This window comes from Lutjanus erythropterus, chromosome 5 (assembly GCF_056507025.1).
Source record: "Lutjanus erythropterus isolate fLutEry1 chromosome 5, fLutEry1.hap2, whole genome shotgun sequence".
NCBI lineage: Eukaryota > Metazoa > Chordata > Actinopteri > Lutjaniformes > Lutjanidae > Lutjanus > Lutjanus erythropterus.
Window position 1 is genome coordinate 31,329,323 of NC_139321.1, and position 121,896 is coordinate 31,451,218.

General features: G+C 38.9%; 1 protein-coding gene across 2 annotated transcripts; it reads right to left on the reverse strand.

Annotated features, from left to right (window-relative positions):
- Nucleotides 1-79,033: 79,033 nt before the first annotated feature.
- rab28 (RAB28, member RAS oncogene family) lies at nt 79,034-121,632 on the reverse strand. 2 transcript variants are annotated; one of them, XM_084719618.1, is made up of 8 exons: nt 121,217-121,632; nt 113,441-113,537; nt 107,601-107,689; nt 103,582-103,711; nt 86,505-86,608; nt 86,337-86,414; nt 81,007-81,108; nt 79,034-79,165 (listed from the first exon to the last, which is right to left on the reverse strand). In XM_084719618.1, the coding sequence occupies exons 1-7, from the start codon at nt 121,289-121,291 to the stop codon at nt 81,013-81,015; spliced, it is 669 nt and encodes a 222-aa protein (XP_084575744.1). In that variant the 5' UTR covers nt 121,292-121,632; the 3' UTR covers nt 79,034-79,165; nt 81,007-81,012. The 2 variants fall into 2 exon arrangements, with proteins under 2 accessions (XP_084575744.1, XP_084575745.1); XM_084719619.1 differs by lacking the exon at nt 81,007-81,108 and having other exon boundaries at nt 79,037-79,165; nt 121,217-121,621.
- Between the last annotated feature and the right edge of the window lie 264 nt (nt 121,633-121,896).

Below are 121,896 nucleotides of genomic sequence, written 5' to 3' on the forward strand. Positions count from 1 at the left end.
CTCTGGAGTGAGTGCGGCTCCGCAGAGTGGAAATCTCCAAGGTTGTGGCTCACCGTTCTCCAAAGTACAAGCACCTGAAAAAATAAGCTAGCCTCCGCCGGCTTGTCCAAGTGGAGGCACCGCGGAGTTAAATATAGATGTAATATCCCTCCCTTTCAGCTGAATCCAAACAAATTAAAGATGTCTTTCGTACAGGATGGTTACCACAGAGAGTGATCGTAAAAAAGGGGGGGAGTATGCAGAATGTGGCATTCCAGCAACATTTGAAACAAAGCTCTTAATGGTGCTTTTATGTGAGATTAATCCTGTCATTAATTAGTTTGGGCAGTTTGAGAGCTGCTGCTGTGATTGGCAGTCTGAAAGCTGCTGGACAAGCAGAGCAGGTTTCTTTTAAGCACTTAGTGGGTAACAGAGGGAGTCGGGCTCAGATGTGGCCAAAATGGGCAGAGTGGAGTGCTGTCGAGTTCAGGAAAATCCCACAGTGGCTCAATAACCGAACAGAAAACAGAAGCATTTCTGAATAATCTGACCTTCTCTAAATACAGAGACATTTCTGCGTGCACTGTGGCTGAGCAAAAACCTGGATCTGTGTTTTCCTGTCAAGTAGAAATCAAAAGAAGCTGCTTCATCCTCAGTATGCAAACTACTGTACTTTATTTTGGGAAATACGCTTATTGGCTTTCCTGAAAAGAATTAGATGAGGAAAATCAATAGTACTTTCACATCTGTACGCTAAATATGAAGCTACAGCCATCAGCCAGTCAGCTCAGCTTAGAATAAAGGCTGGAAGCAACTTTGAAACATACTTAAAGGAGAAATCTGTAATATATTTACTCTAATAAATTATAAAATCACCACAATGTGTCATCAGAGATAAAGGAAACACTCACTTACTCTGACAATAATGTTACAGCCACACTGTCAATGTGTCAGTGTGTTAAATTTGGCTAAATGTTAATGGAGTCTAGCAGGCAGTGAGACAGGCAGTCACTGAACTCAAACTCAGAGCAGTGGACTTTTGTTTTCAGGATAACAGGTTAAACTTTACATTGGCAGACAGTTGACACTTATAAACAGCTGATCAACTTATAGTGAAAGATTTATCGCCATTCGTTATTGTCAGTTTACAATGTTGTGTGCATCCTGCACTCCTGCAGCGTTCCTGCAGCCTGCCTGAGCTGTCTTAAATCTGGGGAAGAGGGTCGGGTGTAAACAACTCGCTCCAACCATGGATTATATATTCACTAGGAATTTAGCAATTTAGGAATTTAATATACAGTCTATGGCTCCAACTTGCCGTTTGGACTGCAGTACTTTTTGGATTGGCAGTTGTTACATATTGCTCCTTTAAACCACACTTGTTCCATTTCAGTGTGACTGTAACTGCTTTACTAGTAAAATCAGATCTAACATCCCTTGATAATGTAACTAGATATATGTTGCTTAACTTAGTTTTTGTCTGCTTTAAAACTTTAAAATTATTTAAACAAGACTTATTATTTGACAAGACAAGTCACTTTAATTTGATAGAATTCTAATTAAACAAACAGAATAGCTAACACAGCTAGATGTCCCTACAACTGAGTAAACTAAAAGGACTTGCAGCTGGTTGCCTATATTTCTTTTGGAAACAGCTAGCCTGCCCTGTCTAAAGGTTACAAAAGCAGCCCACCAGCTCCTCTAAAGCTCACTAAATAACATAGTATATCTTGTTTGTTAAAGGGTATCTTAAGCATTTTTCAACCTGGACCTTATTTTCTCATGTTCTTTTGTCTAAGTGACTTCTGCTGACAAGAATTTTTGAAACTGGTCAAGTATTAAGTGAGACCACTGCACCCACAAAACGGGCTGCAATGTGATCCTTATATCCATCAGAGTACATCCACTAAGTGTCTGACAGCATTATGAAAAGGATCCCTACAAACAGGGACTTTTTTTATTATAGACTAAGATCCATGTGGTTTAACCAGAAGCAGTCGTCTTATTGCTCTCTCCAAACCCACCAAACTAAATTTACAGAAACAGTAATTTTATCATCGTAAAACACACTTCATTCAGACAAAATAAAACTCAGCAAAACCATCTTGGTTAGTCTTTCCACTGCTCAAGCTATCACCAGCTCCTGTTTGGGTGAAATAAACCCTTAATTCAGCATGCTAAATGTGAAAATATTCTGGCTGTACAAGCTGTTTCCCCTCATTGCTTCTCGGATGTCTTACAGCCTTCTCGCTCTTCTTCTCATATTTTCATATCTAACACAGTAAATAAAGGTTTTATTGTGACCAAAGGTTTTATTGTTGGTGATTGATGGAACAGTGGAAAGATGAACCAAGGCGGTTTTGGTGAGTTTTATTTTGTTGAATGAAGTGTGTTTTATGATGATAAAATTACTGTTTCTGTAAATGGAGTCTGGTGACTTTGGCAAAAGCGATAGAACATGTGTTTCTGGTTTATCAAAACATATCTTAATCCAAAGAAAAGGTCTGTCTCTGTAGGGATCCTTTACAAAATGTTGTCAGACACTTAGAATAACAATCTGACAGCGACAAACCAATTAAAAAAATTGTTGTCCCTATTAGTCGCTTGTACACAAATACATGGGACAATAGGATCCAGGTTGAAAAATTGTTGTTGAAGTTGTTTCCCCCCCGTTTCCAGTTATAATGCTAAGCTAAGCTAACTGGCTGCTGGTTGTAGCTTCATCCAAGCAGGAGTGTGGTAGCAAATGACATCTAAATTTTAGGACCAAAAGCGTATTTCCTAAAATGTTGAATTGTTCCTTGTCCTTGGTTTTGTAGAGGTCATATTATTTTCTAAACTATTTTTTCTCAGGCTCAGCAGTTATTGCATGGCATGAAACAGTAAACTGAAATAAATCCATGAAATTATTATATTCGACACAGTAACCACATTTTTCATCAAAACTAACCAAAAAACCTAAAAATGCCAAAAGTGCATGTAAATGTAGTGAAAAACTGCAGTAAAACACCTGTTGCCTGAATTTTATTTGGTCAATCTTTTCACCATATGGTCCTCCACCCACAGTAAAAGGACTCGAAGTACTTCTGCAATAATTGCAGGACCAGTCCGGTGACCAGTGCGCACAGATTCCCCTCGCTGACAGATTCACTGCTTCATAATGATGCATTACAAAGAAAAACACGTTTGAAGTTCCATTAATCCTGCGTGTGTGCGTGCGTCATTTAGAGAAACATCCATCCAGACATGTATTTCACTCTTAGTATAGCTCACAATGGAGCAGTTTCATGCTTCTTACTACATATTTTCCATTTTACATGTCCTGTCCGTTTCTCAAACTTCATTACATCTTCATCCGCATGTTTTGCTCGGGCTGCAAATGAAACAGCGGGAGCCGAAAGTAATGGTTTGTGAAATGAAATTTGATTCAGCATATCACTGCTTTAACAGTTTTATGAACTCATATAAGCACTGTGTTGCTAAAATGAGGCGGAGCAGCAGTCATAAAAACAAGGCATGTCTGATTGTCACAGAATGGAATAGAAGTAAATTATTTTTTATGAGTGCACAAAACAGTAGGAATAGTCATTGATAGCACTGTCCATTGAAAACCATGTATCTCCGGTTTACAGTTTGAATTAATCCTCCAGATAAATTGGAAGTGTTAAACATTCCTTTTTTTAACCAAAATAAAACTTTTAAAAATCTGAAGCAGTGTCAGCACAGAGCTGTTTTTGTAAGTTCCTGAAAAGAAGGCATTCTGGAGTTACATGATTTTCATAGGACAAAGCTGGAAAAATAAATATATTTATATAAAATAAATACCATTCTAAATAATAAAATGTAAATCTGTTAGTAATGAACTAAAATCTGTGGGTAAATGATTTCTTTGTGACTTTTTTCTGATTAACCATTCAGGTTAATTTAAACCTTTATTTTGTTCTCTTGATGCTTGGAAACAATAAACTTGTGTCATGTCCATCAGTGCTGTTTGTCTGAGAAGTGAAACAGAGTTTAGCTGCATCACATAAGACGAGACAAAGGTGAAAACAGAGTGAAGCCCAATAATTATGCATCTTATCTCTAGGCCTGTTACAGTAACTACTTTTGTCTGATAAATAATGTCCCAGAAATAATTGTGATAAACAATATTATTGTCATTTTAGAACTATTTTATGCCACTGATATAATGATAATATGTGATACTCAAACCCAAAATGTTCCCACTAGGGTGACAACTAACAATTATTTTCATTGTTGATTAATCTGTCAATTATTTTCTAATCTTTTTCCATAAAATGACAGAAAAAATGTGAAAATATGTGGCTCAGTTTCCCAAATGTCCCCAAATGTGATGCGTGTGAAAGATATTCAGTTTGCTGTCATAAAGGAGTAAAGAAACCAGAAAATATTCACATTTAAGAAGCTAGAATCAGAGAATTTTGAGCTTATATTCTTTTACACTAAGTAAACAATTATCAAAATAGTTGACTGTTAATTTAATAATTGATTAATAATTGATTAGTCATTGCAGCTCTAGTTCCCTCAGGGGAGCTGTGGCGTGAAAACAAAACCATTTGGACTTATTCTTCCAAACTTTCTGGCTTGATTTATAAAGTCGTGGTGAAAAACTCCTGTTAGCCTCGAGTAACATCTTATCTGCACTTCACCTGGTTCACTGCTGCTGTGTGTGTAGAAGAGCTGCCGAATCTCCCACCCAGACACTCAGACACACAGAGCAGACAATGAGAGGACAGAAGTAGTATAAAACAACTGCAAAATGTATCTCAGCGTAGTTTTTTCTGTTCATTCTGCTTTTAAGGTGCTGTGAAAAAATGCTTAGGTACTGCGCCCCGTGTTACGGTAAAACCCTGTTTATTCATGTTGGCTAAAATGTTTGTGAGTTTTCTGTGTAAACAAACATGCCTGTAAAAACAACAGGAAATATAGAGGCCATGTTCATGTATCGTTTAATAAGTAGATAATGTAATCATTAATCATTCATTGGGACAGGTCTACTTGTTTCCAAGGACGGAATTGAAATTAATTGTCAAAAATATATATAACAGATAAAGAAAATGGAGGTGTGCACTTAAATCACATAGATTTTGTTAAAAACTTCAAGAATTCAAATATCAAGATATGAAGTAATTATAAAATAATTTGCCTTAAAAGTCAAATGACAATTTCAACAATTATACAAAAAAATAAAATACAGTGAATTTAGAAGTGGTATACCGATGGTAAATAATCTCACCTCTAAAAACGTCTCCTTCGTTTCTCTTCACCATCCTTCCTCTACAGTGTTCTACTACATGTGTGAGAGAAATGGGTGAAACTAGAGCCTGGAAGTTGAAGAATGTGTAAAACACTTAACACATAATGTGTAAAACGCTTAACACATCCTGCGCAGGATGTAAGGGGTCATCAGTGTTTCCAAGACAACAGGACCTCTGTCATACTGGAGGCACTGGGGCTGCAGCATTGTTTAAATCCAGTCCTCACATGTGGGAACACACACTTAAAGGAGCCCATTTTTTTTTTATCTTAACTCTGTGACTAAAGTTTAATCACAGGGTGCCTCTTTTGTAAAGGCTAAATTATCAGTATCTCTGTGGATGTTTTTTAAAATGTCAAATGTAGATATACAACTTTAAAGGGTTAGTTCATGCAAAATACTTGGGCTAATCCAAAGTCAGTGTGAACAGAGCTGAAAAGATTAGTCAATTATTAAACAGTTTTCATAGTCACATTTTTTAAGCATGAATATACTTGTTTCAGCTTTTCAAATGTAAATATCTTCTGGTTTTCTTAGTCTTCTGTGAAAGTAAACTGACAGTTTATAGTTATGTGTATGTAGCCAAATGATTAGTTGAGAAAATAATTGGCCATTTAATAGATAATGAAAATGGCCATTAGTTTCAACCTTGAAGAAATATTTCTTATCCAAAGTAATCGGGACACTCAAATAAAGAAATCAATCTGAAAGGAGATGCTGCTGTTGTAATTTAAAAATATAAGAACGGAGCTTTATTGTATTGGGTGGCAGCAAAAATCTCAGAGACAATATTTCTCACTATGATTGGACAACAAAACTAGAGCTGCAAAAACTAATTAATTAACGATTATTAATTGACTATTAAATTAACAACTATTAATTGATGAATCATTTTTTCAATAAAAAAATCAGATTCTTAAATGTGAATATTTTCTGGTTTCATTTTTCATTTCTTATCATTTGAGGATGTCCTCTTGGGCTTTGAAAACAGTGATAAACATTTTCACCGTTTTCTGACATTTTATTGACCAAACACTTAACCAATTAATCAAGAAAATAAACAACAGATGAATCGATAATGAAAATAATTGTTGCAGCACAAAATAAAAACTAAAATTACCTGCATGGTGAGGTTCTGAATTTAAACTATGGCTTATTTCTTCCAAACTGTAGGTATTTATGCCCTAAAATTCATGTTAACTCCAGAAAAGAAGTGTTTGTGTCACAGTAAAGCATGTTTTCTCCACATCTTTAACTCTGTCATGCCTCTGTAACATTAACACTCCAGGAATCTGGACATCTCAAAATGTCACACTCAGTAAAATCCCTCCCGAACAAGATCATCAGCTACTCTACTGTACATGTAAAATGTAAAAGCCTCCAGAAGAGGGCACTCCGTCTCTGTTTATATCCCTGTAGGTTTAACAGAGCTCTCCTTTTCTCCTTCACCGCCCGACAAGAGCCCCTCAGTGTGACAAGTTTACATAGACCATCTGCAGACCTCCCTACCGCCATAAAAACACTAATCACAAGGTCATAAAATGTGACTCCATAACGACAGCCAGAATGCAGCAAGGGTACGTCTTAAAATGTTGGACCAACTGTAGTAGCAGCTACGCCAGCAAGTGACTGCAGTTAGACATGAATGTGGTTATTGATTTAGTTATTATTGTCAGATTTAAAGCTGCCTCTTGCAGGGTGGTGAGATGTAACTTGTTTAAAAAGTTGGATGTGGAATTGGGTTGCACCAGTTATTCCATTACTAATTTTGTGTGCAATTCATTCCCAAGTTATTAGTAACTACTCACGAGTTTTAAACTAGTGATTCAACAACTTCAACTGTCTTAGCTAGTAAAGGCTTTAGTAATGTATACACCGGTAGCAAGGAAACATCAGTATTACTGCTGTATAATGTAAACATAAAGTTACTGTAGTATCACAAGCTGTAATTGTAGTTTTAAGGGACCAGACAATATATGAAACTAAAATGCCAATCCTTTCTAAGTATAGGTATGATTTTGTTTTATTCTCATATACCTACATGAAGAACTATTTGTGTTTCAGAAGTAGGATTTATTCGGTTTAGAAGGAGACACAAATTTATGAATGATTAAAAATAATAAGAAATAATAATGAAAAATTATCCAAATTAAAATTTAGTGCTATAAAGGTCTTGGTGATAGCATCAGAAAAAACAAAAACAAAGCAAAACAAACAAACAGACAAACAAAAACTTGCAGTGGCTGTGTGCCCCCTAGTGGGGAGCAGATTAGAAAATCACTCCCTTATGCTAACCTAACTGAAGTTAGCATGTCATTGGCACAGTGTTTTGTAACAGAGTCTGTTTTTGTTTAGTTTTGTTTTTTTTTTTGTTTTTTTTTGTTTTTTATGTTTTTTTTGGGGGGGTGGGGGGGGGGGGGGGGGGGGGTCTCGATCCACATCATCGTAAAACATTTTGATTAAGTTAGATATGTGAAAATGTCCCATTATGTCTTAAACTCCTCACTCTAAACGACTAAGATATTAGCAAGCTAATGTTAGTGTTGCTAGATTGCTACGTGACTGGTACACCTGGCAGTTAATAGTTTTAAATATTTAGTAACAACTATTCTCTATGTAAGAACAAGTCTGGGTGGTGCAGCCTTTTTAATTTAAAGATGTAGAAATCTTTGTAAAGACTTTTATAACTAAGCTAAGTTTGGACTTTGAACAGTTGATGCAACTGGCAAACCTTTAGTGTAGCTGCTGTGTAGAAAACAGATGATTTGATCTCCAAGTTGAGTTAAGTTTAATTTGGATGAAAAACATTCATGTCATGGTTTCCCTTGGAAAGGAATTGATAACTGGTGGGTGGTGAGACAGAAGTGTTTTTACATGTCCAGCCTCTTGACTTGTTGTTAGTGAAGCCTTAAAGCTAAATATTTAAAGCAAGTAGCACAAGTAGAGGGGAATCATAGAGAAGGCAAACAAGGAAATACCAGTTATATCACAATATTCATCACATTGATCATCAAACTGGTCAACAAGGATTCATTTTTGAACCTAATGAAATCATTGTTATCATGGTAATCATAGTCGAACTTACACTTGAAAAGGTTTAACTTTTGAAATGGCTGCGTTTTTTGATTTGGACTGAACAAAATCATTCTCTGCTGAGCCATGTGAGCTGTGATCATGAGTAGGCTAACTTGGCTAGCAGACTTTTTAGCTAGCAAGCAATGTGACTTCTCTTAACTTTCTAGCTAGCTATCAAGCAATGTAAGATTTTGTTAACTTTTTAGCCTATAAGCAAACAAGATCTTTTGGGTTTAACCAACTAGCAAACATACAACTATATATTAAGGTTTCCCATCTCTTTTATACCCTACTCAACAGCACTTGAACTTTTTTGGGGTATTTATTTAATTTAAGCATCTCTATATTTATTAAACTTTTAAATTTCACTTTCCATCACTACACTTGGATTTGCTAAAGTTCTTTTTAATTGTACAGAGCTGTGCTTAACTTAAAATGTGGATTTACTCATTTTAAATGTAGTTTTGCTAAACTCTAATCAGAAATAATCTCAAATTAAATTGAGTTTTGTTGGTGTAACACAGTATAAGGCTGTAGTTACAAAATGAGTGTATTGAATAAGGTGCATTTTGTTGCCCAAAGGTTTCACTCAATGGCAGTGTTTGCCAAACTATCCACTTAACTGTAGTGTAACAGTAACACAAGTGAAGTGGAGTCTGCTAGAGTCATCTAATGTTTGCTAACATTAGCCACCGTAAGCTAATGGTCATACCATAACCAAGAGAGGCTGGAGTGGCAAATCCACTGAGTGTATTGAAATGAGCAAGGGAAGCATTTATCCCTGATAAATTCAACTTTTCAACTGTAAGAGGGAGAATGTGTTATTATTTGTTACAAAGACTCTTTTTTGATGAAATACTTTTTGGAAATGTATAAATGCATGACCTCAGCATCTGCCCGTACGGCCGACCTCTTTCTCCCTTTTTCTCAATCTTTCAAAGCAGAAAAGCCACAGGAGAGCGGTTGACGGACAACCACTGCAGAGCCAAAATTTATTTCAACAACAAGCTGACACATTATGGGAAATCAAACACGGTGGGATATTATCGCGGTGAAATCACTGTATACCACCCACTTTGTTCCCATGCACAGCGGGAGAGAGTCGGAGGGAGAAAGCAACAGAAGGAGGAGAGGCTTTTTCTGATGGATTGTTTGGAAGGCGAAGGGTGCTTGGCTCATCGGCCGACCTCCGAGCTCAGCGGCCCGGTGAGCGGGCACTTGTCATCTGGAGTGTGAGGCAGCTGGGGTTATCCTCAGAGAGACGGTGAGGTGAAGTGGGTGACCATGTTTGAGGTCCGCCCAGCTGTTATTGCCCCTAATATTCAACAGATGTCTGGGAGCTTGGCCCACTAAGTCCTCGCACATGCCGGAGCAGCGAAATCAAAGCAAAGACCCGGCAGCCGGCTGAGCACCACGACACACACACAGCTGTTAGACGGTGCACACTCAAACAGCTCTGTGTGTATTAAATCACTGTCATTAACCATTTAGTGAAATGATAGTGGCAATTAAGATCAGTCTTGATTTTTGGAGGGAGGATCAGTGAACAGTGGCACTCAGACTTTTGTCATTTCTGCACATATTTTGGTGGAAAATTCAGTTGCATCTAAAATTTAGCTACATTTATTTAAAGGCATAATATGCAACATTTTCCTGATAATAAACAATGTATAGACTAATAAACATAATCCCTCTAAATCATCATTTATGACCCACTAGAAGTGTGTGGTGGTGCCTGTGTCTGCAGAGACACTGCCCAATGTACTTCCTAATTTATTTATTATTTTGCTGTGTTTGGGATGAACCCTAAATGTGGGTTTTTGACATCCTGGGAATGAGACTAAACGACAAACTATTGTTCTGGTTTATTCGCAGACAGTTTGGGCAAATCATATTGATTCTACCTAAATGTTTTTTCCACATCCATGTGAACTAATTCTACCTCTGTTTTAAAAACATTTACAAGGATGTGGCTAAAATTAAAATTTCTAATTGCAATTTGAGTGACTACTTCCATAGAGACAACACACACCAAAGCCAAAAAATCTTATCAAATCATCTCCAAAACATTCATTTTAAATATGTTTTGGATGGCAGTGTCCCTTATAAAAATATTTGTCACACTTTCCCTGTTTATCGTCCTAAAAATATTGCCCCTGTTCTCATCATGTCAAGCCCCCTTCTCAGGGAGAGAAACCCTACGCTTTCAAACATGCGAGCGAAAATCGAGTTAAATAAAAAGGCACCACTGTGTTCAAACACATAATCCATGCAGAGGCTCTCGTTTGAGGGCGAAAATAAGAAAGTGGAGAGTTGCTTTGCTCCAAGTGGTCACAAGGGGGTTGAGCGTTTCGAGCCCCGGCTCATGCAGCTCGCTTACTTTGGAGAGCGCTTCAGGGAAGGCAACATTAGATATAATGAAACATTCACTGACCAGCCCTCCTTCCAGCCTCCTCTCTCGTTCGCGTCCATGGAGCAGATTCTGACTGAAAAGCTTTCTACAAGTTGTTAAAATGTCCAGCTTACAGCATGCCAGAGCAATATGGCAAGATATGAAAAGAAAAACACTCGATCACTCCTTTTCTTTGTTTTTGTAGTCCATGTAGAGGACTGTTTGTCCAAATGTCTTCTAAATGAATTTATGGAGTGAAGATGAGAACAAGGTTTAAATCAGTCAAGAAAAGTAAATTTTGCCTTTGTTTTCTTGAAGTGTGGTGACACTCACCATGTACACAGTGAGAAAACTGCCGTTATCCCTCTTGCTGCATTTTTCAGGTATTGAGACTTTAAAGGGACAGTCCACCCCAAATTCAAAGGCACATTTTTCTCTGGCCTGTAGTGCAGTTTATCCTTCTTGATAGTTTTGGTGTGACTTGCTGACTTTTGGAGATATTGGTCATAAAGTTTTTTGCTTGTCTCCAATATAATGGGACTAAATGGCACTCGGCTTGTGGTGCTCAAAGCAGCAAAAAAAATGCATTTGAAAACTTCAAGAAGAATGTTTTTCTCCAGAAATTATGACCCACAGACCTTGTTGTGAGCAGTTCCATGCAGGAACTACTTTCTTTCTAACAGAAAATAGATTCTACTGCAGAAACTGCTCACAATAAGGTCTATGGATTATCTTCTATCTAAACAAAAATGATTACTATCCAGACGGGCATTTTGGAATAATTTCTGTCCATACTAATGTGCCTGGATCGAACATCACATGACCATTTATGTTCACTGGGCATGCTCCATGCTGGTGGAGGAAGCAGTCAGATACCAGGATGAAATTGATGTGTCTGTCCATCCTGACTAAAATGCAACTCTAGAATTTTAAAATCAAAACAGGTGTCTTAAAACGCTAGGGTAGTGGGGAGTTGTAGCAAAACTTGTGTGTTTTAAATCTAAAACATAGTAATATGGATGTAGCCCTAGTCCCATTGCACTGGAGAACACAGACATCTCTGTGGCTGATATCGCCAAAACTTGACACCTCGCACCAACACTATCTAGATTGATAAATAGTACTACAAGTAAGAGAAAAATTATGTATTTTTTATTTGGGGGGTGAAGTGTCCCTTTAAGTGCCTTCTAGTCCCCATAAAAGGGAAAAACAGAGAGCTAAGCTGACTAAAATAAAATGACATCACATACGTTGAGTATAGATTCTAACCTCTTTTGACAGCTCAGACAAGGATAATGTGAGTTAAACTTGATCAAAAACACAGTAGAACGAGTATTTCATTTTCTGTTTTGTGGCCTCTGAGTCGGTTAGCACTTGCCTCGACATATTTTTGCATGGAAAGGGGAAGTATAGTATTTCATGATGCTGAATTACTGCTGGAGAAGAAGTTCACATGTGATGTTTTTCCTTTTTTTCCCCCTCCTCAATTAATGCCGTTTCCCTGGTTTCCGTTGTGGTGCTGCATGTGTCCCACACTTGGCCACAGCGCCGGCCGTGGAGACACTCCCAAGTATATAAATTCACTTAACTTGCTCTGAGACACATTGATTCGTACCCAAATATCCAGTGAACTGTGAAAAAGATAGACTCCACAAATCAAGCCCGGCTCATAACGAGCATTTCTTGCCATCTAAAGAATATATTCATGATTTGGGGACCTTTTATGAGGAAGGTGATGGCAGATTGACACCAGATGTGTCATAAATTATCAGCAGAGAGATGCCAAGCTAAACAGTCCAGCATAAATATACAGTGACTCCAAATATACTGGTCGCTTCATATTCAAATACTGCTCGTCTGTGCGAGTCTATTTCCAACAACTGTGACGTCTTTGAATATTCTTAGGACACATATATATTTGGACACACAAATACCATGATAATTAATCATATTTAATAATTAAATAATTAATCACAATATACTTGCCATATGAATCGAATAACAGAATTGTTGTGATGTGTAAAAGTTTTGCCGTCACTATTCACATTTACGTTATTGTTTTTATATTGTCGTAGCTCAGTTTACTTTATATTTTATACTTACAAAAGCTTCTACATGTCCTGATTTTTCATTTATTTTATTTCCTGTAATCAACAAAATGACTTGAGCTGGAAAAAGTAATTGTTATTCAATTGACATAAAATTATTATGCAACGAATTTGATAATTGATTAATAGCTTGAGTTATTTTTCAAGTAAATATGCTTGAAGTCATTCTGATTGGAATTATAATTGATCATTCTCTCACATTTAAGCCACACATTAGGAAACTGGTGAAAAAGCTGAAAGTGAAATTCTACTAACCGTCTCCAAAGTCTGTATTGAACTGGGGAAAAAAAGTGTTCAAATATGTGGCTCCTCACCTTAAGCAGCTGGTCTCATTAGATACTTTTAAACTGATCCTAAATGGCTTGGAAACAGGTAGATCTGACTGTAGGTGTTCTGAATGTTTTGATATCTATTATCTGTAATTTGTTCTTTATTTTCATTTTATATTGTTTTATGTCTGTCTTGTATCCATGTTATAACTGTGTTATCTGTGCTGCTGTCTTGGCCTGGACACTCTTAAGAAAGAGATTTGTAATCCCAGTGAGTCTTACACTCATTGTTAGATAAACAAAATGTAGAAGTATCTTTGGATTTTGGACAAACCAAGCAATCAAAGGGCATCTCTTTGGGATCTGACACATAAAAAAACATTATATAATAAGATAAGAAAATCTTTTGTTAGTGTTAGGGGAATTTGCTGTGTTACTGCAGCAACGTGGATAGCAAAATAGAAAGAAGCATCCATAAAAAATACAGTTAATAATAAATAAGAGAACATGCAACATAAACAAGAAGAAATCTAAAAAAAATATATGATCAATATAAACAAGAGGAAATACAGAAAAAAGAGACAATATATACAATAAAAACTAGAAAAAGACTCAACAATAAAATTTACACTATTGCACATAGAAAATATTGATATTGCACAGTTGAAATTAAATTATACCAAAGTGAATACTAATATTGCACAGTGCATGAGGAAAAACATAAGCAAAATCGAAGTAAAAACCATTTAAGGAGGTCATAAATCTTTAGACATGTGGTCAATAAGTAGCAGGATCAGTTTGCAAGCCTCCTTAAATCTCGTCTAAAACTAATAAATTCACACTGACATTTAATTACTTTCTGCCTGTAGAAAGTGTAACTGTCTCGGGTGTGTTTTCAGTCTGAATGTGCCTCTGCTTTGATCCTGAAATTTTAATATAACCTGATACATAAAGTAGCATATAATGACTAAGGCTTAATATAAAGTGACACACTGTGCTGAAAGTGTTTTTGACTGACTGCGTACAAATCCAGGCCACTTGCTCCAACATATAAAGTGTGTAAACAGTTTGACGATGCCCATATCTGAACTGTTGCCCTGCAGTCTCACCAGACCTGGTCATTGAATTTGAATAATCCCTCTGAGTGACCCCACGGCTCGTGAACACAGTTTCTATGTGCAGCGGCACCAATGACGTCTCTCAGCAGGAATGTGTCCCCCTGGTTAGAGTGCCAGACACTGGGCAGTGTAAGTGAGTGTGAACGTAAATAAACCCCATTATACCAGCCATCCCCTCGGCTCCTGTCACACACACGAGGTAAACACAGAGCTTCCTGCAAAATACTTCTGGTGCTCTTGCAATTAGATCAGCCACAACAGCGCTAAATCTCACCGGCTCCGTGGCAATTGGCGATGAAAACAAAGATGTCCAATCACAGGACAGTGAGTAATCGCCAGTGAAAAGGTCGCTTAATAAAGCGTGTCTGTGATATTTGTGTAAATACCAACAGAGCCACACTGAGAGTACATGTAACCTGGGTAAGCACCCTGCAAAGTGGTCGACATGAACTAATGAAATGTGACAAACTGTTTCCACACAAACACCAAGGTGTTCCCACGACACACACGCATGTTACTGACGTGACTATTACGTCATGCAGCACACCAGTGTGGAACTGAGTGGGTTTCTGTGAGGAGGGGAAAACAACCTTTTGACACAAAATACCAAAAATAACCCTGCAACCCTGCCTCATATAAATTATGTTTAGATGCTACTTATTTGCAACAGCAAAAAAAATTTCGAAGGAAATGTATTGCCACCAGAATTATGTATTTTATCAACATAATAGCATTTATTTATAGAAGAATCCCCATTAGCTGATACCCTTGGCACCAGCTAGTCTTCTTAGAGTCTTAAATGCAGTTCATTACATACTTCATATGCATATACAGCAGGGACGACTGATACTGGATTTGTGGGGCCAGTCCCAATACTGGGGAGTAAAACAATTCTAATGTTTCTGCCAGTATCCTTTATTTGAAATCCAAAATGACAGGAAACTTTCTCTGGTGTTTTTAATGACTATAAATACAAACTATAAATAAAACAACATAAATTAAGAAAAAGGATCAAATATATATATAAAATGCTGCCTATAAAACAAACAAACAAACAAACCAATCTGCATTATGTTCTGTTAAACAAAGAGATATAGCTGTACTCGGCTAATGTCTGTCAAGCTCTAACATACAACATCACATTTGTGTTACATTATGCTCATCACATGTGCTCCTCAAATTGTAGTGCATAACATTTACATATCACACATAATTAGTTTATTCTATATGATCTCCTTTTTGATAAGTAATTTAAGCCTCCCACTTCAAAAACCTCTAAACTTTACCAAAGTGTTTTTGTTGACTATACATAGATACAAACTCTGGTCTCTGGCGTCAAGTGCTGCATTCTGACACCCACTATCCACTCTGACAACCTCCAAAACATCTTTTATGTGCTACAAGAAAACAACATTTCATTCCCTGGCAAAATACTGCCACATTACATAATTCAAAGAGCAATTACCTTAGCCTCATAAACAAGGCTGGATTAACAACAGGACAAGTTTGTCAGCTTCCCCAGGGCCTTAGACCGTCAGGAGCCCCAGAGTCCTGTGGTTAATGGTGTGGCAGTTAGTTTAATTAGTTTAATTGTACAAAATAAACTGAAATTGAACTGAAATTTGTACACCAATTTCTGCTTTTGTACAAATGTTGACATCCACTCTAGAAAAGGAATCCAGTGTTAAAATCCAGTTTAAATATTGTAAATATTTCAGTTGACATCATGTCTAAATGCAATATTCACAATATTCGTAATAAACTCTGCCACTACGGGTCTCTCTCACATTAAAACAATAACAAGACGTACTTTAATGACCTCATGAAGTAGTGCGGGATCATGAATTAATACAAATTTCTCTGTTTGACAACTATTAACTATTAAACTAAATTGAAATATTTAAGTACACAACTCAGCAAAATATATAACATGTCTAGTTTGGAAATGTCACATATTATAACTTAAAATTATGCTTATTATTAAAAAGGAGCTCCACAGGGGGCCACAGCTCACTTTTTGCCCCTGGGCCAGCTAGTGCATTAATCTGGCCCTGCTTGTAACATGACTTGTAAAAGAAAGTGGTAGTATGTTGTCTATTAACATAACTTCTTTGAGAAAGGAGCCCCAAAGTCCTGCAGTTCATGGTGTGGCCATTAGTTAATTTGTCAAATGGATTAATATAAACTGAAACTTGTCTGGCAATGTTTGCATTTGTACTAATCTTGACACCCGCTCTAGACAAGGAGCCCAGTGTCAAAATCTGTTTTAAATATCTTTAATATTTCAGTTAACGTCATACTTAAACACATAATATCTAGTATCTGTCACTAAGGGACTCTCTCACACTAAAACAATAAAAAAAGAAGTTGTTTGATGATGTGAAGTAGCGTGGGATAATGGCAGTTGTTGTCTCATACACTATAACCACTGAAAATTCGTCATTCATTTTTCAAGTAGGAAACGCACCATTACCATACCACAAATCTCTCTTGGTTTGACCATTGTTGAACACATTTATCACACATTATCAGTGCACAACCCAACAAAATTTATAATTTAGGTCTAGCATTTTTTAGACATTTTAATGTAGAAATATTATATATAATAGCTTTAAATGGTGTATATTGTTAGATCTGCATTAGGAACTAAAGGAGGCTCAGTAGGGCTCCACAGCTCACTTTTTGCCCCCGGGCTGGCTAGTGGCTAAATCCAGCCCTGCTCATAACATAACCGCTAAAAACTGTGAGACATTGTATATTAACCTAATTTCTAGGAGGGCTGACCTCTGGCAGTGTTTCTAACAATTAACACTGTGTAACATTTTGTAAGTGTCTCGTCCTCAAACGTGTGGACCAAATCCAATTAGCAGTCATTTGCGCTGTGACATTTGTGGCCAAACAATCTAAGGAGGTTTTGACAATCGAGTACACGGTGTGAGTGCATGTATGAGTGTGCGGGCCGTCCACAGAGAGCAGAGGAGGAGATTCTTGTGGTAGCTGGTTATTCTACGTAGACAGCAGCTCTGACAGGACCACCTAGGCCCTGTGTTTATTGTTTGAGAAAGTGTTTTGGTGGACAGAAGCCGGGTACTGTTCTTAAAGATGTGAGTAACCGATTGAGGCAGATCTGGAGAGGACGGAGGCAGAGGACAGTGAAAAAGAGAGGACAGGGTGTAAGAGTGTGTGTGAGGTGAGGAGAATGACTTTTAGGAGTTTTTGGGGGCTGGGGGGTCGGTGGTGTTTCAGGCCAAGAGGGCACATGGGAGCCGTGGCCTGAGGATGGATCCCAGCCGACCCCCTCCTAGGTGTCAATGTTATGACATGTGTACTGCTCCACTGTTTTCTCTCACAACAAGAGCACTTCATCTTCCAGGGTGGCCGGGCCTCATAAAAAAAGCTTGATTTACATGCTGGGGATCAGACCGTCCACCCTCTCCTCTTCCTGTTGCACTTACGCTTCACTTCCTGTGGGCCTGCGCCTGGCCGTCAGGGGTGATAAATAACCACAGAATGGAGTGGGGAAAAGTTGAATTCCCACTCCGATGTACACCCAAAAGAGAGGAATGCCGTTTCTTTCTTTCTTTCTTTCTTTCTTTCTTTCTTTCTTTCTTTTTTAACGTGCTCGACATCGTAAATGTTTCAGTGTTACATGGATGGTTAATGTAGGAGATAATCGGCCCTTTTAGAGAACAATTGGAATGTTTTGTCAGTTCTGCTTTGTTATATCTACCATGACTGTTCCTCAGATGTAAATCAAGATGACTACATTGTTACTGTAACGACATCTCACGCTAAAAACTGGCCCGCTTGATGTGTAATCACAGTTGAACCCTGCGTATGGAAAACATGATGTCGGTTAATAAATGTCACACGCCATCTTTAGACTGAAGATGACTGCGGTTGTCGGCAGGGCTTTAGGGCATTACATTTATTGTCATGTGTTGTCATGTGAGTCATCAGGGTTTATTCTGATTTATACAACTCTGCACAATGTCTGAAAGTTTTAAAATATTCAAAGCGTGTCCTACATTTTTCTTGATTAAAGTCATGTCTGCTGTGTGGAAGCCCAATTCCACTAATGTAATGAACAAAAAAGAGATCCTGTTAGTCATTATAATGAAAAATGTTCTCTGAGTAACTGAGATGTTATCTACAAATAATGAGTTAGTATCTCAAAATAGTTCTTAGTAAGTCATTATTCGAGATATTAAGCCATTATTTTGAGAAAGTTTCTCGTTATTTTCTGATACTAAGTCATTATTTTGGGACACTAGGTTATTTCGAGAAAGTTCTTTATTATAATAACTTACAGAATCTTTTATTTTTCATTACATTGGCAGAAATGAGCTTCCATACTGCTGGGAACACAGTATATGAATGTGATGTATTTTTGAAAAACCTCTCATATCTAAATAACGAAACAGTTATTCAGTCCCTTCCAAAATGACTCATGCGAGAGTTTTTTGATCTGCCTCCCCTATGGTCAAAGTTTGGTTAAGTTTAGGCAATAAAATTGACTAAGTTATAGTTGGGAAAAAGATCACCCTCATGGTTAAAAGAAACCAATGTTGACTGTTGGCAGAACCACAGTCTCAAGGGTCATAGTCACACGCCCTAATCACCCACCCCGACCTTGTCCTAACGTTTTGTGGCAACATATTAACGTCACACAGCCTCCATGTTTGCTACTGAGAGAGGACAGTCACTATTTGCTCAATTACAAGCAGAACACAACATAGAACCGGATCTTGGAACATGTGGTCACATGTTTCCAAAGTCAAGATTAAACTTTGAAACTCAGACCAAAAAAAGTCAACTGGGCAAACTCTGTTGATGAAGACCATGTGAGCTCCAGAGCAGCTACTAAATGTATCTTGTGGTCAGATTATTTTGTCAAGTAAGTCATTTGAAGCCTTTGAGCAAACAGCCTTTGGGGACAGAATCATTTCACCAAGAGTTTATCTCATGTTAAAATTTGGGATGAAAATATAGATGACAAGGTTGAGTAAGAGTTGAAAGAATTCAAGCTGGAGAAAGGGCAGACTGGAAATAAGTTTTGTCTCCCTTGTATTTTATTCTTCTACATCAACATGGAGCAGTTGCTTTGCATGAAACAGTCAGTTCATTAGAGCTGAGTATCAGTTCATGAGACCTTTGAGGTTGAGTAGTATTGAAACTTCGCAGGTCAAACAACTGTTGCATTCAATTCTTTTGTACCCAGATCTTAAAAAAATCAATCCAATCCACCAAATGGGTATCTTGTACAACTCTGAGCTTTTTAGGCAGCTTGGTAATAGACCAGACATGACTGATCCACATTAAATACAAATTCTTCATCAACATTATTATGAAACTCTGTATTGTCACTGTGTGTTACACTCATTAACTCATGACAGGCTGCAGCTAGCAGTCTCTGGCGTCATGTTACCTTGTAAAAAAATTCCAATGACCTCTGCATAGTGAGGTTCACAGATTTTACATTTAGGAAGAAGAGAGCGTGGGTATTGGATGGATAGGATTAGTATTGGTAGGTTGTTGTTGTTGTTTTTTTTTTTTAAATCATTCATGTTTTATTGGAACAGTAACAAACTGGCTAAAAGCCAAGATAGTAAATTGCCATTTACATTTTCAGTTTTCATACCCCCCAACCCTCAACCCCTTTCCCTATACCCTCCCCAAGATGTACAGCAGGATCCATTGGTAATACTACCCCAATTAGTCCTGCAAAGGTATTAACAACCTCCCCCAAGAAATCTAGAATCCCCGGACCTTCCCATACAACATAAATGAAGGAGCCAACAGTTCTATGGAAGCAGAAAGAACAGTATGGGTCAGGGACCAGTCTTTGAGGAATCTTTCTGCTAAAGCTTCTAAAAGGGTGAAGGGACGGCCATGCCAAAAAAAATTGGTATCAGTTGGTTTGTATGAGATATCACATTCATGAGAATGTGAAAATATAATGCCTCTGGCCACGACCGTCTTCAGTACTGAGGCGTAAAAATAGAGATTTTTGAAAGAAAGCAGTCCCAGTGAAAACTTTGAAAACATGACAGTTTGTTCTCTGGATCATCCAGAGTAATGGGAACACTGTCTCTGGAGAGAGATTGAATTTTTTTTATTGCTATGGGCAGCAAAATTTCATCAACCTCCGTTGTATTTAGGTGGAGGCAAAAGTCTCAGAGACCGGGGAAAACAAAACCAGAACTGTCTGCATGGCTACAAACCACTAGAAATTATTGAGGAAATATGTTTTTTATAATTTAATTGAACTGCCAGTTACATGGAGCATTTTTCAAAACATTTCCATTTAACACGAACCAAACCAGTGACGAGATCTTTGACATGCGTACATTGACAAATGATCACTCCCACTTTTTCTCCACACGAGTGTTTCATCCTTTCCTTTCACTGAATCCAACCACCTCTCATTGTCTCGGACACTGAGAGCATTATTCAAACATGGCCACTGTCAGCACGAACACGAGGTCGCCCATTTAATCAGCTCATGGTTCACAGGGCCTCTGGCGCCAGTGAAAGAAACACCCTCTCATCTTGTGGCACAAATAGGGAAGCCCTTATGCCCTGTTGCCATTGCCAATATATTCGAACCATGATGATGTTCCCACACAAATATTTCATGTTGTACGCAGCATCCAAGACTCACAGTGCATGAATGGAAGAGGAAACCTGCGTTCTATCACTCTTAAAAGGCGGCCGGCTTAAAGTAAACGAGGAAAAGTCTCTTGACGCACCCCACCACGAAGGGTAATGCTCTTAACACCCTTTCATGTTCGTGGAGTATTTCTTCACCAGACTGGCCACTTCTGTTTTTTTTTTCTTCCTGGGACACAATCCCACTCTGAAGTAGCTGAACTTCACCCACATGAGGTGGGCTCTACTTCCAAAGATAATTGAAGTGTTAATTTTAATAGCCATTTCCATTTCATTAATTAAAGCAAACATTGCCTCAAGTGCCTCTTGAAACAGTCCCACAACATCCCCGAGTGTTTCTTAAATATGTGTAATGTATGCACTGAAGCGTGTTATAAATGAGGTTTTCTTTGCTAAGTGTCCCGCTCTATTTTTGTATGTCAAAGCACATGATTGACTGCACAGAAAAAGAAAACATCTTAATGCGTGTGATGGTCAAGAGTTAAGCTATTTATTCCAATTTGCCAATAAAAAAGGCCTTTGAATGTGACTTATCTTGCCCACTGAACTTCTCGTGCAAATATGTAAATGCATAAGAGCATAATTAGAGTGTAAGAGAAATATAAACAACTTCAATGATTTAAATGATTTCAGCTGCAGCAGCTACATTAATCAAAAGTTTATTACTACAGAAGAAGAAACTTGTTTTCCTCTCATTTGTAGACTCAAATAAAAACATGAACGAAGTCAAAAAACAGGATGCTCACTCTTTCTAAAATTTACATGCCATTTTTAACATTATAGAGATACATTTGACATATAATTAAATGAAATATTTATCATGGCCAGCCGACTTGCACTCAGCAGGTGCAGGTCGCTTGATAAAGCAGGATTTGTTCATAGCAAATCAATTCAACACCTACATCAAATCAAAGCTACAATATTTTAAGACCCATCACTTCTCATTATTATTAAGTCTGATATCTCCAGATCTACGAGAAAATTCTAATTTGAAATAAAATCTCCCATTTAGCCGGTGGTTTGTTGAAAACCTGGCGTGAGATACAAGTTTATTTATATATCACATGTGTCGGGTCCAGCTCGCAGCTGGGTGCATTTCTTTCTATCAAAAGCTCCCTTTTTAGTCTTTTTTTCAAGTTCATTTTCACGTCCACCGTGTGTACACTCAGCAATGCACATTGGAAGAAAACATTACTGTAAATGACCATCAGATCGTGTTTTCATTTCAGCCAAAAACAGAAACACTCAGTGAGGTTCACATTTGTCGTGTCAAAATATATGATTGGCTGAGAGTTCAAAACATTAACTTCACATGTCAATATGTACTGTAACACAAACCGTGAAGTGACTACATGTAGCTGCTGGACAACAGCCCACTTTGAGAAAGTGGTCGAGCAGGGAAGGAACATTTCCAAGTTTTCATTTTTAAGCTCAACATCAAAATTCTTGCAAAACCGAGTTGCCCTGTGGTGATAATGAGATAACTCACTCCTGAGGATTTGGCACCTACAGTTCATGTAAACTGTAAACTGAACATGCACACAAAAACTAAACCTAATCTCATGTTGGAAATAACACATTCTTAAAGGGGTAGTTGAGATGATTTGATGTGCGGTTGTGTGAGGTACAGTGTATAGTAGCTACAGTATGTGCCAGTCTGCACACCCCCAGTTTGGAGAGGCAGAGAGGAGTACCAGAACAGAAACTAAGCAATGTACTGCTGTGGACGGGGGCAGCAACAAAAGGTGTTTTAACCGCTTAAAAAAGGTCTACCTGAAAAGAACTTATGTTACAACCCTAGTTTGTGATGGAAAAGGAAAATGAAGTTATTTTATTTAAAACAGTTTGAAAAAAAAAAAAAAAAAACAGAAATTGGGGGCAAAACCACAAAGGGAAAGTGGAAGTGGGTGCTGTTGAAAACAAATAAATAAATCTAACCAAACTACTTGATTAAAACCAAAAAAAGTTTGGAACCCTATTGTATCTAGAAGCAGTTAATTCCTATGTCACTTTTTAAATCTAATGCCTGCCCCATCCCCAGATAGAGCCTCAGTAAAAATAATTTTTTTGAGCTAAATAGTAAGATTAACAATATCAAACACACACACAAGAGTCACATCTGGAAAGCTGAGCATCAGACTGACGGGCTGGCTGAGTTTTTATAGCCACAGTCACCACATTGCATCTCTGTTATTGGAGGAGCTGACTGAGTGCTGCACCAACCAGGAAGCAGAAGAATCATTTCACTGCTTTACTTTCCTGTCAGACAGCCTTTTCTAACAGGAAACTGCTGCTACACAGTGTAAGGCAAATATCATTCTCTCCAAACCAACCAGACTTCATAGGTGAAACCTCGCAGAACATGGGAGTCGCTTGTCTACCGCTGCCTCAATCAGTCAGTTTGTTTTGTGGTATTGTGTGACGTCTGTGTTACAAAATGATTCACCAAAGTCACACGATAACACAAACGAGATTGATCCAGCTGTGGACCAGCAACTGATTTCGCCTATGAATTTTTGTTGGTTTGGAGAGAGTGATATTTGGCTTATGTAACAGCAGTGAAGCGGTGAGCATATTCTAAATATAGCATACACTTGAACTGGTCTAACTTTTTTTAAGGTGGACCTTTTTTTAAGTGGCTAAAATACCTTTTGTTGCCGACCCTGTCCACAGCAGTACATCGCTTAGCTTCCATTGTGGTGCCCCTCTCTGCTTCTCTAAACTAGGGACATGATGACTGGCATATACTGCAGCTAATACACTGACTATCAATAAGTATCTCATACAACAACACTTCAAATAATCCAAACTATTCCTTTAACAACTTATGTGAAGTTATTCAAACCAACAATGCAGTCTTGTGCAATAAATGCTAACAAGTGAAACACTAAAAAAATGACCTCATGTCTGTTGGCTTATTAGAGCCGAGCAGCGTGGGACTCATGGCGAAGAATCATGGTTTCCCTCTCTGTTTTGACAGGGAGAGTTATGCCTCACAGGCACCAGATTCACCACCAAGCCTCATAAGCTTGCGGAGAGCATTTAGGGCGCCACAGGGGCCTCTTGACCTAAGAGGAAGTCGGGAGTATAAAAGGTGACAAATTGGTTTGTAACCAAACAAAGACATACGCAGACACCCCCATGCTGGAACATAACTGATTACACAAATACCAGCTGGCACAGTCGAGAAACTGTCAGGAAATAATTCATTTTTGCTACTTTCTTTTAATATTAATGCCAACCTCTGGACCTCTGCCACTCCAATTACAGGAAATGTAAGAGCAGTAGGTCTCCCTACACCAGCCGATGATGAATGGAGCACTATGTGGGGGGAAAACCAGCGTGCTCGTTTTAGAGATGCAAAAACTGACCAGAAGTCTTTTTATAAGGCAATAAATGAGAGGGGGGGTTGTATTCAGATTTGTGTCTTTTTTGGTGTGAGGCAGCGAGAAGGGCTTGATTATGTGATGTTCGCAGCACGTGGAGGGAGCAATTGCATGCGGTAAAAGGAGTCGAGGTGGCTTGTGCAGTGTGGTTGGCAAAGGTGCCACTTCTGGTCCATCCCTTACCTCCTCACCACACTATTCAATTCATGAGGCCGAGGTTCTGAGAGCCCCCCTTGGGATGAATGAGCATGTGCCTCCCTTCTCGTAATTAGAAGTTTCCCCCCAGCCCAGATACTTAGTTCTCTATCATCCATCATGGAGGTTGTTTCCCTACTTCTTTGCGCTCTTGACTCCACTGCACTTTTCCTCTTAACAAGTATGCCTTTATAGAATCTTTAGCGCTCCGACGCCGACCTCTCTTCAGCTCTTTTCAGTACAGTGGGTGTATTGAATGTAAATAGCGGAGTGCATGAAGATGTCTCCACACACCTCCACACAGACCAACAGAACAAACTCCAAAATAAAGTGAAACATGCCACGTACATCCTCTTTCACCCAGCACCCTCTCTGTTTCTTTGCCCTCGGGGAGTGGGGATAAGAATGTGGCCTGTCATTTCATCTACCGATCACTTTGGTGGTCTTTGGCAAAGCTGCTGTCAGGGAGTCCCCGGTGTGCCGCTGACCTCTTCCCCAAACCTCTGCACTCATCTGCTGGAAGTGAATCAGGCCGAGCTGCCTCTGCTGGTCCTCCTGGCCGATGAAACCTGAGCAGGTTGCTTTCTTTGATCCGAGGGCAGGCAGGAAGACTTGCCTGGTGGTAAATTCATTACTGTGGAAAAGCAGCTTTGTCACGCTGCTGCTGGTGTAGAATTTGCTGATTCAGATCTTTTTTAACCAAACAGTTTCATCTTTGAATGTTGATTTTATTGTGGTTTATTTACACTTGGGTCTTATTCTCAATACAGTCTATTGTAATATCACATTGGTGCTGCACCAAACAGATACCTTCATTATTGATAATTTGATGTGTCAGTGAATTCTCTGGTGTTGGTGGTGGTGTGTTGGCTACTATAACAGGAAACTGAAATGGCAGCAAATATTCACTTTGAGAAGCTAAAATTTTTTTTACCCTTTTTTCTTGACTTCACCAATCAGCTGATCACCAAATTGCTGTAGATAAAAGGTGTAGTTTTCATGTAAAAAAACCCCAAAAAAAAAAACATGTCACATTGTGTGCATCTCTGAGGTCTAACAAACCAGACTGAATATCTTAACTTATGTGTTGTTTACATCCATTATTGCCATAAAACTGTCAGTCAGGGGATTAGAATTTGTATTACTGATATCTGAGACTGCCAGGACAAAGCTTTAAAGATGACAGACGAGGGACGAAACAGAAGCAGTTGAACTACCTTCCAACCTCGTTTCCTGAATTTGCCTACAAATATCACAACTTTACACTTTAAAATTGCGTGCAGGTGATACACCACCACTAACTGTGAAGAGCAGATCCACAGTCAGGTGACTTTTGACTTTATAATAACAAAAATAAACGTGGTTAACATTGTTAAGAGGTTTCTGTTGGGTTAGGTTTAGGCAACAAAACGACTTGGATAGGTTTTGGAAAAGATCATGTTTTAAGTTAAAACATGTTTGCTATGTTACATGTGACACGAGACCAAAGTCACATAAATAATTTTGACTTTTGGTTTCACACAGGACATGAACACCGACCTCCTGGGTGAAAACTAGGGCTTGGACGATACACTTCTCTCCTGATTCCACACTATCACAACACTTCAGTGATGATTCAGTATTTATTGTGATTATTAACTATTGTGATTCTCGTATCGTGATTCGATATCATGTTTTATTGCTGTTTTTGTTTGCTTTCCAACACTATATGGAAAAGTTGAATCATACACTTCTAGAGACTGTATGTCATGACTGATATTTCCAACAACGATGCATATCACATGTCAGTCTCTCTGCCTTTTAATTTATTAATTTAAGTATTAATTATGATGCTAATTTCTGTCAGTGCAGCAATGGGAATTGCCATTATGTGTTAGCATCGAGCTAATGGACTAAGCGCTAGTTATATATATGTACAAAACATCAATTCAGCAATCCTTAAAAAATACATATATTAACAGAATTGTTTTTTTCATGCCAGCCCTTGTGAAACCCCTGTGTTTGTTTGATCCATTCATCCACCCCGCCTGCTCCATTTACAGATTTTCCAACTCTTTATAATGTGTGACCTGACGGTTTTAATTTATATGTGGTATTTGGACACGTCTGTTCTCCACAGAAGTTAATGGGAAAGATTTGTTAATCACCTGAACACAAAATTGGACTCCACTGCTCACAATGTCGCAAGTCTAAAGTTCTGTAATTTGTTCACAGATTGAAGAGAATAAGACCCGAATTGTAACAAACCAAAACTCTCCGTAAATGAGCCGCCTCATTCGCTGCCACACAGGAACTGATGTAACCACCTCTGAGTGTTGAAACTTGGCGTGGACATCTGAGGGTGCAGAGAGGCATTTCAAACTCTGAAAGTTTTCACTGACTTTAATATAATATATTTGACTTTGACCACATTTTGAAACACTGGAGCACCTCAGGGTGCTAATTGTTCTTTTTCATTTTATTACTCCATTTTAAATTTAACCTTGTCTGGGATACTATTTTCTTTGTTATTCACTGTAAAGGGAATCTTGCACTGAGGGTACAATTTGTATTAGATTAGTATAATATGTAATTTATGAGGAAATAAAAAATAACATGTTCAGTTGATTCAGGGGACACGGCTATCTCTGAGGGCTGAGGTGTGAATCCAAGTCGACAGAATGTCTCCACAGAAACCAATTTAATCATAAAGAAATAAAAGTAATATGCTGAAGTCCGTTCAGGCTTCTATGTGGTGGGTTTGGGCGTACATAGGTCAAACATTAGTTGGTGTGTTCGCTGCAAAAGTAGTTTATTTCTTTTCTTAAAAGGCTGCATGGAGTCCTTCATATTCCACAGGAGCCGACCTGAAAAAATATCCAGGTAGCTGTAACACTTTAAACTTTAATCCCATTTAGTGTTTATGTACTTTCTCATTGGGCTAGAAACTATCCATGTGTGCACAAACTATCTGTGTGTGTGTGTGTGTGTAGCAAGGGAGAGTAGCCAAGGGTCTGGCGGGTCACAAAGGCGGCTTTGTAAAGGAAGTTAATGAGTGTTTTGTGAATGTCTCTCGATGCTCTGCAGCTCTGCAACACCTCTGCAGCGCATCAGCTTTAAGTGTGTGTACGAGTGTGCACGTGTGTGTGTGCATGTACAGTATGTGTGAGTATTTATAACTATTTATATCTTCTTTTAAGCAGTGATTTATAATGTTTGTTCGCTGTTTAATTTTTTGTGGTTTTGGGGGCGTGTGGGTGGCAAGTTTTCAAGCTGATTTTGTTTTCAGTATATATGCTGAGGGTAAAACACTATGGAAAGTTTAACAACGCAGATTCAACCAAGGTGCACACAGTTCCTTTCATGCTGCACATCTCCTCTCCTCTCCTCCTGTGGTCAAGTACCTTGCAGTTATTAGAGCTTATTTGTTCAAGTGGTGAGGAAATATTAAATATCACAAGTTCTCTGCTGAGACTGGGCAGTGATTATCAACAGATGTCTGCCAGTTGGGCAAAGTGCATGTAAGTGTGTGTATGTGCACGCATGTGTGTTTGTGTGTGTGTGTGTGGTGGCACATTGGACAGCGAATCAGCAGCATGAAAGTGGAGAGGTTGTGTCATCATGAAGCTGATTGAAGGTTCCCACTACATCTGTACTTATAAGAAGAGAGAAAGAGGAGGAATAAATGAGATGGAAAGTTTGGAGCAAAGAGGCTCTGAGTGACGGCCATCAGACACCCCGGGTGACCAATAGATCGAGTTTAGGATCAGTCTGAAGTTAACAGCTCCATTTTTTCCACTTTGGACATTATCTTAACCTTCTTCAGATGAGTAATGTGAACCATCTGTCAGGGTGACCTGGACCCTTCACCTCCAGAAAAGACAGACAAATATTTCTGGACACATAAAGATTAAATTATGTCCCACATAACAGGTCGTCTCATAACTCGTCTTAAATTTTTGCTTTTTTAAATTAAAGGGACAGTTCACCCCCAAATTGAAATATATGTTTTTCCTCCTCCCCTGGAGATGTTGACCATAGAGATGTCTGCCTTCTCTTCTGTATAATGTGACTACATGACACCTGGCTTGTGGTGCTCAAAGCGCTAAAAACTACATTTGAAAAACTCTTCTCATTTATCTAGAAATTGTTACTGGGTTACACAAGATAATCCACAGACCTTGTGATCAGTTTCGTGTAGAAACAACTTTCTCTACATATTAAAGTACAACCAGTTTACACAGCAATTTTTAAAATACAAATTTTGGAAAAGGGATGGGTCCTTAAACTCAAAAATACAAATTTCTTATCTTATTTTTTAAGTAATTTATCTCAACAAAACATTATTAGTTGGAGATGTTCAAAACTCTTGAAGCAACTTGCCTTGAAATTTTAGGTCTAGGGTCAGGACAGCTTCTTCAGGACAACTTGTTCAACTTTTATGTCTAACTGAATATTTGGACAGAAGAACTTTGACACCAAGACATTACTTCACCCTCACTATGCTGAGCCAAATAATTACAAACATTGTAGGCAGTGTGCACAGCATTATCTTGTTCTCCAACTACATAGATGTAAGGACATTTTGAACTATAAAATATAGAATTTTCATTAATTAAATTACATCAGTCTTCAGCATCATTACAATAGGGTAATCAACAAAATGAATCTCATCTTACGTTCTTCTCTCTCTTAAGTTCAAATGCCATCGTCTCCAAAGTTATAAAAAATAAATCTCATCTTATAATATCTTGAAAAGCACCAATCACTGAATCATCAAGCTTCATTTCTTTATTTTGTTTTTAAATCAGGTTAAACTGTGTCCCTCCACTGGCAGATAACATCCATGATGTGTTTAAAGATGAGCATTTTCTTACACAGCCTCCTGCTCTGCTCAGTTGAGGAGGTTGAGGTTGTTGCCTTGCCTGTGTGGGGGGGTCAAAGGTCAGTGGGACTCAGAGGAATGCGCGGTGAATGACAGGAAGATCCCCGACACCTTCTCCACACGTTCCACCCAAAACACTGACCTCTCTTGTCCCCCGTGGGTGCTCACCCACCGCAGGCATTAGCCACTTAAAAGAAACTCTACACCAGAAGAAGCACACAGCACCATGTGCCAAATTACATTAAGAGGTGACACCGGCCCAAACATGTGTCGATCCGCCGCCCTCCTTCTCTCACTCTTCCCCCTTTCTTTTATCTCGTAGAGGGATTATTATGCATGCTAATCCTGGTTAACTCAATTACAGGTTCAAAGATGGACAAATTGGCACCAGACACTCTTAAGTGAAAAAGATACAACATCATCAGTGCAAGTGCAGAGAAGAGCTGCAACCTGCTGGAAATAATCCAGTGAAATCAAATGAAGTCGTTGAATAAAGCTGCTCTTATCAAAAGTTTTAGATTACCAATAGATTAAATTATTCGGTGTGATGTGAAAGATGTCACTTGTAGAAATGAACTCACAAAGAATTATCACTCCTCCAGCTTTACGGATCATTTTAGCATCTTTCTGCTCACTGTCTTTGTAATTTTATATGTCTGAGGAAAATGTTGACACTCACAACGGCCTCATCTTTTCTGTATGCTTTTGCATTTCCTGCATTGCATTACCCACTTGCTAATAATAATGAACATAGTATAGCATTTAGCTGCGGCATTGGTAGAGACCAAAACAGAGCTAAAAGGACAGTGAAAATTCAACAGGTGGAGCAAAACATGATTGCAAATGAATGACAATGTTGCTCCATGCCTTCTGGATCTGTAAACAGGCCATTGTTTGCTGTGATTCAGCTTGTTGTACTTCCCCCAAGTGGCCAGAAAAATCAGTGGATTAAAGAGCAGGTTTAAGTATTTTACAGCCATGATCCATCATGTTCGAGCTGTAAAAGTTTGTTAGTTGTAAGACATTGAATCTTCTCAGGGGGATAAGTGGTTAAACTGTCTGCTAAGGAAAAAGCAAGACATGTTGTAGGAAGTTACACAACAAAACTATCATAGCTTTTAAACCCTTTAACAGAAGATATTGGTACTTTTTCAGAGTAACAACAGAACGCTTGGACAGCAATTAATCTAAACTAGTTTTTTTGAGCATACAGAACATTTCAAATTTACCTGAGAAAAAACTTTTGTGGTCAAAACAGAATAATAAAAGAGTACAAGAATTGTGCTGGTATTTTTGGGGCTTTTTGTTTAAGTTTATCTGCACATTCTGCAAAAAGTTCTTCTTCTTCTGCCCTCTCTGTGGTTTTACTACAAAGTTACAGAATCTTTTGACTCTCTTCATTGTCGGTTTTCACATCCCTCCTGCTCATCTCTGAGCTCCTCCACTCTGGCCTGCATGGATGCAGCACAAAGCATGCTGTGTTGAACTGCTGCCTGTCCTCTGAGAGTCAGACTTGCTTTCTTAGCTGGAGAACATAAGTGTTGACCCCAAGACAGAACCCTTTCTCCTCTACTGTGAGTGACAGCCCTGCTTGAAATGTGGACACAGGACCTTGTTGCCCCCAGTGGGAGGTAAGGGGCACGCTCCCTCACAACACTGCAGTCTGGGTGGGCTCAATCACGGAGGACATCTTCCGCTGGTGGTACAGTACATGCAAACATCTCAAATGTGAATCAGTATATTATGTTACGGCGAAAGCGCCCACCGTTCGGCCTGCAGGTTTTGTTTGTGAAAAAAAATCTAACCTGCTGTAAGTTTTTTAAATTAGCCATGCCAATTGAATTTCTTGTTTCTTTGCTCTGCAGATTAAGCCTGGTTTGTAAAACAAGAACATTAAATAATCAAACGTCGATTTTGGCCCGTCGAAGAAGAGCTCTACACACAACTCCGCCAATCCATAACATCGTATGAAACTCAAACTGACTCGCCGAATGTCTGCGTTTTAAAACAAGCTCACTCTCAGGCCAAAATCATTAGTAAAGTAATCCATCAGCCTAACCCCGACTCACTGACCCAAACCACAATGTCAGCCAACACAGACGGAGCCATTCACTGTTCAGAGGGTTCCACAGAACTTATCTGTCAGATCACAGAGGATGAACTGCAGATAGAACAGAATGACTGACAACAGCGTCTCAGAAAAACAAAGTCTAATACTTCCACATTCTCTCTCTCACACTCTGAGAAATTACGGTGCTGACTAGAACTATAAAGTGTTCTTCAGCTTGTCCTCATAGGAAAAACCTTTTCAGAGAGTTCTGCCAAGAACCTAACATAAAGGGATATCCACCCAGAACCCCCCCTATGAGAGGTTCTACAGAGAACCCCTCTGGTGTAATGGTTCCACCTAGAACCCTCTCTGGAGGTTCTATCAAGAATCTTTCCATCCTCTATGATAACTCACAAGAACCCATCCAGTGGGCTCTAACGAGAACCTTTTTATATTCCATGTATTTAATTAAGAACATACTAAGGGGGTTCTACTGAGGACCTTCTCATATTCTAAGGGTTTTATTTACAAGGTACTCAGGGGTTGCTGCTGAGAACCTTTCTATATTCCATGGGTTTATCAAGAACACACCCACACACGCTCTACCAAGAACCTTTTTATATTCCAAGGGTTGAATCTAGAACCCACCAAGGGGGTTCTACCAAGAACCTTTTTATATTTCAAGGTTTTTAATCCAGAAGAGATTATGGGAGTTCTACAAAGAACCTTTTTATAGTCCAAGGGTTTAATCTGTAACCCACTCAGGGGGTTCTATGGAGAACCTCTTTATAGTGCAAGGGTTTTATCCAGAAAACACTGCAGAGGTTCTATAGTGAATGTTTTTATATTCCAAGGTTTTTGTCAAGGGCACACTTGGGAGTTCAACTTAGGACCTTTACACATCTGATTTTATCTATCTATATTACAACAATCCTTGAAGCACTCTTCCTTCTAAAAATGGTTCTTTGGATGAACTAATGGACTCCTTAGTTTTATAAAGAACCTCTGACCCTTTGAAAAGTGGAAAGGATCTTCAGAAGCAATTGGTTGAACCTAAGCCCTAAAGGAAGAACCTTTATTTCTAAGAGTGTAAGGACAAAGCTCTACACTGGAATGACAACATCTTTGAAACCTCTCAAACTCTTTCTCCTGCTTCTCCTCTCGACTTCGGCACACTGCTCGAGGAAACGGCGGTTACACTAAACCGGGTTTTCTTTGGCCGGAACAGAAGAGGCTCGCTACACACCGACCACTTATTGCACCAGATGCCAGTCACGGCCCGCTGATGTTTTTGTAGAGAAGTTTGGTGAAATGTCAGTCTTCTTCGTTCCCCCACTCAGCGTATATATGTGCTTAAAAATTAGCCACTTTGTTAGCCCTTGAACCTCACACATCTTCTGAATGTATGTGATTCATAGGTGGGTAAGTCAGCCAGCGTGCTGCGTTCAGAGTCCAGGTTGGCTTTGCCAAAATATGGCATGGAAAAACTTGAATAAATTGAGTTTAATGGAGTCTTTGATGCAGCTATTGTTGGCTAAAATAGCAGAAAACCATAATGTATAAGTTTTAATGATGGAAATAAGTTGTTTTATAACCCAGCATCAACAAGTCACATACTGTAGGTATTTAAAGTGGGAGGAAAAACTGTGCTCTGAATCTCGCCAAGTATGAAGCTGTGTGGTGTACAAACAAATAAGCCCAAACAAGTCCAAATAAAGCAAAGTACTTTGGCTCCATTTATATAACTGGGCCTCTTACAGTTGGACTGGCCTCCTCTCTTTGACTTCCTTTGATGCGTCCAGCCCTGCGGTGTACTCAGATCCCATCAGACAGGCAGACACAAACTAGATACAGTGCACCTGAGCTGCTGAGGCCACCACACAGAGCAAGTGGGGAGATGTACTGGTATGCAGGAAAAACCATCTCTATTTCAAGCTCTTCGAAATCGCAGAGAGGGTTTCCTTGTAATACCATCCGTCATATTTACTCCATGAGGACCAGAGCCCACCCCCTCTTCAAACAAGCCCTCTGGATCCGAATCAAACATCTCAATAAGAAGAAGAAAAAAAAAAAGAGGCTTCACCATGCTGATCAGCACTTAGAGATCAACAGAGGGCAGAAGTAGTCCCTTGCTAACCACATGATGTTGCTCTTCAGATTTTGGTGAATCACTTTGTTCAGAGCAGGAGGCCGGCCTCTGCGCCCTCTGGGTCCAGCCAGCTCGGCAGCCTGTCAGCCAGTCCGACTCTTAAAGAGGTATTTAAATGTGCGCCTGCAGCAATGCGCTCACTCAATGACCTCTTTATTTGTTAAAATAGATTATTTTAAATAAATTACAGAGCACTTTCACTGAATAAACAGAGACTTTGGGGCTGCGGCCTGCGTTACATACTTACCACAGCCACAGAGATCCTAAATGACTGGTGAGCTGTGTAATCGCCTTTGATTTCACTGATAGGACTCTGATTCTTTGGGTAAAAGAGATGGAGCCATTGAGGAATCTGAAAGGCGACACCGCTAAATGGGGGGAAAGTCTCGTGTGGGGAATATGAACTTATGATGTTTCTAACCCCGCCATGTCGACGGAGGAGTCCATTAGAAGAACAGAGGGGAGCTTGAGGGAGTCCTGTCATTTCTTCTCCCTGCAGCCTGAGAGGTTTAACACTCCTTCAGCCTGGGCCTGTGCCATGCCAGAGACGCCACCCCGGGAGAAGGGGGGAAAAAAAAGCTGAGAGGAAAAGACTCAGACCTCACTTCTTCTCTCGCTCTTAACCTTTCATTTCTTTTGTCCTGAGCAGCCAGTTAATCACATCAGAGGTTAGAGTTGCTCCAGATGAAGAGAGGCTTCTCCTGCACCACTCTGACCACAGAAACACAGCATGAGGAGAAAAGTATTTTGTGCAATTCGAGGCCACTTCCTAATTAGTTAATTTCCCCACGCGTTGCTGGTATGCAGCCTTTTTTCAAGAGTGTTATGCAAAAGGTGGGAAATGCACACTCTCACTCTGTTCTGTGTCCGTTTGCAGCTAATCTAGTGTGGCAGGGCCCAGTTATGCCTGGATTACTGTTGCCCAGAAAGAGATCTAGAAATAATAAAATGACAGGGAAAATGCTGGCGGACCAAAGCAGAGAAACCATGAAGAAATTAGGTTTGATTAACCTTATGAGTGCTTGTTTCAATTCTCACAGGTCTATTTATTTTTGAACATGTGGTCGACATTCCTACAGCGGCACATTTCCCGGCATGTCTATTACATCTAATCTGTAAGTGGTTCCAAAAAAAGAGAAAAGAGCTGCATGTATGTGCACATACGTCATACAGGCAATTTTCAAAATGGACATATGAAATGGTAATATGGCACTGACTGTTATTCATCAGGCGTGCACAGATTGTAAATTGTGTAAACTTAGTAGAGAAATGATCCGGCTTTTCTTTGTATTGTGGTGTACTATTTATATATACTCATAATTAATCATCAGGGCTGCAAATAATGATTGTCATTATTGATTAGTCTGCCATGTGTTTTCGCTAATAATCATTTGACTATCTAGTGCTAGAAATTGGTGAAAAATTATTTCTCTGAGCTCAAGGTGAAGAATTTAAATAGTTAAAATAGCAAAGATCCAAAGATGGTCAGAAACTTTCATTATGACCAAGAAAAGCACCAAATCCTAACATTTGAGAAGCTGAAAAAAAACAAACATTTAATTTCTCAATTTTGTTATTAGTTAATTTTCTGTTGATCAACTAATCCAGTGGTTTATTTTGAAATGTCATGTTTTTTTAACTTCATAAGTAGTGGTTGAGTTGCCGGTTGATTCCAGCAAGCAGGGCACATCTGCACCACGGTTCTGATCCATCCTCTGCACGGCTGCAAGCCCCATCAGCGGCATTTCAGAAGCATATCAGCAGCGGAGCATTTTGCTCACCTGATTATGTTTACTTGTTCAAATTTTGTTGATTAGGTCCTCTTTCTTTGCTCTTTGTACTTCTACCATGGATAGGCAGGTGGCGTGGTTAAATAGTTTCTTCTCTGTCTGTCTTAATGATCATGAGTCTGCATGGGGTCTTTTATTTTGAAAAAGAACCAGATACCCCCTGCCTTTTCTGTGTCTGACTTCCTGCTCGTTCAATCTGCTCTGTGTTAATTCTTACGCGCCATCTGTCAAAAATAGACTCGATGCATATTTGAAGCAGAGCAGAGCGGAGAGCTGCTTCTGGGACGCGCTTCAGGTGGAATCACAGGCATTGTGTAGAATGGCTGCGATCAGCTCTGGCTGATGTAGTGCAGTCGTAACACGATGTGGCTGTGCCATAAGAATGATAAAAGACCTGAACCAGGGCGTAGGCTTCCTTCCAACATTGTAGCGTTGAAATTTTAGTGTCAAAATCTTTCATTTCCCCCATTCTGGTGAATTTTTATGCCCTATTTGTGCCTTTGCTAGCTAAGCTATGCATCATATTAGCAGTTCCTCAAGATAAAAAAAAGTGGGAGGAGGCATCCACACACTGTTCAGTTGACTTCGGTGCAGGGGTTGCACTGACTGAATATTTTCTGTCATTGACCAAATTTTTTTAACAATGGATAAATCTGAACGCCACCCAGAACTTTTACAGATTAAAACATTAAGTGAGATTTGTAACGTTAAGTGGTTCACACGCAAATACTGTTGATTTAAGCATACTGCACAGGTAACCAAATCTGTGAAAAGAAGATTCCCCTCAGAGCTTGTGGGCATCATCGCTCGTCGCTCCTCTCAACATGTCTCGCTATCTGGGTGCTGACAGCACGCTACTGTCTGGAGGCCTTGGGAGCGCGTGCAGAAGAAGTGCATGCTGTGTGATTTCCTACTAGATAAAGCGAGTACTTGCAGGTTCGGGAAATCTGCCGTTCAGTGGCTTGTTCATATTTTTAGTGTCCATAAGTGCTTGTTTAGGCAAGATGGTCACGTTTTTTTTTTTTTTTTTTTTTTCTGCTGTGTTTTTCGTCTGGTGTTGACATGAAAAGTGACCTCACAGTTGGTTTCTCTGTTCATCCTTTCTCTCCATGCCCTCATAAATGTTTAATCTGTAAGTTTGTTCTGTATATTAAATGTCAATGTGATTGAGTTGTTTTTAAAAATGAAATGCTATTAAATATGCAATGTCACATTATCATTAAAAACTGAAAATTAAAATGATGGGTAATAATGGATAATGACAGAATTCTTCTGACCCTGTCTGTCATGACAGATAGTGAGAACGTTTAACACAGCCGCTGCTCCGCTGGCTTCATCTCCAACCTTGACAGCAAACACAAGCCGAAACCACAGATTAGTTGTTATGCATCTATGTTACATTCAGTAGGAGGTAACCAGAGCCAGCTAGCAACCGGAAGTCACAAGTCTTATAAATTGTGAAAGTTGCATGTATAGTTTAACTATTAATGCCACAGTTTACAGGCCTACTAATGAAGCCATCTATCCTTTCTGTTATTTTTTGACTGAAAGTAACTTTTCTGTGCACACGGTAATAGTTTCACACTGCAAACATTATAATTATTGTGAAAAAAATAACAAATCTGGATGAATTAATGCAATCTATCACCCAGCTCTACCTGTTCATCATTTTGCAAACACATAGATTCACCTTCTGACCCTCATATTGGAAACTACTGAACTAATTTCTGCCCCAGCTGAGAGTATTAAACCATATCTGTGATTATTTGTGGATGCTATCAAATATTTTTTAAAGCAAAATTTACCATCAAGAAAGCCTGATAAGTCAACCAACTTTACTGCAGAACTTCTTGATGCCAAATATGTGATTAGCTTTTTTTGTTGAGTAAGCATGTATGATTATGAATAATTAGAGGGAAAACTTAATTCATAAGCCATTAAGTGTTATGAATAGCAATTTCTGTGACTCTCTCAGTGGCTCTTTAAGGCCACTCTGAATGCGGCGCACAGAGCCAGCTCAGTTCTCGCTCTTTCTGGCAGCTATAATTGAGCCTAATAGCTGCAGCACAGACATAGGGAACCTCTTTGACACCTAGACCAAATTTTCTAATGAAACGATCAAATAAGCATCATCCAGCCCCGGCATATCAAAGCCGCCGGCAGCTGGCAGCATGTCATAGTCTGACATTTGGGCTTTTTAAGCGCTGCCAGGCCTGTTTCCCTCCATGTCCTCTGGCCTTGTATTAACACTAATAATAGGGAAAGGTCCACAAGCAGAAGAGATGCAGTGATGAATGGAGGAGACTTTTGCCAGCTGCTGAGGAGGAGACGCTGGCTGATTGCATCTGTAATGGAGTATGACAAGTCGCAGGGTTGACGCTGGTGTGAGTGTGTGTGTGTGTGTGTAAGAGAGAGAGATAGAGTAAGAGAGAAAGGGACAAAAGGAGAGAGTGGAAAATTGAAATCCATCCGCTGATTTTATTTTGACACATCTTATAAATACAGTGTGTGTGGAGCTGAAACAATTTGTTGATTGTCAGAAAATTAATCAGCAGCTGTCTTGATAATTGTTTCATGTTTTTAGTTGTTTTTCAAACAATGATGCCAGTAATTCTCTAGTAAAATTTTGTAATTGTATGTAAGATGAGGCTGATTTTGTTCTAATCTAATGTGACAGTAAAATTTTGTTTTGGACTAGGGTTGTTGATGATTAATAGATTCATTGCTTACGATGGAATTTCTCATTTTCAGACACTGAATTGACAAAATTATTAACAGATTAATCAAGAAAATAATGGGGATCAATACCTTTAATCACAGGTGTGTTTTTCATGTTTGTGCCACTTGTTTCGGTGTTTCTCTTTGTCTGCACACAATTGGTGCACTTTGAAATCTCAGGACTCATTTTCTCTTCTTCGTGCAAATCATTAACAAAATTAAAATTATAGATATATAAAGGACAAGGCTGCTACTTTCTAAGGTTCTTTTTTATTGACTACAAATTTCATGACAAGACCAAAACCAGTAATACTGCCTTCCATATCTTGACTGTGGCTTCTAACCCATTTGTGTGTACTGAAGATGTATATCTTAAAAATCATCACACAAATATTGTACAGTATGATTTTTTTTTTTTTACAAGTGTCAATACTCGAGTGAGTATTTATTGCCGCAGAAGAATGTGGGAGCGACTTACAATAAACTACAGCAGTTCAATCATCTGTTTTAAATCACAAGAGCAGATGTTGCCGTCATCGATTTTCAAAGTTTCTCCATATTGATTAATATTGAGTGCATACATATCAATGTGCACATTAACATAGTTCATCATTTTACAAACGTCTTTGTAGAGCTGAAACTTTTGTTGCATTTTCTCATCCTGTGTGACATTTCACCAGAGTATCTTTGGGTTTTAGAGTGTTGCCTGGACAAACCAAAACAGCATTATCTTGAGCTTTAATCAATCAGTCAATTGAGAATATATTTGACAGATGAATTGAAAAGTAAAGCAACATTCATCTTAGAAAGAAACACAATTACGTAATAAGGACAAATGGTACAAACACAAGAGTAAACAAAAACAAAAAAAACAGCTAAAGGCCAAATAAAGAGTCGCTTTTCTATTCAGGAAAACGAGAACCTAAGTTTGTATTTTAAAAATTACAAAAATACATGTACATGAAAAATTTTAGTTCCAAATGCCATGCAAAATAATTAAGCTAAATGCATTTAAAAAATGGGATAGTGGGGAATGGGCTACACATCTAAATGACCACATTGCTCAAATAAAGGAAAATAACATTAAAAAGCAAACCTTATCAATGAACTTTGTCAGTTTCTATTCATAGAGCTTAATGTTGTTGAATTCAGACCAAATACAAGAAAGCAAAATGATTACTCTGAACTCCTCTTCCTCAGTTTGACATCGCAGTCCCAGCAGGAGCGCTCAGGCCTTTTCAGGAATCCCCAGTGGAGTTCAGGATGTCGTCAGTCCGTCGCCTGCTTATTTTTCATGCATCTATTGGGACTGAACACGTGCAGACCGGTGCCCACTTTTTCCCCTCTGCACTTGTTTGGTTACATTTGACTTTCTGCGAGATAAGAACCAGATTTAACTCTTGTAGCGCCGAGCAGCAACTGGCTGAGAGGACGTTGACAGAGAGAGTGGCTGAAAAATGTCTTACGGGCGACGACTGTGTAGTCTGCTCTATCTCCGCGAGCTCGCCCCTATAATGTTACCTTTCAAGTGCTTTGTCACAGGAGAGAGGGCGAGATACTCTGGTTTGCTTCTCCTGTGGGCGACTCACACAGCCTCAGTGTTGTTTTAAGGGCCTTATTGTAATGAGCGCGTGTGCGTGTGTGTGTGTGTGTGTGTGTGTGTGTGTGTGTGGAGAATGTTTCCAGTTAGCCACACACTGTTTATTTCTGGAATATTTTCAAACACCTACTTACACCATTATCATCTCCTTTCTTGTAAAGTCAGTGCTGCCTCTGAAGGTGCATTTATTCAGAGCAGTTTGGACAGATGAGCGAATAACAAAATGGAGAAGTAGCCTCTGAAAATAAAAGGATATTCTACAATGACTGCTTTTAAATCTAAGATAGGGTTACAACAGTTACTTGACTAATCGATTTTGAATTCATTAATAAATTAATCGCTATTTTCCTGCTTCATAAATGTGAACATTTCATGGTTTCTCTACTACTCTATGACAATAAACTTGACATCAGTCAGGTGTGAGTAAAACAAGACATTTGAGAACATCATCCTGGGCTTTGGGAAATACTGATCAATATTTGGCACAATTTTCTGACACTTTGTGCACCAAACAGCTAATCAATTAATCGAGAAAATAACCAACAGATTAATCATCAATGAAAATAATCATTAGTTGCATCCCTAATCTAAGATCAACATATTTTTTTCTTAACTCATAAAGTAGTGTCTTAGGTGGCTCTTGTATTGTCTTTTCATGACACATGACACAAGTATTCACCACAAACAAAATGATTTAGATGAATTCCTTATACGTTTAGTTAAAAAAAAAAAAATAGCTCACAGATTTTTCTCCAACCAAAATACTCTTCAGCTGCTTATTCAAAATTTCACACAGCCTGACATGCAATGATGTCTGTTTTATTTAGTAGAATGTATTCCAAATAAAAAATTTTCAATTTAACGTTGAGCACTTTGGATACAGGAGGAGAATATTTCCACTGTGTTGATTGCAGTAGTGAAGTCAGTGAAGCGTCACACAGGACATCTGAAGCTTGGCTCTTTTCTTGTTTTCACATCACATTGTCTGAATGAATAAGGACGCTTGTCCACAGCTGATAAATGAAAACAGTCTCTTGTGTAGCAGTTCATTTTTGGCTTGACTACTGCAGGCTTTGCACATTTGTTCTGTCTTGGATGTTGCTTTTTCATTCTTTAGCAGCTCTAGTGGCTAGTAATAATCTAGGGCTGCGACATCTGTAAAACGTCAAAAAATAGTGAAAAAATGTCCATCCCTGTTTCATGAAGTCCATGGTGATGTCTTGTTTTGTCAGTCCAAAAGTCAAATATGCCCTGTTGAAATACTTGAAAAAGAGACATTTTCACAGAAGTCTTCCTCGTTCATTTTACTGCATTCTTTTATATAAGTTTTTCCTCATCACTGACGTGTAAAACCTACAATAAGCACCTAGACATTAGGTTTGCATATAAACATAATTAAGACACAGGGAGAAATTAATGTGGGGAAAGTATGTGAGTATTGAACAAGTAGCCATGAAACAGAAAAAAAACAGTGTCAAGTAGCTGCTTAATGGTGCTGTTCAAGACTTCTGTCTCTTCATTGCAATTCACTTTATTTAAGCAGGATAATCCACTCTCTGGGTTTTACACTGCTTTCCATGGAGACCTTAAAAACAAACAGTCAAACCGGTCATGGCAGTATGAATGTCTGGAATAGTTGTTCCTCAAATGATACAGACCTTAAAAGTGACAACTTTGCAAATGCAGCTGTTCACACCAAAAGGTTTTTCTGTAAGCACAACATACATATAAGTGTGTGAGCGGCATATATTCTAGTTGACTTAAGGCGAACAAACTGCTCCCTCTGTCCGTCTCTCATCCGTCTCTTTATCACTGTTATTTGTCCTGACTTGTGTTCTCGCAGAGCCGGTGAGGATAGTTGTCTTATTCTTCTCTGTTTGGACAAGACCTCCTCCCTAACACCCCCTGATTTGCCAAGGGCTCTACACAATTAGGAGTTCAAACAATTTTTTAACAGGTAGGGATTTTTCCAGTCCTTCACTCAGCCTCCGCTGCTGACTTTTATTGCCTGAGGGTATCAGTTTGTCACTGTGGGGGCAGTGGACAGGTAGCGCCGACTCAAAAGGCGGGGAAATAACTCTAATTCTCTGTTTGACATTGACTGAAGTTCTCTCTCTTTCTTTCTCTCCACTTTCTTTTCCCTCTTCACCATCTGGCACAGCTGCCAGGAGACGACTCGGGCTGTGACCCCGTTGTCAAGGACACAGATGGGAATTAGGAAAAGTGGACTTGTTTCAAACAATTATAGAAATTACTTTAATATCTTAAAACAAAAAGACGGAGAAATATATTTATTTGAGATGTTGACTGTCAGCTTGAATTTCCACTCCAGTGTGTGCGTGTGTCTGTGTGTGTGTTTGTGTCTGTGTGTGTCTTTGTGTGACAGACAAACTCAAGTAGAGGATGATGTGGAGATTTGTGTCGGCCAGGTGTGTGTTGTATTGGGCTTAATCTTTTACTTTTTTTAAAATCCTTTCAAACATAAGCACCTGCCCGAGACTTCCAGAGGAGTGGGTCGTGACCTCCAGCCTCCAACCCTGAAATGGACACCGACTAATAGAGACCCGTCTGTTAAATTGTAATTGAATGTTACATGGCACTCTGAACTCAGAATGGTCTTTATTTTTCCCGTAAGCGCGCAGGATTTAGGCAGACGCTCCAATGACAACTTAATTTCATCACTGAGGAGCAGCTCCGAGTGTTTTTGTTCGAGCCTCTCCCTCAAAATACGGCCCTTATTAATGATAATTGGCGAAAAGGTGACACATGTCTGACTCTTGTTTATCTTACATTTTAGATAATTTGAGGCTGCACTTTTTTTTCACAAGGACAAATTAAAATTGGAACAAGTCCTAGCACACAATGTCTTTTTCATGCAAAAAATAACCAGCGCTTTGTCGTGCTCACACTAGGGCTGCTTTTATTTCACTCTCAAAGAAGATGTGTATTGAGAATGTATTTTATGGCTTTGTGAGAGTCAGTAAAGAGATGGCTGGAAATTCGAGCAGAGAGAAACAGAGAATGACATACAACAAAGGTACCTGCCAGACTCAAACTGAGGGTACTTCAGATAAAATATGGAGTTAGCATTTCTGCAGAATCGCGGTCTTAAGTTATGATTCAAAGCCACTAAAGTTCTTTCAGACAGTGAAGTGATTTGCTCCGGCTGCATGCAGCTTTGAGGAATTACTAATATTATTAATCACGAAAACATTTTGAATTATTCACAAAGCTTCAGGACTGCACAAAGTGCGGCCTGTGGGTCACCATAACATTCAGCTTAGACTGCCAGATGTTTCCAGGGTTCAGCGTTTTTTTTTTTTTTTACTTGCCTGCTCGGACAGTTGGGTCAAAAATCTACTTGCCCAAAGTAAATTTTTATGTGCCCCTGTGGAAAATCTTTTAATTTATTATTGGTCATCAAAAAACAACAAAGAAAAAGTTACTTGTCATCTTTAATCTAGGGCTTAATGTCTAAATTGTCAGAAAATAGTGAAAAATGTCCATCCCTGTTTCACAAAGTCCATAGTGATGTTTTGTTTTGTCAGTCCAAAACCCAAAGATATTCAGTCTAATAATGGAGAAGAACGGGAAATCTCCATATTTCAGAAGCTGAAAACAGCATTTTTTGACACGTTTGCATGAAAAATAACTTTACAGATTAATCAAAATAGTTTAATAGAGTAATTCTTTATTACCACCTGCCCAGTCAGAGAAGTGAGTTGCTGGATTTATTAGGCTGACAGGGCACTTTACTTGCCCCAGGCAGGCAGCTAATCCTTATTGATGAGGCCTGGTTTCTATTTTTATTTTCATTTGTATTCTGTTTCTGATCTGTTATTTGAGCTAAATGTACTCTTAAAATATGTAGGATCCCTAAATATTATTTAAATATTATTACAAAGTGATACTTCAGTCAGTCAACTAAGGGAACTTAGGATACACCATTTTTTTTATATCTTAACAATACAGTAGGTGTTAACTTTTGGCCTGTGTCCCACCAGTAAGTTTCATTTTAACCTAATGGAAAAATTTGGAGCAACCCTGGTTTATATGTTTTACTAAATATAGCAACACCCCACTATAAAAGTACTGCAATACTTGCAATACAAGTAAAGTAAAGTAATTAAGTTAAAGTACCAAGGTTTTATCAAGCTAAATATACTTTAAAGATTAAAAATAACTTCATGAAAATTAATTATGAAAACAATGTTTCTGTGCATAACACATTATGACAGTGTTGTCATTTAATCTGTCTGTTCTTATCATGTTGGTGGCCTAATAGAATATAGGACCTCTGTATAACACTAATCCAATTTATGAAAAATTGTGGATATTTTTTTTAATGTAATGGAGATAATTGAGGATATGGCTTTTCTGACTGTGTGCTTAGGTTATAGAAGCCTGAACCCTAAACTGAGCCCGAGTGCTGAACACTGCCAGCAGAGGAGCACAGTGCTGACATACACCACACACACACACACACACACACACACACACACACGCACACACACACACACACACACACACACACACACTGCAATTAAACATGGATCTGCTGCTACAGGTGTATATAGTGTGACAACAACAAATGTGTATTAGACCTTTTGTTTGGATGAGAACAAAATCATTAACCCATTTAGCTTTATCATTTATCATGGCCTTTCAAGCGGTCTGACTGTGGCTTATATGTCCCTATTTATACTCTATATATTCTATATTTTGTAGGCTATGTGCTACGTATTTATTGGAACCATCACAGGGTCTCGTCTGTAGATAGATAGATTAAGTCGATGATCTTCAGTGGGCATAGCCTCCTTAGCTGTAATATTAGATTGAGGTAAAATGATTATTGCAACACTTGTTATGTTAAAACATCATTTTTGTGTCTTTACAGGTGGTCAGTCGTTGTCTACACCATGGTGAAATACAGCTTACAGCTTATGATGAACCTTAGCAGCTCATCTTTAAGAGCACCTGCTAAGGGATAGACTTAGAAACACTCGTGGAAAAAGAAGTTCCTTTACTAAGGTATACTTTAGAAACCTTCATAGAATGCTAAGGCACACTGAAACTGGGAAACGCAGCCCAGGACGATAAGTCTATTTTATGCTTGAAGGTATTTTAACCAAGTCTTATACGTTATTATAATTTCACACCAAAATTGTCATTCTTACTGCAAATCTATGTCAGTTCCAAATATTATACATATACATTGATAAAAGCAACATTAAACCTCTAAACCAGCAGGACGATCAAGAAACAAAAAAGCTATAATAAATGAATACTATAAAATCTAATAAGATTTGATGTTCAGTATAAAAGATTTGAACTTAAGGATGAATATTTTCAGTATTTTGTCTTTATTTCATCTTTTCTCTCATACATGTCATTTTGTTTGTTAAAGAAAGAGGTTCTTGGTCACAGATTAATTTATTGACCTTTAGAGTACGTCTGTTAAAAAATAATGTCATTCATAGATAAATTACTGCCCGGCTTTTCTGTTTGAAACAGTTTGATAATGTATTGATTTAAAAACTGATGCAGATGTCTGTTTCTACAATGAGGTAAAGAACAGGCAGGGGGAGCTGCTGTGTTTACACAGGAGAGGCAGCAGAGGGAGTGCAGCACTGTCTGCAGGGAATTGTAAAATTGTGTGTGTGTGTGTGTGTGTGTGTGTGTGTGTGTGTGTGTGTGTGTGTGTGTGTGTGTGTGTGTGTGTGTGTGTTTGGTAGTTGGTGTCATCTCTGAGTGAACCAGTGTGAGATGTATCAGTCTCTGTTCAGACCTGCAGCCTCTCTGTTCAGAAACCCACCTGCATTTGGACTCGAGTGTTTCTTTTTCCCATCATCCTCTGTGTTCCAAAGAATCATCATTTCTGCTGTTGTCTGCACAGACTGGCAGAAAATAAATGCCTATTTCAGCCTGATTTCCAAAGTCATGTACAAAAGCAGTGAGGGCCAAATCTGGAACTGAGCTTGTCTAATGTTTCCAAAACGGCAAACGGTGAAAGGCCCCATAATTGATCGGCGGGACCCCAGAGGGCACGACTCCTGTCAGATCAGCCACAGAGAAGAACTGCCAGAGCCACGCACTGCAGGGAATAACAGCTAATTAGCCCTGTTTAAACATTTCCTGGTTTGAAGAACTTAAAGAGCGGGGCCACAATCACACGAACAATAGTCGCTCACTTAGTAAAAATCCCCCGAGTCTGGATCAGACGGTTGGTAACAGATCAAAAACTGAACCGGATGACCTGCAGATCACCTGCATGAGGGGTGGAGACGGGATGAAATACCTGCACAGTATATAAAACAACACAGTGGTCCTGCTGTACAATAAATTGGGGCTGCAACTGACTATTGTTTTAATTGTTGATTAATGTGCTGATTATTTTCTCATTGAATCATTTGGTCTTTGAAATATCAGAGCAATTGTTGATCTCATCATATTGCTTGTTTCATTTTTGTTTATTTATTTATTTTGGACAATAAAACAGAGCAGCAGATACACAGTAAAAGACAGAAAGGAGGCAAATTGTGCAAGTGAGAGTTTAAAAAAACCCCACAAAATCTAGAGACTGGTAGGATTCTCACCCCAGTCATCATTACATCATCAGTCATTACATGACAAGCATCATGTAATCCACAAAAGTAAGCTAACAAGCAACCAAAGGATCACAGAGCAAACGTAAAGGGAGCAACAAGCAAAAACATAAAATAATGTAGTGAGAATATGTGAGCGTCAGCTTATGTGTGTCTGTTTGTTTATATGGGTGTGTAGATGCGTGCGTGTGAGTATGTGCACACGATGGAACGAAGCACAGTTGTTTGGTCAACTCCTTACGAACCAGAAATTAAAATGTCAGTTATAGTCGGATGTTTGCATCGTTTGGTTCATCAGACAGGTCATAATCCTGTGTTTGAAATTCTTGAGTGAAGCAGCAGCAGTTTGGATATAACTGTTTCAGTGCCGATTGCTGAAGGAGAAATTACTGCCTCACAGTTGTATACCTCCAACAAGTTACAGTTTACATCCATGTCTGTCCAGACTCATATAATGTATGTTGTGAAGACTTTGAAGAAATTTAATATGGAACTTACTACTATATTGACCTGTAACTCTGAAGGAATTTAATAAAAGCTATTAAGTGTATATTTTGGCAAAATGAAGTTAGCACTATTCATGTGTGATTCCAGTGAATAATTTCACGCTGTCTTCACTTAGAGGAGCTGAACATTACGATGTCACAGTGAAGTTCATATTATTATATTAAATATGTGTGTAATTTTGTCATAATCAGCTGATGAATTCTTCAGTTTTGCCCAAAAATGTGTTTAATGAGGTCACAATGACCTTTGACCTCTGATCAACAAAATCTAATCAGTTCATCTTTGAGTCCAAATGAACATAATTGGTTTTAGGTCTAGAAAAAAAAGAAACGCATTTAAATGCACATAAGTCATTTGACAAACATGAATCACAGACAGTTGTGTGACTATCTACAGGTGCACAATGAGTTGTTGAAAACCTGCCAGTCTATTGCAAATACTTACCTCATGAAAGTGTTTGCACATATTATTTAACCCAGCTGTAGTCAGTCATCAGAAGTGTTTTTAATAAGTGATGATGAGACTGAACCAACTGGTTTGTTGAGTTGATTGACTGTGTAATAAATCATATTTATAGATCTACTTCACGTGGACTCATTTGGAATATTTTGATTTCTAACAAACAGGACAGCTTCTCTGTCAAGTTTTTCTTTTCTCTTCATAGTTAATTTCCTTGTTGATGTCAACACATGCACAGTTTCTCCATCACGCAGCCTCACGGCTCCACAGTTGGACTGAAGTGTTGACTTCTCACTTTGACTGTGTATGTGTTTCCATGCTGTGCCCACAGGACAATAGACACCATGAATAGACATTAATAAATAATAGACAGCTGAATGCCAACTCCACATAATGCTCACCTCGCTGAAGAGGAACCCCTCCTCCCCCTCCTCACCCCTCAGCCGTCTGTCACAGATCATCATTAACGTTGTCTCGCCTTGTCCCTCAGCTTAGAGAGACACACACCGCACTAAAGCAAATAAGCCTTTTCATCAGCTACAGCCAGATTCTCAGTTATCAACATCCCAGTATAGGGCGCCGTGTGACCAGTATCACGCTGTGGTAATCTGCATTCTAATTAAATTGGACCCAGACTGTTTGCTCGGATGATCGCATGTCACTGACGCTGTGGATTAGTGCAGCGAAGCCACAATTAACCTTTAAAATGTAATTCCTTTGTGATTTAAACTGCGTGTACAGAGAAACTGGAGAGTGGCCTGTCCCATGTGACTGACAAACTTTACTGATTACATTTTACAGGTGTTATTTTAAGGTCTGTTTAATTTTTTAAGAAAGTTTTGATGTATTTTTCTCTAGTTTGCAGACAGAAAACTAGATGGGAATGGAATTTGTGGGTCAGATCATCTTAAACAAAAAGAAAACTGTGAAAGCAAAACAAATTGTGAGTTATAAGGCTTTACCTGAATTATTTCAACAAAAATGACTTCACTGGTTATGTGAAGTAGTTTTCAAATTTGGGATGCTCAAAATATCTTGTTAATCCTTATTGTGTATTTTTTGTCTTGAAAAGACTTAAAGGAGCCGTATTGCACAAAAATTTGAACAGCAGTCCAAATAGTGAATTGGAGCCATGGACTGTATATTAAATAGGATTTCAGCCTATTAAATATGCAGTCTGTGGCTCTAACTCAGTTGGAGCAAGTTGTTCCCACTTGGTCCGTCCTCCCCAGACGAAGTTCAGGCAGGCTGCAAGAACACTGCAGGAGCTGTGCAGGAATCTAGAAGCGTATGGGAATGCATATGGATGCTAAATTGGCATTAAATGCTAAATGAGATACTCCTTCTCTGAGCTAAAGATAGCACAAGATCCAGCGAAACGTAACAGTACGTGCTTATTTTGAAAGTTATTGTAAACATATAGACATGCAGCATTAATGAGGGACTAATGTTACAATTCTGTATCATATGGTGTTAATTAAATCCACAGCTGAGTCATGTTTAGCTCTACAGCTTCCCGAGCACATGTCAAAACAATACACCTATGTCTGTGATTGACATAGAGGTTTCAAAGAGGACAACAGTTTGCTTTTAGACTGTTAATAAGTCCCTTTATTAAGTTGTAATGTTTTTTCATGCAAGAATGTAACTGCTGGATTTCCAATATCAGAGGACGCTATTTGGAAATTTGCCGCAATATCTTTGTAATGAAAGGTTTCTCCTTTCCTAGAATTGTCCCAGACACCATATCTGTGTTTCCCATGGGTTACTTTTATTTCGAGCACTGCGTCATGAATGAGGAGAATCAGCTATAGAGCATATAATAAACAACTATATGCGTCTGAAATATGCACCGTAAAAAAAATAAATGCTCAAATGAATTAATCTTACAAGTAGTGAAAACTTAAAAATTGTATAGAAGCTCTACTAACTTAAAAATGTTGAGTATCAGCAGAATTTTCTTTCCTTATGGTTATTAAACTCCTAATTTTCACTTTATATAAACTTTATTTAAAATGAAATAATTAATAAGAAGTATTCAGTTCCATGAACTTATTACAATGAGAGAACAACTTGTAACACTAACTCTAAATATTCAAGCTCTGCTAACCTAAAACTTTTCAGTTTATGAACTAAAAAAATGGTGTTAAAAACTCATTGGCTCAATTTTTTGAGTACTGCTAACTTGTTCAGGTTTATGGTGTGGGACCCCAACACTGTGTTGGTTGTAAGCCAAGTGGTTGTGAAGCTGACAGATAAATGTTTCAAAGTAAAAGGCAGAATATTGAAAAGAAAACAGAAATACTTGAGTAAAGTACATTTTCCTTTAAATTATGTGATGCATAATACTTGAGTAAATGTACTTAGTTACTTTCCAAAAAACAAATATATTTAGTTTCCTATTTTACAAGAGAGGAAAACAAAAATATTCTTACATCTGAGAAGCTGGAAGCTGCAAATGTTTGGGATATTATGCTTAAAAAAATATTTAAACAATAAATCAGTTGTAAAAATAAATTTTCTATGAATCAACTGAGGGTTTCAGCTCTAGTTTAAGGTTATTATTTCCTGATAACACCTTTCATCATATCAAGTATGTCTCCTCTGATCTCCATCCTGTTTGGATAATCTTGTACCAAAGCCTAGTGCTTTGTGTTCCCACCTGGCCGCAGGTTAGCAGGTCTCCAGGTAAGCATTTAACAAGCCCTACACTGGCTTGTCTGCTCCACTTAACACCTGACATACCCCCTCCATGCCGACCTTTGACCCCTGACCCCGGACTGACAACCCGGGAGACGTCTCTTGGATACTTCCCTTTCTCCGCTGCTCAGCTCTTTTCTTCTCGGCCCCTCGCTGAGTGCTGCAGACTGAGACGAGGTGAAAGGTATCCCGGCGTTTTCTAAGAGGGGGGCTGTGCAGGTGTTCATGCCTCTACACCTCTCAAGTTCAAAAGCCACTGAGCCCTTAGCAACCAGGTAACAGTCAAACAATGTGTCACCCACCCGCCCCCACCCTGAGGCGACAGAGTCTCCTGTTTTACTGTCAGAGAGCTGGGCTTTAAAGAGCCTAATCCACAGGCCTCATATTCACGTCATCCTCACCGGCTGACAATGAAAATATACATATTAACCTAACTGCCAACATGCACGCATGCATGACTTCATCTGATATTATTCAGTCACACCAAAGTGACAAAAACAGCCAGACACAAACATTTAAAAACACAAACGGGCTTGTGCTTATCTAACAAAACACCGTCTGTGTCATGTCTGAATCATTTTCTCACCAACATGTCCAATATTTCCCAGCTCCTGCAGCTTTATGGGGTCAAAAATGGGAGCCGGTCCAAGCATTACTAGTAACATTAGTGTCAGTAATTTAATGCGCAGGTGTGAATGGATTCTCAAACAAGCCGGGGAGGCCCCCGGCGAGGCCTGCGCAGGACCGCCAGGGCCAGCCGCAGGTTTAAATAAATACGCTGCTGAGCAGACGTGTCGGCAGCTGGGGCCCGATATGGCCGCCGCTGTTTGTGTTGTGGCTTTGTGAGGGCGCTGAGGAGAAAGCAGAGGGACTGCAGCGTGTTTCCTGGGTGAAGAAGACGAAAAGAAACACCTCATGAGGAACATAAATGTCACCTGAAGACGTGCTGTGTGTTGCTGCGTGTGTGGGGAGCTCATGAATACTGATGTTAGTGTTAATGTTAGTTGTCACATGCGTGAAGCTGATGCAAACTCACCTTTCACACCAGTTTTATTGTTAAGGATTATAATTATGACAAAGTTCTTATTGATGATGTATAAGATCAAAAACTCTTGACTGAAAAATCCCAGGAGAATCCTGCTGTCGGCCCATCAGTTGTTTCACTTTATGGGAGACCATGCAATCGGTTGTGTACGTGTGTTAGTGACCAATGGGACTAGAGCTTGTCCACAGCTAATCTTGCACACTAATAGAACCATCAGCCTAAAATTGTTTGTGTATATTTATGACTGAAAGCTCAACGACCTCTCTTGGTTGCAGTGTTTCATAATTTCTGGAAAACCTATATACAGTCTAAACTAAATATAAAGCTATAACTATACCAACTGTTGACACCTCACTTCTCTTCACTAGAGGCCGACATGTTTTTGGAAATCCCTCGGGACACGGGATTCCCGTGGGACAGGATGGGAGTCAGTTTCACTATCCATCATGGGACTGGGACGGGACAGGATAAAAGTCAATGGGATTGGGAGTCATAGTAACAATAGGATTTTTTTTTCAATGTGTATAAAAACATGAGTAATGTGTGTGGACTGTGGATTGAAGGGAATGGGATGGAAAGGGACTCATTCTTCCAAGTCTGTGAGGGGACTTTTTTGTTCTGGACTTTTTTTTCTTTACTCTGTCATGGGATTGGGCTGCACCAGAAGTAGGACAGGACAGGGGTGAAAATCCACTCCTGTGTCGCCCTCTACTCTTAATCTACTTACATCTAACTAGTTACAAGGAATTTATGAAATTATAGATCAGGGCTGGATCAGGCTGGCTAAGATTTTTTTCAGTCAAATCAGATTTGGCTGTAAAAAAAAGAATATGTGACATTTGCAACACACTAAACTCCTGTATCAGCCTTCATGAGTTTGTTTTACCAGTAATGTCTCATCAGATTTTCACAGTCAGTGAAAGTGAAAGTATTAATTCAGTTATAAATTAGCACATAAGTGGGGCTTCTCTCCCCAGGCTGGAGCAGATCTGCATGGTACGTGCTCCTTCACGCCATTACTTAAGGATTTATTTCCTCCAAATCAAAGTTGGTGATTGTTAAAACAGTGGAAAGACGAACAAAGATGTTTTTTATTTTGTTTGAATGAAGCTTAGAATGATGATTTGAAAATGACACTTCTACAAAAAGAAAAAGGAAAAATCTGAGCCTGTCAGTGCAACAACCACAAGCAAACAAGCAAAGAAATTAAGAAAGTGACTTAAAATATAGACGGAGAGAGTGAAATCACAGGCCCAGAGAAAAGAAAAGCTCCCGAGTGTGTTCGTTCGCTGCCCGTCCTGTGAGATGAGATTTGAAGGAGTCGAAGGGGAGGCCAACAGATGCCAGATGGGCCTGTTCTGGGATGGTTTATGGATTAAGTGCTGAGCAGAAAAAGGCAAAAAGAGGAGGATCAGTTTCAATGTTTCTGTCCAACCTGCCAAACTTCCCTCATGGACGTCCTGACAGTCATTAAAAAGAAAAAAAAAGACAGAGCTGTTGATTCCTTCAGGCTTGCTGCCAGAAGAGGTATGAAGAAAGAGCACCTCTAAGTCCGACAGTAAATCCCAGGATTCACGCTGAGCCACAGAGAGACACCTGCAGGATATATGATACTGTATATTTCACCTCAGTCAATGAGCTCAGGTACATCACCATCACTACGCATTAGCTCAGCTTTAACTCATCACTCTACTCTCTTATGTTACTCCTCCTCAAAGTCCTGTGTCTCTGTGAGAACATTGAAATAAACCTTTAAAACAATAGAAATACTATACAACTTTTCATGTCCATTAGCTTTATATTTAAACAATTTCTTTAATTTAAATAATAATTTCTTTATGATATTCTGCTGTTCCTTGAGTCATATTGAATCAAATTATCTGTCAGGTTTCTAAAAGATTCCTGTATTTACGATTTTAAATAATTTTAAATATTGTTTCTTTTCAATTTGTCTATAAAATCCAGAAAAAAAAATCAACTCAGCACCAAACTGTTCTTTAACAACCAGCATATTTATATCATTACTTCTTTGTATCCTTGTTTTATTGTTACTTTCTAAATACTCAAATTGCTCCAAAATAAAGTATGTAGTTCAGTGACACATTTCCCAGATATATCTGTATTGTCTGACGCTCAAATTGTTGTGGGACTTATTTCACAACAAAATCATGTAACTAAAATGTACATAAAATCAGAGGGGAAAAAACACAATTCATTAATTAAACACCATATTTATTAAGTTGCTTTATGTATCCCATGTCAGTCAAGAAGGCTGTAGTTCAGTACATGTAGACTCTGCTTTATTTATTATATACTATTTTTACCTCCACTCTGGACATGTGAAATACAAAAGACAAAATCACCTGAATTCATACCATTAATTTGGGGGGAAACCTAAACATGTTTCAGATGTTTTCTCCCAGTTTGTTTCATATGTTGATGTGATATTATGTCAGACACACAGTAAGCACACTTTTGAAATACGGCACTATTAACAAGCCAACCACAGAGGACGGCAAACAACTGCAACAACTGCTGTGTTCATGTTTTTCCTTGTTCACGTTAAGCCAGACCTGTCTTGTTTTACACTTAAATGGGTGTTAAATGAACGGCTCAATACTTAAAAAAAAATTGATGAACATTATGAGGGCCAGTAACAGTTCAAGCTCAAGGATGGATCAGTTCTGATTTCAAGCTTAAAAGCTGTTAGTTTTGCCATTTCATGTTGTTTTACTGTTTATTTTGTAGGTTAACCTGTTGAACTTGGCTTTAGCATGTGCATGGCTAATGTGGCTATTATTGTAATATTGAAGGAGAAACTGGCAATTTTAAGCTTCATTTGAAGCCAACTAAATAACAACAGAAGTAGGTTTTTGTGTGTTTTTGTGGAAGTTAATACTGCAGCCTGAGCTGTGTTAGCTCTGTACAGACGCTGACCAATCCTGCTCTAGGATCCTTGTTGCCGCAGTGTGTGGTTTGTGTGTGTGTGTGGTTTGTGTGTGTGTTTGTGTTGCTGCTGTATGTAAATGGGCAGTGAAGTGAGATCCACGGATATCATTACACTTTGTTTTACTGTAAAGTACTTTATTTATCATAAATTAAGTAATTTTCCAAAACAAACAAAAGAACAGTGCAAAAGGCGCTAATACCACATACTGCACTGTTGAGCCAACCTAAATAACCGCAGGGGAAATTCTGTCACTGCAACAGGCCAACTATATTTGTCCAGTTATCCTCAGAAATGAGAATATCACACTTGTGGTAAAAAAAAATAAAATAAAATAAAATAAAAATAAAAACCTGCATACACATTTGTACATGGCCTGTTAAATAACTCAAGAGGGTCACCATAACCTTTATGCACTCTTTGACATGAGAATGGTCCCAAACCATCCAGATAGAAAGTTTATATATTATAATTATATTTATTTTTAGGGGGGGCTTAATTTCTTGAGATATGCCTCTTTTAGGTTCTCACTGTTTCAGATGTGATTTTGGTGTGAAGAGCAGAAGACAAGAGAGGTCAAAAAATCCCCAAAATCTTTAGCCCATTTTACAGTGGGCAAACCACTAACACTCACTTGTTGTTAAGGTGTACAATCTTCATTCACAGGTTTTTATCAGCTCTGATCTGCAGTCATAAAAACAGGACACTTGGGTGGACACACTCATTTTTGCCCCTTGTTGGAGGAGGCCATGAAAGCTTGCCACCTCATTTAGTAAATTCTGTGACTCTTTTGCTCCTTTTGACTGGCTTGAGGGTGTGTATGTAACTGATGATATGCTTGTCTTAAGTCAAACATCTGTAAAATGTGTGAGCATTTTAATTCCTATTCATTCTTTGCAATAAAAGTTCCTTGTTATTTTGTTATCGAAAAGCTTTTATTACAAAGCAGTAAAATGAGGAAATGTTGGGTTTTCATCAGCGGTAACTTAACACAGCTCCTATCAGCTGAAAGCATACATGAAATGGTAAAATACAGCAGATACCTAAAAATAAAAACAGCAACACAGGAGAGAAACAAAACGTCAAATAAAGATTTAGTTAGAAACTGCAGAAGTACTGAGAGCTGAATACACAGAGACTTAAAAGCTCTTTCCTTCTCTCTGCTCTCCTGTACACATGAATTGAGTCTCAGCTTTCCTGCACAAATCAGAAAAATAACAGAAAAGAAAACCTGTCTGTTGGCAATAGGAAAATGGTCATTGTTTAGTTGCATTAAAAATAAAACTGCATAAACACCGTAATTTGGTAAAGGGAATTGATTTCTTGGGTATAACTGGACTGTTGGATTGTTGTCACGCAAAAACCTGAATAACCACTGTTGTGTAGAGTCTTGCTTTCTGTCCAGTACTATTTTAAAATACATTAATCACATACATGAATACATTAATTTAATACACAGCATTTAATTCATTTGGGATAGATTTTTATTTTTTATTTTCTAAATAAGAGCTATTTAAAATCCATCAACTGCTCTGCACATTTTAACTGTACCTGTACTACATTTTGTCCACATGCAGCTGCCTGTGATGTTTGATTCTTTGCTCACAAAAATACAAATATAATCTAACAACAAAGACCCAGAAATGCACCCTTTCAGAGGTCTACAGTACCAGCCAAAAGTCTGGACACACTTCTCATTCAAAGTTTTTTCTTTATTTTTATAAGAGGTGGCTCAGATTACACCGACAGTGTGCAAAGCTGTCTTTGTAGAAAAAGGTGGCTACTTTGAAGAATCTAAAATATCAAAGAGCAAAGAACTTTTTCACACCTGTAGATCAGAGAAGACCATGGGTCGACAGTAAAAAACATATAAAAGACTCTTGCACACTGTTTCCTGCAGTGTGCAATCAAAGATTTCCTTGGTGGCAAGTACAGAAGACAATATACCAGAATCTTTTATATTTTAGATTCTTAAAGATCAAAAACATACTTTGACTTTTTTCACCTTTTTTGTTTAATACATATTTCCATATTCCATAGTTTTAATGTCTGTAATGTTCATCAACAATGTAGAAAAATAATAAAAATAAAAGAAAACACATTCAATGAGAAGAGGTGTCCAAATGTTTGACTCGTATTGTGTGTCTGAGGTGTAGTGGATTAAAGTAAACTGCAACTGTATTCAGAGTGTAATATCTGCAGAAAACTTAGCCGAGTCCTCTCCTCCATTTAAACTGTCCATCACTGTGCAGTCCCGTTATGGAGGAGCTCACATGATAGTGATGAGAAGGCCACAGCGACCTTTGTTATTCTAACTTCATTGTGTTTCTGTGTGCGGTGAAACTCTCAGAGTGGGAGTGCAGAACCCTATCCTCCGCTCTATGAATAGCAGGGCCGGACGGGGAGAGGTAACAATAGTGGAGGTTTGGGTGTTCCCTGCATCACACACTCTGAGAGACCAGCCTTTGGTTCATCCCAAGTCCCTCATCAAATATTAAACCCGCTGTCAGTCAGCAGCAGCAGCGCGGCCAGGCCTGGACGGGTAACACTTTTCACAGCTGGTGGATCGGCTGACGGTGGAGGCCATAAACTCAGTGGTGTTTGGTGGTGTTACTTGATGCTGCTGCAACTGTAAATACACTGTGTGAGAAAATGTTTTGTGCATGTTTCACAAGGATTAAAGTTTTCAAGATACTGTGCTACCAGCAAAAAAATATTATAAATCATCAATCATAAATCCTGCTGAACAATATCCAGTCTGTCCGTCTTTTGTAGCAATAGCAAAGTGAAGAAAATGAGTATTTACAGTTTCATGTATGGATACAAAATAGCTGTTTTTATTCTGAGTTCTTTGCTCATGTACTACTCCTTTTTCTTTCTTTTTCACGGCAGAGTTCCCACATGTAGCTGCATGTTTTCTGATTAGTGCACCATGCTGGTTACTTAAAAAACTTAATGGGGATGTGTCCTGGTGGCCCAGGAGTTTTAGATGCTGATCGTGTGATCAAAACATCTTTGGATCAATTTCTTATTTTGTAAGTAGAGTCCAACTGAGCAAAAAAAAATGTATGAGATCTGATTTTCCAAAATGACATAAGAGCACAGAAATAGTAAACATATATTACACTTAAAGTAAGAAAATGGAACAAATATACACATGATTAAAAAAAAACTTGCCCATATAGCTGTGATAGGTCAATATTTTTTGATGACATTAGTTGACATGACAACTTTTATTTACTTTTATTTTTTGAGAGGCAAGGAGGGAACTACATCTAAACCGTGTTGTCTAATGATAAATCAATCAATTATGTGTGTTGGGCTGATAATATATCTTTCTGGTTTTATAACTCCAACCTAACTGCTCATCCAACATTGCCAGTTGATATGCTCTACAATTTCCTAAAACAAAAAGTCCATAATGGTGTACTTTTGTTCCAGTTGTTGGCAAAAGAGTTTGTTGTTTGTTTGTTTTTTCAAATCGTTATCTTGTCTTTGAATCCGTCCGCTCCATGGAGTTCACTGATTTGTCTCACATTGTGATAGGATGGTTTCTTGGTTGAAAAAGCAATCAGCCCAATGAGGAGCCTCATTGTCAAGCTGTGTGCCAGATCCAAGGAGCAGTAATAACATACTCATGACTGCTATAGACAAGATAGAGGCTGCTGCTATCAAGGCTGTTCAAAATCAATAAAAAGTAGTATCAATGTCTACTTAAAATGATGTGATATTCAGGCAGATACATTGTTTTCTGGTGATTGGTTAGGGAAAGTCTTATGTCCCACCCCTATGGTAATCAATTAGAGTGGAGTGGAGGTGATGTCAGACTGAAGAGGTTTACAGTTCTGATATCAGACTGTAAAACTGTATCATCTTTCAATTGACTTCCACTGAGTAATTTTAGGAGGATCATGCAGCTGCTTGGATGTGTGAGATCTGCAACTAATCTAAATTACTACAAGACCGATCAGACAGTTTTTTCGTTTCTTGAAGAAATTTCACTTAACTTTGCACAAGTGACCAGTTGGACTTAAGGATGAATTGATTAGCTTTTGGTGATCAAAGGTCACTGTGACCTCACCAAAATATATGTAATAAAACTACAGTGAAATGATTACAAAATATTCTTTTTGAGTAACCTGGTGGAGATGTGCACTCTAATGAGTGATCTCTTGTAGTTTTCCTCATGATTTGATGTTTTTTTACACTTAATGAAAAAAGATCATTTAAGATGATTATTATTCTTATCACTTGCAGTTGTCGTGGTCCATGTGAAAGAGTTGCAGTGGAGGTGGCCTACAGCACTGGGAACCAGCTTCATGGTCATGGTGGAAATTCATGAACCAGCACAGAGTTTACAGTGACGGTAAATCAGTGCTCATCTGCCAGAGCAAACGAAAGCTCTAAAAAGGAGGCTTTTTATACATTTCTGAACCTATGAAAATTAAATTAGTTGCAAACCACAGTGAACTTGTTTTACTGGATTTCCCTCACTTTTCTCCCAGCGGGGATTAATCGCTTTCAGAAGTCTCTCTTGTGAATTTATTCCTGTGCAGGAAGGCAGACGATGAGATGGATACAGAAAACTCCCCTCCACCCCGCCTCTTTGTGCCAGTTTTAGGATTAGTCACAGGATACCACAGATATTAATGACTCCTGTTAAAATGAATATTACGTGTCATCAAATCCCCTGTCGCATGATTTAATTTCCACACCACCGACAACATAATGGTGGAAAATATAACTCCTGGAGCTGTCAGAAGGCCTGTAAGTGGTGTTAAGTCCTGTCAAACGAACAAAAAGGAAGAAAATATTTTTCACTGGGTCCATCACAGCGATAATGTTTCAGCTGACATTCTCCCTCGTTACACCTGAGACAGGTGACTTTTGCGATGAGAGGATTATCCGTTATGGAGTTTGAAGAGGTTCCTATTGTGAGAGGCCAGGAATATGAATAACCAAAGAGTTTGGCGTCGCTAAAGGGGGAAGACATTGGCAGTGAGCTGACGTGAGGACACGATTAGCTCATCAAAATATATGAATTAGTAACACAGTGAAGACACTTTGGACGGTACTCTGCAGCTTCTTCATCAGGGCCACCTTTGACAATGAAACGCAGCTATTGGTCCGTTTATGAATAAATGATTGGGTTTCTAAATTTGACTCAATAATTCAGAAGATAATTGGCCCAGCTTAATTGGCGGTGGAGCATAAAAGATTCAAGGTGCCTCTTAAGTGCAGCACATCAGGCGCCACTTATAATGATGACAGATGGCTGTTTGTTGGGTTGGGTGTCAGATGGGAAGGCTTTGTCATATTCACACTTCCCCCTTGTTAGGAGACAGATCAGGTTTTTCCTCCCAGAGCGTTACATAGTTTCTCTTTTTCATAGGCCAACTGTGACTGTGGTGAATTATTGAGACACAGCAAGCTGATGAAGTGCCAACCAGCGGTCCGCTGTCACCGCGCACGTCAAATGTTTTGTTTGAGTTTCTTTGAACTAAATCACCTTAATGAAGTACTACACGGAAAATGTCTCATGTTACAGGCTGAACTAAGTGGGACATTTTTACAGCTAAAAGTTTACGTTGCACAAGTTTTCATCTGCTTGAGTCTTTGAGAAAAGTGTGATTGTTATTTTGTCAAGATATAACATAGGAAGGTCCTGTTTCTGGGTTAAGAAACTGGTGCATAGGTTTGCATCCTCACCGATACCTGATCCAGCACTTTAGGCTGTATTAAAGGCATTTCTGACACTGGTACTGGAACAACTGTACAAAGTATGGAACCAAAATCTGGACAGCAAATGAAATGCTGGTCATATTTATTTAATTCCAAGCAGTTTTTATTTCAAAATGTCAATTTTAAACAGTGTTTTTATCTCACTTGTCTAACAAAACAGGCCAGAGCCAGTTATGTGATTGGTTGTCCACTTGTTCAGATGAAAGTAGGAGCCAATCACATAACTGGCCCTGTCTGTTTCGATTGACAGGAGAAATTGTGAAATGAAATGGTGATTTAGATAAAATGGAGTTTAAAGTCTACAGACATGCTAGCGTCTTTGTGGGGCTGTACGTATGCACAGTGATTCTTTGAGCTAAATGCTGACGTTACCATGCTAATACGCTCACAATGTCAATGCTAACATGCTGATGTTCAGTGGCTAAAATGTTTTGGCATCTTAGTTTAGCATGTTAGTGCACTAACTAGTGCTGTACCATACTCAGAATTTTCTCAAATGATCGATTTTGTCCATTCAGTGCAAAGATTCAATGATTAAACTTCTGTGTCAGCCTTCATGTGAGTTTTACCAGTTAAGACTCACATTTTAATGCCTCTCTTCATTATCTATGATGTGAAAACATCAGATTTCCACACAGTCAGTGAAAGTAAAAGTGTGCATCCTGCTCATAGTTATAGATTTCATAGTAATAAAATCCCAGCAGAGTGTCTCCTCTTCGGCTGCTGTCCAGTGTCCCGCTCCACCCTTATCTGCTTCCATCACAGTTATTTTTGCTGCTTGTGGTGATTTTGAGACACAGTTTGTAAAGTTTACAAGTTTGCATTGTTCTGTGTACAGTGACGCAGCTAACAAACAACAGCTAAAACTTGTTTACCAACAACTTTGACTTTTTCTCATCACTTAACCACCAGCACATGTTGTCACATCGCTTCTTTATTTTAATAATTGTGCCACCTAGTATAAAACTGTGTTTTTAATTTACTGTATTTATAATGATGATTGCTCAACTTGAAGAATCTCAGTCGACTGAGAGGCCCTCAACTAATGATTCAGCGTCTTTTGGGGGCAGCTAAAAAAACTAACATCAACTAATTAGCATCATATACAGTTGAGGCTGATGGGAATGTCAGCTGTCATTTGTTTTCCAGGTTGTAGGTCATCAACTAAAGTATTGGACATATGTCATACTACACCTGATGATGGTGCTGGATGAAAAATCCAAATCAAACCAAATCAAAATTATAATAATTGTTCCAACATTTCAGTCAGGACCAAAAGTGTTAGACTGACCACCTTGCTATTCCCAGAGCTACACTGCTAAGTATTGGCTTATTTCAAAATTTTAGCTATCAAATCAGTGCATGGTATCGACTGATATGCACAGCTCAGGTACTGGAATTGGAAAAGGTAGTAAAATAGTACATTTCTGACCTGATGATGGTGCTGGATGAAAAATCTGTGGACAAAGTCATCAGCATTTATCCTAAACAACATTTCAAACCAAACCATCCAGTAATTGTTGAGACATAGTCTGGACCAAAGTACTGATCCACCTTTCTATTGCAAGAACTTCACTGCTAACCAGGATAAAACAGTATTTGCTCTTTGTGTGTGTGTGTGTGTGTGTGTGTGTGTGTGTGTGTGTGTGTGTGTGTGTGTGTGTGTGTGTGTGTTTATTCATGTGATTATTTACTTTATTCATGTGATTCTAGGGCGAGGTGATTTGGCTTATGAATAGTATGTCAATATTTTTATTAGATATATCATGCTTTTTTCTTTTTTATTTATGAAATATTGACCAGTTTAAACTGAAACTGGTCTCAAATACAGAATCTCACATCTAATGTATTAACTAGTAGAATAATTATGCACAACATATGACACAATGTATCTACTATAATAACAATAATTCTCTGTGACTCCAAACTTCACAGACAAATAGCAGAATTTTACCTGAAAACAAAACTAAAATTAAGATCCCTACGAATGTATTTATTTTACCTCAACTTTTGCCCTGCAAACAACCAAAACCCTCACAGAGAGCAGCCTCCAGCTTATTTTTATTCATTAGCTCCACATTAGTAAAGAGGTTAATTAACATTAATGAGGCTGCAGTCAATTTTGAGCAGAACAAACATCATTTTCAAGTTTGACATTTTTCATAAGTGTATAATCACTAATGATACATTTAGTTTAGAAAACACACACAAAGAAAAGCTTGCTTGATTTTCTCCTGAATCACACATGAAAACTCCACATTGTACGAGTTAGCCGTGCGTGTACACACACCTAATGTCTTCCTGTGTTCGGCGTTTTCTACATTTCCCGTCCCTAATTGCCTAATAATTTAAACACACTTAAGTTGGCTCATTAGCTGTGTATGAAGACTTGAGGGGGAAACACCTGTTCATTTACTTAATGAACTCCAAAAAAACACCACACTGTGTTCAGGGGCAAGAAAATAAACCGAGACATAACATAGTGGTCTCAAGACATACAAACCTTTAATGGAACTCCAATAGTAAAAAAGTAAATATCACCATTTATGCTTTTGTTAATCTACCTGTAGAGACAGGCTGGAGCTGCTTTCTGGGACTGTAAATCAAGTGTTTCCTCCCTTTGGCCTTTCACTGGAAAAATAATGAAGGGCTTCATGAGGCCTGGGGCAAAAATAAGGATTAAAGTAAATATCCAAAAGAAACCATTTGGATTGTATTAATGATATTTCCATGTGTGCATGCAAGTGAGTGAGACACAGAGCTGGTGAGGAAAATGACAATCTGTGCTAGTGGAGCAAAAATTGAAAGTGAAGGAGTGCTGCCATGGGTCCTTAGCACAGAATGGGCAGGTGCTCCATACTTAAAGCAGACTGAAGCATGTGAAGTCAAATATACATTTACAAACACAACCATGATCCCATGTGGTGGAATTTACAGAGTGCTGCTGGGCTGACATATTTGTGAAGGCCAACCCAGAAGTTAGCATCACTCTAGTTCTCTCCACAAAAAGCCAGGGGGATTTCTCTACTGGCTTTTGGATCAGTGCAGAAAATGAGCTCCGTGGAGACAAACATTTATGATACTTATATGTTTTGAAAGATAATCTTCTGATTGACACCACTTTTATGATTTTTAAAGTGTATATGCATTCACCAGAAGTAAGAAGACTATAATATTAGACTATAAATAAACTACACAACAGTCATGTCACCACCACTAAGCGACACATGTTGTTTAATGTCCCTCACAACCTCTGTGGTTCTCATTTAGCCACTTTTTTTTTTTTTCACGGGTGTGATACGTTCTCCACATGGTCTCATGCTCCACCAGCAGCTTTTCAGGAGCGGTACGTTTGCCCACCAGTTGACTTGCTCAGACTTTGTTAAATTTGTAATTTTTCCTAATGTGGAAACAATCTAACTCATTTCCAGGTTATAGTATTCCTGCATCAATCTTTTTCTAAAAAATATACTGTAGAAGTCATGTGGTCATGTGGACGGTTAAAGACTCAGTTCAGTTCAATTCATTATTTGTCCCAGAGGACTGTTTGTACTGCAGCAAGCGTAAAAAACATATATAAACACATCCAATATGACACTGGAACATACAGAGGTCGACATAAACCTGATTAGATAGATAGATTAAAAGTGTCCACCACAACTCCACGGCCTGTAATAATGTAATGAACATTAAAATATTGTCAAACATGTCCTAGCAATATAAGCATTATCAATGTAACGTCTCAATAATACTGAACATCTGCACCTGCACCATTAAGGTCAGTGTTATAATTTAGCATATACTCACACTGTCACCATATCATCATCATCATCATCATCACCACTGCATGTATATATATACTGTTATCATACTAGAATCATCAGACCCACTTGTTCCACATGTTTTTGTCCTTTTTTGTGTAATGTTCACAAACCACAGCAAATCAATGGAATACTGTTGAAATCTGTTCTTGAAATGTTACATTATCTACAGTTCCCTCTGCTCTACAGGGCTTTGTAGGGAGTTTCAGTTCAATGATTTGGTTTTGCAGCCACAACTTTACTGTTTTGGTGAACTGTCACTGCTCTCATAAGATTGCTGCAGCTTGCAGCTGTTTTCAGTGAAAAAGCTCCAAAACCTCACTGTACACTTACCTGCTCAGCACCAGACAGTAGACAGACACAGTAAGAGCCGAGCTGGTGAACATAGTGGAACATTTAGCAGAGTCAGATGTTTCCCTCAGGAATTAAAGGCTGAATATTGGACTTACACCACTCCAAATAAATGCTAATGTTGCTCCGTAACTTCTGCATGTGCAAATAAGCAACTATTTGCTAACAAGTCATATTAACTTAAAAAGTTAGTGATAAAAGTGATATATGTCAGTGTTGAGTTTACTGCCCCTAAACAACATCAAACGATTGCAGTTTAACAGCAGACAGCCTTTTTTATATTATGATTAGATTCTTTTTAAGATGATGAACTGATTTTGATTGTAAAGGTTTAATCTCGGATTTGTTTGTATAAGTTTTTTCTGCCTCTAAAAGTATAATCCACTTTACAACAATGCCCTCATTACAGTTAGTGACTCACTTACTAATTTATAACATTTTAAAACCTTTACCCAGTAAAACCATGCAACATTTTGTATGCAACAAAAATTTTCTCACAACTTATTGTGAATGTAATAACTATTTAACAACCCGGTAATGTTCCAGACACTTCAGGCAACTATGAAGCAAACACAAGACTCTGTGTCTGGCTGTAAAAAAGAAATTAACATCATTAAAGTTGTGTGGATATATAATTCACATTTGAAAACAGGCCATGTAAACTCAACCAAATGTTCCAATGCCTACTTGCAAACTTTACATTTCAGCCTGACCACTTCTCTTCCCCAGTTTAAAAAAACAGCAGCACCAATCACAGCTCTGTAGGTCAGCTTACACTACCCTGTTTTTGCCCTGCGATCAGTACAGAATTTCTTATTAAAATTGAGAACACTGTCCTCTTGTACCCACACCAGAAAAATGGAGACAGAAATATTAGCACAAACATGTTGACAAGCGTGGATGAAACTGATTATACAAGTTGTTTGAAGCTGACACTTGCATCAATCTTGTTTCTTAAATTGACATGACAAACATTAAGATAACTGCTCAAAGCAAGTCTCAAAGCAGCTTCTGTGCTGAGAATGACGATGATAGGACAGAAATATTACGTAGAAAAGTTACGTCTCATTGAGAGTCAAAGCACCATCCTCAGTCTGATTATCAGACTACCTGCATTCCCTTATATTCTTAGTATTTAACAGTGTTGTAATAAAGACCTACTGAACTGAGACCAAGTCATGATCAAGATGAAGAGTTTATCGAGACACAAGACTGTGAGGGGTTGAGATCAAATCAAGAGCAAGTGCTGTCACATTTTCAGCTCTCTCACCCAAATAAGGGATTGGTAATGTTGTGTGTGGTGTTGACACTGGAGCTGACATTAGCTAATGTTGATGTAACCACAGTATCTTTGCATTAGCTATATACACTGGTTACAGGAAGTTTCAAATCCAGTCACAGTGATGATTAGGGATGTAGTGATAACAAAAAACCAGGGTACAATAATACCACAAAGTTTTTAAATGATAAATCTGATGCATATAACCTTTTGTTTATATAAAGTTTGCATTTCATTCTAACCTAAAGTGCTTCTACTTTCCTTTTTTAATAAAATCAAATAAAAGTAGAGAGCTGTGACCTAAACCTAAAAAAAAGCCATGTATTGTTTGTTGCAATGAATGCTTAAATTATGTACATACAACTGAAAAACAAAAATAATATAGTAGTCGTAGCAGTCCTTTTATAATATAAAATAAAAATAAAATAATCATCTATGTACTATAGTATTAGGTAAAAAATCTGGAGCAGTATCAAGACATTTTTAGTCATATCCCAGCAGTTGTGGTCTTGATCAGAAATAAAATCCAGAGTCCTCTTTGTCTGAGGGCAAGTAAAAATTTGATCAATTTCAAGACGAGACAGAGACCTTCAAAAAGACCTTTAAAAAGACCATTCTCAACCACTACAACACTAGTATCTATGTTTGCATGTACATGATGTAACAGTGTGAGTGAATGTTTTTCATGCAGGAGTCGCTGCTCTTGTCATCAGTGATTGAGTGGTTGACTTTAAGGTGGCTTTTGGCCGCGCAGCATCACCCTTTGCCATCTTCACCAGCATCCTTTGCTCAAACCTCTCTGTGCTGGAAACCCAAGACCACAGGCCACAAAGGGCTATGTAAAGCACCTCACCCTTCCCTCTCAGTATAGTAATTAACCTGCCTCTCACCTCCCTGTCCAGCAGCGTCCTCAGAACAGCCTGGCAATCACCAGACACTTCACACAACAGCCTGCACACGGGAACTTGACCCTCATGGGTCCCTTTCTTCTTTTGTGACACTTTTCTCTGCGGCACTTCTCTTTCCAAAATATGGCGGCCTGCCATACCTCGCACACACGCAATGTCATCACATTCTGTAATGACTGCATGTCTCGATTAAAACGTTTTGACAGACCACTGTGAATTAGTAGCTACTTGTAAGTGATTTCATATGTTATAATAAAGGACAGAGAAAATGTTCTTGATGTGCAGTGTGAGTGGTTGAAGTCAGTAAATCACAGGCTCCACTCTGTCCATAGGCAATTTTTAAAGTAAGAAAACATTAAAGACTTATTAACTTTTAGTGGACGTTCAATGCAGGTCAAGAAATGGAAACAGGCTAAACAGCCAATAAAAGCATGAGCCCATCTTTGGCGCAAGTCATGACAAAAGCAGCCCTTAAATCAGATGTGAACAACTCGGCCTTGTTCATAATGCAGCCTGTCGAGAAACTCCACATCTAGCATGTTTGCAAGGGTGAACCTCTGAGGCCGTCCAGCACCTTTATTTCCATCGATAATTTCCTCTCCTTGGCTGATGACCTTCGAGCCCCCAGAACGGGCTGGTTTTGATTAACAGTGCTGTGGACTATAAGTGAGACCTGCAGGGTTTGTGACGCTGTGATGGATACTCTGAAAAAAGTCACACCATCCAGGTTTTCCACACTGCCTACATTGTGTTGGACAGAGAAAGGAATTCTAACGTCACCTCGCATTATATCAATGCTTTCGTGCTTCTCAATATGAGGCAGCTACATTTTCCAGCATACAATTTTTGTTGCTGGCAATCCAGCGAGAGAACATTGTCTGTTACCACCAAGACATGACCCAAGCACTGTCTCAGCACATTTCTTTCAAACATTTCAAGAAAAATCCTGTGATTCAAACATTTTGGTGCGGCTCTGTATCGTGCCAGTCCCACATTTGACCATATATTGTTGTTGGCTGGACCAGCAGGGTGGTGTTGTGATTGGTGTCATAGACCTTCAGCCAGAGGGGCCTGGGCTCAATTCCCCTTGACAGCCAAAATCCACCCTGCTGAGGTGCCCTTCAGCAAGATTTCCTACCAGCTACAGGGATGCAGCTCTGTAGAGACGCATTTCATACTGACATTAATCCTGACAAGACTCCGGCAAAAATAAAGCAGGGTCACCAGCAAAAAAAAAAGAATCTGGCTCAACTAGCGAAGTGTTATCCCAGCCAATCAAATACATGCAACTCACAATCTTGGTAGTTGCCTTTGTAACCCGAACATTGTGTTTCTACTGTTTACAAACGATGTGATGAAAGACAAAATGATCACTGCCATGATAACTTTCCAGACTTGTATAATCCTGTCTCACAGTATTATAAACCACTTTGCAGTGTTCTGGCATCTGATAAATATAAATTTGAACTCAGACTAGACCTCATGGTCTCACCATTACATGAAGCAACACACTCCCACCAACATAAGCCCATGTTTTTCAATGCAGGGGTGTTTTCATTCTCAGTGACCTCTTAGGCCTGGTCAGACTGCGGCGATAATGTCCCTGCCCAGCAGACACTGGGCACTGGGGACAAAAATGAATGCTGGTAACAATGGATGACAGCTGACAAAGTATCTGGTAGGGCTGAGTAAAACCATGCTCCACTGATTTGCATTTTTATTACCAGTTACAATGCACTAAGCTGTGTTTGCTCACATCCGAATGTACCATCTCTGGAGTAGGAATGGGTTGTGATTTTCAAATTTCCATAAAAAATGTGTGGGTCACATTCAGTTTTTCTGCATGAGGGCAGTTGAGCATTTGCTATATCACTGTGACTGTGAGATGAGCTTGATTCTCAGGTTACAGTAAGAAGGTCGTGTACTGGGTTCCCCTCTGCAGAGGAAAAGTTCTTGTTTATGGACTCCACAGTGTGTCGCTTCCTCCCTTCATCAGCTGAGCTGTGCAGACCGGTAAAGGATAATTACTAGCTGCAAGCTGGACTAAATTAGTCAAAACCAATGCACTCGCAGCTACAGTTCGGGGACAGAAATCTGGATTTTCCCAGTGAGTATCAAATACATTTTTTGCTTGAGATGCCCATCCTTACTTTGGAGTCGAGCCAAAGTGCACCCCAACCAATTATCAATTACAATAACAAAACCAATGTTGACCGAAATGGATGGGACAATATCACATAGAATCATAGATGATTCTTTGGTATATCCATCAGTATATCAGGAGAACCTCCCACTGTGAATGAGAAATGTTGAGAACTTAGCTTTACCCATAAACAGCCAGTAGAAATGTCCTTCAGAGGGCTACTTTTTTCTCTTACACGTTGAGTACATTTCAGAGCCTGTACTTTTTCGCTTTTACTTGAGTAAAGAAGTTGAATCAGTACTTCTACTTTTACCAGAGTTGTTTTTACACGAGTATCTGTACTTCTACTTGAGTAAAGAATGTGTGCATTTTTGACAAGCATGTCATCAGTTAAATACACACCTTCAAGCGGGTGGTAATGGAAATGCAAATCCCTGCTGCGCTGGGCTGACGCACCAAGTCAAACTGATTCAAGCCAAGCCAGCATACGTGTTTGGAAAAGGGGCTGGGAGGCCTCACAACGTCCCCACAAAAAGACGAACCTGTCAGACTTTTTTTTTAAAAACCTTCTCTCATCTATTTGTCAACTTCTCCAACGAATTTAGTGACACTGATCCAAAGGAGCACATAGTCTCTTCCATGCACAACTGTTAACACGGTTAAACGAAAGAGGAATGATGTTATAATTCGTTTCACTGAACCTGCAACGTTTTGACCATCACCACTGGGTCAGGAACATTATACCAAATTAATCACACCTGTCACTTCCCGGACACTCATCGTCTTCCTGCTGACTGGGAGGGAAAAAGAAGTAATCACTCATTGTTGGTGCTTTAAAGCGAAGTCAATCCCTGGTACCTTATTGATTGATGTACGTTGTGAAAGTCCACAAGCTGATTGGTCGTGTCTAGTGTATAGGCGGCCATGTCTCTTGGAAAAAGTTGTGCTCCAAAAATAACTGTCAGAAAGAGTTTTTAAATTCTTTTGTTCCTGAAAATATTTTCTTCATCCATCAAATATTGAACAAAAATCTCATCACCTTCAACTTTTGGTGATTTTCATGTTCCCTTCAGATAAATGTAGCATTTGATTTATTGTTCTTCATTGGGCTGAGAATACTGTCCAGCCTCTCAGCCTGTTGAAAACCCTTCCTAATCCCTCTGGATAACACGAGAAACACATAGCCGTCAAGCTAAAAATAAAAGCTGTTTTTCTTGATTCCCGAAAAGTTGACATTGTGGAGGTTCACTGACGATATGTACCCTCTGTACACATCATGAAGCACGCCATTTTCCAAAGACACCTGGTGGAACAATTCATATCCCTGTGCCTTTTGTTCTTTGAAACGAGACAGGATGGAAAGACCTCATATTTTCAACACATTTCAACAGAATTTGTCTTCCCGAGCAGCTGTCCTCAGAGAGAAACGAACACCTGAAGCAGTCACTCAGGGATGTCAATAAACACGGACGTGTGCTGTGTAACATGCCATCTTCACACACTATTGTTTCTCCACTGAGGCCTGACTCATTTTTGAGGCTCCACACTGAATGAATTTTCCAGTCAAATATGGAGTGTAGGTTCCACTCTGTCGCACGTTAAATGGGACATAATTTGAGGTACAGATCAACATGGAATTAGCATACTTCCACAAATCCAGAAGGGATATGCCCTCTGTAATTAGCAATAATGCTCAATTCATTTTGGCCACGACTGTTTTTTTCTCCACAGAGGCCCTCGCTTAATCCCAGAGCCATATTTTCCCACCTCAAGAAATGCCACAGTGGAACATCTACATCTATATTCACACTTTTCAGTGTCTCAAAGCGCTGCAGCATCTCCTAAGTAGTCTTTTGAAAAGCCTCAAAGTGTCATCTTTGGATAAATGCTATTTTCAGTGGGCTGTAATGAATAGCACTTAAAAAGCTGAATGGCTCTCGTATCAGGTTTTGTATCTAAAGTATTTTGGGGAACAATGAGGGAGGAATCACAAAGCAGAAGAGACAGAGAGCAGTACAGTTGAGTAATGACCTTGTAATCTGCCTCCCTGCTTATATTTTCACCGCGCTCATAATAAACTCTTTTATGTATATTTATCTTCCAACAGATGCGGTTAGTAGTGACACCCAACTCTGGTCCCACCCAGTAACCATGTCTTTGTTGAAGGATGGCGCAGGCTGAATTCAGGTGCTGAGAAGAGGGTAAGTGCTCAAGTGTTGGATCATTACTGTCATTTTTACATGACGATATCATTGTGTCTTCTTCTAATGGAACAGATCCTTTATCAAACACATGATCTGTGCAGACCTGCGAGTCAGAAGACGTCTCAATTATCAGCTCTGAAAAGGCCAAGTTCATTCATCATCTGCTGCTTACGAGTGAGACGGCCTCTGACCTTTCATTATGATGTGAGCACAATGTAGCAGGTCTGCCAGTGCCAGAACATCTCAGAGAGGCTGAGCTCAGGCTAAAATTGGCTCTGTTTCTCTGTTCAAAACACAAAATGTAAACTCTTTCAGTAACCCATTAGTAACTGTGTCATTTGAGTCTTAAATTCTCACCACTTGTAGGCTTGAAAAGTAGCTCTGAAGAGTTTGCAGCTTTCATAGCAGACATATAGTAAACTTTAAATGTTTAAACAGTAATTAGAAAATGTATCAAAAAAATTCATAGAAACTTTTTAAATCACTCCCTGAACAGAATCCACTACACTGTTGATCAGTATGTTCCAAGCTCGGGTTGCAAGTTGCAACTAATGACTATTTTCATCACTAATAAATGTTGTTTTTGTCCACAAAATATTACGAAAATATTGAAAATTTGTGGAGGTTGATCTTTTAATTATTTTGGCAGATTTTTCAGTACTGATAGGACCCAGCTATTTATTTCTTACTTTGAGTCCAGCTTTATTCATTTATTAGGGATGAAATTGACGATTGGTTTTACCATTTCAAATTGTAATTGTTGCGATAACCGTGTTTGATTACCAAAGTTAGACAAAACTGCAGTAAAGACTGTCCAGAACCAAAGTTAGCAACAGTCTCCCAGACGCAGGCACAGCAGCAACGTGGGTTTGTTTTGCATCAATGAAAATTGGTCACAAAGACATGATGTCATTTTAAAGGTTTTCAATATAAAATTTGGTGAAATGATTTCAGCTTGTGTCTCAGTACTTTTTGAATATTTTCAGCACATTTAATTATACCACCACACCATGGATTTCTCCAGTTTCTAATACTGTTGATTTTCTTTTCCTTGGGGAATATTGGCTGATAAATCACGTTCTTTTACCTGCTCTGAACCATCATTATTATATCAGCCTCGCATGGCAAAGAAAAGCAAAAAATTGTCCCACTTGATCAGATTGTTTGCCTGATCTTTGCTTGATTCCTATGTACTAAAATAGAGAGGGCGGAGTTTATGACCAATACTGCAGTCAGCCACCAGGGGGTGACTGAGATTTGGCCTCACTTTTTGGGAGCTGACATTTGGCTTTGTATAAGAGGCTCTATATATCAGCTGTAATTTCATTATTGGAATAAAACATTATAATATATCTTACTATTGGCCCGATATATTGTGCATCCCTAGTAAACAGCTAGCTGTTGTGAATTAAGCACGTTACAAACTCTCCAAATGCTGTAAACCTAAAAGAAGTGAGTATTTGTAATAATGTTTGATAATACCAAACGATAGATTTTCAAAGGACTATTCCTTTAACTTGGGATCAAGAGTAATCAATCTGGTATTGCAAGATGGATTGTAATTTTTGCGTTCTTTGTTAGATTGAATGAATATCACATGACCTATAAAGAGTCTTTGTTATTGCTCTGTCATCACTGCCGTTCCCTCTGCATCTAAAATATGATACAAGAGCCATTCAGCTTTAAGTGCTATTCATTACAGCCCACTGAAAATAGCATTCATCCATGGCCTCTAAAGAGAGAAAGACTTTCAGTTTTCTGTCCCCGTGCCTCTTTTTCAGAATCTGTGCTTTTACTGGCAGGTCTTCTCACCAGACCAGCGGACTATAAATATGACCCCTCTGAATGCCCACATCCGTGCCCCTAAAATAAATCATGTGCCTTTCAGCTGGAGCAGACACACGGCACCTACCAGGGCCGTCCACACAAGCTGCAGTCTGCAAACGAGACAAGCAGAGTTCTCAGATCACAATCTACCAACACACACACACACACACACACTTAGGGACACCCACAGACAACACCAGACAACAGAGGACAGCAATCCTCTGAAGTACCCTGGGAACTGAGCTCTGCTGGCTCACCTCGGGGTTCTGAATAACTGGATGCCAGCTCTGGCCCGGCGCAGGCCCTGCCTCGCCTCGCCTGTCACTCCTCTTGCTGCTGGCTGGCCCTGTGTGCTGTAACAGAGAATAGGAGCCAGTGTGGGGACCGGGGGGACTGGAGCTCATCAGAGGGGTTGACTCAGTCCTGCCTACTCCCTCAGCGCTGTGGGTCTGGCACTCTGCACAGGTGGAAAACGGAAGAGGGTGAGTGGGTAATCACGAGGGTGTTGGCCCCCGTTCTGCCCACACAAAAAAAAAGCACAACCCACAACTATGGCCCTCTTACCAGCTTGTCGTGTGTGGTTTTTTCAGACTGTCATCACAGAGTTTCAGCAATGAGAAACACAGACGGCGAGAAAGAGGAGAGAGAAGTACAAAAAAGCAAGACTTGTGCCCACTGAATTTAAATACAACCCCAATTCCAAAAAACAGACTGGACTCTGTATAAAACTCAAATATAAATGGATTGCAATGATTTTCAAATCATTCTGGACCTCTGTTCAGTTGAAAACAGTACAAAGATACAATATTTAATGTTCAAACTGATGAACTTTACTGATTCATTCTGACTTTGATGCCTGCAACGCCTTCTAAAAATCCTGGGACAACAAAAGACTGAGAAAGTTCATCATTTTGTGAAACACTGCATGGGCCAACAGTTTAACGACAGCATTTCTCAACACACAATTTCAAGGAACTGAGGGATTTCATCATCAATGTAATATCATTAAAAGATTCCAGGAATCCAGAGAAATCTCTGCACATAAGGAGCAAGGCTGAAAATCAACAGTGAATGCCTGTGTTCTTTGATCCCTCAGGTGGGCTGCATTAAAAACTGACATGTTTTTATAAATTATATTACTAAATGTGCTTGGGAACACTTTGAAAAACTGTTGTCAGTAAACACAGTTTGTTGCTGCATTTACAAATGCAGGTTAAGGTTCTACTGTGCAAAGTGAACATCCAGACTGACTTCTCTGGGCCTGAGCTCATCTGAAATGGACTGACGCAAAGTAGAAAACTGTGCTGTGGTCTGACGAGAACCACATTTCAAATTGTTTTGGAAATCATAGACATCAAGTCCTCTGGGCTAAAAAGGAAAAGGACCACCCAGATTGTTACCAGCGCTAACTTCAAAAGCCAGCATCTCTGATGGTATGGGGTTATGTTAGTGCCCATGGCATCATGGGTAACAGTCACATCTATGAAGACCCCATTAATGCTTTAAGGTACATGCGGGTTTTGGAGCGACATATGCTGCCATCCAGACAACATCCCTGCTTATTTAAGCAAGATAACACAAAGACACATTCTGCATCTGTTACAACAGTGTGGCTTCATAGTAAAAGAGCTCAGGTACTGAACTGACCTGCCTGCAGTCCAGACCTGAAAATGTGTGGTGCATTATGAAGCACAAAGTGCAACAACAGAGACCCTGGACTGTTGAGCACCTGAAGTTGTATATCAAGCAAGAATGAGAAAGAATTTCTCTTTCAAAACTTAAACAAGTAGTGTCCTCAGTTCCTAAATGCTGAGTGTTGTTAACAGAGACGGCAGTGTAACACAGTGGTAAACATACAGCTTTTTTAGAACGTGTTGCAGGAATCAAAGTCCCCACATCAAAGTATATATTTACAAAAACAATTAGGTTTATCTTTTTGAACATTAAATATCTCGTCTTTGTGTTGTACTCATTTGAACATAGGTCAAAAACAATTAGCAAATTATTGCATTTTGTTTTTATTTACATTTCACACAGCGTTCCAACCTTTTTGGAATTGGAAGTGTAAATACAGGCTGAAAGCTCAGAGAAGAGGAGAAGACCTTCAAAGCGAAGAAGTGTTTTGGTTTCTCAGTGTACCAAAACTTATTCTGAGACTACAAGGTAGGGAGCAAATTAATGTGTCACAGCGGTCAACTAAATATGAACAAATACATTGCACAGTTTGTCTGTTTACTCCTGCATCTTCACTGGTTTGTGTACCCAAATGGAGAGTGAGCAAACACCACAACCAACCAACACACACAAAATGATTCACATGGAGCTGCTGAGGAAACAGGCAGACAAATTCATTTTGACGCAAACCACCCTTGACTGTTGCCAATCTGTCAAAAGCCTCACCCCTCTCAGGCATTATCCGCACAGTGATATTCTTTCCTTCCGTCTTTAGAGGGACGTCAGTGTTGTGAGCGTCTGAGCTGGAAACGGGGCTGCAGTTGTTTTCTTTGCAAAAACACCTGTCTAAACAGCAGCAAAGCCAAGGGCAAGTCTCGCCTGTCAGCATTGGTGACAGCTCTTGACAAAAATTCAGCAGAGACAATTCCTAAGACGTCCACTCAAGCGAGACAATGCACGTGTGCTGGAATGACGCAGCTGGGCTGCCTCGCTCTCCATTCAGTTTCAGTGTTGTTTGTAGCAGCTCTGCAACAGACACAGTGACATTTAACAACACCTAGAAGAAGATAAAATACAAGATATTCCCGTAAAGATGCAGTCTTTGTTCCGCTTGTCTCTGTGGTTTCAAATGCACTTAATCCTCCTAAATACTCTGGTGGTTTCAGTGACTCAGCAAAAACAAAAAGGCTAAACCTAAAACCAGAACCCTCTTACAGTTGTGTGACAGCAACAAAAGGCTGGACTATTTAAGTGATTAATTAATACAGCTTACAACCATTTATAAAGCCGTTTGTATCATCTGTCCAGAGTGGATTTAGGGGCTGTTTCAGTGAAGATTTACTGAACAAAGACCAGGTGGCTCATTAGCTACCAGAGACTTAGGTTCGTCTGTATAGAGGGGGATCTCTGGGGTGGTCAAGTTTCAGGCCTTATGCTTAAATTTCAACACATGGATCCTTAATCTATAATACCCTCATCAGCTATAGTCCAGTTCCCATCATCTGCCGCTCATATGAGCACCTCCGGGGCCTGTTCCAATTGGTTTGTGTTCACAGCACGGAGTGAATTATTGCAATGAAACCAAGGCCCAAACGTGGTAACAAGCTAACAAAGGCTGAGCAATGAGAAGACCTGAACACATTCATAGAGCTCGTCTGTTGGTAAAACTATACCACTCAACCTAACAGCTAGTTCAGGGTTTCTGCAGTGTTCAAACTAAATTTTAATACCACATAGAACGTAGGTTAATAATTTGTAAGACTTTCTGTGAAGACCACACCTATAATTCATTTCAGTGGCATCCCTAGTGTATTATAATGCATTCATAAAGCTGTATGACTACACTCATAAACACAAATAATGCTTCCTGGTGCACTATGCCAACAGTCATAAAACATTCAAGTGTTTCTTGACCAGTTATAAACTAGAACTTGACTAATGGGTCTTATAATACATTATATATATTGACTATCTTTACTCACCTATAAACACCTCAACAATCAATTGTAGTAAGGACTCATGGTATGCTATAATAGTCTGTGTAGCATAATAAGTTATGATTGTATGTGTTAATTAAAATGAAGGACATATTGATGCATCTATAATATTGCATAATGCATCATGATGTTTCATAGTTGGTGGTAAGTAAAGTGTATGAGTCCAGTGTGTAACATTTACAGGGCTTTAATGGCAAAATATGGCAGGAATATAATATAATATTCATAAGTATGTTTACATTAGTGTTTGATCACCAGGAAAATAAAGCTGTCATGTTGCACCACCATGTTTCTACAGTAGCCCAGAGCGGACAAACAAAACTGACCTTTCACGTTTTGCATGAATTTTGCAGCCACTGTAGGTTCTCCTACATACTAGGAGGGGGAGAGTGACACAAGGTGTTTGCAGTCTATAAGCTCTGCCAGATGCCATTGGGTCCTACACACTTCAAAAGAATCTATGCTGTATCATAAATGATTATTATGTAAGATGCCAAAATGTACAGAATTACAAGTAAAACTTGTCTGTTTTATGGATGGATAAGAATAAATTTAGGAATAAGTAAAGTTAAGGTTACAAAAAATATTTGGGTAGGAGTGCTTGCTGACCCACAATGAGTTTTCTTTAGATAGGGACACATACACACAAAAAACCCTTTATTTTAAAACTATTAAAATGCCTTTATTGTCATGGTATGATCATAGTAGAACTTAAAGCAAAAAAAACTGATGTGTTTCAGCATCAAGTCTTCATCAGGGAGTCAAAAGAAAGTGCCTTGGAGTGATTTTAGTGTACATGACTATATGTATGTATACATATGTAAACCTTATATGATATTAAAGTAGGAAAAATACAAAATACATTTTGTCAAGCTTTGTTTTCACTATGCAGTGAGGTACTGAGTGTCTTATGGATGTTTTTTTAATTGTTAAAAATTCTAAAGGTAAAATTACAAATTTATATCTCATTATAAATCACATCTATCGTGTTTTATGACTGTTGACATAGTAGATTCCAAAAGCATTATGTGTCTTATTGAACATAGTCATAAAGCATTAAGGATGCATTATAATTCACTATAAATGTAGATGATATAGATGTGCTCTATACAGAAAGTGTCTGCTGATAATGCATGTTTCACATTAAAACTGGCCAAAGTGTGATAGAAAACCTGAAAGAACAATACGACCTAGATTTATTATCCTATCATGTTTTTCAGTACTTCCCAACGGTATAAGACAACACTTCCCTGATGATATAATTAATCAAATTATTGTAACCTGGTACCGTATAAGTAGCAGACAATGGATGGACGGGTTAATCAAATAATGATGAATTTATTAAGGTTAGATTGTGTTGAATGAAACTCCAAAACACAAAAAGGACTGAACAGCCTCCTGCAGCACAAAAATCTCACTTTCAGTTTGTGGGTATGTAATGTTCCCTGACAGCCCACAATCTGATAAAAAAAAAAAAAAAAACATTTTATAAAACTTATGGTTACTTAAGTTTAGTTTAAGGAAACTAATTTCATTGCTTTTCAAGACTTTTCAAGATGTTCTTATTCTGTAATTTACAGAAATCAACTAAATTAATTACCCCAAAAAGAATATAATACATTCATTATACATTCACAGATAGACGGCACAAATAATATTTTTTTTCATGTTGCATTTTTATTTATAAACACAAAACTCTGTTGCTGTATAATGTCAACTAAACATTCACTTTAAACTGTACATTTTTAAGCATACATTTTGTTTACCTGGTCAGAATTTACAGGATGTGTTCTGATCGTTTCTAATCAATGAACAGAGCTTTGAAATGGAGCAAAGGTTGCTTTTTTTGTACAAACACATAGTTTACACATATGGCGGATATTTTGGTAGGTGGATAAAACATTAAACGCATGATAATGTAGAAACTACTCTGACAAAACTGGTTAAACGTACAATAACTGAGCTGTCTCTAACAACACACATACTGTCAAACAGGCTATTAAAATGTGGTCGAAGTGAATATCCTATGAAGCATTTCATGCTTCATAGCCATTCTTACATGCAAACTTCTGTTCTATAACGGACAGTTGAATAAGGCTATGTAGAGACCTCTACTAAAATGTTGTACATCATTCATCTCAGTTTAGGCTCAGCTTGACACCCAGGTGCTTCCTTCCTGAGTCGTATTCATCTATCAACACTTTATCAACACAGCATCTGAAGTGTCCTCTAACAGGACAGACCTGGGAATGTGTCACGTAGTGTGAAAATGTAAAGTTAAATTATCAAAATGCAAATGTAGACTGACTCTACAATAAACATCTGGAGATACTCAGTAAGAGATGTAAAATATTTGAATATACTCTGAGGAATAAAGAATATAAAATGTTGATTTAAGACTGTAAAATTGAAATATTTCTATGTAAAATAACAGAACACAGTTCACATCACAGCACTGCTAGTGCAAGCCCCTAATTGGCAAATTGAAAACAGAGACTCATTCAGTCCACTACAGCAACGTCTATTTCCCTCCTGTTTAAGTGGGGAGCACCACAGACATGAAAGAATATCACAAAGAAATGTATGAGAGAGCATTTTGGTTTCACCTCCGTTTATGTCCCATTAATTCTTACACTGAATCCACTTAGCAGTCACAGGGACAGATTTGACAGGTGCTGATGGTGTTTCCTTTAGGAATATACTGCAGCTTATCTAATCATTGAAACAAACGTTCCTAGTAGCAATGGCAGAGGAAAATATACTTATATATAAAAATATTTTTAATTACCATGGTGATTACAGTAGTTGTCTTTCTCCTTTAAACAACCAGCTTCATACTAACACATACATCAAGTAATCCGTCTTTTTATATTTATTTAAGATGAATCATAGAAATAAAATGATAGCTGCATGTAAACTTGAAAAAACGGAGGTCCCGTTTCCTTTTTGGGGAACCACCCAAGAAATGGTTCCTGCTAAATATCCAAACTACAGGCCAAGGCCTCGAAACCACACACAGTCTGTTCTTCATCTCACCCATACAACTGACACACAGGAATACAGAGAACACACTCTGAACATATTTCATCCAGTCACCCCAAAAATCCTGAAAGAGGAATACTGACTAAAGACAATTTTACAACTTTAAGTGTAACTTTATGTGTGTGTGTGTCTGTGTGCATGTGTGTGTGTGTGTTTCTATGTGTGTGTTGGAGAGGGGTCACTGCACCACACACATGGAGCTGCGAGGGGGGTTGACTGTCCTGGCCACGGTGTCCTGACTGTAGTTCACAATGTCTGCCTTTACCACGCGCTGAGGAGATGGAGAAAGATAAACACAAACAGAATTAAAAGCTGCCATAACAAAACAAACAAAGAGTCAAATCATGACAGTTTTTAAACTTAATTGCTTAATTTTAAAAAAGATCTATTAACAGCTCTACCCACATTTCACAGCTTTATGAAGAGATCTATAGAGTGGGAAATCAGCCTGTTCTCATTCCCAAATCGTTAAATAGTGAGGTTTTGTCGTGCCCCGCAGCGACTTATACAGACGCACAAGGTACCCTTTAGTGGCTGTATGAGAGGCATGAGGTGTTCAGGCACCTACAAAATAAACCCATCTGCATCAGACGACATAGTATAAACAGCGACAAAGTCCGAATATGGAAAGGGTGGGGTGGATGGATGGTTCAAACAAAAGCAGGACTTTTACCCAAGATAGAAGGTTTCATCTCCTGTGTGAAACCAAAACATTATTCAAAATTTTAAGGTGCATATCATTGCATGTGTAATGTGACTTTCATCTTGCGACTTGCTTCAGCTATATGACATGACAAAACAACTTACTTGTTTTAACCCAAAGCATGATCTTTTCCTTAAATTAACCAATTACGTTTGGTGCCTTAAACTACCCAAACTGTGACCATTTCAAAATGTACACCACATGTTAAAAGGCTTCCTGGCAGCGTTGCATACGGCTTCATAAGGTGTAAGGGTACCTTGTGCATCTTTATGAGACGCTGAGGGGCATTTGAATAGCTATAACAGTAGTTCAGGAATAGACATCTTGTGAATTACGCTTATTCACTTTTTTGCCAGGAGTAAGATGAGAGGATCAATACCATTCTCATGTCTGTACAGTAAATATGATGGTACAGCCAACAGCATGTGTAGAACCATGCACAGACGATGTGCTAATTTTGTTTTGTAGCATTGTTTTTCCTTTTTCCAATTCTGATAATGGCCTGCCAGAACATTCTTTAAGTGGTCCAAACATCTGCAGCATCCAAAAAAAAGTTTTCATACTAGACACAAACAGAACCATGGTTCAATTTTCCTGGGCCATGGTTCAGCCATTTGGTCCGGACTGTGGTCAGAGGGAGGTGTTAGACCTCCTAATTTTGGTTTGGAACAAACTAATAAGGCCTTAAGTCCAGACCAGATGAGGTGTGAAACAGTTCTAAAGCTCACTAATTTATATGATATATCTCATTTATCTAATCTGTACAAAATTTGCAGTTTTACAGAGCTTATGTGGTGGGCTTGACTATTTCTTGGCAGCACTTCAGTGTTTCAAGCAGTGACCTGTTTTATCAAAAGATTATCAGGTAACTGGGAAGTCTGTATGCTAAGCTAACTGGTTGTACCTTCATGTCTAACAAACAGACATGAGAGTGACATCAATCTTATCATCTTAGTCAGGGTATTAAAGCAACTACACATCTCTCCCAAAATGCTGAACTATTCCTTTAACATTTCTTTGATTTAATTTATTTGAATGATTTAACACTCTGGTTAGAAAATTAGTGAACCCATGCCCCAAACAGGTCAGGAGGCAGCTGGAGGTCAAATTGTTACCATCATGGAGTTTTCTCACCACATCACTCTCAACCAACTCACACACACACACACATAGCTTAGATTCCTAAGACACTTAAGCAAAATACTGTCAAGCATATGATAAGACAACATGATTACAGAGGAGGTGTGACTGGGTTCTATGATGATGGGTTTGTCTAAGTTCTCTACCACAGGCACCTAATACATCTACTTTGACTGTGATATTTACTACAACTACAAAGCAACTGTTCCTGCTGTCTAGGATCTATGACAGGTCTACTGAAATGTATCTGTGTAACTGTGGAGACGTACTTCCAACTACTGAACAGAACATATTTTGCTTTGCTGGCTGTTCTCTTGTCTAATTGGGCCCTCATCCTGTGGGTAGTCCACCAGCTCAGCCTTCACAATCCTCTGAGATGGTTCAACACGTCAGAGCAGCAGAGAGATGGAGGTAAGCAAAAGAACAAGGACAACAGGCATATGAGAGAATGAAGAGTGAGGAGAAGGGAGAAGCCAAGTAGAGTGAGGACAATGAATAGGCAAGGAGAAGGAGAAGGTTACTGAGTGATAGAAATGAACAAGAAATATAAGAAACAGACAAAAAACATGAAATATGACATCAATGTGTACAGATAGAAAGCACAACCAAGCCAGCAATGTAAATTTGAAATGTCCATCTTTAAGTGCAGAATTACTAATGATATTTCTTAATCAAAAAACAAATAATAACCCAAAAATTTCAGGTTGAACTTGAAAAAAAAGACTTATTTGATAAATTGTGTAGTCCATGAAATGATGAAAATCTTGATGAACACCCATCTTGATTTTCCAGAGCTAAATGTAAAGGTTTAGTCAGTGCAAAACCAAAAGTTTATCACTATATCATAACCAAAGACAGTATATTAATATGTGGAGCTGGTGGGTGACATACTACAACTTCGGCATTGCTTTCTTTGACTCATCTGTTCAGCAGAAAATAATGGCAGCTTGCCTGGTTGAGATCATTCTTGTATTAGAACTAAACAGCACAGTAAAATATGCTTCTGAAAACATTTTAAGCGATAAATAGGCAATTCAGTAACAGCCTAGTTTTACAGTATGATCTGAGTTAAGGGAGACTCCATCGGAAACTGGAAACCCAATGGCAGCTGCCTGGTCGTGTCTAGAAGGGAACCCCAGTCCAACGAAAGATCTTGCGAGACTGATCAATGTAACCCAAACCACGATCTTTCCCTAACCGTTACCAGGTGTTTTTTGTCCAAAACCTACCCCACAGTTCTGTCACATTAACCTGACACACCAGATGGTTTATTACACAGAACCATCTGGGAAGCCATCCATAGAAACTGTTTGGAAAAGGGTGGATGATTTCAAAAACATACTTGGCAGGTGATTGGATGAACCATCTGCCACATCTAACAGTGGCTTACCTCAACCAATCAGATCAACTCACCAAAGTGAAGCCGAAGCCTGTCGGAAGAAGAGCAAACATTCTTTTCCATCGTCAAAAGCCTTCAGTGTTGTTCTTTGCCCTTCGTTCAATAAAGAAATACTCTCCTGTTCTGATACAACTGATATAACTGATGCTATCACAGTATCTACATTAACGTCTTAAGAAGCTGCCATTGTTTGTTCGAGACAAGTTGTTTCCATTGATGCATCTTGCTGTTGGCGCACCTACAGCCACACCCATAGCTGCCAGTAGTCCCGCTGAGGACACTTATTGGCTCACACAACCTCTAGTGTGGACACAAACAGATAGCTTTGAACCTGGCAAGGATTCTCGTGTGATCTTGCGAATCCAGCTGCCTCGTAAGGTAACTGTCACACTATAAAACATAAATAGTTTGTGCAACATGCTCAGTGAAGAAGCAACACATCTAGATTTGCAAATTTTGGGTTCCCTTGTAGACCTGACCTGGCCATCTGGTCGCAATCTCTCTTGTTTCACAGCTAAACAGTACACTAAGTTTCTAAAAACATTTTAAGCAATAAATAGGCAATGTAGTGACAGAATCGTACTGACAATGACTAGTCGATCACATGAGAGCCCCGCCCGAAATCATATGCTGCTGTATTATCTATTTTTACCTCTAAAAAGGACTATAATTTACAACAGGAACACCATGCTGTAACTGTTTAGTGAAGTTTATGACCTCAATCAAGTAAGAAGTAGGGTCATTTTCTTCCTTTTGCGGCCAGAAGACTCGCCCCCTGCTGGCCATAGGAAAGAATGCAGATTTAAGACACTTGAGCTTTGGCTGCACTTTAAACCCTGAAGCTTAGTCCACTTCTTCTACTGTGTATGATCACAAGAAGAAAAAAATGAGCAAAACCCACTTTTAACAAGCACAATCCAGAAAATGTTTGCAGTTTTTACTTGATATGTATTTTAAATGATTATTAAATTGTAATAAATTATTTATATAAATACATATTTTCTGTAGATCTACTAACCCATTAATCCACCATTCTCTCTGGCACAGCAAATTGTTTGTAGCTTTCCCGACAACTAGTCTCTATGTGCTATTTTGTGGAAATCTTTACACATCATAGACAATTTTGGAGCTATACTTTGTAAGTTTAGACTTATACTTAAAACTTTCTATTGGGGCAGCTGTTAAATTTAAAGAATACATAAGCTTAGACTATTACGGCAATTTAAGCTCAAACCTACATTTTGATTGTGGTGCAACAGGCTGCCAGACTCTTTGCCACATAACCACGGAAGCACAGACCACATGGCTGAAGAGCAGGCCCTGGTTGGCTGTCTGATTAACGAGCTGCCGAAGCCTGGTGTCTGAGTCAGTGAGTGATCCGCAGCCTCGCTATCTGATCCAACAGACAGAGGACCATGACGGAGAGGGCTGCCAGGCAGATATAATACTGTCAGGGGTTGTGACCCTCATGTTCTACTCTCTAAAGCTGACAGCTGATAATGAGGCTTCGCTGGCCCCACGGCTAGACCCAGAGCCATGACCTGCTCAAAGCCTCATGTCTATATCCATGACACAAATTCAGTGTCACTCCTTCACATCTCCAACATTAGACAATGATACTGTGTTTTTAAGAATTTGTTTGACTACATAGAATACATTTCTACAGACCAAACTGTAATGGAAAAATTAGACAATTTGTCACTGAACTGGAATGTAGTCTGCAACTATTTCAATAATCTCAAACAGTCCTAAGTTCCAGTTTTGTAAATGTCAGGATTTTGCTGCTCTTCTCTATTTTATATAATTTTAAACTGAATACTGTCCTGCTCAAACAAAACAAAACATTATAACTTGTCTCCTTGGGCTCTGGGAATTTGTGATTTGCAAACAGTGAGTTGAGGACATAGACTGTATATTAAAGAGGTTGAAATTTAATATATGATCTATGGTTGAAGCGAGTTGTTTCTGACAAGTTTCAGGCTGGCTGAAGGAACAATGCATGAGTGCAGGATGCATGCATCATCACTAATCCTACACTTATTTTATAACTGTCAATCATCTGTCAATGTAAACTTATGCCTGTTATCCTAAAAACAAAAGCCCACTGCTACAAAAATACAACCTCTGGATTTGGAGGTCAGTGACTGCATGTTTCACTGCCTGCCAGACTATATTAACATTTGGCTTAATTTAACCCTTACAAACATCTGTGCCTTCTACAAGATCATAAACAGACACTCATTCTGTGAACATTCTGCATTAATTTGACCTCTAATTAATGTGAGAAGCACAAGTTACAGAAATTTCAGAGGGGAACACTATGGCTGTAGTGTTGTTGTCAGAGAAGCAAGTATTTCAACTTAACATGTTTACTTAATCTCTGATGAGATACCATGGTCATTTTATGACCATATCATAAATAAAACTTCTCTGTTACTCACAACTCAATGGCATCATGTACAATACTTTACCCAAAAAGACTCAGGTAAGGTAATTTGTCCAATCAACATGTCCATCTAGTTGGCTACATCACTTTAATGGTAGTGTGGGTTCACTAGTTAATGAGGTCATGTGAAGTTTGGAAACACAAGTAAGAGGACAGTAAATTCCATGATCTCTACGGTTTCCCTGAAAAGTAGGTTGTGGAAGCCGTAAATCTTGATCTCAAAAAAAAAAAAAAATCACTCAACATTGTCAAGTTTTGTGTGCTTCTGTCACCTAGTCTTTGCCTTTGTCCATGAAGTGTGAATTTCAGCCACTGACCCTGCATGATTAGCCTGGATTAAAGCACTTTGCTTTATTGACAGAGCTATCGGGGGGGGAGAAGATGGACAGCTTCATTAGTTGATGGTCATTTTCAGTTAGTCAGCAGTAGTGTTGGTGATGGGAGAAGGGCTTGAGAATTTGGTCAGTCCTTCCCTTACATGCTCTCCCTTCTCTGGGGGTCCTGACCTCCCTGTAACCCGGCTCATCAACCACTACCCAGCCAGTGTGGCTCCAGCCGGTCATATCAGACCCAGGATTAATGCCTCTGGGGGAGGTGACCTTGTAAATCCTACAGCTGCCACCACTGGGCACCTTGGTCTGGCTGGCAAGCTGAGATGTTGTTATGGCCCCAAACAGTGGGAGATAAACCAAATAAATCAGCCAGCCAATCCTAACCTCCTCACCCCTACAACTGCCTACCTTTAACCTCTGACTTCACGCGCTAATGTGGTCAATGTGGCTCTATTTACAGATGGGCAATGTCAGTGGCAGGTAGCCCATCACAGGAGGCAGACGTAACAAACTCATGTTTAGACAACAAAAGGTCCTTTACAGTGTATGGTGACCTCTACTAACCTACCACACTCACTCTGACCTCCCTTATGTTCAAGCATAACATTAAATGCAACACTAGAAGAGAGGAACCAGGAAATATCACCAGCTACTTACACTTTTTTTTAGCAATCAATTATAATTTTAAGTAATCTCTCAACAGTTGAGTGCAGAGTTTAAGGTGTAAACTGTCTATTCTAGTTAGGAGCAAATACACCGTTTTAAAATGTGGCTTAAAGGGATAGTTTGGATTTTCTGAAATGGGGTTGTATGAGGTACTTGTCGAAAGTCAGTGTGTTACCTACAGTGGAGGCCAGTGGACACGCCCCCAGTTTGGAGAAGCAGCAGGATAACCAGCACAGAAGCTATGCAATGTATTGCTGAGGACAGGAGCAGCAGCAAAATGAATTTTAGCCACTTAAACAGGTCCACCTAAAAAAATCATTATCAATTTAAGTGTGTGTTATATTTAAAAATATTTTCACCACTTTACTTTGCCACCAGACAGTCTATTCAGATAGGAAGCCACCTTGGCAAGCCAAACATCATTCTCACTCGCTCAACCAAATTCCATTGGCAAAATTAGTCATTTTACATTTCAGCACATATAACTTGCTGGTCTACAGCTGTCTCGATCTTTTAGTGTGGTTATTGTATGATGGTGTATTGAAAGGTTAGTTCAGATTCACCAAAGTTGCAAAGTACATTGCATAGCTTACGTGCTACGATACTCCTCTCTGCCATCTACCAGCAGTATAGTGATTATTGACAATTACCTCCTACAACCCCACCTCAAATAATACTAACTATCCCTTTCAGGAGCAACTTCATAGAAATTTTAATGAAATTTGAGAGAAAGACCTTCATGCTGTTATGGCTCACCTGGGACTGCTCTATTTCTGCTTTGTTTAGCTTTACACCAAGAATCTCAGCAGCCACTCTCTGGAAACAAAGGTACACCTGGAAAAAGAAAACAGGACAAGGTGAGGCTAACCAAAGTCACTCTGCACTCCACATTTTTTATGACTTACTGAATTAGCTGGTACTAACCGAGTCCCCTGTCTTGGCCGATACAAACTGGCTGATGAGGCCGTTCTCTTGGCAGAAACGCTGGTGTTTGTCAGCCTTAACTGTCCTCATGTGCTCCAGGTCAACTGTGGACGAAACACAGAATGACATTTGAGAAAACTTAGAAGAGATAGATAGATAGATTTATATGGTGGCTATGCAGCACTCGTGCGGGGTTGATGGTCAGGTATCTGAACATAAACAGAAAAGATAACTGTTTATACTTGAGCTAAGATGGAGGGGGATCTGCCTAGTGTACAAGAATAATGCCCTTGAAAACAAAGCATAATTCAGTTGTTATGTTGCTTTCAAACCCAGCTGCAGAATCTAGTAAATGTTGTATTTTATAATTTATGGAGGCAGTCTTTCAGGGGTTTTGTGAGTGGAAATGATCAATTCAGTAGCCTCGAGCTTCCATTCCCAGCTGGTATTAAAGCTTGATGTGACACATTCCTCAGTGTAAGCCTAGTACAGTTGAACCCTGAAGCCATGAACCTCTATTTGACCCGAAAAAGACACACCAGCCCAGCTGTGGAGAGATGCTTAAGAAACAATGCGTGGATGACCGAAGTCTTGAGGCTACACTCATAGTGAGAGTATAAGATGGAGAAAACAGTTTGACTTATGAGTGCGTGCCGGCCTTTAAGGTGGGCACATAGGCCCAAGAACTGGGACTGTCACCATCACGCTGATTTACTGTGAGCACACAATGACAGCACCTTCCTTTTTAGCTATTGTGATGTGCATTCGACTCCTGTGCAGTGATACCAGGCGCTTTGCTTCTCTCCTTCCTCACTATGGGGTCATGCTGGGGTCGATGAGGAAGGTCACCCGGGGGTCTTGCTGCTGAAAGCAATAGCTTCGCTCTTTATTTCTGGCTTTGTGCAGAAAGACGGCCACGCCCGGTATCTGGTGCATACATGTCTATGGTAGCTGGAGGAGGTCAGGCTACTGTACGGTGTTGCATTTCTCTCGTCCCCCCGAGTTTTACTCTTTGTGTGAGGTTTCATTGAAGTTGTCAAGGATTTACCCTGTTCTCATGCCCTTTAGTGTGTGTGTGTGTGTGTGTGTGAGGGAGGGAGGAGGATAAAGCCAGCAGCACGGAAAGAGAGAGACAGATACATAGCAAGGAAGAAATGTAAACACTGTACTAATCCAGTATTATTAATATCTCAGTAAGTCATATGACCCAAAAAATGTTAAAGTCCCCCCAAAAAATACATTTGGAAGGAATCATTTTAGACTAAAACGAATATTACCATCATCATAAGTGACATATAAACACAAACCTTTCTGGGCAAGGGCAGACACTTTTACAACTACTCAATGTCCAGGGCAGACTGTCATGTCTGTGCCTGTGCATAAACATAGCTGTCTCATAGGCGTCAGCAGGTTATTAATTCCAATCATTAACAGCGGAGGTACCCAGCATGCTACTAGAAGTAAACACTGCTAATCCTTTGGATCCTGCACACTTGGGAAAGGTTATCAATCATGTGTCACAGTCAGATTAGCCAACGTTAACATAGTGGCTCAGGAGCTGAAGGAGGCACGTTACTGTAAGTAAAAAAGGTGTACAAGTAAGTGATGTTTCTGAATTTTGCCTGTGGGTATGTGCATCAAGGGGAGGGGAATATTAGGGCCAGGCCAGAGGAAAATTTTAGAAAATAGCCATAAAACTAGAAAAAGCAAAATTTCTGAAGAAGATACAGGTGCACTTGCTTGTACTGAAAATTGCAGGTACAAACCCTGCAAACAGTAGTTACCTTCAGGGCTGGATACTGAACTTCAATACTTAATATGATAGTGACTGAATTGTTTAAATACTATTGAATATCAAAAAATGGCTTGTCATTAGATACCAATTTTTTTGACAGTTTCTTATATTTTCTAATTTAGTTCAATACTGTACATGTACTCCATCAGTTTCTTAAGTTCGTAAGTAAAGCACTCAGGTCTTTAAAAAGCTTCCTGTTTTAAGTGTCAATTTTACTGTAATATGAAATGCAATTTTCTTTTTGTTAAAACTGATTTTATAAAATTGGTATCGGGTTATGCAGGGAGAGTAGACGAACTAACAGTTGAAGAGCAGTTGAATTTTTGTTTGTTTGGTAAACTTTATGATCGAAAGCCTCAAAACATTTTCTAAATGTACCTTGTACTTTGTCAACATATATTCTTATGGATAACTATGCATAAAAAGACAATCCTCAAATTTGTGCCTGCTTTGGTACAGTTCATGATTTGTTATCTCCTTTAAGTGACAAAACCATACTGTAGTGAACCCACATTTTCACACAAAAGAATTTTGCAGCATGTGGCATCTGTCTGTGTACACTGAATACAAGACTAATCCCACAGTTTTAGTGTTTTGCTCCATTTTTCTCCCTAATGTACCCATTTCTACTTATCAGGTCAAAACAATCTTCCTCCGATGATCTGGTTTCCCTCTGTTTCTGTCAAACTGTACATCAGCTTAACAACCCCTAGGAAGTGACTGCAAACACGAAATAAACTGTTTAGGCCTCCGAGTGCATAGAGATAGTGGAGGGGATCATCACTCGTCAAGAGCGATGGCCCTCCCTCGCTCTGGTCACCATCAGTGTTTATTTAAAAGCTCTGCCTGTCATTGCGGTGAATTACAAGACAACATTCAGAGATTAATATCTGGCGGACAAATTAGGCTTTTACCGTAAATAACCGGTTTGTTATTGCACCGACCTATTACACAAATGGGAACACAACCAAATGAGAAGAAAATATGGATGTTCTTCTCCACAAGTTAGTGTCTGTGGGGATGTCAGCTTAGCTCCTTCATGGAAAGAATCCTCTCACTGGCAGACCTGATTATCCTGAAACCAGACAGACTTGGAGAGGCTTTTTATGTCACTAAAAAACTTTCAATTAGTTAGGAGGTTGGATTTTGGTAGGATGAATCTGCCTAGAGCATGCTTTTAAACCAATACTGTTGCTATATGTCACCTTCCCTGAAAAGAAGTTAGCGCACCAGCTGCCAGTGACTGAAATTAAATAACTGAAAAAAAGATTAAAAATAAGTTAATGAGAACCCCAGTTGTTGCTCAGGTCAATTATCTTATTCTGGTTTTGAGAACCTGGATATGCTAGCTGAAGTGCACCAACAGAAATCAGGATACTCTGGCATGTAAACACCTTATCCAGGTTTTGGAGTATTTTCTGTTTCTGTTGTGACTGTTTCTGAGGATGCTGAGGAATCAAGACACACCTGCACACATCTGATCAGAAACCTGGATACTGTTTAATCATGTTTCATGTAAATGTCAAACAAAATCAAAAAGAGGATAAGACTTAAGTAGTCTTTGTAACTTCTGAAGGAAGAAACAACACATTCTTCCTCCCAAAACTGGTAATACAATGCTGCAGGAATTACATTTTTGTTGGCCAACCTAGAAGTTAGCATCGCTTTGCTTCTCTTCACAAAAAGCCAATGGGATTTTTTTTTTTTTTTGAGTAGGGTGTTTATTGATGTATGAGGTGCAAAAATGATACTTCATTTTCATTGACTTATTCCACGACCCCTCTATATCCAGAAGAATCTGGTGGCTAATAGAAGCTGATCAGAAACCTGGATACTGTTAGAATCATGAATACAGGCATATGAATAACCAGGTGTTTCATGTTCCATGTAAATGCCATTACCCAAATAAGATCAAAACCAGGACAAGACTCAAAACCAGAGTGCTAGTGCATTTAAACAAACTCAATGTGGGCAAACTTAAGACAGATATTGCTTTGTAACTGACATTTCTTACTCAGTTTGCTGAATTTATTATTTTTTGTCTTGTAATTGTCACATAGAATCACTTAAAGTGAGGTAGAGTGACAGAATTGGTTCATAACTTTTGTTTAACAACCATCACTGTGACAAGTGAAAATTACTGAATAATGCTGTAGTGCAAATGTAGAAAAGTACAGTGGAAACCACTTCTTTTGATCATAGTTAGATTGATCAATCGCTTATATGGATAGAAAACCTTGGGCCAGAATTGTTCCTACACAAATGCTTTTTAAATAGTTTACTTGTAGTAATTAAGTAGTCCGCTGTTCATTTTGGGTCTTTTCATACATGATAACAGAATGGAAACAATTCAAAACTACACAAATCCTTTTTTTTTTTTTTAACTCCACTCTACTCTCTAACTCACACTTTGCCCACTCTAACTCATCTACTTTCAACTGGCAGGAAAAAGAAGGTTATTTTCTGACAATGAATGTAGTCTCCTCAAAGCTTATAATACAAGCCAACAAAATGCAGCAGCAAAACAACAGCCAATTATGTTTTATATACACTGATGTACTGTAATATACAGTTGCATTTGAAATAAACACAGAACAGTAATTTAATTTGTACAGCAATATGCAAAGCATTTGAAACAGCTGTACCATTTGCTATGTGTGTATATATATAGAGAGAAAGAGAGACAATAAATATAATAATCATCTGGTTATAGAAATCAATTTGACCCCAACAGACATGATCACTATTAGAGGTTTCCACAATAGCAGGCTGGTTTTATTGTTGAACATTTGTGTTAGTCTTCCTGTAAAAGTTACATGCTCGCTTTTAATGGAAAATTCCCACCAGAACTGAAAAGTTGCTGGCAATCTACCTTGAATTTCCAGACACAATCCTCTGTATTGTTATTCTCATTGACACAGTAACAGGCCAAATATGGACAGTGTGAGAATTCAAGGATGGATTTTTCCTTCAGAGTTCACCAACACATGTTGCCAAGGCAAAACAATAAGCTAACAGCTCTACGTTGGCTAACCAGGCTGAAACCCTACACTGCACTGTGTGATCCTCAGTGGGCTTTTTAAAATCATGCTGTGATAACAGAGACACCTACTTACTGTTCTACCGAGTCGGCTGCTGGGGACCAATTGGAACAGTTTACCCAGCGAGCAACAGCCAGAGAATAAGCTTGACATAACACAGCTAATTGCCGGCAGCCTCGTTTTAAACTAAACAACAGTTGGTGCAGTGGGGAGTGTGAGTACCAAGGGTGGAATGTGTGAACCGTGTGTGTGTCTATGTGCCTGTGTGTGGTAGTAATGGTGGGGCGTGTGTGTGTTGTCAGAGACTTGGGGCTCTGAGGGGTCATATCACATTAAGTGAAAGTTACAGGGTTGAGCCTAATCAACCCCAGGGGAGAACCTATCACTTCCAACATTACCTCACACTATGCCTTTAAGACCCTGTTAAGAGGGTTTGCCTCAGTTTTCCCTCAATGACCACCATGAGCCAATTCAGACTCTGTAGTGAGGGCAAGGATTATCAAACCAGGTCCAAGTCCAAATAAAATGACTTACAACTGTCTGAGCAAACTGTTCACTAAGTTTGAAAAACATCCCAGAACTTTTCTTTTCAGTCTCAAAGGATCCTGGTTCCTCAAATATTAGACTCTATTTATTAAAACGTAATGGAATCTGTTACCTAATTAAAACTGCTCACTCATAATTGTGCTTTTTTTTCCAGAGTTGGTTAGAAATTCTGTTAATGCATCAAGAGAGTCATTGGTATATTTTTATCTATAAAGGCATTCTGAGCAAACATCTGCCATATCTCTGCAAACGTACTTGAGTTCATCTTGCATTCATTATCTGAGATCACAAGACAGCCCCTCCTAGTCTGCAAAAGGAATTTAAATTGAGGAATTTGATCTCTTTGGCTGGTTTCAAGATTTTTGTAAATTCTGTGGTACAGTCAATGACTCCTTTATTAATTGTTTGTTATTAGCTCATTCTAGTCTTTTTATTAAGTATTGCTTTGTCTGCTGACTGATTTTGTAGTTTCTTGTTTCTGTCTTTGCCAGGTCTCCCTTGCAAAAGAACCTCAGTTGGACTTAAATGGACAGCTCACCCCAAAGTCAAAAATGCATAGTTTTCCTCTTGCCTGTAGTGCTTTTTATCCATCTACTATATGGATTGTTTTGGCCTGAGTTGCAGAGTTTTAGAGACATTGACTGTAGAGATTTATGCTTTCACTTGATTTCTTTCTTTTTACAGTAAATAAAAAGTAGCTACATGAAACTGCTCACAACAAGTTTTGTGGATCTTGCGTAACCAGGTCATGATTTCCCAAAAGACATTCATTTTGAATTTTTCAAATGTATTACTTAATGCTTTGAGCACCACAAGCCGTAAAGTGAGATCTAGTTCCATTATATTTGATAGAAGGCAGACATCTCTGCAGCCGATATCTCCAAAACTGAGCAAATTACACCAAAACTACCTAAATGGACAGCAATACAGGTAAAAGGAAGAATAAGTATTTTTGATTTTGGAGTGACCTACCCCCTTGATTGATCAAATAAGGGTTATATTACAAAAAAGGTTTTTCACTGCTTTTTTTTACTACTCATACTACAGTGTTTTACTACAGTAGATGGTGGCCAGCATGCCCCCAGTTTGGACAGGCAGCAGGAGTCCTGGTGTAGGAAGCTTAGCAATGTACTGCTGTGGACAGGGTCAGCAGCAAAAGGAATTTTAGCTACATTTTGAATACTTTCTCAGCTTTTCCTTGCTGTCAGACAGCCTTTTCTGATTGGAAACTGCCATTTTAAAAGCCAGATATCACTCTCCCTAAAGCCAACAGAGTCCACTGGTTATGTCAGTCCTTTACTTCAGACTTATCTTGATCATTTAGCTTGTTTGCATTATTGCGTGACTTCAGGGAATCCAAACTATCCCTTTAAACCACCGCAGTCACACAATAACACAAACTAACTAATCGGGTAGTCGGGTAGACCGAAAACTCCTGTGTTCTGCCAGGTAAAATTACTAATTTTACCAAGGGAGCTGGTGGCTTTGCAGAGAGCAATGTTTGGCTTATATAACGCTGGCTTCCCATCAGAAAATGCTGTCTCATGACAAAGCTGTGAAAATATTCTAAATATATCATACACATGAACAGATATTTATTTGTTTAGATGGGCCTTTTTTTTAGGTGGCTAAAATAAGTAATGCTGCTGACCCTGTCCACAGCAGTACATTGACAAGTCTCCTACACCGGTAGTGCTGCTGCTTTTTCAAATTGGGGGTGTGTTGACTGCCTTCTACTGTAGGTAATACACTATGTATAATTACCACTATAAAAACTACTATAAACACTATCTCTTTAAGGTCCAAGTCACCCATATCACAGTGAAGCATTCAGTCGCTGTGTAAGATATTGTATTTCTCACAGTGATGAGTAGTCTTGCAAAACAGTTGTCTTGCAAAACAGTGTCATATATGCCACCACCAACCTGAACAGCTGAAAAATGCAAAAGAAAATAAAAGTGAGTCAATGGACACTTACAGATTTTCCCAACTAAATTAATATTAAACTGCAGGAGTCTGAAAAAGCAGCAGAATTATTTTCCCTCAAAGTCTGATAGTGAACAGGTAACAGTAATTGCAAGTGACATTTTATTTACCTTTATATTTTCCGGTACAAGATACAGCGAAACCTTTACTGGCTTAAAATGTCAGTAAAAGTATAATGAATCATTCTGGGTGATGTCTGATTGAATTAGACATTGACTTAACATTTACAGCACAAGTGCCTAATAAAACAAAATGACTGGAGGAGTTTATGTGAAGCATTTAAATGATTGAGTCCAACTGGTTTACATGACTTGGAGAGAGCTCATTAAAAGTGAGCATTTTGAAATATGAAGGACGTGATTAAGACTATTAAAATATAGACCGCAAAATATAAATGCAAACAATAACTACTTTCTCCCCTTCAAAAAAGTACTAGCTATGTCCCAGTTTCATTTTTGTTTTCTGAAGTACAGTATCAAACAGAGGTGTCACAGAAAATGTTGTTTTCTTTACTGTTAAGACACTATGCAGTCATTCAGAAGTCAAGTAACTTTGCAAACAGCACTCTTGCACATTTCATTAGACCTTAACAGTGCAAGTATTGTTTATAGGCGGCAATGTTTATTTTCTGAGGAGTGGAATGTCTAAATTTAATGCAAAAGTACCTGAAACTGAAAATTATTTTAATATTAGGTTTGGCTTTCACAGACCCTTACAATTGAGAAAATAATGTTGCAGCAATCTGTAGCCAATTCTATATTGCTATTGATGAGATTGGATGTTGTGTAACCAAAATGTATGAAGATTCAACTCATGGTGAAATAATTGGAAATAATTATCTGAATATTAAAGCTTAAAGGTAAGCTAATAATGTTATCATGACTTTTCTGAGTGAGTACAGACAGATGAAGTGCTGTTCGTAGTGTGGTGTTGTCGAGGTGAGCGGGGCCCATGCAGGAGTCCTCTGGGGGATCCTGACAGAGACAGAGCGCTCTTTGTGCTGCGGCGCCCCTGCCCCGGTGGCCTGAAGCGGGCCGGGACCGTCAGGGGACTCGCTTTCCACTAGGTCAGAAGTGTTCTGTCGACAGCTCATTGATCACAGCTCATCTTGTCATTTGATCTTCTTCACGAAACAACGTGCAGACGCACACACATGCCAACACACGCTCGTATACACACACGCATTCACACTTTTAAAACATAATCAGATACTCCACAGCGGCTAGTAAAACAATGTGGTCTTCCTCTCCGGTCAGGGAATGTAAAACAGAGTGTCCAGCAGTAGCTCTGCAGGCAGGGAGAGAGCTGGAGTGCCGGGCTGCCGCTGCTACAGTAAAACATGGGGCCGAGGGCCTCGCAGGCTGGGTTAACGGGCTCCCAGGACTCATGAAAAGTGAACAAAAGGCCCAGTTCTGAGCCGACCGCACAAGACGCTGCCCAGGGTTTCACTGGCCATGTCCTCCAAGCTCTCCTGTCGCTGTTAAACTAAGTGGTCTTTTATGGGCGAGCTGTAATACATGCCTCTGTGAGCCGGCAGCGTAACTGTGAGCTATAATAATTATACAGAGCACAGGGGAGCCTTCGTAACTGTATGCATCGCATCCCTATAAGTCTATTCATAATTATAAAGTCTTCCTATGAGCAATGATGCGTCGGACTGGCCAACATATTGAACTTCACATTTTGGCATGGTTCTCAAATATGGATCCAGGGACCCTCAGAGGACTATGGTGCTCTGCCAGGGGGTCCATGAAAAGTTTTCAGATTTATCCATTTAAATAAACATGTATAAAAACATATTCATTTATTTATTTATTTATTCATTCAGTACAAAAGGCCTCATTATAACCTGCAATTATTTTATGATTAGACTTTTAACAATCATTATGTATTTATACAAATTATTTCCATTCCAGAAACAATCTTATAGGCAATCATTCATTCAAAAATCTGAATAAATTTCAGAACTTCTTGACATGAAAACAATCATATCTATTACTATTACTTATCAAAACAAAACACTGGAAGCTTCATTACACATATGAACATATCAGACCTCCATTTTATATTCAAGTCCCAGGATAGGCCTATTATTGTACTTTTTGTTTTTATTTAGCCCATTGTATATATTTGTATTTTATATACAGATATTAGATATTATTTAAAATAATCAGAACCAGCATTTTTTTCATGTATGCACTAAGATTGACGCACACTCTCCTGATGTGTGTCTACGCATGTTACAAGTATTCTGCGTTGACATGTGCAACATACAGATATTTTAATACATGTTAAATACATGTCTGATATCTTTCTAATACATTTCTCGTGTTGTTCTTTCACATAACTAAGTAGAAGTTAAAAGTTGAAGTAAAAATTTATTTTAAAAAAAAGCCAGGTACAAGGAAAATACATGTGGGGGTCCTCTGGTATATTTTCCATTTTGTAAGAGGTCCTTGGCTGAGAAAGAATTGAGAGCCTCTGACATAGAGAGTTTGTTCTCCTCATGACTGTCTGAGCAAATATAGACCAAGATAACAACCTAAAGCAGGAGCAGGGCGCCAAGGCAGTGATGTAATACTGAACACCACAAAAAGTAGATTTAGCAAAAAAGTAGGGGAAAACTATGTTGATATTTCACATATATTTATAATATATGCCTGTGGATCCAGATCAATCGGTTATTTACCCAGCCCTGTGTCAGCAAGGCCCCTTTCCAGGAATTCCTCCATATCAATGTTGTGGAGCAGCGGAGAAATAAAGTACAGCCTGAGCGTGATGAGGGTTCCAGGCTGCACTCAGGTCAGGTGGCTAAGCTGTGCTGTGCAACTCAAATGGCCCATGACTTACCACACAAGAAGGTATGCGAAGACTGATCATCTACTGCATGTGCAACAATATTTGCTTTATGGATGGCTAAAATGAATGAGGACTTTCCATGTTCCGACAGGCATGAGAGTCAAGAGAGATGAGAGCGGGGACCAGACCTGGGTCAAACAGTTGCTACAATTAAATGTTAGCATTTAGTTCATTTAGTAAGGAGCACCAGTGACTGTACTGCACTGTGTGGGAAAGACCACCTATCAGCCACCTGAGTGGGCTTAAACAAACCCTACAAAGTATTTCTTAATCACACGTCTCAGCATCTGCAGCTGTGATTTTACACTGACTTATCAGCCGCAGTGTAATGCAGCTGTAATTCTTCATTTATCCCTCTGTATCCTTGTTGTAACCTGAATCTCTCTTTCCCATCTTTTCCAGACTCACAGACAGACAGCAGGCTACAGTCAGTGCGGTTACTGAGACAATTTGATACGCACGTCTGTTCTGACCCTTTACCTTCAATAAAATGTGAAGAGAAACAGGAAACACTGGATTTGCTGTAAACTGTAAACATTCCAGATCTTTACCCGACCATACACCATGCCTTACTATGTCTATATACTGTATATATAATGTTTTACAGTGTCGAACCTGTGGTTGCGCTACCCACAGTGCAAAACAGACACTGCTGACGTGTTCATCCCTCCTATCTGGGGAGGGGTGAGGGTGCCGGGGTAAGAGTACTGGGCTTTTGTCCCACCACATGTCTATTGTGGCTAAACCTTTCCCTTGGGGGCAATTAGGACCTTTTAGTTTGTTGTAAGAGGACCTAAGTACGAGTGGGTTGAGCCAGGAAAAACATTTTTGAGCTAAACCAAAAACAGAAGCGCATTGAGCTCGTCTGCACTCCTGGACTTCTGAGCATCTCTCTATTAAGAAATGTGCAGGCCTGCACTGAACAGACAGGAACTGTGGCAGCTTTACAGGGGCAGGGAGGTGACGGGGGTGAGAGAGCTGGGGAGGAGGTGGGAGTGGGGGCTTCAGCTCCACCTGAGGCCTTGCCAAGAGGCCAAACAACTCAAGACCAACAATGTTGGTGGCAAGGACATGCTTCATGAGAATCAAGAGTTTGGGGGAGATCCGTGTTTCGCTTTAACTTTCACATGGCTGGATGGAAAACTGGGGAGAGAGAAGTGCGACGGGTAACGGTATGCGGTGAGATCTGCCATAGCGTGCAGAAAGCAAACACATGCATGTTGTTTGACACAACAGAGACACGGAGCCAATGAAAAGACATTACTGTAAGTAAAAGCAGCTACAGCAGAAGTGTTAGTCTACACATGCGAGAGATAAGCGTTAAGAGTCGGTCTAAGTGTGTGATTGAAAGAGTTAATGTTTGCACAGAGATGAAAATGCATGTGCAAGTGTGTTTGAGAGATGGTGCAAGATATGGACTTAGAAAAGAAAAAAACAGAGCAAAAAAGAAAGACAGGTAAGACGTAACTGAGTGTACAAATTGTCTTCATGCGGGGACCTTATCTCCCTACAGATGGGAACGTTTCCCATGGCAGGCCTGAGTGGATCAGCAGTGAACAGTGTTAGAACCTCGGAGCAAAAAGCCATGAGTGATGAGGAGGGGTTAAGAGAACTGAACCCATTTAAGTCACCCAAATAAGGGCTGTGCGAGCCCATGATGGATGCTCTGGAGTTCCTGAGGGAGAGAGCGCAAGCAATGGGAAGGGTGATGGGTGGGGAGCGAGCAGGGGTCCTGCGATCCCCACTTAATAAAAACAAATTGGTTTGATAAACGACACAAGCTTAATGTCTAAAGAGAAATATGTGTTCTAATTTCACACAGTAACATAAGCCATGTTAAAACAGGGCTGGGTGATATATCTGGAAAATTTATCTAAATAAAATCATTCATCTCAGTCTATATCGATAATTATTGGTAATTTTTAATGACTTATTCTTAATAAAGGCCAGGAGAAAAAATGTTTAATTTAACCACTTGAGTTTGAATTTAACCGTCTTACTTTGAAGTTAATCACTTCACATTAAGACTACTCTTAGAAATGATTTATAAGTGTTTTATAAATAGGTTATTAATTAAGTTGTAAAAACTAAAAAAAAATTATAAACAAATTATAATAGTTTTCATACATCAGTATGGGCTCACTGGGCAAGATCCAGTTACAGCTTACTACAAATTAATCTTTTAATGAGCTAATGTAAAATACATGACCATTCATGAATCACTTAATACCATTTATAACTGGCAAATGGAGCCTTATTATAAAGTTTAAAACAGTTCATGCTGAAAATGTACAAAGGCAAACAATATTGCCTTTGGGTATTAATCTGGTAATTTCATATGTTAATTTGAAATGTGAAATGAAACTTTTTGACTATTAAGATAATAACAGATATCTGATGAAGCTGACAGGAGGAAATACTGCTGAAGGAGAAGACAAAGGAAGCTAAGTAAGCAATGAGATCTGAGGCTTAACAGTACAGACAAAAGTGGGCTCACTATTTGGCAAGCAGCAAGTCACTTCTGCCCGTTTTATGTAGTGCATTAGTCACAGCTTATTAATGATTTGTAAAGTGCTTACAACCTATTTAATAGCCTAATTATGAACTATGTATAAATTATTTATACGAGTAGTCTTATTGTAAAGTGGTAGACTTAATAATTGCTATATTGTTGGGTTGGCCTGGCTTTTTCTTTATAAACAATTTCCACTCTGTCTGCACTTATTTTTCTCACTCAACGCTGTTTCTGTTGTTGTACCACATGTCGACAGCACAACAGAACAACACATCTGTTAAATGATTGGCTGTTTGTGTATCACACATAGCACCCTCTATTATCAAGGGATTTGAGCCACGGCATATTCATTATGTGCTTTCATGGGGTTTTGCATTTGATACATGCAGTTAAATTATGAAACATTTTATTGGACAATTTTCTTTTTGCTATTAATGAAGAGTCTGTTGCAGATACATATCACTATTGTTTTATTGCCCAAGGGTTGTAAGACACTTTCTATTTTAAGTGTGATAGGAAGAGTCTAAGATAGGATTTCTCCCAATTACAGAAGCAAATTCTAGCTAACTTTAGGAATCCTATTTTATCTTATCTTACTTTATCTCATCTTACCTGAGGTTAGGAAATCCTAAATACTCAATCCAGCATTGCTTATTAACAGACACTACTTTTCTCATTTTGCATAGCTAAACAACTTGATTTTTTTCCATTGAAAAACACCCAAACGAACACAGAAACATCCAAAAAATGGAGCGAAAACACCGACAAGCACCTAACTCCAAGCAAGATGAGTTGGAGGTTACACTCACTTAGAGTTAAGTCCAACATTGATTATTTTTTGGAAGTTTGCAACAATGCTAACTCGAGAGATAAAAGACAGCTAAGACGACAGACACAGTCTCCATTGCATCGAACATAAATTGTGTAAAAACAGTAAACAAGACGCCATACAGATTAAACAAGTTAGCTTACACTACCTGGTGGGAAAGTGAAAGTTAGGGCAGCTCAATGATTATTTTAAAGTTAGAAGAGTTTATTTTAGATTTTGGGAGGTTGGGATGTTTGTGTAGCACATGTTTTTTATGTGAAGTTAGGATAGGAACTGTTCATCTATAATGGCTTTTTTCCCTAAATTATGTCCTTACCCCAATTACCAGAGTTACCAAACAGTTAAGATCAGCAAGTTCTATTTATAAGTTGGGAGTTTCTGTAATACAGCCCCAGGCCTATGATAAAATGGTGGTGGTCCCATTCAATGAAAATATGGTTGCCTCTGAAATTCCATACTCACACACTATTTAGTACGCAGTATGTGAGTTTCTTTAGCATGTCAAAAAACTTCAGTAGGAAATCAACAGTACAAAGGGGTACATATTACAATATGCAAGCACTGGACACTACACCAGCAAATGTATCCCACAATGCATTTCAGTGGTGATGACAACAGAAACAACATAACAAAGGCAGACAGCGAGCAAGGCATGCTGAAAGATACACATACAAATTTTGGGTATATAGTGCAGAGTATGTGATTTACGACGCAGCATTTGTGCGTATGTTACAACACACAAAAACCTGCAAAACAGGGATTGGGACTGCTACCAGTGTGCCATATTTTTCTTATCAGGGACAATCTCTGATCTAAAAGGCAAACAGTCTTGTACAGGCCAAATGCAGCTGTTGTTCAGCAAAGAGAAACAGAATTTATCGTTTGGAGCCCTTTCAAAACATACTGCACTTATTAGTCTACTAAAAATGAAACACTTGAGTGGTAGAGGAGATGACTGCGCAACACGCCAACATTTCTCTTGAGAGGTTCCTGTGTACCATACGTGTTACACTGGGCTGCGCTGTAATAAACAGTTATAGTATGTTTAGACAGACCAAGAGCTTAGCATTCTTCCATTACCCATGTGTTCCCAGAAACTCCACAAGTGTGTCGCTTTACCTAAGTGCACGTTTCTCTCTCTGTGTGTGCGTGTACGTACAGTTGCATAAATAATTGTGTGTCCTCAATAAAATATTTCATTGGCTTCCTTTCTGAATTGTTACAAGTGGTGCCATTATTTAACACAAGGCTTTGGGCAGCATATAGAGGGCATGGGGGTGCAGCACACTGGTGCTTAACAAGCACACTTAACCCCAGCCGGCCATGCTACACCCGAAGAAAGGAAAGGTTGTTCCCCAGCAGTGACATGGCACAGGAGGGCAGTCAGGCCAGGGTAAGGAGAGGAGGGGACAGTATCATTAATGAACCAGTCTGGCTCATAGGCTCAATTACCGTACGTACACTGGGAAAAGAGGACAGTGTTCAAATTAAACTGGAAGGCAGGCACGGGGCAATTCAGGAAATTTAAGCTCAATGTATATGGTAACACTTGCCAAACAGTCACATTTGATTGTAGTCTCCCTGTTGATTTTATGTTAAAGAGAACATTTAAATTTTATAATACTGTAACAGGCCCTTTAGTTCATATAAAAAACTGCAAGCTGCATAAATATAACACTTTATACTCTAACTAGCAACTACAGTAAGTACTACTATACACATGACATCTACAGCCAGTGTTCACCTTAAATTTATCTAAGTGGAAACACTAAAAAAAAAATCAGAGTGGTGAAACACCACAATTTCCCCAAAGACAGGTCCTCACAGAGACATAAATCTGTAGTGTTTTTATAAGCTCCTTGTTATGTCTGTGCTTCTATTTTGGTTGTCACAAACATGTTGCCTCACTCAGTCCAACATCATGGGAACCATTTAAAAGAAATCTAAACTCCACTCCCGAAAGAATGCTGTGTATTCATACTGTATGTTCAGCTTATTGTCAATGCGTGCCAAGTATTTAAGCTGGGGAAAAAAAACAAAAATCCTACAATACTTAAAAAGGTTAGAAGCTCCTCACCAAAAAAAAAAATCAAATAGGGTGGGGAGACTAAAAATTGTAACAAAAATGTAGGTGTGGACAATTCCAGCTAGATAGCCAGACTAACCCTTCAAGCTCCCTGAAAAAAAGGAGTCCATGGGAGGGTTCAGGGATTCATAAAGTCTCACAAGGTAATTGATTGCTCCTTGCGGGGCAATCTGTGTGGGATTTTGTTTTTCTTTTTTTCAGCCTGTAGGAACAGAAAAAACACACATGGGCCATTCTCAGCAATAGAGCCATTAGGGGGAGAACGACTGTGCGAGTGTGGGGGTGAGGAGACTGACAGCAGGATGAACACTACTTAAATATTACAGTACACACACTCACCCACACACCCAAAACCTAGCCTAAATACAGAGGCGCCCACCGTTAAAGCCGGGGCATTAGGAGATGCAACGGATGCGAAGACAAGAGAATCTGCTCCAGACAGGCGAATTACGCCGTGACCTGTGGTCTAACATTAGCGAGAGCTTCCTGTGTGCAGGCACCACTCTGTTGACCGTTCATCATCGCCCAGGAAGGTGGACAGTCGCCATTACACACACATACTGACGCCCCACTTTACAATAACACGGCGGCAGCCATGACTCCACATCTGTCAAGGGGGATGTTTAAAAAGAGTCATCATTATTACTCTTTATTTTGGAGATGTGGTGGATGGGTGCAGGCTGATAGGAGGAGAGCCGTCTGGTTAACGTCGAGTTCCTCTCCTTAACCAATGACTCGGGACTTGGGGCTGGGGGGGCCAGACGGGTACTGACTGGGAGGGAGGTGGGGGCTCAGATAAGCGGTGCCCCAGGTCCGTTGGCCCGGGGATCTTAAATCATCGTCAGTCCCTCCCCAGAGTTCACAAACATCAGCATTCCCATCGCTCCGAAACCTCACTTTCTTATCAACAGGCTTATCACACCGATCAGTTATCTGGAGCTCTAAGAAACACGTCTGCTACCATCAAACACTCACTCCTCCACACACAAACACACGCAAAATGAAAAATGCATCAGGTTGAAATGACTGGAGAAAAACTCAGTGCAGTAAATATAAGATAACCTAATTTCATGAGGAGATACTTGATGAAATTAAAATTTCCACACTTAATTTACTGTACATTAAAGGTAGAATCAGTAGGATTTGTCCAAACTGTTCATAAATTCACCAAAAGATGTCAAATATTGATGTTTTGGGTTGGTAAAGTAACCTGCACACAGTAAAATAATGAAGAATACAGGCAGAGGGCAGAGTCTCTGCACCTACAGGCACAATCACACACTTCTAGTGGGCAATATGTGATGACTGAAAAGTGTCGCATTTTATGCCTTAAGTTTTTTTAAGTACAGTAAAGCTTCTTCCCTGCTGAAAAACAATGACTTCATGTGTGTTTGTGTCTTAATGTTTATGTAATTCTCACTTTTGTTCCCAATCAGGGAGACAACAGGCTGGATATCGGATTCCTCGTTAGCCTTCTTCACCATGCTGAACCAATCCTCCAGATTCTCAAAGCTTTGGTAGTTGGTGATGTCGTAAACCAGGAGAACCCCCTGTGTTGGAAAGACAACAGGAACAACAGAGTACGTCAGACTTTCATAACAGCACCTCACTTTTACACTCCGTCACTGGGAGATACTGGATACGAGTACACAACTTCATTTCATATTCATTCACCTGATATTCTTTTATATTAACGTGGGTTAATATTGAGGGAGCGAGGGAACAGTAGGTGGCACTGCTCCTCTTCTTAGACTGGGGGACAGATTCACATAGAGGGGGACACACTCACATGTAATCTGAGGTAGGTTCAGTACCATCTTGATCTAAGTAAGACTGAGTGATAACTTTTACCGTTTCACTTGTTTAATTGTGTTAAATGTAAACTGCCATGAAATGGGGCTGCACGACATGGTAAAAAAAAACTATATACAGCTATTATTTTGACAGATATTGCAATTGCGATATGATTCACATTTAGTGGGAATGATCATTTTTGCATCACACTTTTCATCTTCTGATTTGTTGATATCTGTACCAAACAAACATGCTTTTTTATGTCTGGAGAACAAAAGTTGGAGGTTGGGGCATCTCTGCAGTGTTACAGTTATAATGATGTTTTTCCACACATTTTTCCGTTATGAAAAATTCGCAGCTTCTGTGATTTGGATATTGCACTTGGCCATAATGCTATTTTGATAATATGTAAGCACATAATGAATATGCCCCATGTCATTAACAGCCTATCATTGCCCTTGATAATGGAGCAAGCAACAAGAGACACTTTTTTAATAATAATTTTAAAAAAAAAAGGACAGGTTAGTATGGCAGTTTTTTGTTTTCATTCTGTCTATTAAATCTTATCTGTGTACTTCAATAAATTAAGTGTTTAGGGTTAGGGTTGTCCTGGTCTTTATAAAAATAGCTCATTAAAAATTAAAATGTAAAAATTGGAAATTATTGTCAATATTGACTGAAATTAACTTGATTGTGATACATTTTTCATCTACATCACCCAGTCCTAGTGTGAAATCACATTACGGCTGTCATGATATTAGATATTCACTACACAATTATCCTGGCCAAAAAAAAAATCACTATAACAATATTATCTAGACAACAGTAGAAAATGTGAATGAAATAAGTAAATAAATAATGCTATCAGTGAAATTCATCTTTGATTTTGTTTATTGTGTCTTTGGTCTTTTTTGGCAAATGAATTACACTAACAATTCAAATGTAGGGAGGTGGAAAAAGTCTGTAACCATGTCTGTACAAAAGCGTACAAAAGTGCAATTACACTTAATGGATAGTGAAAAGGTGTGTGTGCAAGACTGGAGAGAAACAAAAATTATTTAAGAGCCGGCAGTATGTTTAAGAGGCACTGGATTATTATCATTATGATATTAATATTTCATTTTTTAAATATCACAGTTAGTGTTGTTATCACGACACCCCTAATACACATGGATTTGTTTTAAATTGTGGAACATTAACAGTTCACACAGCACAGTCCAGCATTGGGCACAGAATAGAGATGAGGTTATCTACTATCTGAGCTGATAAATGAAGACTGCCTAAAGACATTTTCTTCCTCACTACACAATCCACAAGACTGTATATATGCACTGCAGAAACACTCGTGCAACAACGCCAGAGTCATGTTTGAGCAAACACTCAGGGCAGAAGGGGCTGTTTACATGGACACATAAATTAATCAAAGAGTAAACACAGATACAAGAGCTGCTGGCATAATTCAAGACAAATAATCACATAACTTAACTATCTGCTATCACCGCTTAAGCTTTTGCTGGAAATTAACAGGAGCCAAGGTAAACCTCTCTGCTTTTACTGCATGACGCAACACGACCAAAAGGCTCTCTTTCGCTTTTTGTTCAGCAGACACACACTGTCACAACACGCGAGGTCGGTGACGACAGCTCAGGCCTCTGATAATTACTGCGAGTCTCTCCCAACAGTCATGATTGATTACAGGACACACAGTGCTGAACAACAGGTGTGAAAGTTCCACACAGCGCTGACGAGAAACTCCCTGAGCAAAGTGTCGTAATGTGGCAATGATATACGACATGAGGGAGAGACAGTACCAAAAAAAGTCCTGCAAACATGGACACACTTTAGAGCAAGGCAGTGAAAATGCCAAATAACATGTCACTTTCACTGTTTTTAAAGCCAGGTAGACGTGTAAGAGGTCCCCTCGCTAATGTTTGTCTAGCTTCTATAGACAAGCACGACAAAAGTGTTCTTGCATATAGATGGTATATGGTGACAAATTTCCTGCCTGTGCCCAAATGTTAGATCTTAAGCTGCAGTACAGGTCTTGGATTAGACAAACCGTGGTCTTTAAGTGGGCCTCTTCAAACAAGAGGCATTCTGGAGGTGACAGAGAGCACTCATCTATCACAACATGGCTACCTGCAGACGCTGATGTTGTTGGCACATGTACAAACTGGTACGCACTGACACAGATTGCATTGTCTGCAGAGAGCTCGGCTGTCATTTTAATCAACACATGGTTGAGTTTTTCCACAGGACATGTGTTGAATGAGACTAAATGGAGGATCAATTAGTGGCCTTTTCTTCTCTACGCCTATTCACGTACGAGCTGAGTACTATCAAATACTGGGAAACACTTTCAGTTTTAATTGTTTTAAAGGGCAAATGTGCAAAATATTTACTGTAATAAATCATGAAATTACCATGATATGTCATCAGAGATTAAGGAAACATGCTAAGTTGAAATATTCACTTCTCCAACATCTACACTACACCAGTGTCCTTCAAAATTTCTACTAGAGTCCGTAACTTATGTTATTGTTTGCCTATTTCACATTTATTTGAGGTCATATTAATGTAAAATGTTCGCTGAAAGAGCAAGTGTCTTTTTATGAGTTGTAAGAAATCATTAATAATCTTATAAGTTGTTTATAACAGTTAAAGTTAGCAATATGTTAATGAAGTCTGGCAGGCAGCACAGCAGTCACTGAATCCAGTGTTTATTTTCAGAGCAGTGGGCTTTTGTGTAATTGTATAGACAATTAACAGTAAACAGCTGAAACACCTACAGGGTAGGATTCATCATTGGTTGTTTTTGTCAAATTATAATGGTGCACTCGATTTGCGCTCCTGCAGCCTGCCAGAGCTTCCTCAAATCTGGGGAGGAGGGAGCAGGTGGAACAACTTGCTTCAACCATAGGTTGTACATTAAATAGGGATTCAACCTATATAATATACAGTCAGTCACTCCGACTCACTATTTGGGCTGCAGTACTCATTTTTGGATGCACAATTGTTACATATTACTCACTGTATGGACACACAGTGTGCAGTGTTTTCATTTATTCAGTCTGGCAGAAAACATTAAAACTGTATCATCTCTGTAAAAGTGCCCCTTTCTTTGTTCTTGTGTGTGTATAATTTGTGTATTTATGTCATGTCACCTTGTGAGGAAAATTACATTGAAAATTAATAATACATTGCTGTTTTTTTCTGGTCACAAAAAATATGCAAAAGTAGAGATACCCTTATTTTTAAAGCTCTGTTGACCTGCTACACTCACTGTGTATCCAATGAATGTTTATTATGATTTGGCTCCAGAGGGAGGGAGTGGCAGGTTCTGAATGAAGCTGCCGAGGCTGTAATAATAAGCTTGAAGAGTCACCAATACAGTAATATTGGAAACCAAGTCTTCCTGCGCTTCCTATTACTTTTTCATAAACATGTACAACCATTGGTTTGTACGTTTACACATTTCCTACCCTTCCTGGGGCTACTAGAGTCAATGACAGTCTTTTTTTTTGCCTTCATGTTGGAGGAATTAAAGACTGTAGCACAAACCAGAGATGCAGATATGATTGTTAAGTAGAATGAAAAGTAACAAAAGAGGACTTTGAGTTTGAATTTGTGTGTGTGTTGCCTTACGTGAGCTCCATATACGTATTTATCCAGCATTTTCCCTCCTAACGTTTGGCCTCCAATGTCCCACACCTGCAGGGTCACGTTCAAATTGCCTGCAGTGCAAAAAAGAGACAGAAAAACCTCAAGTATCAAAAACAACTGACATTTATATAATAAAAAAATGTGTACAAATGTACAAGCTCTACAAAGGGGGAATAGATGTTTCATAGTTCAGTTTCATATTTTCTTTTCTTAAAAATGCTTTGTTCTGCTAATCAAATAAATAAATGAATAAAAAACTGTGGGTTTCCACTCCGGATGTTTTTGTTCTTTAATCATTAACTTGTTTGTTTTAACAAAGCTCATGATCCTGAGGAAATAACGAGTCAGCTGTAACTGGAGCCTGTATTTTGGGTGAGCAATTTCTACAATAAAAGTCAACGTTGTTGATGTACATAATGGAAACAATAAATCAGCGATTAATCTTTCATGCTAAGCGCTCTTGCCTGGCAGGTCACCCACACCTCACATCCAAGAATATCCAGCCCAGAGATTGAGGGGGATGAATAGGTACGCTCTACCCTCTAATTTAAACATTCTCAATACCGTGGCAGTAAAAAAAAATGACTTCTTATTAGGCTGGGAAGAGCTGTTTGCATTGTGCCATATCCTGCCAAGTTGGGAAAGTGAGGAGAATTATGTGCTGTTAAGGAAAATAGCAATAATTAAACACAAAATAAGAGGGAAAAGAAGACTCTTGTCCTTATGTCTGTGGAAAGAGAAAGAAGGAGTGAATGAGAGAGAAAGAAAGACAGGCACAAAAACCAAATCCAAATGAATATTTTCTTCCTCTGGAAAATGAAAGGGGTGGTTGAAAAAAAAAGAGGAGGAGGGAGGACCAGACAGCGAGGAGTTTATGTTGGTGTGATGAGGGCCCTGCGCTGGCCTGGAGCAGCGATGGGGAGCAGAGCGTACACTGTGGACACGGCTGGACGACTCAACCCCTTCATAAGTCCCCTTTTTAAAGCAAGGGAAGGAAACGCTGAGGTTCACAGTCACTACATCTAGACTATACAGTGTCAGTGTAAAGCTACATTGAGGAGTGCAATGAATAACGGTTCTTTGGTGTTATAAAGAGCCATCCCCACCCATCCACCATGCCTGGACACTAGCTTTATTTGTTTTTCAGAGATTCACGCTGACTCAACAGTGCTGACATTTTTCTGCTTATGCTTTGCAAGAAGTAGAAACTGCGATTATGAGCCCAATAGATCAACCTTAAGGACTCTGGTTTGAAATAGTAAAAATGCATATGATATCAAAATTGAATGTCTCATTAAATGTCCACAAAAATCTGACTGAAAGCTAACATTCATAACAATTAGAAAACCTAGTTCAAAAAACACTGAGCTGTTTAGACCACGTCTAAGACTCTAAGTACCAAGCAATGTACTGCAGGGGATGAGAGCTGCAGTCAAATGTATTCCAGGTACCTAAAAAATATCAACATTGGTGTAAGTGTATGCTAGATTTATTATATTTTCACAGCTTTTTTAATTTTCACTTTCCATAAAACAGCCTTTTCCCGATGGAGAACGGTAACTGCTATCTATGCTGTCTTGAAATCCACCAGACAGAATGTGAGTTGCAGGACAACTGCTGCCTCAATTAGTTTGTTCATGTTATTGCGTGACTTTGGTGTTTTAACATGCCAGTGGGGATCCGACCTACCATCACTTGCTGCAGATTGAGGCAGCTGTAGTGCAGCAACTCCTGTGTTATAAGAGGTAAAATTACTGTTCATCAAAGAAGTCTGGTGGATTTAAAGACAGCATAGATGGTAGCTACAGTTCCCTATCAGAAAAGTACAGCAGTGACAGTATTCTAAATATAGTGTACACTTAGACCAATACTGATTTTTTTTAAGTGAGTCTGGAGTGATATTACGGCTTAACTTGCCTGTTGGTGAGTTGGCTCAGATGAAACGGGGGGTTTTTTTGCACTTGTTCAGTGGGACAAGTGACTTGTTTTTCTTTTTTTTATGGATTGGTTCATGGAATTGACTGTGTAATTTTCACAATAACCACATAAACACACCAAATTCAAATATCAGAAAAGTATACAAACCTTTAAAGGAATGTGGATTTAAACCAATTTCCAATACTTTTTAAAGGCTTACTATTAGGGATTTTTTTCAATCAATACTGATAGCCAATAATTACTTGCTTTACATGGCCAATATGGATTATGTCACTGATAATCTGATAAATCTGATAAAGGCTCAGATGTAGTGAGCAAAAATGCAACATTTAATATTCCATAGCTCTAACTGGAGCTGCAACTAACAATTATTTTCACTGTTGATTAATCTCTCTATTATTTTCTTGGTTAATCAATTAGTTGTTTGGTCTACAAAATGTCATCAAAGGGTGAAAAATGTATATCAGTGTATCCAAAAGTCAAAGCTAACACTCTAAAATGTCTTGTTTTGTCCACAACCCATTATTAAGATATTCAGTTTACTGACATAGAGGAGTAAAGAAATCAGAAAATATTAACTTTTGAAAAACTGAAATCAGAGAATTTTGACTTCTTTTTCTTAAAGAGTTGCTCAAAGAGATTAATTGATTATCAAAATAGTTGGCAATGAAGTTAACAATCGATTACTCATTGCAGCTTTAGCTCTGACCAAACCACATCTAACTGACAAACAGTTCTGACTCTGTTCATTAAGTTTTTCCAAATAATGTCCCGGTGATAATTTATCAGCCCTGTCATTCATTGTGCTTCTTTACTTACTATTATGTACACAAGATCCTGAAGTACATAGTCAAAAGTCTATTGTGGATTCGGGTTTCCAGTGGCTTTAAAACTGACAACGAGGTGAGAAAAAAGGCACTTTGATAAGATAATCATCCTCTCAGTGTGAGTTGAAGTGAACCTGGACAAAGCTGCTTCCGACAGTGTGAGTTTGACAGAATTTATCAAGTATATTTCACCTCAAGTCAATCCCCTTCACCGCCTGTACCTCATTGGTTTGGCAGAGACATCTGGAAGAGGTATTGTTATAAAAAGCACACACAGAGGAGGCTGTTGTGTGCCAGTCGGCCTCGCCTCACCTCTCCCTGCGTTGGAAAATGTACATTAAGTTTGACAAGCTGGGCCTTCATGGTGAGAGGGGCCAGCGCTGGCTATAGGCTACTCTCCCCCCTGCTGCAAAAGACCCTTACAGCCCCACAGAGACCCGGAGAGCCACACAACCTCTCCAATACAAGGCAGGGTGGGGGTCCTAACGAAGTTTGGGACCACCCAGCTCGCAGAGCCACCCTCCTCTTCATCAGCTCATCAACACCCAATTCCCCAGAAAATGGGCCATTTAACAACCCCGGTGCTGGACCCTATGTTAGTGCTGCCTCAGTGATACAGACGTATGTACACTATATTTTAACAAAGGCTACATTTTAACGCTGTGATTGTTTCAGGAAAGAAACTTACTGGAAAGAGAAGTCAAACGATTAACAGCATTTGTTCGAGTTCACATTAAGGAGCTGAGCCCAGCCTGTGCTTATGGTTGGCTCTTTTCATCCTGACTCCACCACAACATTTTTGGGGGTTTAGTTCTCCTAAGTCTCATAAGCTGAAACTGACACAAAATCAAAATAGAATCCTTCAGCCAACTCACAAATCAGCATAACTTTTACTTTTAGCACTTAATTTGCCCTTGCCTAATGTTGTTTTATTAGTAATGAAAGAATGGAGGCACTTTGCAGATTTCTGGAGCTTAGTCCTTGGCAGAGTTTTAGAAGTACCATTTAAAATGCTGAAAATCCCCATTTCACATGGTAGGAAGTAAAAATGGAGTGCTTTCGTCTAAATATAGCATTAGTCAATAAACATTTATTTTACAGATCTGAGGGGGATACAGAGTGTGGCTTTATTTCTGCGGGTTCAACATAAACAAATAGGAACATGAATGTTTTATGTGGTGGAGGACAAAGATCAGTTGAAGTCGGGGATCAGCGATATGGATATAAAATGTTAATGTATTTACTCTGTACGGTGCCCACAGAATTATGAGCAAGGCTCGCTCGTTTGGACATAAGCTGTCCATTGGCCTTGTGGAGTCAGAAAAAAAGTGTGCTGTTTGCTCTGGAGAGAAGAGCTTTCAGAGTGAATAAGCCTGAGAAGTGGCAGACACTCTACAATGAGGAGCTACCAGAAAAGACACATTCAGGTCCTGAGTTAACCTGACAGACAAACTCTGGCTGGAAAAGGTAGAACAAGAAAATATAAAAAATATAAAATAACAGTGCCAGAAAATCTGAGAAATAAAAATATGATGAACAGAAAGTGACGCTGGAACAACAAGTCTCTTTGTCATACTCTCAATGAATAATATTCTTGATTTTTTTTTTTAGGCTGATAATGTTAAGTACACAGGAACATCCAAAGCCTTAAGGTTGATATTAAACTTAAAGGACCAGTGTGTAGGATTTAATGGAAGCTAGTGGTGACCTTGCTATAGTTGCCATGAAATGCACACAAAATGCAAAAGGTCATATCTAAAACCAGTGTTAATCTGTTGTGGGCTACTGTAGAAACATGGAGGAGCAACAGAAGAGGACTCGTGTCCTCTGTAGATATAAACGGCTCATTCTAAGGTAACGAAAATGTGATTCTTATTTTCTAGTGACTATACAGTAATGAAAACATACTTATGAATATTATATTCCATTTCTGCAAGATTCTGCCCACAAATCCCCATTTTGTTTCCCATCCCCGTTAAAAAATGGTTAAAAAAAAACTCAAAGATATTCCATTTACATTTCAATTGACATTTTTTTCTGTGATGACTCAAAACTATTAATCGATTGTCAAAATAGTTGCCACAACTAATCAATTATTAACTAATTGTTGCAGCTCTAGTTTTTATATAATTCTGTAGCTTCCCAGTAGTTTTCCTTTTGAGCGCATCAGTACTCTAACCTACGCCACAGCTTGGAATGGGAGTTTACAAGGGATGTCACAAATTCAATATGAAATTTAAAATTGATCAAAATGAGCTCTAAATTTCAATGATCAAAATCAAAGTCAGAAGTGACAATTCTACCTCTTTGCCCCACCAACTTGCAGTGTCCAGTATGTGAACAAAAAAAACTACAAAGACGACACAGTGTAGCTCACCAGCTGTTACATGACAATTGATCCCATATTTAAAGATTAATTTAAATAAAGGACAGTTGTCACGGCATAAAACCATCTGTTGATCTTCACAAATCAAGACTCAGTAGTCTAACATTGGCGTAGCTGTCAGTGGAAAAAAAAAGTTTTTTTATAACCAACTAAGAGGTATAAGTATTTTTTAAAGAAAAGCAGTCAAAATTCTCTGATTCCTGCTTCTTAAATGTGAATATTTTTTTGGGTTTCTTAACTTTTTTATGATGACCAATTGAATATCTTTGGGTTGTGGGAAAATCAAGACATTTGCGGACATTGATTTGTGCTTTGAGAAACACTGATCAACATTTTTCACAATTTTCTGACATTCTATGGATCAAATCGATTAACCGAGAAAATAATAAAGTCAGTTTAATCAACTGAAATTAATCATTAGTTGAAGCCATAGACATCCCTAGAGTTTACATTTGAAAAACCTGGAAAAGATCACAGGTAGAGTAGCCCTTTAACAACCACTAATAGTTAAGCCTGTCTGTCTAAGCACAATCTTGCCAAATACATATCATATCGGCATTTTATTGAATTAACAAGTCTGCGGTCAGCCACTATGTGCTTGTACAACACGCATGTCTGTGCAGAGTCTCTGAACAAGTGAGCTCTCCCAAAAGATCGCGAAGGTGTCTCACCTGGAAGGCTTATTCTCTTCAGAAAGAAATCCAGGCCGATGGTTTGTTTGTACTGCTTCCCAAAGGCCTCCTGTGCAAACCGGGTGGCGAGTGATGTCTGAAACGGAGAGACAAAAGGGAGAGACACAGAGAATGAGTGCCAGAACACCTCTGCAGCAATCAACAGGGCTGAAAATATGTATTTTAAAGGAGATAAGTGGTTTTAAAAGAAAATACTTTCCGGATAAAGGAGAATCCCTAATTCGGTGCATAGTATTTACCTGATAAACAATATTCACACAAATATGCATAACATTAAAACTTAATTAAAATTACAGCATGGTCCAGAATAAAATGCACGATACTGCAAAACTCCTTCCAGATAAAATATACAGTATATTAAAGAACTTCCTGATTAAGGGATATTTCAGTGGTGAACAGACAAAGAAAAACTTTGACTTCACTCACACAATTCCAAAGTAAGCTTTTTACAATATTTCATTCTCTAATATTTCATAAAAAAAATAGAGGGGTATAATTTATCAAATCAAAACACTGCTATGTGACTGTTTTCTGAGACTGCCCTCCTAATAGTTGACCAAGTTTTTATTCATCCGTTAGTCGCAGAAAACAAAATAAAGAAAAGCACCCTGAACCCCATTCAGGAGCTGTGCCTTGCCATCAGGCCCAAGATGAAAATATCAGGGGATTGTTGGGACATGGACCTTTTCTCTTGTAACACAAGCACCCTGCTGCTGACTGTGGCTGCCATTACCTAATTAGTGGTTCTATTAGACTGGGACACAGCCACCAAGGCCGACAGAGGCCAGTTTAATGACCGGTAATACTGTAACATTACTGGGGTGACTTACAGCCATACTAACCAGGAATCTGACGCCAGGATGGTGAAGATATGGTGGGTTCAGGTGGGGAAAGGAGGAGTAAAGTGGGACATGAGTGAGTTTGTAACGTAGCAAGTTAACTGTTAAGTATTCATCATCCATTGTGTTGATTAGTCTGTATTTGTTTTTGTGAAGTTGAAGTTATTTATCCCTGTGTTTCGTGTTTTGAACAGGATTTGTGTGTTATTATTCTGTGTTGAAATAAATTAACAAAATGTTCAGTCTCCTTGCTGGTTGTTCTGACATATTTAGAATCATTACAATCACCTTTTTTCCTCACATTCTTTGGTGATCCAACCTTTAAGTATGCTCTGCAGGACATTAATTTCATTATTACAAATCCATTTTAAGTACCTTCAAAAATGTCATGATTGACTGGAGGGTATGCTGATGTAATTGTCTGCCTCCTCTGCTGTCCCACTCCTAAGCCACAGCTCTGACAGTGAAAATCAACGTGAATTACAAAAACAGGTGTCGCAGTATGTGTCATGTCTCCAGACTGCAGACCTAATAATTGCCACAAATTATAAAACCTCCATCACTGTCACCGTTGTGTTTGAGGAGGGAAAAAAATAGCATGTTAGGGGCTCTCCTGAAATCCATGGGAATTCATAGCGCAGACTTGACATGCCAAGTTTAATTCATTTTGATGGATGAGGATAGGGGGGAAAAAAATGAAGTGCTGAATGTCTATTAGCTATCTTTAGAGCAGTGTGCTTACATAAACACAACAGCGAAGTGAAGCAATGGGATTCCCTGAGTGGTCATGTGGCAGCAAATGCATTTTAATGTGATACTTGACAATTGCTGTGGGTTAGAGAACTTAAGACTAAATTCTTTCTTTCAATCCACTAAGCTTTCACTTGAGCCTGTGCCCTAATCTACCTCCATTCATGCTCAGAAGGTTTAGGTTTAGCCAAATAATGTTTCAGATAAAACTGCATTTCTTACTCCAGGAGCAGGGGTTCCCAAACGTCTTTAGAGCAAGACCCAAAAGGGAAAATTGGTGTCTCCCCAGGACTCAAATTTAAAATACATAATAAATTGCCCTAAAGTACTATGCTTCTCATAATCTCATAATAAATTTACACTGTCCACTGAAACGTAAGAGGGGTTTTAATTTGAAATGGATACAGGAAGTGTTGAGTTTGTATTAACTACATAATCCAGTAACTTTAACAGGGCAAACAGGAGCGGATCAAAACGAGGATTCGTATTTAAATATTGTAGTGATGGGACACATTTCCCATCATGCCTGGAATGAGTCTATGAAATTCAGCTGTTTTATGTTCCACAATGTAAATGCTAGTTTTTGTCAGTGTTTGCATGGTGGTGGCCTAGTGGTCATTTTTGGTTTGTTTACAGTTTTAACCAGTAGTGAGGTGAGTGTTACATTGTTTGACCCCAGCTATATTTTGGCATTGTATGTTTTGATTTTTGTCTTCTTCATTCAGGGCTCAAAATTAACTTTTTTCTCCCACAACAGTCCCAAATTCTTCTTTCAACTGTCTGAAACATTGTCCTAAAGTTCAGTTCTTTTTTTCAGTTCTACATAATTTAATAGATTTGTTTTAGTAATTCACATCACTTCACTGCATCACTCCAATCTGCCATGGAAGTTCTACTAGTTGTTCTCTGCACTTCTTTAAAGATAACATTTTGAAATCACCCTAGGTGTTTGGCCACAATCAGTTTTCATTAGTCTGTTCATTACAAGTGGATTTTGTTTATTTTAAATTGGTTGATCAATGACTGCATCACAGCAAACTGCACTGCAAATACAAACCTGTTTCAGATTGTTATGCAGTGATAAAAATTTACATACACACACTTTGAACATCTCATAGTAAACACTTAATTTTATTTTAAACACCATGACAGCGTGTAACGCGTGTGTCACATAGCACAGAGCTTGTACCAGTACCGCCTCACAATTCCAAATTTGAATACATAACAATTAAATTAAACTGAATTTTCTATCTTCCATGACAAATAAACACGATTTCATACATAGTGATGAGCTTCTCTACTGTCCCAGCAACCAGTTCTTTGTGTACAGGGTTCTATTTTTATCAGACCTGCAATCATTAATCAAATCAATTAATTAAACAACTAAATTAATCACAACTATATTATATATATTATACTATCTTCTTCAAGTAAACAATGGTCTACTTGCCGTTCTTTAAGTGCTAACTTGTCATTGTGGATGCCACCTTTAATGTCAAACCTTTGTTTATCTCAGCTTGGATTTTTAAATTGTGGTTTAATTAAACCTACTGAATGTGTAATCCTGACCTTTGCCATTGGCTTTCTTTATTAACATTTCCTTGGAGGAGCAGAACAAACTTTTATCCAACTAATTTCACCTTAAGTTCACTAACCTACGACTTTTTTTTTCCTCTAAGCCTGTGGAGCATGTCACAGGCACAAGAGTGACTGAAAAATTACTAGAGGTGACTGACGCAACAAGGAGAAAATCGGCCATTTAAGTAGCCCAAACAATCACTGACAACACAGGAATAACAAGCTCGGACAGCAAAAATTTATTCCACATGCTCGTGTTGGCCTAGTCGGCCATTTGTCTTGGCATTCCAGTAGCTTGGCTCTCCTCCCTCAACGTAGTCCTTTTTTTCCAACGTACAATTGGAACTAACCAGCGAATGTAAAAGCTGGCGTAATCCTGACACTCCAACAGAGAACAGCACAGGGTCACCAGTGATACCAATGCCGGGAAATGGGGGAAGTTCTACTGAAACAAGAGACTGAGAGAGAGGGAAAAAAATATGGCAAGCTGACTATGTTCATGTGATGCAACTTGTATGAGATGCAGTGCATTTCTGCAGCATCGTATCAAAACTGGCTCTTTATTCTCCTTAAACAGTTAAGACAGATATAAATGTTGGCCTTCTGATTTAGAATCTGATTGTACAGGACCTGTACCTACAGCTCCTTTTTACTGTATGGGCAAGAGAACTGCAAATATTCAGGAAAACTGAGTGGCTTGTAGCTCAGGTTGAAAAATAGACCTGTGTGTGAGTTCTGCCCAGCACCTGAAGAGCCTGGCTAAATGTGAGACTCCATATTTTAAAAACATCTTGTTCAGGTGGACAAGCCTTCCCACATCTCCCTATATTTCTGAATGGACAACCAACCACAAGCGAAAATACCACCAAAAATGCTGTCCAAGAAAAACTGATCCGATTGCAATTTGCTGAGCAAATTGACATTAATAAGGGGGGAAACGGCATTCAAGATGTCAGTCAGTGCTGCCTGCTCAAAATGGGGGGCAGGGCTCCTGTTTTCTGCCCAAAACAGACAAGCAGGTAAGTCATTCAGACAGTGACGAGCTGACACCTGGCAGCAGTGTGAGGAGGGTTATTAATGTAGCGTATCTACTGGGAACTGAGTTGTGTGTGTTCTCTGCACCCCCTCCCCCAAAAGAAAATGTCGACTTTCCAGAATGAGAACATTCATTTTTCTCATTGGGTCTCACCATTACTGCTACATTCATTTTCTTTCTCCCAGAGGAAGGAGAGATTAGTTACGAAAGGGGATGTGTAGCTGAAAAGCACTTGACGTCCCGGTCTTACATTCACAGTCATTCATTAGGAGATTCGAGATGCACTGAAGAAGAAACATGAAGCTGAATTGTCATGACAACCTCTTTGCTTTGCTGCAAATGATTGTTTGGTGTGACTAGGAAAGAATTCCCCTGTTGTTGATGTAAGTTAAATCTTTGAAAGTATTTTAATAAACATACCAAATGATTCAGTCCAGTAGTTCTGAAAAGGAACATAATGTTTTTGTAGATTAAGCAAAGACCAAACAATGCACTGACAAAAAGGTATATTTGTTTACGGTTCAGACATTTGTAAAAGGAAGTCTCTACACATGACTCTCCTCACACTGTTACTTTTTCTATTAAATGAGAAAACAGGAACATTTCTCATCTGGGCTGTCCAGACATCTTTTCTTAAATGGGGCCTCACTCTGGAGCCAAATGCATTCGGGGGTCCTTGGCCAGGAGAGGAGAGGTATACTGATGGAAACAACCACCAGCTACAAGGGCCAAGCTAAAGCAACTGTCATACTCTGTGTAATACTGTACAGCGCAGCATTTTACCCCCAGTTCACTGAGCAGTAGCTGTAGCCCCAAAGTGTACGATAAATGTAGGGACTGTGAAAAGTTATCATAGCTGTAGTACCTATCTGAAATACTTTTTTATTTAAACTATTGTATTCCTGTGTCACTTCGTCTGTTTAATGTGTCCACATATGTTTCACAAAATTTAAAAAGCAGGCTATACATGGGTGGTGAATTTAGTTGGCTGATTTAAATTAGGGATGCACTATATTAGCAGGTTTTTAAAATGAAAAATCAGTATTGATTGAAATAGTATTTCCTCTGACATGATGATGCTTTTTATGTGCACACGAAACAACTCATGACTCCGGTGATCTCCGGTGTGGAGGTTTTTTGAAGTATCTGAAACGGATATCAAGGTTGCCATTTGCAGTGATTGCTCAGCATCAGTCATATGAGTAAGAGCAAAATCACATTCCTTCAAGAGCCTTCATCCCCGATTATTACAACTATTTAATGAAGAACGAAGAAAAAAAACTGTCAGCAGTAGTTTTCTTTAATTGAATGCATACATTTTATGTCTGCAACTGTCAGTGGTCCATCATGATAAGAGTAGGTATAATAATATGTCAGTTCATGCAGAGGAAACTTTATGTTCTCTTCTGCTGAAAAAAGTGCATATAACAGTATCAGCATTGGCAGTCGCCCAAAATTAGTTGGAAAATATCAAACACCAATACTGTGCATCCCTAATTAGGAACGTGTATCGTAGTGATTATTATACCTGTCAAAGTAAGCCTTACAATGGCTTCACGTCAATCATTTAAATGAACGCCACAAGTTACCACTATTAGAATGGCAGAAAGCATATTAACAGCATATCCAACATATTTGTCACAGTGGGCTCAGTTGCTATAAAGCGCAGCACCACCAGCACAAAGCCTACAACTACATTCAATGGCACATGCAACGTGGATTAAGGGCTGGGTAGACTTAATAGGTTTAGAACAACAGATTTGTGTCAGATTTAAATCCATGGTGCCGTCTTTGATACAGAATCAAAATTACTGCTGTGCCCTTCAACTTCGTAACATAGGCCACTGAATGTTTTTTAATGTTGCCATTATTTTTGCTCTAGTTCATACTACAGAAGTACTTAAGGGAAAATTTGTACATTTTCATTTTCTACTAATCCTAACTAGAATGTCTCTTTACCGTGCCACCATTACAATGTGTGATTAATACTGAGCAACTACAATTGCTATTTTCAGTCAACATTACCATTTTACAAATGTTTATCCTCCATGTCCATTTATTATCTAGCGATTAAGTTAAGATTTTTTTCATACAGTACTTTCCCCTGTCAATAATTCAACATTTCAAGCTCTGTCTGGGATGAACACCCTCATCCTCAAAAATGAGATCAGTGTGGACAGACGACCTCAGATAAAAAATTCATTAAATATCAACATACATCTTATCAGTTTTGGCAAACTTACTAGCAGTTCAACCTTGTGCTCAGGTTTAATGCCTCACTTTTTGTCATCAAACCATTACAGAGTTTCTTTAAGATGTTGTAAGTATTAACACTGGTTGCCAAAGACTTGCTAATTTAGTTGTTAATTAATGTTGATACATTCCTTAATCTTACATAAAGAAAATGGCTTCTTAACTGCAGTGAAGGCAATTTTAGGCAGTACAAATAATATACTACCAAGTTTGTTGCCCACATTTAGCTTCGCTACTCTTCCATGTCTCTCACTGCAAACTATACTGACATTGAGTAAGCTGCTACTTCCCAGCTGAAATTTTTTCACCCACCATACTGATGTATTCCTCACAATCTCATTTCCTGAGTTTGGGTGTCTCCTGGCAACATATGGTCAAGGACATTGGAAGCCCTTGAAACAAATCGTGAAACAAACAATTCTAGAATGACCATAATCATTACTAGCTGACCATTTTGACCAAAGGCTCTATCGCTGGTCCTCCTTTTTTAACAGTAATTGTATAAAAATGCTGTCAACCTCTCCTTGCCTATCCCTGGAGCTTTCAACAACTGTAATCATATTCCACATAAGGTTTCTAATGCTAATAATTAACATTTTGAGCCAGAGTAACTTGCTGAGGCAGAATGCATGGAAAGTGTGTTTGGCAGATATTATAATTCAGTATGTGGAACTGCTGACTGATCAAATTGGAGTTATACAAATTTATTATAAAACAAAATGTATTTTATATTGTATTATGGGAGTTAAGTCAGTATTGACCAGCATGAACAATATTCTCCCAGAGCTCCGTATCTGAGCATCAAGACATATGATGTTGTCATTTAGGTCACTGGCACTTAATTAGTGACTGAGATGTTAAGTCACGGAGCATTTGAGTGGATATTGCATTATTATGAATACTTTTACTTATTATATGTACATTTTGCTGATAATACTTCTTCACAAGTTGTTTCAGTAACATTTTAAACTCAGAACTTTAACTTATGACAGACTATTTTCAGACTATAGTATTTCTACTTTTGCTCAAGTAGTAGATCTTCTTCCCCCAATTGTTGTCTGTGATTGTTAGCCATGGATGATGTTAGCTAATAGCTAACGTGGCTACACTAGCGTCGGTCGCCATGGTGACTAGGAAGACAGTGCAGCGTTAGCGGCAGGATGAGCAACGTTCGGTGAAACGGCTAACTTCCTGGCAACAGCCAAATAGACACGGTCGGTGTGGAGAGTTTAGACTTGAAAGTCTATCTTCATGAATGTTGTGTACGTGTAAATTCATGTGTGTCTGTGCTGGTCTCACCTTCCCACACGCACCGTCTCCAATCACTACAATCTTCAGCTGCCTGTCCTGGCTGTCCTCCTCCGAGTCCGACATGACGCTAAAATGTGCCCCGACTGTGTCTGTGGAAAACCGAAGCACCAGAAAATAGTCACAGGTAGTGGAATCTAGTTATCAAGCTAATCACAGGTGGATTAAACGACAGTGGAGTGGGCAAGCAGACGCCATTTTGACTCCACTAACACTGCTGCAGCTCTGCTCGGCATGATCCATTCACACACTGTCGACTGGACGTACTCTCATTTTCGGTTAAAACCGGGAGAACGGCCGCCGAAAACGAGCCAAGGGACACGGTTTAGTATTTCAGTTCGCAAACATTGCCAGTAGCGCCACAAGGCCCTTTGTTTTCACTGGAAAAAATCAGAACAAGGAACCCCAGTAACCAGTACTGTGGTTGAGTCCTGTGTGTGACGCGTTGCCGTTGCCATGGCTACAAAGGTCAAAGTGCGAATAAAACCTTAGAAACACAGCACAAAATAGGCCTATTTTAACTGAATATAATAACAAACTCACTATTTACTGAAGTACTATACTTATGTTAATTTTGAGGAGTTTTTTTTTTCGTTACTTGAGTATTTAGCTTTTCCTGTGCTTCATACTTACCACAAAAATTCAGGGGAAATACTGTACCTCCACTTTTT

Coding starts and splice junctions, on each gene's coding strand:
- rab28 (XM_084719618.1), bottom strand. CDS start 121,291: ATGTCGGACTCGGAGGAGGACAGCCAGGACAGGCAGCTGAAGATTGTA. Junction 86,609..103,581: donor CTCCCTGATTGGGAACAAAA/GTGAGAATTACA, acceptor TTTCGTCCACAG/TTGACCTGGAGCACATGAGG. Junction 86,415..86,504: donor CGGCCAAGACAGGGGACTCG/GTTAGTACCAGC, acceptor TTCTTTTTCCAG/GTGTACCTTTGTTTCCAGAG.